Raw genomic sequence first — 144,179 nt, forward strand, 5'->3', positions numbered from 1 at the left:
AGAACCCACAATATCCCTTGACAAAACAAGCTTGAAAACCAAAATGAATTTCTTCTTGCTACTACCCTTGAAGACCAGAATCTTCAGTTTCAACAGGATCTCCTAACTGTTCCTCCATATCCTGGGTAGCTCCAAGTAATGTAGCATCAATACCTGTATCTTAGACATTGCCTCAGCACTCTTCAACAAAGGATCTTCCATGTTCTGCTGATCCTCTGTATCATCAACCTCATCTTCAGTTGCTTTCATTGGACTCTCAGCATCCTTTGCATTGAGTATCTCATCAACAATAGACAATACTGGATCTTTAAATTGTTGTGGTCCACCTACAACATCTGCTTCTTCAGCTGCAACTGCAACTGGAATTGTGATTGTAGCTTAGCTAACTATACATGAACTTCAATATCAATTTTCTCCATTATTGCAGTATCACCCTGAGCACTCTGTTGTTCAGGTTCATCATGTTTATGCTGATCCTCTTGCTTCTGCAACTGCTCAAAATGTTGTTTCAACTCATCATACTGCCTCTGTAATAACAAATTCTCCTCTTTGGCTTCTTCTTCTTCTGCAAAGATCTGATATGGCTTACTGACCATATCATACACCATGACTTTGATTTTCTCCCAAACTCCCTTCATGTACTCCATCATTTCAGTCTTCATTTTCTCCACATCTCTTGAATTGAGATACCTTCTATAAAGTAGAAAACTCTCCTCTTCTGCAAGTGATTTTAGGTCTTTAGGCCCATTTTCATATTCAAGTACATATCCAAATTTAGTAAGAGGTTCAGGTTCAGGTTCAGGTTCAGGTTCAATTTTCCCTTCAAGAAGAATGAAGAAAGATTCAAGGTAGGATGCAAACTTTGCAACCATTAAACACTGTCTCTTGACACATCCAATATCTCTGCATGTAGATGCAACACTCGAAGACCTGATTTAGACTCCGCATGCTAAAACAATTTGATTTCCCTGACAATCTTGATTCAGGTTAAACCAAAACTGATCTGCTTCTTCATCAAACTGATCTGATTCAAGGCTTAAAAATAAGAAGTTGAACTCTCCTTCACACATAAAAAACACCACCAAGATGGCTTGCTCACATTTCTCCTTGAAAATAGAAAGAAATCCACTTTGTAGCTACAAAACTGTTCAATCAGTGACATCTCCCTGAAACTGAAAACTTTTGACTTCTGCTCCTTGAAAAACTTCCCTTATGTCATCAAACATGAAGATATAAAACCAATGAGATATAAGAATATCAACATCATCTCCTCCATCAACAACATCACATAGAAATGTAGAACCATCTTCAGGAAAACCCACTTCACCATCATTGAGAACTTGCAAAAGGCTTGCATAATCATCAGTCAAAATCATCTCCTCAGCATCATAAACACCATTGACATCAGAAACTTGGTATAAATCAAGCTGAGTATCAGTCTGCTTGCTTATTTCCCCTGCAACTTCAACTTCTTTTGGAATCTCAACTATCTCTGCAACATTCATAGCTTCTGAAACTTGAACACGTTCATTTGTACTTTTGACATTATTTGTGGGTGGTATATCATCTTCAATAATAAAATTTGATTTGAAGTTGACTGTCGTTTTCCTGCTTCCTCAGGCTCTGTCACTGCAACTGCATCCTGCACTACATCTTGAACTTGATTCTTTTGAACTTCATCTTGTATCTGCTCTTCCATAATAGTATCCATCTGCACTTGTAGTTGATTTGAGCTAAGTTGCACCTGCAAATTTAGTTGATTATATTCTTGTTTTAAGTCATCATACTTCTTCTTCAAGTTCCTCTCATCTCCTTGTTCCCAAACATCCATCTTTGCATACTGTCCATTTTGTCTTAACTGCAATAGCTGAATCTTTTGTCCCTTCACCATCACAAATTGAGGCTTCAAGTCTTCATATAGTTTCAGCTTAAACAAAATTATCCTACTTTGCTTCCACTTTATGCATTCAATCCATTGCAAACATTCAAGCGAAAAGTTCAATTCCTGATTCATGTATACAATCTCCTCCAATTATTCAGTCTCTTGCATATGTTCAATTCCCTGTAAGTACATTGTAGTGCTCTTGCCATGTTGCAAGTATTCAATATACTGCAAAGATGAAGCTTCCTGCACTTCAAAAATCTCCTGCAAATGAACCTGAATTTGAAATTTCTTGATTTCATATTCTTCCACAACATCCTTCATGCTTCTTTCATCCAAACCCTTTTTCCACTTGATCCATTTCCAAAAGAAAATAATCAAAAAATTCCAAGAAAGACTTCCACACCATTGAACACAAGTAGAAATTTGTTGCAAGCACCCCATGTTGGACTTCTCTAAACAAAAAGTTGCTTCAGTCACTTTAATCCTGCATCCTTTAATTATAGAAATCAAAGATTGAACTCCATTCTTCACCTTTGAGAACCTGTAGTTTTCTTCTTCTTTGTCAAAAACTGCTTCTTGAATATCTTTGACAAGATACTTATCCTGTGAACACTTCTTGATTAATGATTTCTTCTCTTCTTGAAGTTGATTGATTATAAAAATGGCTTGATTTGCCACCACCTGATTTGAATATCTCTCATTCTTCAAATCTAATGAGAGATTGTTTATGATCATTGATTGAGCACCAATAAAACTTTGAAATTCATGAAATTTAGGAACAAAATCTCTTTGCAAATCAGTAAGTTTTTGTTCACGGACCTGCATTATAGAATTTTGTAAACCAGGGACCTTCGGCATTAAAACTGGTAATTCAGGGATCTGAAAGTCAAGATCCTTGTCTTCACAACCTGAATAACTCATATCCACTCCTAGAAATTGGCTTTCAGTCTTCAAAACTCCAAAAAATTCTTCTCCATCAACACAAACACCTTTCGGACTTTCACCTGTCGAATACTCCTCATCAAGATTCATAAAAAACTGGTGCATCACATTATCCTCATCATTAGCACACATTATGTCTTTATCTATCTTCAGCTCTTCCACTTCATTACACTGAAATCTGATGTCTCCCTGAATTTCAACCTCTTCAAGATTGATGTCAAATGTTGGTATATGGGTTTGTATGGGATATTGGTGGCTTCTCTCGCTCACTCCCACTTGTATTCCCTTCTTCTCAATCAGTAATTCCTTTGGGCAACTCGCCTTCTCTTCCTGCAAAGAGGTGAGTCTCTTTGATGTGAGGTTTGGGGATAGCTGGCAATCCTCTTGGCTCCTTTGGCTCATGAGTTGCTCTTGGCTTCCTCCTTCTTCCTTCATCATCTTTTGGACTACATCTCCCTTGCATCAAACAACATCTCCTTCTTGAATCAACTTCTTCTCTTTAATAATCTGACTATCTACAACTTTGAGAACATCAAAATCAGGTTGAAAAACCTCATGTGTTGAAAAATCAGATTCAGCTTTTGAAGCTGCAGGTGCCTGAAAAACTGTTGGTACTTCAACATTGTGCAAACCCTTGAGTTTATTTGGAGTGTGGTTTTGGGATACTAAGTGCTCCTTTTGGCTTCTTTGGCTCTTAGGATGCTCCTTTTCTTCTCCCCTTTCCAACATCACGTTCTTGACTTCTTCAGGTTGGCTTTGTGCTTGAACTTTTTTCATTGATTTGGGACTTACAGCAAGTGCATTTGGAGAAGTTAAACATGATTGCACCTGATTTTTCCCAACCAAGGGGAACATTGGTGTTGTAACTCCCCACTCATCATCACTTTTGTCTTCCTCCTGAAAGTTATCTTCATACTTCTCTGTCAAGCCTTCAATTGCTTCTTGTAACACCTGTATCCTGCGCATACTAGAGCACGACTTTCTTCTTTTTCCTTCACGACCTTCATGCCAATCTTCCGCCTTGTCAAGAAAATTAGAAAAATCATCCAAATCTTCTTGTGCATCACATAGTTCCTCATGATCTGATGCATCTCGAAAAGATCTGACAATTTGATACAACTTCTTGCACAGTTTATGCATACAATATTTGACACATACATCTTCCTTTTGACAGGGCTTGCACATGTAAGGGAATTCCTTTGTGTGGTGCTCATACTTTTGACAAATTGCACACTTTTTCTTCTTCTTCTTTGCCATTAATCACACCTCAAAAGAATAGAGAGAATCTGTACCTCTTTAAACCCTGAAACTGCTTAAACTGCATTGCAAACTGGAATACTTGAAACTGCAACCTGTAAACAATTGAACTGCAAATTGCAAACTGCAGACTGCACATTGTCAGAAACTGCAAACCCAAAGCCTCTCCTTTGCCCAGTTTGTTCCTCTTCAGCACCATGGCTAAAGCCAACGGACTTTAATTGCCTTAACTAGAGAGAAAGTGCCTGCACAGAAATTGCCTGCACAGAAACTGTCAAGAACCCCTATAAACACCTGTAACTTGTCAGCAACTATGATTTTGATTTCCCTTGGTAGATTTAGAAAGAACTCCTCCAAGAAATTTGATGTATATTCCTCAAACACTTCCTGCGGGGTTACCCAATGGGAGAATTCCCACAAGTGGTCAAGATCAACTTGCATATTAGTTCCCCCACTGTATTCCTGACTGCCATATGGTGCAGGCAGAATTCGAACCAATAGCAGGATCGCCAAAGTGTTAGGGATTCACATCCCTAACAGGTATTAAGTGCAAGAATGATGCAGTGTAGAGAAAAATGAGAGAGGAGACTTCACATTACACCATGAAAACTGCAGACTGTATGAACACAAGAGACCATGGCTAAGCAAGAGAAAGTACTGCTCTATCATGTATTCATCATCAACGTCCAACTACACGCCTAAAACAGCAGTATGGCTGCAGCAACATTCCAAACTGCAAACTGCCGGGTAGTTACATACGAAAATTGCTCTATGCCATGTGACCATTCGGGTATTTCCAACTACCTAGGCATAAAGACCTTGTGTAAACATGCTCCTAAGGTTTAAAGCTAAGACCTTAGTTAAAAGTCCAAAAAGATAAATGCCCTGACACATCAGGCACTAACAGAAAAAAAGTTACAGGTTTATGAAGGAAGAGAGGTCTTTTAAGTCATGATGAAGTGTGTGTGTGTGTGTGTGTGTGTGTGTGTGTGTGTGTGTGTGTGTGTGTGTGTGTGTGTGTGTGTGTGTGTGTGTGTGTCTGTGTGTGTGTAAAGGGGTTTTAAAAACACCTCTTGAACGCACGTGCTATAGGTATTTCTAAAAGGTGAACCTCCCAAGGCTAGGACAAGACCAAGCCTTTCATCTATCTAAAGGTGAGGTATTTCTATCCCTGACTTGGTCTTGGAATGTTTTTTGGTTTTCTTCTTTTTTCAAGCTTTAGAGAGTGAGTATAAGAGTGTGATCTCGGTGGTGGTGTTAGCTTTTTGTTCATTGACAATCGTGGCCTTTACTCTACCTTGCAACCCATGGGACTTGTTTAGGGTGCATCATCTTCACAGGTTCATTACTACTTTTCTAGAGCTTACTTGGGTGTAGCTATTTTTCTCACTCATCACTTTGAAGGTTTCTTTATATTGATACCCCAGTTTCAACAAAAGGACCTTGTTGTTCTTGATTAACTTTGATTGGAAGTATTCACCTCCTTGCAAGTGGCTCTGCATATCTGTATTTTTTTATGCTCCATTGCCTTGACATTGACCACTTTTTGTCAAACTTTGCTTCGAATTTATTTAAATGGCCTTTGAAAGTGATGTTTTTAAGGATTTTTGGCTATAATAAAGGGCTTTTGGATGACCTAGACGTGGACTCATTTACATAATGATGTGTGGGGTTGCCTTACATCCTTGACACCTCACACTTGGACTCTCCTTTGGAGTGATTGGCTTGCTTGTGTGTGGAAAAACACAAGGAATACTTTATTTCCTTTACATACAAATTTTGATTATTTATCTAGTTATATTGATAAAAGGTTTGAGGAAGCACATGTGATGATCTTGGAATTAGTATTGATTGCTTAGGAAAATCTCACTTACCCTAACTTTACTAGACTCTTTAACCTTAAAGTATCACCAGTTGTTAGCTACCTCGGTTATCTCTTTCTAGATTCGTTGTTGACACTGATATTGTTAGAGTATCTACAACACTTGGATTGGTTTGGGCCTTTGTTCTTGATTGAGAAATCAAAGGAAAACCTATGTTTGAGGTTTCATTTAGCAAATTTTATTGGTTGGTTGTTTTTGGTAAATAATCGAAAGCAACTAATACCTCTTTTATAGTTAAAATATGATTTGATAACTTCAACCTTATAGTTTTGATCATTAGTTTCCTAGCTGAATTGCTTTGTGGTTGAAGATGATGTTTTTAGACTTAATGGCCCCTTGGGGAAAGATCTCCTACCTTAGCTATATTAACTCCTAATCTTGACTTTAATCTGGAAGCTATAGGTATTACCAGTAGTTAGTTGGACTCCTTGGATTGGTATGATCTGAAAAATTGCTTTTTGTGGAATACTTTAGGTACTAAAGCCCTCCATTCTTTTGATTTATTGGTGAAGATATTGGTCTACATGTTGAATAAAGCAATTTTTTACAATGCTTAGGCATAATCTATACTATAGAACCTCACCATTTTTCTCTGCTCTTAGTATTGACATGTGGATAATTAGTATGAGTGTGAACAAAGCATGGCCCTTTGATGGCTCCTTTGCTTTATTAAACAACATGCAGTAACTAGTCTTTTCTACTTTGAACACCTCTGGGATGTTCACCGTGCCATCAAAATCGAGTTTTGATCATGCTTTTGTTATATGGTAATGATTATAATGCTTTGGTCCATTTTATATGCATATTATTGGGCTTATGAAAATTTGATTCCATACGGCAGAATGTTTCTTTATTACTATAGCTCCCTATCTTACCAAAATACCTAGTTGAGTTTAAGAGATGGAACTATTCCACCTTGAGTGTTACACATGGCATTTCCTCCTTAGGGTTCTTATTAAACATTGGGTAAGTGTTCCGTCAAAAAAAAAATTGTAGTGTACTATTCTTGCTTTAGTCTGAACCAACAACCGCTAGAGTCTGTCATAGTACATGTAACCAAGGATAAGAACCATCCTACCTTGTAAAATGCTTTGAATTTCTAATTGCTCAAACGTATTAGCTTGTTTCTTCATGTCAAACAGGCATTCTGAGACTCTGTATGATATGCGCTACATACACAGACTTTTTTGACTAGCTTTGGATCTTTTCTACAATTTTTCCTACTATGGTCAAATGCCTTCAAAGGATTTGGAGCTTGCTGGTTTATGAATTTCAGTTCACAAAACTGCTTGGTTTGTATTTATCAAAGATTTTTTAAACTTATTTCTGATTGTTTTTCTAAATATTTTGCCCATCATGAACCTCTAAACCTAAATTCCAGTGTCTCTTATTACTAGTTGTGAGTACGTCCTCTTTTAGCTTAATAAGACCTTGCCTTGTTAATAAGGTAAAATAAATAGTGAGTACATCCTCTTTTTACCATTTTTTTCACTTGAGTCTTTCTTTCTATCTACTCTTTTGTTTGCTTTGGAGAGGCAGTGTTTGAGCCTTTCCTAAAGTTCTCAATTTACCAACTCTTGTGAACTCACTAGAAATATGTGATCTACAACTTCTTTTTAATAAGCTCTTTCTATGATGATTGTCTAGTCTAAGGTCTACAATCTAAAAAAATTCCATAAGATTGGTTGCCTAGGATTGCCAAGAATAAGGTTTGACCTTTTTTACGTCACCACATTGAAAATTGTTTGCATATAACAATAAGCAAGGGATAGGGTTACTGGATCACACCCTTTGAGAGATTGGCAAGAAAGTTTTGATTTTGGAAAGTAATTATTTAATACTCTACATTAGATGCTTTTTTACCTCTTGCTTGAAAGGAATAATCAAAGGTTTATGATGTTTAAAAGATCGGGTAACTGGGTTGATAATTTGCTGACTCTGAGAAAGCATAACGATGCTTAGTCTTCTTTTGAGTCAAAATATAGCTTGGATGGATAAAATGGCCCAATTTGGACACAAATGACATAGTGTATTTAAGATAAACTGGTTTTTTTTTAAAAGACAACACAAAACATTAGTTTAGGAAAAAACAACTACTTCTAGAAAAAAATCTAATAAACTTTGAAATTACACTTATAAAAGAATTTTCTTTTAAGTTTGAAAAAACATTGCCATCAAAAGAATTGATAACCTCTTCTTGGTTCTCTAGAATTTGAGTAAAAACAAATGTATTTCATTTTGTTCAAAAAGTGGGAAAGTTGTTTCTCCACTCAAGCAATCCCTGGTTTCATAGAATCCCTAAAGGACTATACTAAGGTTTTGCACCGGAGGTGAAGCTCCAAGGTCTAAGGGTAAGTTTAATTTTTTACTAGAGACCGTCCTAATTTAGCATGTTCTAAATTAGCACATGTAAACTCTAGGCTGGTTCAACTTCCTAGAGTCTCCAAAGGATAGTGCAAAGGTCTTGCACATGAGCTAGTTAAATTAAAGTTAAGTCTATGATTTTTAATTAATGCAAGGGAAAAGTAAAATTCTAAGGTTAGATCAGCCCTTCCCTATTTAGAAAGTTGACTCTACACCTTCTCTTCCAAGTTCGGCTAAGCCACGTAAGAAAGGGTAAAAATATTATTTTGTCTAGGATGGTAGTTAAACTAATAATTCTTAAGTTGGACATGGATCACAACTGATAGGTTCTTTGACACATGTAAATGTATCAAAGGCTAAAACAAATTTGTTGCCTTGTTTACATGGTGATTGAGGCACTTTTTTAAATAGGGGTTTATTCATAGATTAGAGGGATAAGTAGAGATAGAGGAAGGATCATTATGAGGCTTCGGAGGCTTCAGGCGTTGGCTACCTATGGGAGGAGACACATATGATATGCTACAATAGAGTGGTGGTTTGCTATGGCTTGGATATAGAGAGACTACCACCATTTTAACATGATTCACACACCACATACATAAAATGCTTGATTTGGAGAGAAATAAGGTTAAAATACGTCAACGTAGGAGGCAATGTTAGACTCCATCCGTTAGCCCCTTGCTTTCTCGTCAAAAAAAAAAAAAGAGGCGACCTAATTTCAGACTCATTTTTGGGTTAGTCTCTTAGCACTAGTTTGGTCCCAACTAGGACACTTTATTGTTCTATTTTCATGAGGTTATAATACGTGAATGTAGAAGGCAATGTTAGATTCCATCCTTTTCAAGTTAGCCCCTTGCTTTCTCTTTAACAAAAAAAAAGAGGCAACCTAATTTCTAACTCATTTTTGGGTTAGTTTCTTAGCACTAGTTTGGTACCAAATAGGACACTTTACTGTTTTATTTTCATGAGTTTAAGTAGAATGGTACATGAAATCTAGAAAAAATCTCAAAAAATGCTTTTAAAAACTTATACAATGTTAGCCAAAGTACTCATAAAAATTATAATCCCCCACTTTTGTAAAAAATATTATTTGCGACTAGAATTAAAATAAAAATTTGTGTGGGTCAAATATACAAATTTGTGAATTCAATTAACAACCACATAATTTAGTTCATCTAAATTTGCATTGTCTTATGCGGCATATATACTAGATCTACCACTCCATTATTTAAGGTGATACTATTTAATGGTTATGCAAGCCAGATTTGGTGATTTATGTCATATCCCAAAAACAGTGCATGTTGAAATTCTTATTTTTTATTTATTAAAGATCACCCTTAAAATAAACTCCTTTTTTCATTCATTTTATTTATATCCCTCATATGGACACAATTGTGTTGGGGTAAAGGCGGTGCGCCTCTTACCTCAACACAATTGTGTCCATATGAGGGATTGGGGAATCTATATGTATACTTTTATTGGTTTTTCATAGCAATGATTGTTTTTCAAGAAATTATGCACTATAAATTTTCTTAAATGAGCTTAAATTACAAGAGTCTTGTGAGTTTAAAGCCTTGAAAAATGTTTAGTTGATGGATATTGGCCTATGGATACATTATAGACCTAAGGTTTGCCCCATAACCTCGTCATGTTAATGAAAGAGGCATTGAAAGACAAAAATTTCCTTCTTTGTCAACATTTTTAAGATTTGGATTTTTATTACAATATAAAACTGGTCAAGAACTAAGTTATGAAGCTCGAGTTCTTGTTATTAAGTTTTTCCTATCAATAAATTAGTCTCATTTTGATAAGGTTATATTCAATGTATGAAAAATTAGTACACTAAATTTTGATAATTTTTTCATCTTAATACTTGTTATCATAATCTTATATGGTATTAATTTTTGCAAAATAAAAAATTTGGCTATGCTTTTCACCTCATAATTGACCCCCTAAGATATGAACACGAACTATAAATCTTGTTTATAACTTCACCAAATAATTATGACAAGTTGTTGGAAAAGTAGGACACTTTAGTGTCTCAATGTTTAATTACAAAACTAATGTTAAAAAGTTAAGGTACTTTAAAATAATGTCATACTAAGGATGAAAGTCTAAAGGTCTACGAAGTTGTCTAGCTACATGTGACTAATGTTAATTTTTTTGAAGCCGTATGATAGAGAACTCTCAAATTATTAGCCTTTTCTCTTCCTACTCACATATTAAAGAGGGTCCAATATGGGATTAGCTAGATCAACATATCAAAAATAAATCTCCATCGTTAAAAAAAAAAAAGATAGATTGTGTTTGTTAGTGGGGTCACTGAAATTATGTCAACATAGCACGTGAGTTCAACGAATAGAGGTATTTAGCCCCATTTTTAACATAGTTTGTCCATATAGAAAGCTACTGTTCAAAAGGGGACACACATATTCAATAGGAAAGGGTGTGATAAATCCATGAAAATTTTACAGAGAAGGGTTTGTTAAACTAGTTGTTAAACTAGGCCCTCAATGCAAGTGACATGAGTGAGTTTACATGTATTGAACCCCTCGAGCAGCGTCCTTTTTCACAATGTAGAACAAGTATAATCAACATTCTTCTTCTTGAAACCATCAGCTTTGAAATGCTCATCAGTCCTACCATATCAAGGTCTCAAAGCTTATTTCAAGCCATACAAGCTCTTGAGAAGATGTTGAACATATTCATAATCAATCTTGGCCAAAGGTGCATATGTATCACTACAATCAACACCATTTTCTGTAAAAACAAATGGCAACTAGTCTTGCTTTGAAGCTATATATCTTGTCCAACAATTTTGCATCTTTGTTGAATACTTATGAAATTAAGGTTGGAGTTAAAATGTCTTTTGCAAAAACTTGAGAAGATATACAAAGAACAATCAACTCATGAGTTGCGTTTTTGGTCCATGACATTTTGCTGGTACTCAATCCAATATGGTTTTTCTTGACTTTGACAAAAATATTGTTTTTTGAATGAAGAAAGCATCAATTTGGGTTTATAGCTTGTGGACTTGTCCATCAGTATCTAGCTAATTTCGCTTTCCCACTCAATCTACTATGGATCTTTTTTACTTCTGTCAACTATATTGCAATCTTATGAATAAAGAGTAGATCAATGTGGGTTGAAAAATTTCATGGAATTTCGCTTGGGAAGTCAAAACCTCCATTTCAAAGGATTACCTCAACCTGCTCTTGAGATGAGGGCATCTCTTCATGTACACATCTTTTGAGTACCACATCACCCAAACCAAGTCCTCTATTATCTTTTGTGAAGTAGCTCACTCCACTTGCAAGGACAACAAAACAAGCTTCAAAACAACATAATCAAAATATCCACCGACAGTACTTTGCGCACATGCATTTGTGCATGTCTTAATCATCAGCAATTGCAAGCCATCCAGCCAATGCCTTTAAAACTAACCACTTATTGAAAAGTAATGTGTTTTGAGCCATAGAACTAACCTTTCCAATTGCTGTAAGGTGCACCTACATGAATCTCAGGATTTTACTACTTTCTACTCACTGTAAGGTGCACCTACATGGATCTCAGGATTTGACTTTTAGCAGCAAATCTTATTCCTTTCCACTACAGTTCACCATGGAAATGTGATCTCAAGCACACATGTACAGAAACTGCAATTGTCTTCGTTGTCACCGTTGACATATGTTTTAGAAAAAATGTGGATACTATCTTGCAAAACAGAAATGTACAGCTACCCAACCTTTCTTTTTTCCAAAAGAAAATGCATTGTTGAAATTTAAAGCGAAAAGGGCCCTTAACTTCCAAGATTACCTCTGTATTCTGGGGGAGTTCTAATCCCACTAATCCTACAAACATGCCCCTCTTGAGAGCTGCTTAAAAGCTTGTGTTCCATGCATACCGTCGATTAACAAACCTCTCACATAATCTGCAAAGGTTCAAACATTCCGTTGTTCCATGTGACGAAAGCAGCAGAGGTACTCCGGAACGCCTTCTTGGAAAAAAAGGTCCATGAACCCTCGAACTATTATCAGTTGGAATTTTCTCATTGGTGTTCAAAACAAAAAAAACCGGAGCGTTTCCCATATCTTTCATTGGACTGTGTTCACCTGGCTATATGCCATAATCATGCGTGCTGCAAGGGATAGACTGCAATCACCTGAAGCCCCTGACACCATGATAAAACTGCAAAACAGCCTTGAAACACCGACGGATTGCTTGCATACACTTTCATATTAGTCTTATGAAAACATATTGATAAGCCTTAAACTCTGGATTACCATCAGATAGCTGGATCTCACTTCACTCATCGTCTTCACTGTCTGTCTCATAGGCAACTAGACGTGTGACTCTTGGTGTGTCAGTTTTCTGTTTGGATTGTGTAGCCTCAAGATTATTTTCTATTAAATGAGTTCTCTCAGATGATGCAGGATTCTCAATTTTTGCTTTTTTAGGCTGAGGCTTTATTCTGATTGTAGATGGAATTGATTTAGCAGGAGCAGGCATTCTCTTCTTCTGCGGTGAAGGATCCTGCAATGAAAACCGAGTACTAATAAAGAGAAAATATTTACACTATAATAACCAAACATGGACATGTGAAGGAACCACAATGGAAAAGATTAAATAAGTTAAAGGGAGAGGTGTTGGACAGGAATAAATTCTCGAAGATAGGCTGCACCATTACAGTCTATAAAGATATCCTCATCATCTCTCCAACTTTTCAAAAGAGGGCCATCAGCAATCCCATTGTGCTTTCACGGTGTACAATTTTCACATTACTTTCAGTTAAGCAATTTGTCAATCTTTGTTGTCTACTAATATCGAGCGACCCCAACATGGAGTGTGTCAGTAATGTACCTTTAGTCTTGTAGGTCATTTCAACCTCCATTGCAGGCTAATAAGATTTTTTTTTGCCCCCCCTAATAGATGCATAAAAGAGTAACTTTGTCAAGAAGACTTTCTGCACCTCTGTTACCCTGTAGTGGACACATTACAGCATACGATCTCTATGTACCTAGAGGTGAACTCCCTGTTCCAGATAAGAAAACCATCATCTACACGTATTAACAAGTTACAGTTCACCAAAGGTCAATGCCGAAAAGAGACTGCAAAAGAAAGAAAACGTGTTTTCTTGTATAGTGTAGGTCTACATCAATGACACACTACGCCCACATTTGAAAACTGTGATAGCGAACTTTGCTAGGCCATGCCGGGCATCAAGGAGATTTAATGTCCATTTAACTGAGGACCAAGACCAATACTTGTGGGGAGGGAATAGGCATATACAATGCCATATGAAGCCATACTAATCACATCATGCACAATGTTGGTGGCATCGATTACAAATTTCAACTCCCTTTCAAAATATACCTCAGTAAAAATCATGCTGATAGAGACAACATAACTATGAGACTGGGAGTTTGTGCCAGATGTAACTTCTAAATTATATTATTAAAAAGAAAAATGAGGACAGTGTTATCATCAATGAGAGTAAGAACTTGGTGGGTGTGAAAAGTGCCGCGCATTCAAACAAGCTCAAGAGGGCCATCACACCATCCACGTACCAAAAACAAGAACACACACTACAAAAGCAGAAAACCCTCGGGACAGCAATTTACCACTTTGGTTGTATGAAAAGATACCAATGGTTCTTTGACCATTGTAGTCCTGTTTGCCACTGCTATCTGCAACAAGCCACCACCAAAGGTACAACCAAATTAAGCCAGATATGCAAACAAAGAGGAGGTACTTTCTGCTGAAAAACCTTGATTATTTAATATAGTATGTTTATAAGAGCAATTGCTAACTTATAACCTGGAATGTTAAGAGCTGCTGAGCTTCCTCATTTGCTACAAGCAATTCTTGCTCTTTCTTATACTTGTCCAGGTTTTCCAGAAACTCGGTTTCGTCCTCATCAAGGGCCTTAGGTGGTTCTGAGTCAAACGCAGGAAAGTATCGATTGACACGTTTCATAATTCTCCAACAATCAAAAACAAGTGACCAACCACGGGTAGAAGATACAAGATTCACCAATAATCTCTCTCTCTCTCTCTCTCTCTCTCTCTCTCTCTCTCTCTCTCTCTCTCTCTCTCTCTCTCTCTCTCTCTCTCTCTCTCTCTCTCTCTCTCTCTCTCTCTCTCTCTGTGTGTGTGTGTGTGTGTGTGTGTGGAAAGTATCAGATCCACCACATTGTAACTTTCTGGTCTCATAGGTCACTTTGGCCTTTTTGAAGACGTTAATATAGCATTTCATTTCATTTCATTTCTCTCTCTCTCTCTGGAAAGTATCGATTGACACGTTTCATAATTCTCCAACAATCAAAAACAAGTGACCAACCACGGGTAGAAGATACAAGATTCACAAATAATCTCTCTCTCTCTCTCTCTCTCTCTCTCTCTCTCTCTCTCTCTCTCTCTCTCTCTCTCTCTCTCTCTCCTCCCCCCCCCCCCCCCCCCCCCCCCAAGTGCGGTAGATTGGTATGACATTTCCCTCTTGAATAACAGGTCTTGAGTTCAACTCCTCGTCGGCTAGATCTTTAAGGTCTCTTGGGATGGTTTCCTAAAACGTTAAAACTCTTTTCTTCTCGGGTGTGTGTGGGTGTGTGTGTGTGTGTGTGTTGGTATAACCTTTCTATCACCCAAGTGTGGTAGATTGGTTATGCCATTTCCCTCTTGAATAACAGGCCTTGAGTTCAACTCCTCGTCGGCTAGATCTTTAAGGTCTCTTGGGATAGTTTCCTACGACGTTAACTCTCCTTCTCTCTCTCTCTCTCTCTCTCTCTCTCTCTCTCTCTCTCTCTCTCTCTCTCTCTCTCTCTATATATATATATATATATATATATATATATATATAGATACATATATATATATATAGATACATATATATATATATAGATACATATATATATATATAGATACATATATATATATATAGATACATATATATATATATAGATACATATATATATATATATATATATATATATAGATACATAGATACATATACATATACATAGACATACATACATACATACATACATACATATATATATATATATATATATATACATATAGATATACACACACACACACACACACATATATATATATATATATATATATATATATATATAGATAGATACGTTCTCACAAGCATGATGATTTGCATGATCAAGATGTGATTACTCACAAGCAGGATGATTTGCATGACAAAGATGTGATTGTTCACAAGGATGATGGTTTACTTGATACTTTCTCTAGCGAAGCTAACCTCATTTCAGATTCGATCAATCACGAAGAACCGATCTTGGCTCTCGAGTTGAGATCCAAAGAACCCCCTCAGAAAGAACCCCCTCAGGAAGAACCGATCTTGGCTCTCGAGCCTAGGTCCACAGAACCCTCTCAGGAAGTATTCTTTGTTCAAATGATTAGTCAGCATGCATTGTTCGAGTGTTTCATTCGTGATCGTTTCCTGTATTTTAGTCAGCATCATTAAGTGATCCCTTTTCATAGGCATGACATATTGTACGTTGAGCACGTTTCACTCATGGATGAGCACGGATATATGCGGATTTCTAATGAAAAGATGAAATGTTTGCATTCAAGGAAGTCACATTCAATATCTCTTCCTTGGCATGACACATTCGTAGAAAGAGCACAAGAAAGTATGAGCACCAAGCATGGGCATTTCCGTTGTGATTTGCCACAGTTGAATGATTTAGATCAGAAAGAAAAGATTCGATCTCATTGTTTGCATGTGTTTGATGAACGGTTTGGCACTCCGTCTCTATGTTCATCAACATTGCATGCACAGTCTTTAGAGAAGACAAAAGCTTTTCCAGTCACTTTACATGGAATGGGTATGTTCATGTTTTTGTGTTGGAAGTGGTTTCAGAAATTTTCAGCTGTGGAGATTCTTGAAGAAGGTAGATGCATGACTATAGACGAAGTGGAAGCATTCAAGATGACTTTGTGTCGCTTTCGGCGCGGCCCAAAGAAGCAAGCGTTGCAGACCTTTATGAAGTTCAAGTACCGCACGACCCACACATCAGAGTGGGCCGCCGAAGAGTCCTTTCCAGGATTCGGATGCTATTGGCAATCTCCCTCGACGCCATACAGTTCGGTACCAGTACCTCACTTTGAAAAGGAGGGGATGTCACGTGACGCATCCAACCCTATGTGTCCGCGAACAAGCTATAGCATGACCAGGGTTCAGTTCAGTCAAGTCAGTCTAGAATAGGAAGTGATATGGCACTTTTGTGAGTCTGGTCGCAAACCGTACATGACCAGACATTAGAGTAGATACATATCCTCTGGTTGCACACAGCATGATCATCAGGTTTTCATCAGAACCCATCAGGAGCATTTTTACAGTGCATAGACCTATTTTCCCTATTTTTGACATTTTTCACTTATTATTTTTAAGTGACTTTTGTTGGAAAGTAGGTAGGGCAATTTTGCTAAGTTTGTATAAATAGAAACCTAGCGCTAGCACTTTCTGGCAGAAGAGGCAACAGGAGCACCTTGCTCAACAGGTAACTTCTCAGCAAGACCAACCCCCGCGACAACTCTAGCGTTTTCAACGTTGCAGAAGACCTAGCATTTTTGCACCAGATCACCCAACGTTTTTGAACATGCAAATTCTCGGCGACAGTTAACAGCTGATCAGCCCTAGCATTAGCAGATTTCCTCCAGACAGGAGATCAGCCCTAGCGTTAGCAGTTCCATCAGCAAGGACAGATTTCAGCCCCCAGCGTTTTTGGTTTGCAGATCAACCGCAGCATTTTGGCAGACCTTCGCGACAAGGACATCAAGAACACCAGCGTTTTCAGTTTTCATCACTTAGACACAGCAAAACGACCCCCGAACCTCGCAGATATCACCTTCCCGCAGCAGATCCTCGCCGCACGGTCAGATACACCATAGTTTACAGTTTTCAGTGCGTCGTCGTCACATCGTCGTCATCGACATAGAGTCAGAATTCAGCGGATAAATATTTGCAGATTTCAGCCCTTAGCATTTTCAGATTTCAGCCCATTCGTCGTCGTCGACATCGACGGCAAGTCCAAGCATTGTAGAGATTTGTGCAATCATAAGTAGACCGCTCTCGCCATAGAGAGTGGGGCCTTCGGAGGAGGGTTTTGACAACATTCCGGTGTCGTATTATCTTCTCTCTCTATCTCAGTCTCATGCACCTTCATTCACAGTGTCCATTCACTTTGTTTGTGTCCATTGCACTCTCTCACTAAAGGAGCGGAAGGCTATCCCTTCCGTAATTAAAAGGAACTTTGAGCACAATTCGGAGCACTCATCTTGAGCAAAGTTCAACATTCACGACCTGAGTCTTGGGAAGAGGGCATCATCAAGTTATAGAAGCTGGATACTCGCTGCTGTTGCTCGCACCCGCCCCCTCTCCCCCCCTTCGCCATCGCCCTCCCCCACGCCCTCGAGCTGCTATCCCGCCCTATCCACCTCGTGCAGCCCCTCCTGCTGCCCCTCGCGCTGCACCCTATCCCTCGTGCTGCCCCCGCTGCTGCCCGTTGCCCAGACAGTCCGCTGCTGCCCGCTACCCGCTGCCCATTTCAGCTCTGTCCCCTGCCGCTGCCCCCCTCGCGCTGCCCCCGCTGCTGCCCGCTGCCCGCTGTCAATCCCGCCCGCCCGCCCCCTCTCACTGTCTGCCCCTCACCTGCTTTTTACTTTTACCTTTAGCCCTCTCCCTCTCCCTTCTTGCTTGACGGTCGTCGCCAGCACCATGGACATGCTCGGTCCAGCAGGTCTCCCCCCTTTCGTCGACGATCCTCCGCTTCTTCTTCACAGCAGCAGCCAGACACAGATGGCGGCTCATGCTCCACCGCAGAAGGACTTCAATGAAGCCCCCTCGCCTGACCCCGCTGAGCCCACAATTCGACTTGCTCTCTCACCGACAAAGCAAGCGAGCCTAGCCGCAGAGGTAGAGCGCTTGCAGGCGACTTCTATCATTGCAAGATTCTCGGCACGAGACCTAGCAGAGGAGAGTTGCGTGACCTTCTCTAGGCCCGCCTTCTTGCAGAGGTGGGCAAGATCTTGGACGTCCAAATCCTCGGACGAGGCTACTATCAAATCGAGTTTGAGACCTCCGAGATGGCGTCCAAGATCATCACCATGAGTCCCTTGACCATCCGAACAGTTCGAGCCCACTTTCGACAGTGAAGACATGGTTTTGACCCTGCTTCAGATGTGTTGGTAGAAGAGGCAGACATTCCCATCTTCATCTACTTTCCTGGTTTGCGGAGGGAGTACCTACCACTTTTGTCCAAAATGGGCTCAACAATTGGGACCGTCCTGGAGACACCTCGCACGGCAGCCTCGGTAGCTGCCAAGGCGGCCGGCATTCCCTCAGTTCGCGTTCTGGTTAGGGATAATCACACTCTTCCGAACGTCATCCTCCTTCTTCGAGTGAGTGGGGGTTGGTTTAGACAGAGCATGGAGTATTCTGGCCTCCCGAACCAGTGCTTTATTTGTCGACAGATGGGCCATCTTGCGAAGGCCTATCCATGGAGGAGGCCCCGACCTACACCACAAACTTAGCCCCAGCCTGCAAGGGCTGGCCAGCAGACACACAGAGCACACAGGCAGAGCCACCCTCCGAGCCTGGGGCTCCAGCGGAGGAGGGATGGCAGCAGGTTCGTGGTCGACGCCGGCAGGGACCACAGCGACAGCCTGGCACTCAGAGTGGTCCTCAGGTGCCTGCCCAGCAACAATGGGTTCCAACGGGATACTGATTCGGTCCTCTTGAGCAAGACGAGGTCCCTACTCTAGCCCCCACCTCAGCTTCACCCTCTACAGCCCCTCCTCCCCTCGATTTCCCCCCCTCCACATCAGCCTCCCCCCCCCCCCCGCCTACTGTTCCCGCCGCCTCTCCCCTCCTCCCTATACTTTTGCCGATTCCCCCCCGCCCCTCTTCTCCCCCTTCTCTCCCTACTCCTACTCCCCTCCCTCCCGCTCCAGTTCTACAGTCGACTCAGGGAGCAGGGCCATCTCCGGCTGCTAGGAGATCTCTTGGCAGCGCCTTTGCCACGAGTCGCTTGGCGAGAGAGGGACTACCTTTCTTGCAACCCCCTCTACAGGTACAGACGTCTCCCTTTGCAGCAGTCCCTCGAGGGACTGACGAGCCTTGACATTCGGCGCCGAAGGGACTTCTTTGCCTACAACTTTACACGCTTTCTCGGCGACTCCTCTTCAGACCTTGCGGCAGCGTGCTTCAGGGTTCATGTTCTGTTCCTTGCAGCCAGGGGGTTAGAGGCCTTGGACTCAGAAATTGGCGTCTCTTTTCCCCTTTGCGGCAGGGACCAGACTGAGTGGACCCTCGACTCAGTGTTGGAGTGGTTGCATACATAGACCCTAGAGCTCTCTCATCACATGGGAGACCTAGGAGTTACAGACATGCTTTTTACTCTGTGGCCATTGGCCATGTTTGCGGTGACTCCTCCAGATGCAGCAGGATGTAGACACATTATGATTCACTTCTTTGCTGATACTCAGTGCTCGCCATGCTATGTATACACACATGAGGACTCCTGGACAGAGGAGGCTGCTTTACGTACGGCTCGCGCTACTTGGGCTTGGGCCAGACACTCTTTGCAGTCACACCTATCTAGAGGACGCTCGGATGCGGATTACTCCCCATCCAAGCCAGCCTCGAAGATAGCACGTTTAGTTGTTGTGGAAGCATCTGTTCTTTCTCGCTCCCCATGAGGATCGTCTCATGGAACATACAAGGACTAGGTGGGCCCAGTTTCAGCGTCAGAGGGGCCGATTGCGTCAGGAGCTTCAGCGTTGCCTTATGGGAGGAGAGATTGATCTCCTTATGCTACACGTGTCAGGAGCATCATCTATGTGAGAGCCGCATTAGACGATGTGGTCAGCTCTTGCGTGGATGATATGATACTTTTTGGTCAGCTGCTTTTGGACCTAAAGGCATCCAGGGTGGGGTATGTATGACTATTGCGGAGTCTCTACAGCACGCCATTGTGGGCAGAGGGATTATTGTGTCAGGCAGGTGTAACAGACTTGGACACTCCAAGTCAAGAATCAACCGCGACAGCACCAAATAACCACTTCAAAACAATTCACAGATCACAATAGATTTGCACTGGCCCGGCCGAGTTCCGTGCCTAGAGATATTGGCCCCAAAGACCAGCGCCCCTTTCGGTATTTCTTTTTGTATTAATCAATCATCAAAGTACAAGAGAGTGGTAGGGTTTCACTCTCAGACTCTGCGTCCAGATGCTCTGAGAAATGAGACCCTCACCACTTATTTAAAGGTTACAAGGGATGCCCAAAAAGCAAAGCCCCAAAAGCTTGAAAGAAAAAGCAGATTCTCTCTCTCAATGAAAGCCAATAAAAAAGCAAGTTCTCTTTTTCTCTCTCTTTCTCCCAAATCATAGGAAAAAGCAGAGATTTGCGTTGCTCAAAATTTCCCAAAATCAAAAAAAAAAAAAACACCTCCGCGATTTCCGAAAATTAGGGCTTTTGGCAAAATTAGGGTTTGCAGGAATTTTAGGGTTTTTGGCAAAAATTAGGGTTTCTGCTATCCGTGGCCACGTCATCACTTTGTGACATACCCCCCTCTTGAAAGCATTGTAATCGACCGCGATTACGCCTGCAAAACCGACGAAAGCCATAAACCGTCTTAGCAGACACCGACTGCTAGTACCTACGAACTAGGAACACACAGGGTTTGCAAGAATTTTAGGGTTTCTGGCAGAAATTAGGGTTTCTGCTATCCGTGGCCACGTCATCACTTTGTGACATACCCCCCTCTTGAAAGCATTGTAATCGACCACGATTACGCCTGCAAAACCGACAAAAGCCATAAACCGTCTTCGCAGACACTGACTGTTAGTACCTACGTACTAGGAACACACATCTAGCACATGTACAAAATCGACAGTCACATCACACGACATCACAGGACATCACCAGACATCACAGGACATCACATGACATTCAACATTCATTCGGATCTTAGACCATGATTTATCGGCAATGTAGCTAGCAATCACATCTAGGTCCAAATCGGGACCTCATCGATGTCCGATTGACTAACCCCTATTGCAACCATGTCTATTCGAGATCAATCAGACCAAAATGCTGCAGTCATTTCGTCTATCAGTTCCTGCACTCACAAGAAGTCAAGAACAAATCGGTATCATTATCAGGAATTCCATTTCATAAAGTCATCCAGCAGAATACTGTCAGCTCTCAGTATCCCTGAAGCTCAAAGAGACATCAGTGACTTTAGTATCAAAATCGAGGCATCTGTTGACAAAGGAGCGGAGTAACTCCCCTCTTGTGCATCCCACTGCACCAGATCTTCGGCCAAGCTGAGTGTCTGGGTTCCGTTTGGAGTAGACTATGCTAAACCAAAACATCGAGGTAAAGTTTCACAATCCGAGGAGTATCTGCTAGGTCCTCCTCCTCCATCCACTTCACATCAAATGCAGGAAAGTTCTTGAACTAAACCAAGAACCGCCTTCGGACTTTACCTTTCTTCGTATCGTTATGTGCCAAAATCTGTTCAGGAACAAGGATCTCCTCGTTTTCTTCCACTTCGAGTTGCTCATCAGGCTCCCCATCATCAGGCACATCACCCTTAACAGGGTTCAAGAGACTCACATGCAATGCATTATGAATCCTCCAAGTATCTGGCAGTTTCAATGGGAAGGAGACATCATTTATCTTGTGAGTGATCTGGAAAGGTCCGTAGTATCTCATACTAAGCTTTGGAAAAAGCCTCTCCTTTCCCTTTTTCTTTCGTAGGCGTGCCTTCTCAAAACGTAAGAGCACCCAATCATCCTCCTTCAATTTCAAGTCGCGACGATGGCGATCTGCTGCCTTTTTCTGTCGTTCTTGAGACTCCTACAAAGTCTCGTGAACCTTGGCAAAAGCCGTATCCAAATCTCGCGAATATTCATCCGCTTCAAATATCTAATCTTTCGTGCTCAGGAAGGATGGAACCTTCGCAGCACTTTCAACAATCTCACATGGCGTCTTCCCCGTCGAAGAGTGTATCGTGTTATTGTAGGCAAATTCCACCAAAGGTAAGTTCTTTTCCTATTGAGTCTTCTAATCCGAGATACAAGACTTCAATAAATCTAAAAACTGAATTGGCAATCTCAAATTGCCCGTCAGTCTGCAAGTGGAAGAATGACGAGAACTGCAACTGCGTGCCAATGTTCTCCCAAATTGCCTTCCAAAACAAACTCATAAATCTGGGGTCTCTGTCGGAGACAATCGTCTCAGACGTGCCATGTAATCGGAAAATCATCGTGATCATTCTATGTTCTTGGGAGATCAAAAATGAAATCCATTGCAATACTTTCCCAGGGGTGGGTGGGTATGGGTAAAGGCTATAACAATCCCTGTGCCTTATGCCTGTCAAACTTGACCTTTTGGCATACAACTACGCACAAACTCTTCCACGTTCTTTTTGAGTCTCGGCCCAAAGAAGTATCTCTCTACCCCCTTGATGGTGGTAGCAATGCCGCGGTGACCCGTAAAAGGTGGACAGTGGCATTCAATCATAACCTTATCCCTCAACGGCTGTGTAACGCACAACATAGTCTTTTTCATCAAGTAGCCTTCCCGAAGGGAGTATCCAGCTACCGTCTCCCCATCCCGTATCCGTGTGAAAATATTTGCAAAATCTGTATGTGTGGCATACTGATCGACCATATCCTCGAAGCTCCTATGATATATCGCGGAAACAGCCAGAACCAACGGTTTCCGAGACAAAGCATCTGCCACCACATTCTTTTGTCCCTGCACATGGACAATCTGGAAGTAGAACTGTGACAAGATGTTCGCCCACCGCATCTGCTTTTCCGAAAGCTGCTTCTGTGACAAGAAGTAGCGCAAACTCTGATGGTCTGTAAAGACAGTGAAATCCGGTCCGAGTAGGTAATGCCGCCACTGAGTAAGAGCATGGATAACCGCCAAAAGCTCTTTCTCATAAATCTGTGTTGTCATCTCCGGCCTAGAGAACAAACGGCTCTCGTAAGCTATGACATGGCCTTCTTGCATTAAGACCGCACCCAGACTACGACCACAAGCATCACAATACACTTCGAATGACTTCTGCAAGTCCGACAAAGTCAAAATAGGTCCCGTAGTCAATTTCTCTTTCAATGTCTGAAAGGCAGTCACCTTTGTGGGTCCCCACGAAAAAGATACTCCTTTCTGTGTCAAGATACACAAAGGGGAAGCAACCTCTGCAAACTTTCGTATGAACCGCCTATAGTACAAACACAGTCCCAAGAAGCTTCTAACTTCATGGGCATTCTTCAAGTCGGGCCAATCACAGATAGTCTCTATCTTGGCCGGATCCATTTGCACTCCTGCTGCTGACACAATGTGTCCCAAAAAGTGTATCTCTGGTAGGAAAAATTCACTTTTCTTTGCATTAATCACTAACGTGTGATCTCGTAATGCCTGAAAGACTTGAAGCAGATGATCTCTGTGTTCTGCCTCAGAAAGTGCCAACAAATAGCCTGTACTCTCGAAAAATCCTGTCCATCATCCGGTTAAATGTCGCATGAGCATTGGCTAAGCCAAAAGGCATCACCAAAAACTCAAATAACCCAACAATCGTTCGAAAAGCCGTCTTGTAGACATCTCCCGGCGCTATCCTGATCTGATGATATCCACTCTTCAAGTAAATCCTGCTAAAGCATGAGGATCTCTGTAACCTGTCGAGTATATCAACAATCCTAGGAATCGAAAATCTGTTCTTGATGGTGATTTCGTTGAGAGTACTATAATCGATGCACATTCTCCAAGATCCGTCTTTCTTCAAAACCAACAACACTGGAGAGCAATACGGTGAAGTACTAGGCTGGACAAGACCCTTTTCCAAGAGGTCTTTCACTGGGTTCATAATCTTTTCATTCTATACTCGGCTCACACGGTAAGGTGGCCGATTCGGTGGCGTGCTTCCAGGTATCAGATCAATGGTTTGATCTTCAGGCCCTCTGAAAAGCAATCGGCATGAGTGTGGAGAAAAATCTTGGCGTTCTTTTGATCAAGTCAAAACATATTCAACCTTTATCCATCGTTCAGTTCTCTCCCAAAAGAATGAGTAAGAAACTGAAGTTCATCAAGTACAATCTCTAAGCCCTGCATTTATCAAAGTCGCTTTCTCGGCCCGGTAGTCAACCACGGCGTAGTTCTTGTGGTACCAAGGGATCCTGAGTAGAACGTCACTCGCGTGCCCTGAACACCCCTGTCATTGCAAACGAAGTTTGCCAATGCTCGGTGTAATGGCAACATCCCATCCGGGTGCCAGTCGAACTACCTCCGCCTGTGGCGTCAGTCTGTCGGGCGTAATTCCAAATCGAGCCGCCAATTCCAAGTGAAAAGAAGTTGGCCTTGGCTCCTTCAAAAGAGCTTCTTGATCCTTCACTTTGCCCCAAAAGCGGCAAAGTTTGTACTTTCATTCATTAGATTCGGTACAGGTTCCACGCCATGTGGTACCAGTTCTGTTTTTCTATCTGCCTTTTCTGCCACGTTTCTCAGCTGCTCTCGAACTCTCAGGCCTGTCGTCGTTCTTTATCATTCTGTTCTTTCTGTGCCTTATTAGGGCACTTCGCAGAGATATGTCCTTGTTCCCCGCATCCAAAGCACTTCCCCTCTCTGATGAAGCGAGCTCTCTCCTCAAAAGTAAGCTTGGGTCGTACATCCTTTTTCTCTGGGTTGCTCTTTTTCTGTCTACTTTCATTCCCAGAAGTCTGTTCGGCTCGTTGTGTCATGGCCTCATCTGTGGGGTAGGTCAGACTGCCAGAGTGAATGGCAAAGCCCCGCTTCGCATGACTCATCAACTCTTGAATAGAAGCTGACTTCTGTTCCAAGCAGTGATCTCGGATCTCTGTAGGTAGACCCAAGGTAAACCGCTCAATCTGTTCTCTGAATGAGATCTTCTTGAATGAAGAGGCGGGTAGAAAAGAGCTCCAGAATCTTTCACAAGAAGCATTGATTGTATCTTTCTTGGTCATCCGAAGATGGTTCCAAGCAACTCGTATATCTCATTCATATTCTTGCGTCAACCAAGAAGAAATAAAAAGCTTCTTAAATTTCAGCCATTTAACTGGCGCAGTCTTATTTAAAAGAAGCGTGGACCACCAAGTACGAGCATTTCTCTTAAAATAAGAGGCAGCTCTCCGAATCTTGGAGTGCTCTGAATAGCGTCCTCCCACGAAAGCAATGTCAAACTGCTGTATAAAAGACAAAGCCTTCGAAGCATCTAAGTATCCTAAAAAAGTATCAAACTTGATCGAGTGGCCACCTTCCTTAAACTCTCGGACTTTCTTGCTTTTATCTTCGAGAAAGTCATACTGGTTAGCTTTGTAAAAAAAAATTCTTCTTGTTCGCATAAAAGTTTCCGTCATCGGAATCTGAGCTGTCTGTAGACGAGTCCCCAATAGAACTGTCAGTCTCTGGGCGAGATGTAGCCTTCTTTGCCTTTTTCTTGCCCTTTCGAAGCTTTATTTCTTGCTTCGCTTTTTACCTTTTCTGTCTTCTTTGCTCGAATCTGAAGAGCTAGAAGAACTGTCAGATGAAGAAGAAGAAGAAGAAGAACTAGGTACTCCTCCAAATCGAACACGCTTCTTCCGTTTCTTTGCCTTGTCAAAAGTCGATTGACGACCCAAATATCCAAGGAAGTCAGTGCTTTTCTTCTGCTTTTTGCTGTGCTTTTTGTCTTTCTTTTGCACGTCGAAAAGCTGAGCAATCCGTGCATCAACCACGTTCTCCAGTTCCTTCTCCGTATATTTCTTGGAGGCAGAAGGTTTCTTGAGAGCGGGTTTCGGGAGTGGTGTTGTGGTTCTCTGCCACTCCGTCTGTACCTCTTCCAAAGAGGTCTGGTTCATATATTTTTCCATCTTCGGGTCCTTGGCAAAATTGAGCATCATCTTTGTTGCATCGCCAATCAATTGACGACGCTCCATCTCTTGCTGCTCCGCCTGAGTAGGCCTAGGCGGGCCATACTCTCTGTCTGAATCTTCGTTGTGATCCCCGCATCTCTAGATGCAGAGGGAGTCAAATGATCATTGCCTGAAGCCATAGGTGCCGCGGAAAAAAAAAATTCGGGGATCAGATTTTCCGTAGAAGAGAAATCGGCCGTGCTCTGATACCACTATAACAGACTTGGACACTCCAAGTCAAGAATCGATCGCGACAGCACCAAATAACCACTTCAAAACAATTCACAGATCACAATAGATTTGCACTGGCCCGGCGGAGTTCCGTGCCTAGAGATATTGGCCCCAAAGACTAGCGCCCCTTTCGGTATTTCTTTTTGTATTAATCAATCATCAAAGTACAAGAAAGCGGTAGGGTTTCACTCTCAGACTCTGCGTCCAGATGCTTTGAGAAGTGAGACCCTCACCACTTATTTAAAGGTTACAAGGGATGCCCAAAAAGCAGAGCCCCAAAAGCTTGAAAGCAAAAGCAGATTCTCTCTCTCTCAATGAGAGCCAACAAAAAAAGCAATTTCTCTTTTTCTCTCTCTTTCTCCCAAATCATAGGAAAAAGCAGAGATTTGCGTCGCTCAAAATTTCCCAAAAAAAAATAATAATAATAATAACACCTCCGCGATTTCCGGAAATTAGGGTTTGCAGGAATTTAGGGTTTCTGGCAGAAATTAGGGTTTCTACTATCCGTGGCCACGTCATCACTTTGTGACAGCAGGGCTCAGTGGATCACTATGCAGGTTCAGGGTTGCCTTGTGGGCTTCCTGAACATATATGCGCCCAATGTGGGGAGTGCACGAGCAGATTTTGGTCACAGATTGTTGAGTCTCTGCCGCAAGCAGAGCAGTGGTGGAGGACCCTTCTGACAGGATTGGTGGTAGCCACGCTACTGTGCAGGAGTTGAGCTGGCAGCTTGGGAGAGGTTTTGTATGACTCTGAGGGTTTCGGATGTGTGGCAACACTCTAGCTTTGTGAGGCCCCCAGACAACCTCGCCTTCTCTCGTTCGGACCGCAGAGTGGGAGGAGTGAATCTATCGCGGATAGATCGCTTCTACACTAGTGACTTTTTCTGTGACTTGGGTGGGACAGTTGGCATCCTGGCAGGGACTTCCTTCTCGGACCATGCACCAGTGATCCTCACAATGTGACAGATAGGCAAGAGGCGGGGGAGCACGATGCTACACATCCCTGAGAGGGTCTTGCTGGACTCTGCACTAAGAGAGCAAGTGGAGGCTCTTTGGACAGAGCGCTTGGACATGCAGGATACTCCTGCTGACATAGTGGCCTCAGGACTAGGTCAGCTTAGTTGTTTCTTTCTCCAAGAATCCTTGACTCGCCTGACTACAACGAGAGAGGAGCAACAGTGTCTCAGACGGGGCGTTGCTTCCTTGCAGAGGATGCAGGAGCAGCATCCAGACAGTCCTTGGTTGGAGGAGCAGTTACAGCACGCTCGTCGGGAGCTTGTTAGCACAAAGGAGCGGCGCCATGAGTTTGCTTTTCACCGACAGACATCTCAGTGGACGCAGGTGGGTGACAGGGTGACTGGTGCTTTCTTCGAGGCAGTGGGACCTCGGAATACGCATGCCGAGGTCAATCGGTTGAGGAGGCCCGACGGGTCAGTTGCTTCTAAGCAAGAGGACATGCGTGCAATTGCTACTGACTTTTACCGTGAGTTACTATCTGCAGAGCCTCAGTCAGAGCGTCAAGATGCATGCAGGGAGCAGGTGAGGGCATAGATACATTGCCTTGTGACTGAGGAGATGCGTCAGAGACTTGAGCTTCCACTTCAGCTTGAGGAGTTGCACACGGCTCTTAGTGCACTCCCCCGTGGAAGCTGTCCAGGTGAGGATGGCTTGACTCCCAGTTTTTTCTTGAAGTACTAGGACTTGCTTGGCCCAGATCTCTGTAGTGATTTCCAGTACATCTTGCACACAAGAGAGATGCCTGACAGCATGAGTGAGGGTCTGATCTACCTCATTCCCAAGGAGGGTGGCTCCTTGGATGAGATTCGACAGTGGCGCTCCATCACCATCCTCAACTCAGCCTACAAAATTCTTGCCAAGGCTCTGAGTTTGAGGATCCAGCCACTTGTAGAGAGCCTTATACATGGGACTCAGACTGGTTTTGTCAAGGAGCGTAGTATCCTTGACAACATCTTTACTTTTTGGGAGGCTTCTGTCCTAGCGAGGCTCCGTGGTGAGGATCTAGTGATTCTTCTTCTTGATTTTGAGAAGGCCTACGAAAGAGTTGACTAGGACTTTCTGGAGGGCACTCTACGCAGGACGGGCTTTTCAGATGCTTGGTGCATAGGGGTGTTAGCTTTGTATAGACGAGCACACAGTCAAGTACTTTTGACAGGAGGTAGAGGTGATCGTTTCATGCTCAGACATTCGGTCTGACAGGGCTGCCCTCTTGCCCCCTTCCTCTTTCTGTTCTATGCTAAGGCGATGAGCAGGTTTTTGGTGTCGCAGCAGGTTGGTTTGCGGGGCATAGCACTTCCTATTCGGGGAGATGAGCTACTGGACGCTGAGTTTGCTGACGACTCAACCTTGTACTTGGATGGCCAGGAGGCCAACCTTCACAGGTGCAAGCAGGCTCTTGAGACCTTCTGTTGTGCATTTGGCGCACTGATCAACTGGAGAGAGACAGTGGCTTTCTCGGTTGGTAGTGCTCTTTTGCCCGATTGGATGCCAGGTGAGGGTTTCAGGTGGATTCCCCTAGGGACTGCAGTTCGGTACTTGGGCTATCAGGTTGGTCTGGACTTGTCTCCCGAGCAGCAGATTGCTCCCCTCCTCCTGTCTATCAGGAGGAAGTTGTTACACTAGAGCTCAACACGACTTTCTTTGGCTGGCAGAGTAGTAGTGGCCAACCAGGTGTTGTTGGCGACTATGTGGTACATCACTTCTTGTTGGATCTTCTCGAGTTCTTGTATCAGCCAGGTAGAGAGGCTGATCAGGAACTTCCTTTGGTCAGGACGTGACACTCAGATAACCCGAGCCAAAGTGGCTTGGCAGGTCATCACTCTTCCTTGTTCACAGGGAGGGCTTGGGATCATTGACCCAGCACAGCAGAGCAGAGCCCTTCTTGGGAAGTTCATAGTCAGAGGACTTCTTCCAAGTGAGGAGCCCTGGAAGGAGTTCTTGCTACAGCGGCTTCGTTCTAGGGTGCCTCAGGCGGGAGGCCCCTGGCGACCTTCGACCAGATGGATCTTCACAGAGATGCGCAGAGTTGGTTTGAGCAGGAGACTAGAGGACCGCTGCGCTGTGAGTTTGCTTCGATCTTGGGAGCATTTGCGACGAGGCCTGGAGCAATGACAGCCTACTTGCACGGAGGAGCGCCTATGACAACCCCTTGTTTGGAACCCCATGGTTAGCACTCAGAGAGGCCACTTGGTTGGTAGTCGGCCTCATGTTTCCTGGGGTCCCATGGCAGCGGGTACAGCACGCTCTTTAGGTGACTGGTTAGAGTTTTCACGCTTGTCAGAGGAGTTGCAGGGTTTCCACGCTACACGGCATGAGAGGGGTGCAGAGCATGTGCCAGGATATCTCAGAGGCAGTTCCAGCTGAGTGGCTCACACCTCTCGAGTCAGTAGCACCCAGGTGGATGGGAGCCTTCACACGACTGGAGGTTCTCATCTCAGTTCGGGCCTTCTCAGAGACTGTTCCCTCCCTTTTTTTCGAGTTACAAGGTGAGGGACGCTTACAACGAGTTGCAGTAGAGGCCCCGCAGGTGGCAGAGTGCTGTTTTCAGAGGATCCGAGTGGTGGGCATCTGTGGGAGGACTCGTGTCATCGATCCTGACCCAGCAGCTCTTGAGACTGGACACTGGAGAATGTGGGCTTGGGAGTGTTGTTCACTGGCACGAGTACAGTGGGATCCTAAAGAGTGGCTTTGGAGGGACCCTTTCTCTTCTGCAGGCCACCCAGGTATCCCTTTCATTCACTACACTGTTCGACTGGGACGTCACATACTAGCAGCACATAGAGAGGCTCGCCCCGCTGCAGCACCTCATTGGCATGAGGAGGGTCTCACAGCTCAGTTCTTGGCAGACTTTTCGGAGAGGTTCTGGGACTCAAGAAAGCCGAGGCGAGTCACCTTGTTTCAGTGGCTGGTCGCTATTAGGTGCAGCGGAATGAATGTTGTATTTTCTCAAGATTAGTGATCTTTATTGCTCAAGGTTCCTTTTAGTTCTTATGGAAAGAGAGAGCTTTTCGTCTTATGGAGAGTGCTATGATCACGAACAAAGTGAGTGGATTGTGCGTGCAAGTGAATGAGACTGAGAGAAGGAGAGAGAAGAGATACGACACCCGAGAGGTTGTAAAACCCTCCTCCGAAGGCCCCACTCTCGTCGGCGAGAGTGGTCTATTCTTTGATTGCACAAAGGTGTACAATGCGTATGCAATGGACTATGCAACTTGGTCTATGCCGATGACGACGACGATGACGATGATGATGACGACGACGACTTGATGGCTGAAATCTGAGATCTTCTAATCGCTGAATTTCGGGACTGTTTTGGTGGCTGAAAACGACTGTTTTGGCCGCTTTTTCTTGGCTGAAAAATGAGGTTTCTTAGGGCTGAAAACTGATGGTCTTTACGGGCTGAATCTGCTACACTTTAGGTGAATAATGCCAGTCTTAATTTGCTGCTGAAATCCAAAAACGCCAGGGGCTGAAATTGGTCCTTCTGTCGCCGGGGTTCTGCAAATGCAAAAACGCTAGGCTGATCTGTTGTGTCGTGATGACGCCGGGGCTGATCAGCTGTGCACAAATCGCCAAGGCTTATCTGATGCAAAAACGCTAGGTCTTCTGTGGAGAAAACGCCAGAGTAGTCGCGGGGGTTGGTCTTGCTGAGAAGTTGCCTGTTGAGCAAGGTGCTCCTGCTGCCTCTTCTGCCAGAAAGTGCTAACTTGGGTTTGCTTATATATTAACTTAGCAAAATTGCCCTACCTACTTTTGTTGGAAAGTCACTTAAAAATAATAAGTGAAAATCCCAATAAATAGGAAAATAGGCTAAATGCACCGGAAAATTCCCCTAATTGATGCGAATGGATTCTGATGGGAATTCCGATGATCATGCTGTGTGCAACCGGAGGATATGCATCTATGCTAAGTGACTGGGCATGCACGGTCTACGAATAGACTCACAAAAGTGCCAGATCACTGCTAATCTAAACTGACTGAATCCTGTTGTGGTGTAGCTTGTTCACGGACACATAAGGTTGGGATGTGTCAGGTGACATCCCCTCCTTTTCAAAGTGAGGTACTGGTACCGAGCTGTATGGCGTCGAGGGAGATCGCCAACAGCATCCGGAATCCTAGAAGGGACTCTTCGCCGGCCCACTCTGATGTGTGGGTCGTGCGGTACTTGAACTTCATAAAGGTCTGCAACGCTTGCTTCTTTGGGCCGCGCCGAAAGCGACACAAAGTCTTTTGAATCTCCTTTGATGCTTCAACTTCGTCTAGAGACCTGCTTCTTTCGTCTTCAAGAATCTCCATGGCTGAAAATTCCTGAAACCATCTCCAACACAAAACCATGAAGATACCCATTCCATGTAAAGTGAAGGAAAAAATTATTGTCTTCTCTAGAGACTGTGTATGCACGGTAGATGAACATAGAGACGGAGTGACAACCCGTTCATCAAACACATGCAAACAATGAGGTCGAATCTTTTGTTTGATCGAAATCAATCAACTGTGGCAAATCACCATGGAAATGCCCATGCTTGGTACTCATACAATCATGTGCTCGTTCAGAAATTGTGTCATGCCAAGGAAGAGACATGGAATGTGACTTCCTGACATACAAACTTTTCAGCTTTTCATGAAAAATCCGCATACATTCGTGCTCATCATGAGAGAAACGTGCTCAACATACAATATGTCATGCCTAGGAAAAGGGATCACATAACGATGTTGACTAAAATACAGGAAACCTTCACGAATGAAACGCTCGAACAATGCGTGCGTATCAATCATGCGAACACATAATACTTCCTGTGATGGTGCTTTTGACCAAGGCTCGAGAGCCAAGATCGCTTCTTCGGGATCTATCGAATCTTCTTGTGGGGGATCTGTGGACCTCGACTCGAACGCCAAGATCGATTCTTGGTGATTGATCGATTCTACAACGAGGTTAGCTTCGCTAGAAAAAGCATCAACTAACACATCATCCTTGTGAACAATCACATCATCTTCATGCAATTCATCATGCTTGTGAGAAATCACATCTTGATCATGCAAATCATCATGCTTGTCATTGGCATCCAAATCATCATGCTTAGGAATATCATTCAAATCATCATGCTTATCTTTGTCATCCAAATCATCATGCTTGTCATTCAAATCATCAGCATGCTTCACACAATCATGCAAATCCTGTGTATCATGCTTTGGAGAAGAAGAGACTGAGAGAGTCTCCTTTTCCCGATTCTGGTGCATCTGTGCCTGAGCTGGAGAAAAGAGTCGCAAGCGCTCTTCCCTTCTTGCTTTGATCTCGCGATCAAATTCTGGTTGTCTTGCTTTGTTCGCTGCTTGTCTTTCTGCTTCGGCTTCTGCGTGTCTACGTTCCATTTCTTTGAATTCACGATCAAATTTGGCTTGTCGTTCTTTGGCTTCCAAGCGTGCTTGCTCGTACTCACGCGCTATGGCTGCCATTCTTGCGGCATGTCTTGCTTTGCGTTGTAAATCCTGTTCCATAAACAACAGCTTCAACTCCTCCTTTGGAGTTAATGCAATTGGTGTCGTAGATGGGGAAGGGTCGGAAAAACCTCCTGGTGGGGAAAATTCTTCTTCGCCTCTCTCATGCTCATCACTTCCAAGCGAAATATCCATTCCACTTCGAGTGATAATCATTCTGAAGTCGTAGGTTCTTGTGGGTTCTTGGGGGTTCTTGAGTTCACGAGGAACTTGGGTTCTTGGGGGGTCTTGGGTTCTTAAGTTCATGAGGAACTTGGGTTCTTGGGGGTCTTGAGTTCTTGAGGTCCTTGATTCGTGAGAATCTTGGGTTCTTGAGGTTTTCTTTCGCTTACAAATCGCGTTGAGAAGGATCTTCTCTTCACCCGAGTTCTACCCTTTTCTGCGGGCGCACCCCTTGGCAGTCTTGCGCTCACACCAAGGTTGCTTTTTCCCACCTCACGTCGATTGGCCGGCCGCTAAGTGCACGGTCCGCTCTCAATGAGTGAAAAGAGACACAAGGGGAGGCTGGACAAGCCCTTCTTTCCTGGGATTCCTCTCACTCTTCAACAAAACACGATTAAGAATCGCCACGCCCAAGTAAACTTGGGTTCATGCGATCGCAACAAGCAAAAAAAATTCTTGTGGTTCTTTCCTTGAGTAATGCACAACACTTCCAAAGCTCTGATACCAATGTTAGGTGCAGCGGAATGAATGTTGTATTTTCTCAAGATTAGTGATCTTTATTGCTCAAGGTTCCTTTTAGTTCTTAGGGAAAGAGAGAGCTTTCCGTCTTATGGAGAGTGCTATGATCACGAACAAAGTGAGTGGATTGTGCGTGCAAGTGAATGAGACTGAGAGAAGGAGAGAGAAGAGATACGACACCCGAGAGGTTGTAAAACCCTCCTCCGAAGGCCCCACTCTCGTCGGCGAGAGTGGTCTATTCTTTGATTGCACAAAGGTGTACAATGCGTATGCAATGGACTATGCAACTTGGTCTATGCCGATGACGACGACGGTGACGACGACGACGACTTGATGGCTGAAATCTGAGATCTTCTAATCGCTGAATTTCGGGACTGTTTTGGTGGCAAATGACTGTTTTGGCCGCTTTTTCTTGGCTGAAAAATGAGGTTTCTTAGGGCTGAAAACTGATGGTCTTTACGGGCTGAATCTGCTACACTTTAGGTGAATAATGCCGGTCTTAATTTTCTGCTGAAATCCAAAAACGCCAGGGGCTGAAATTGGTCCTTCTGTCGCCGGGGTTCTACAAATGCAAAAACGCTAGGCTGATCTGCTGTGTCGTGATGACGCTGGGGCTGATCTGCTGTGCACAAATCGCCAAGGCTGATCTGATGCAAAAACGCTAGGTCTTCTGTGGAGAAAACGCCAGAGTAGTCGCGGGGGTTGGTCTTGCTGAGAAGTTGCCTGTTGAGCAAGGTGCTCCTGCTGCCTCTTCTGCCAGAAAGTGCTAACTTGGGTTTGCTTATATATTAACTTAGCAAAATTGCCCTACCTACTTTTGTTGGAAAGTCACTTAAACATAATAAGTGAAAATCCCAATAAATAGGAAAATAGGCTTAAATGCACTAGAAAATTCCCCTAACTGATGCGAATGGATTCTGATGGGAATTCCGATGATCATGCTGTGTGCAACCGGAGGATATGCATCTATGCTAAGTGACTGGGCATGCACGGTCTACGAATAGACTCACAAAAGTGCCAGATCACTGCTAATCTAAACTAACTGAATCCTGTTGTGGTGTAGCTTGCTCACGGACACATAGGGTTGGGATGTGTCACGTGACACTCGCACACAGAGCTACAGTTGTTGGGAGCTGGCTAGTGCATAGTGGTCTCTCGATCGCATGTGCAGCTTGTGACCATCTTGTGGAGAGTCAACATCACTGACTCACTGTCTTTGGGACTGTCCTTTGGCATAGCAGATGTGGCATAGCAGGTGTGGCTTCGTGTTCTTCGGCTGATGCCTGCTCTTTCCACGACTCGACAGTACACTTGGGGAGCAGCTGCTTGGTCCACCCTCATGAGCCCGGCACTTCAGTTTGAGCTATCTTCCACCAGCAGGATGATAGTGATGCAGGGGGGGCGAACTACACTCCAGCCTGCCACAGAGCTTACTCCACAGGAGTGGAGTGAGAGAGAGGAGTGTTGGGAGCGCATCAATGGCCTGACACTCTGGTTCATCTGGCGGGCCCGTTGCTTCCGCATCTTTGAGGCTCGCCCTGTGCCACCCGCAGAGACTGTTCGCGATCTTGGCTAGCTGATCCACACTCTCAGAGGAGAGCTCGAGAGACTCGAGGGCAGCTCCGACCGCATGCGGGACCGCAGAGAGGATTTCCTTCGACTCTGGCGTACTGGGCCTTTTTACAGCATGGTCCAGGGTGTACTCAGATGGCACTACCGTCCACCTATGTGGCTTTTTCCTCCTCCCATCTCTTGATTTAGCCTCTTTGTACATTTGATGTTTTTTCATTGGGAGAGTCTCCCCATCATGCTTGTTTTCGCCCTCTCTCACAGAGGTGGTTGTAGCCCTATGGGCAGTTTCATTAGCTAATAGAAGGATCTTTTTCTCGGGGAAAAAAAAAAGTTCAACATTCACTTCCGCTGCACCTTGTAGCAGCCATCTCATTCTTTCTGAACTCTTGATGAACTCACAACAATATCCAATCATTTCATCCAGATAGACACCTTGATGCACTAGAATCTCACTTAATCAATCTTTTCACCTGTGTCACCTTGTAGTTGACGTTTGTACTCTGCTCTGTCGAGATTTCCCATTGGAAATTTGCCAAATTCTTTGTTGGTTTCTTCAGTTTCCACGTTGGGTTTCATCCTTTCTTCATCTCCTCGACGACCCATAGTCGTAGTGGTGTTGTCTTTGTCAGATTCTCCGCGAGAACCCACGTGTACTGCAGAAGGGATCCAATCCTCCGAAGAAGAAGAATCATTTTGTGCTATGATATCATTGTTACAGGTTTGGACACTCCAAGCGAAAATCAATAGCAACACACGAGCAGAAACTACAAAATCACTGAACTTTGAGAGAGAGAGAGAAGTCGACACGACACGATGGAGTTCCAAGCCAAGACAATCTGGCCCCAAAGACTGGCACCCCTTTCGGGTTTTTTTTACTCTTGCTCTTTGCAAAGTACAACTCCAGAGGGTCCAACTCTCTCCAAGACTCTGCGCCCAAAAGGGTGTCCCTCTAGGCTCTTATAAGCTTACAAGGGATTCCCAAAAGCAGAGCCCCAAAAGCATCTGATCCAAAAGCACTACACCCAAAAGCATGTGCAAAATCTGCTAAAAACCAGCCAGTGCAAAATGCAAAAATCCGTACAGCTGTTGCATCAGCACTATCAACGCAAATCACAGGATCCCGTATACTCATGGCACGTCAAAAGTCCATACAATCATGCCACGTTAGCAATTAGCACATCTTACAAAAATCAATCCCAAATGTCAAGCTTTTGATCTTTTTGTGTTCGGCCTCCAGCCGATACTTATAAATTCTTTGAGTTTATTGTCCACTCAATCGTTTCTCTTCCAATTGGGCAAGCCATGTCATCAATTTGTGACAAAGAACGTTGATGCAGGTGAGTGTGTGTGTGTGTGTGTGTGTGTGAGAGAGAGAGAGAGAGAGAGAGAGAGAAGGAGGTGATGTGTTGTGTACATGTGAGAAAGGAAGTGTGAAAAAGATTGTAGTGTTGTTTGTGTGAAAGGGTGTGTGAGAAAAGATTGCGACGTAGGTGAAGCTAAAGGATGCTACAGGGGTGCATTGCACTCTCTCTCTCTCTCTCTCTCTCTCTCTCTCTCTCTCTCTCTCTCTCTCTCTCTCTCTCTCTCTCTCTCTCTCTCTCTCTCTCTCTCTCTCTCATCGAAAGCATCAGACAAGTGCCAATGGCTTCCCCCACGTGTAAGAAGACGCATCCCTCGCCGGACGCAGACAAAGCTTCTTGTCACAGGCTTGGGCACCCCAAGCAGAGAATCCGACACAACACACGAGAGAATCACTTAAAATACTTCAAAACTTTAAATCACAATTCAATTTTCGTCAACACGGCCCGGTGTAGTTCCGTGCCCAAAGGTACTAGCCTCAAAACCTGGCACCCCTTTCGGTATTTCTTTATTATATTCATGCTTGAGCAAAGTACAACTTCCAAAGGGGTCCTCTGCTCTTAGACTCTGCTTCCAGATGCAGATGCTCTGAAGAGTGAGGCCCTTAGGGCTTATTTATTCTTACAAGAGATGCCAAGAGCAGAGCCCCAAAACAAAAGCAAGTAGCTCTAAAAGCTGCCAGAAAAAGCAACTTGCGTAACGTCAGCATGCTGTCAGCGAGTTTTACGAAGTTGCCACGTCATCAGCATGTCAGTGCAATTTACAAACGTCCGTACTACCAACACTCAACGCATTTCATGGAAGTCCGTACAGTCACCCTGACGTACTGCCCGTACTTTCTGCCACGTCATCTGTTGTACTGTCCGAGCAGTTGTAAGGTGCAGCGGAATAATTGTTTGCGCTTTGCTCAAGATGAGTGCTCCAAACTGTGCTCAAGGTTCCTTTTAGTTCTTATGGAAGGGGGAGCCTTCCGTTCTTACTGGAAAGTGCTATGATCACCAACAAAGTGAATGGACACTGTGCGTGCAAGTGTATGAGACTGAGAGATAGAGAGAAGAGAGATATGACACCAGAGACGTTGTAAAACCCTCCTCCGAAGGCCCCACTCGTCGGCGAGAGTGGTCTACTTATTGATTGCACAAAGTGGTACAATGGATGCAATGGACTGATGCAACCTGGGACTATGCCGATGATGATGACGGGGATGACGACGACGAATTTAGGGCTGAAATCAATGACCTTCTATCTGCTGTCCATAAAAACGCTATGGCTGAAAATTTGGGACTAACTTCGGTGGCTGAAAATGACTGTTTTGGCTGCGTTTTTGATGGCTGAAAATGGCCATACTCTGCAAGTTTTTATGGTTGAATCTGTTGAAATTCTTGCATGCTGAAAACGCTGACCATCTGCTGCCAAGAAGGGCTGAAAATAGAAAACGCTGGGCTGAATTGTAGCGTTAGTAAAAACGCTAGCAGGCTGGGATTATGGCGATGAAGCAAATCTACAAAACGCCAGGCTAGGGTGACTGTGGGCGATGCCAAACTGGAAACGCCAGGCTAGGGGTTGAGGGAGATGAGGGAAAACCAAAACGCTAGGGGGGTGCTGAGGGTACTGCGGGGTTCCTGCTGAGAAGACGCCAGTTGAGCGGGGAGCTCCTGCTGCTTCTTCTGCCATTTAGTGCTAACTTGGGTTTGCTTATATATTTTCTTAGCAAAATTGCCCTACCTACTTTTGTTGGAAAGTCGCTTAAAAATAATAAGTGAAAAACGTCAAAAATAGGGAAAATAGGCTAAATGCACTCGAAAAATCCCCTAACTGATTCTAATGGATTCTGATGGGAATTCTGATGATCATCTTGTGTGCAACCAAAGGATATGCATCTATACCAAGTGACTGGGCATGCACGGTCTATGAATAGACTCACAGAAGTGCCAGATCACTTCTTAATTTAGACTGACTGGACTGACTGAACCCTGATCATACTGTAGCTTGTCCACGGACACATAGGGTTGAATGTGTCACGTGACATCCCCTCCTTTTCAAAGTGAGGTACTGGTACCGAACTGTATGGCGTCGAGGGAGATCGCCAATAGCATCTGGAATCCTGGAAGGGACTCTTCACCGGCCCACTCTGATGTGTGGTTCGTGCGGTACTTGAACTTCATAAAGGTCTGCAATGCTTACTTCTTTGGGCCGAATCATGCAACTCATGATGCTTGTGAGAAATCACATCTTGATCATGCAAATCATCATGCTTATCATTGTCATCCAAAGCATCATGCAAATCAAGTGTGTCTTGCTTGGGAGAAGAAGAGACTGAGAGAGTCTCCTTCTCATGAATCCTTTCAATCTTGTCCTGCATAGTAGCAATGAGAGATGGAGAATGAACAATGTCCTCTCCATGAATGACAATTGGAGAATCACTTTTGGCATTGAGAGTCAAAGTGTTAGCCTCAAAATCAATGAGAGTGTTATTATCACGAAACCATCGAATGCCCAAAATCATATCACATCTTGAGAGAGGAGAAACAACAAATCTGCTAGTGAAGGCAGCTTGTTGAATTGCAAACAACACATCAAGGCACTCCTCCATGATGAGAGGATCCATACCAGGAACAAAGCCAGAGACCTCAAAAGGAGATCTCGAACTAACTTCGAGGCGGGCTCTCTCAACAAGAGAGGGACTGATCACATCATGCATACTACCTGGGTCAAACAATATAACAAAACGTTGCCCCGACGTACGACCGTAACATTTAATGAGAGAATCATCAATGGGAGGGTCCTGAGAAACTTGGGACACACTCGTGTTATCATTAATTGCATTGACAGAGGAAGTGGGTTCTGTGGGTTCTTTAAATTCATTCGATTCAAGCTTAGGACATGTTCTTTTTATGTGACCCTTAATGTGACAATGAAAACAACGACCTTCCTTAGAATAAGTGCTTTGCTCTTCCGACGTGATGTATCCTCCTACAATTCCTTGTGCTACCTTTTCATCTGGAGTAAGCTCAGGTTTAGCAATTGTGTTAGCCTTACCCTTAGATTCATTGGAAGAATTCTTGTCTGAGAAACTATTGGAAGATTGGTTAGAAGAATTACCATTCTTACCAGTCTTACCGTTCGGAGGGTTCTGAGAAGTCTGCGAGGTACTTGTGGACGTCTTGTTCTCCTTAGGCTTTCCCTTGTGCTTCATTTCCTGTGCGAGAGCAATCGCTACCGCCTTGTTGAGATCGATTGGATCGAGCACCTAGACATTGTACTTGATATACTCGTCTAACCCAAAAAGGAATGCCTCTTTGCGTTCGTCATCCGACTTGAGTAATAGGGTACCTAGCTGCAAAACACGATTGGAGAAACATAATTGGTATACCATTTTGCTTGAGAGCGCACCAATCGTCCTTCAATCTGCAAGATACTGAGGTGGCATAAACCGCGCCTTGAGCTTGTCTTTGGAAATCAGCCCAATTGAAGGAAAGGGGCGTGAATTCGTCGGCTTCCTCTAGGTGCGCGGCTAGCTGTGCCTCTTGCCATGCGTGGTACCAATTGATGGCATCACCGGCAAGGTACATAGCTGTCGTCAAAACCTTGCTATTTCCTGTCTTCTTAGTTGTCGCAAAATAAGCATTAAATTGATGCAACCAAGAATGACTAACCGTAGCATCCATCTTACCATCATACTTACTGAAAGTCAACTTCTTTGTGACTGGATGGTTGGAATCCGCATCGTGGCTTACGCCACTTGAGGAACTTCCACAATCTTTGGGTGGTTCGATCTTCGAGGCTAACACTCGTCGAAGCAATTCTTGAGTGCGTAGCTCTCTTTGAGCTTCACGCTCGGACTCCAAAGCCACTCTTTGAGCTTCACGCTCAATCTCCAAAACCAATCTTTGAGTTGCACGCTCGGCCTCCAAGGCCGCGCTTCTTGCTGCCTCGTCCGTCTTTCTTTGTTGTTTTTGTTCTTTGCGTGCGTCGCGCTCGCGTTCTAAAGCAAGGCCATGGTCTTCTTGTTGTGCGGCAAGTCTTGCGTTTCTTTCGTCGCGCTCACGGTCCTTAGCTTCTTCTTGTTCTGCTTTGCTTGCGAGTTGTGCCAACACAACTCGATTCGTTTCTTGTTGTTGTGTCATCATCTCTAACATCGACTTGACCATGGCCTCCATAGGGGTGGGACACTTGGTGGCGTAGATGGCGAAGGGGGAGGGTCAAAAAAATCTCTTGGTGGGGAAAATTCTTCGTCGCCTCTCTCATGCTCATCACCTGTATGCGAAGTATCCATTCCGCTTCGGGTGACGACCATGCACTATGATCTTTGGTTCTTAAGTTCACAAGGAACTTGGGTTCTTGAGGGTCTTGGGTTTGTGGGTTCTTGGGTTCTTGAGGGTCTTGAGGTTTCCTTTCGCTTGCAAATCGCGTTTGAGAAGGATCTTCTCTTCACCCGAGTTCTACTCTTTTCCGTGGGCGCACCCCTTGGCGGCCTTGCGCTCACACCAAGGTTGCTTTTTCCCACCTTACGTCGATTGGCCGGCCGCTAAGTGCACAGTCCGCTCTCAATGAGTGAAAAGAGACACAAGGGGAGGCTGGACAAGCCCTTTTTTCCTAGATTCCAGTCACTCTTCAAAAACACGATTAGGAATCGATACACCCAAGCGAACTTGGGTTCGTGCGACCGCAACAAGCAAAAAAAATCTTGTGATTCTTGTGGTTCTTTCCTTGAGTGATATAGAACACTGCCAAAGCTCTGATACCAATGTAAGGTGCAGCGGAATAATTGTTTGCGCTTTGCTCAAGATGAGTGCTCTGAACTGTGCTCAAGGTTCCTTTTAGTTCTTATGGAAGGGGGGGCCTTCCGTTCTTAATGGAAAGTGCTATGATCACAAACAAAGTGAATGGACATTGTGCGTGCAAGTGTATGAGACTGAGAGATAGAGAGAAGAGAGATACGACACCAAAGACGTTGTAAAACCCTCTTCTGAAGGCCCCACTCTCGTCGGCGAGAGTGGTGTACTTATTGATTGCACAAAGTGGTACAATGACGATGCAATGGACTGATGCAACCTGGGACTATGCCGATGACGACGACGGGGATGACACGACAAATTTAGGGCTGAAATCGGTGACCTTCTATCTGCTGTCCATAAAAAACGCTATGCCTGAAAATCTGGGACTGACTTCGGTGGCTGAAAATGACTGTTTTGGCTGCGTTTTTGATGGCTGAAAATGGCGATACTCTGCAAGTCTTTATGGCTGAATCTGCTGCTATTCTTGCATGCTGAAAACGCTGACCATCTGCTGCCAAGAAGGGCTGAAAATAGAAAACGCTGGGCTGAATTGTAGCGTTAGTAAAAACGCTAGCAGGCTGGGATTATGGCGATGAAGCAAATCTGCAAAACGCCAGGCTAGGGTGACTGTGGGCGATGCCAAACTGGAAACGCCAGGCTAGGGGTTGATGGCGATGACGGAAAACCAAAACGCTAGGGAGGTGCTGAGGGTACTGCGGGGTTCCTGTTGAGAAGACGCCTGTTGAGCGGGGAGCTCCTGCTGCTTCTTCTGCCATTTAGTGCTAACTTGGGTTTGCTTATATATTTTCTTAGCAAAATTGCCCTACCTACTTTTTTGTTGGAAAGTCACTTAAAAATAATAAGTGAAAAATGTCAAAAATAGGGAAAATAGGCTAAATGCACTGGAAAAATCCCCTAACTGATTCTAATGGATTCTGATGATCATGTTGTGTGCAACCACAGGATATGCATCTATACGAAGTGACTGGGCATGCACGGTCTACGAATAGACTCGCAAAAGTGCCACATCACTTCTAAATCTAGACTGACTGGACTGACTGAACCCTGATCATGATGTAGCTTGTCCACGGACACATAGGGTTGGATGTGTCACGTGACAGCAGTACTGCCACGTCATCATTTTGTGACATACCCCCCTCTTGAAAGAATTTGTAATCGCACTCGATTACGCCTGCAAAATCAAACATAGAATTAGGACCGTGATTCCTCGCAACGTATTTAGCAACCGCATCTAGATCTATCCCAGATCTCACTAATGTCGGATTGACTAATCCCATATTACGATCATGTCATAGATTTCTGCACTCCAGCATTGTCGTGTGTGAGTGATCATTCCATCTATACTCCAGCACTATCGTGTGAGAGTAATCATTTCCGAGGATCCCAATCCATCACTAAGTTCATACTGAACAGAGTGGTTCAATGATTCACTTCTAGCTGTGTGGCCATCTCATCTCGCAGGAACTCTTGATGCGCTCGCGAGTTCCTCGTTCCCATTTCCGGTTATCTGTCACAAACAACCATATTGTCAGTACATCAATATCCCTTTCAGTGTCCTTTCCAGTATCTGGTTCAACTTCTAGTCAACAATACGAAGATTCTTCAACATCAATTTCCAAAGTACCCAACTGCCCTGTCTGCTCTTCGATAGGACCGGTATGCTTTGAGAAAACCACACGCCTGATGCTCTGATATCACTGTCACAGGCTTGGGCACCCCAAGCAGAGAATCCAGCACGACACACGAGAGAATCACTTAAAATACTTCAAAACTTTAAATCACAGTTCAATTTTGGTCGACACGACCCAGCGTAGTTCCGTGCCAAGAGGTACTGGCCCCAAAACCTAGCGCCCTTTTCGATATTTCTTTAGTATATTAATGTTGGAGCAAACCCAAAGGGGTCCTCTGCTCTCAGACTCTGCGTCCGGATGCTTTGAAGAGTGAGGCTATTAGGGATAATTTATTTTTACAAGGGATGCCAAAAGCAGAGCCCCAAAAGCAGTTAAACTCAAAAGCAATTTGTTTCAAAAGCAACTAGCCTCAAAAGCTACCAAAAAAAGCAACTTGCACAAAAAGCGGAATTCCGTACAGTTCTGCCACGTCAGCATATTGTCAGTGCATTTTACGGAGCTGCCACGTCATCAACCTATCGGTGCAATTTCCGGATGTCCATACTGCCGACCTGTTAGCGCATTTCACGGAAGTCCGTACAGTCAACCTGTCATACTGCTCGTACTTTCTGCCGCGTCATCTGCTGTACTGTCCGGGCAGTACTGCCGCTCTAGCAAACGACCTGATTGTCTCCTAAAACCCCACGAGAACAACAAAGACTGCGGAGTGCGAGTCAAGGATGAGACATGCTAAGCATCCGTACCAAAAACTACAAAAAGAAATCTCTCATGCATCTCTCAAGGGGTGCAGTAGACGGCAAGGCAAGTGGCACAGCTTATACAATATTGAAATCTCCCCCAACAATCCATGAATCCACAATAGCCAATACATCAACAATTTGCTGCTAGAGCTTGGCCATCTCACGAACAGAAGAGGGAGCATAAAAACACAAAACTCCTACCAAAGAATCATCAATCTCAAGAAAGAACCAGATAGCTCTGTTTACACCACTGCTAACCGCAATTCCCAAAAAGTATGAGATGCCTCACGTAACAATTTGTCACATCTACGGTAGCTGACCGCGCATAGCTTGTGCTCCTACACAAGAAGTAAATCCAAATCTCGATCTACATGAGAGCACAAGTCTCGGCGAAGCAAGTTCTGTCTCAAGTCACGAATACTAGGGTGATTCAATCCCTCTAGATTGAATGAGCTAAAAGAGAAAGAAGCAGTGGAAAGTGCTTAAGTAGAGGCTCTGAGTGAAGATCGGGTCAAAATAAAACTGGCCCTTGAGGAAGTATTACATTTCCTTGCACCCACAACTGGATACATGTGGCTAGATAGGGGTGAGGGCTGCGTAGGAGAGGCGAGGCTGTAGGTTGGTAGGGGCGAATAGGGGTGGGTAGGGCCTAGAGCTAGATAGGAGCGAGGGGGTAGACCGGGGGGGGGGGGGGGAGTAGGTAGGTAGACAAGTGGGTAGGGAGTGGGAATTATAATTTTGATGCAAGCTTGGGCATCTTGTAGCTCTTTTGTTCGCTAACAAGGTACTTCCAAACCCTAGTAGTTTTCATTGCTAAATTCACAAACAGCATCTCGTGGATGAAGCATAAGATGACCTATTTCAAGATTTGAAAGAAACATACCCTCTGTGGCCCTTGCAAGAAACCTCCTATGCACATTCCAGACAGGAGGACTTGCGAGCCGTACAATCATTGGTCTTACCAAAAGTTTTATAAGCATATCTTGTCACGAGACACATCCAACCCCATGTGTCCGTGGACAAGCTACAACATGATCAGGGTTCAGTCTAGTCAAGTCAAGTCTAGATTAGAAGTGATCTGGCACTTTTGTGAGTCTATTCGTAGACCGTGCATGCCCAGTCACTTAGCATAGATGCATATCCTCTGGTTGCACACAGCATGATCATCAGTATTCCCTTCAGAATCCATCAGATTCAATCAGGGGAATTTTCCAGTGCATTTAGCCTATTTTCCCTATTTTTGGTATTTTTCACTTATTATTTTAAAGTGACTTTCCAACAAAAGTAGGTAGGGCAATTTTGCTAAGTTAATATATAAGCAAACCCAAGTTAGCACTTTCTGGCAGAAGAGGCAGCAGGAGCACATGCTCGACAGGCACCTTCTCAGCAGGAACCCCGCAGTACCCTCAGCATCGCCACATTCAGCCTAGCGTTTTGTTCTCCACCAACACCTAGCCCTCACGTTTTTGCATACCATCAGCACCCCCACAGCCCTGGCGTTTTCAGCCATCCCTTGATCGCCATCAGACCCAGAACCACCAGCATTTTTCACAAACGCTACCAGCAGTACCAGATTGGCCTAGCGTTTTTGCTACTGCTACCCTATGCTGCCAGCGTTTTCATATTCAGCCTGATTTGAAGCAAAGGAGCAGCGTTTTCAGCAGTTAGGATTAGCAGTAGATTCAGTCCTAGTTGGTTGCGAGAAGATCTCCATTTTCAGCCCATAAAAACGCAGCCAAAACAGTCATTTTCAGCCACCGAAACAGCCCCAAAATTCAGCAGATAGAAGACCACAGATTTCAGCCCTAAAGTCGTCGTCGTCGTCATCCGCATAGTCCCAGATTGCATCAGTCCATTGCATCGTCATTGTACCACTTTGTGTAATCATAAGTAGACCACTCTCGCCGACGAGCGGGGCCTTTGGAGGAGGGTTTTACAACGTCTCTGGTGTCGTATCTCTCTTCTCTCTCTATCTCTCAGTCTCATACACTTGCACGCACAGTGTCCATTCACTTTGTTTGTGATCATAGCATTCTCTCATTAAGAACGGAAGGCTCTACCTTCCGTAAGAACAAAAGGAACCTTGAGCACAGTTCGGAGCAGTCATCTTGAGCAAAGCGCAAACAATCATTCCGTTGCACCTAACATTGGTATCAGAGCTTTGGCAGTGTTCTGTATCACTAAAGGAAGAACCAGAAGAATTTTTTTGCTTGTTGAGGTCGCACAAATCCAAGTTCACTTGGGCGTGTCGATTCCTAATCGTGTTTTGTTGAAGAGTGACACGAATCCCAAGAAAGAAGGGCTTGTCCAACCTCCCCTTGTGTCTCTTTTCAGTCATTAAGAGCGGACCGTGCACTTAGTGACCGGCCAATCGACGTGAGGTGGGAAAAAGCAACCTTGGTGTGAGTGCAAGACTGCCAAGAAGTGCGCCCGCGGAAAGGAGTAGAACTCGGGTGAAGAGAAGATCCTTCTCAAACGCGATTTGCAAGCGAAAGAAAACCTCAAGACCCTCAAGAACCCAAGACCCGCAAGAACCTAAGTTCCTCGTGAACTTAAAAACCCAAAGACCCTCAAGAACCCAAGTTCCTTGTGACCTTAAGAACCCAAGACCCCAAGACCCACAAGAACCCACGACTTCAGAATGGTCATCACTCAAAGCGGAATGGATACTTCGCTTGGAGGTGATGAGAATGAGAGAGGCGAAGAAGAATTTTCCCCACCAGGAGGTTTTTCCGACCCTCCCCCTTCCCCATCTACGTCAAGGATTGCGCTAACTCCTATGGAGGAGTTGGACCAAGAAAGAGAAGCAGAAAGAAAGGCCTACGAAGAAGAAATGGCAGCCTTAGATCGTGACTACGAAGAAGACATGGCAGCCATAGAACGTAAGCACGACTTGCAAGAAAAACAAAGCCAAGCAAGATTTGATCGCGAGAACAAAGCAATAGTGCAAGAGATGTTGCGACTCTTTTCTCAAATGCAGGCACAGATTCACCAGGATCAGGAAAAGGAGACTCTCTCAGTCTCTTCTTCTCCAAAGCATGATACACAAGATTTGCATGATTGTGTGAAGCATGATGATGATTTGATTGACAATGATTGGCATAATGATTTGAATGACCATGATAAGCATGATGATTTGGATGACAATGACAAGCATGATGATTTGCATGATCAAGATGTGATTTCTCACAAGCATGATGAGTTTCATGAAGAAGATGTGATTGTTCACAAAGATGATGTGTTAATGGATGCTTTTTCTAGCGAAGCTAACCTCGTTGTAGATTCGATCAATCACGAAGAACCGATCTTGGCTTTTGAGTCAAGGTCCAAAGAACCCCCACAGGACGATTCGATCATTCAGGAAGAACCGATCTTGGCTCTCGAGGCTAGGTCCAAAGAACCCTCACAAGAAGTATTGTGTGTTCGCATGATTGATACGCACGCATTGTTCGAGTGTTTCATTCGTGATCGTTTCCTGTATTTTAGTCAGCCACTTTATGTGATCCCTTTTCCTAGGCATGACATATTGTATGTTGAGCATCGATGAGCACGAATGTATGTGGATTTTTCATGAAAAGCTGAAAAGTATGTATGTAAGGAAGTCACATTCCATGTCTCTTCCTTGGCATGACACAGTTTCCAAACGAGCACATGAAAGTATGAGCACCGAGCATGGGCATTTCCGTTGTGAATTGCCACAGTTTATTGCTCTAGATCATAAGAGAAAGATTCGATCTCATGGTTTGCATGTGTTTGATGAACGGGTTGTCACTCCGTCTCTATGTTCATCTACATTGCATACACAGTCTTTAGCGAAGACAAGATTTTTTCCATTCACTTTACATGGAATAGGTATGTTCATGGTTTTGTGTTGGAAGTGGTTTCAGGAATTTTTAGCCATGGAGATTCTTGAAGACGAAAGAAGCAGGTCTCTAGACGAAGTTGAAGCAAAGAAGGAGCCACAGAAGACTTTGTGTCGCTTTCGGCGCGGCCCAAAGAAGCAAGCGTTGCAAACCTTTATGAAGTTCAAGTACCGCACGACCCACACATCATAGTGGACCGGCGAAGAGTCCCTTCCAAGATTCCGGATGCTATTGGCGATCTCCCTCGACGCCATACAGTTCAGTACCAGTACCTCACTTTGAAAAGGAGGGGATGTCACGTGACACATCCAACCCTATGTGTCCATGGACAAGCTACAGCATGATTAGGGTTCAATCTAGTCAAGTCAAGTCTAGATTAGAAGTAATCTGGCACTTTTGTGAGTCTATTCGTAGACCGTGCATGCCCAGTCACTTAGCATAGATTCATATCCTCTGGTTGCACACAGCATGATCATCAGTATTCCCTTCAGAATCCATCAGATTCAGTCTCATTCACTTGCACGCACAGTGTCCATTCACTTTGTTTGTGATCAGAGCACTTTCCACTAGGAACGTGACACATCCAACCCTATGTGTCCGTGGACAAGCTACAGCATGATCAGGGTTCAGTCTAGTCAAGTCAAGTCTAGATTAGAAATGATCTGGCACTTTTGTGAGTCTATTCGTAGACCATGCATGCCCAGTCACTTAGCATAGATGCATATCCTCTGGTTGCACACAGCATGATCATCAGTATTCCCTTCAGAATCCATCAGATTCAGTCAGGGGAATTTTCCAGTGCATTTAGCCTATTTTCCCTATTTTTGGTATTTTTCACTTATTATTTTTAAGTGACTTTCCAACAAAAGTAGGTAGGGCAATTTTGCTAAGTTAATATATAAGCAAACCCAAGTTAGCACTTTTTGGCAGAAGAGGCAGCAGGAGCACATGCTCAACAGGCACCTTCTCAGCAGGAACCTCGCAGTACCCTCAGCATCGCCACATTCAGCCTAGCGTTTTGTTCTCCACCAACACCTAGCCCTCACGTTTTTGCATACCATCAGCATCCCCACAGCCCTGGCGTTTTCAGCCATCCCTTGATCGCCATCAGACCCAGAACCACCAGCATTTTTCACAAACGCTACCAGCAGTACCAGATTGGCCTAGCGTTTTTGCTACTGCTACCCTATGCTGCCAGCGTTTTCATATTCAGCCTGATTTGAAGCAAAGGAGCAGCGTTTTCAGCAGTTAGGATTAGCAGTAGATTCAGTCCTAGTTGGTTGCAGAAGATCTCCATTTTCAGCCCATAAAAACGCAGCCAAAACAGTCATTTTCAGCCACCGAAACAGCCCCAAAATTCAGCAGATAGAAGACCACAGATTTCAGCCCTAAAGTCGTCGTCGTCGTCATCCGCATAGTCCCAGATTGCATCAGTCCATTGCATCGTCATTGTACCACTTTGTGCAATCATAAGTAGACCACTCTCGCAGACGAGTGGGGCCTTCGGAGGAGGGTTTTACGTCTCTGGTGTCGTATCTCTCTTCTCTCTCTATCTCGCAGTCTCATACACTTGCACGCACAGTGTCCATTCACTTTGTTTGTGATCATAGCATTCTCTCATTAAGAACGGAAGGCTCTACCTTCCATAAGAACAAAAGGAACCTTGAGCACAATTCGGAGCACTCATCTTGAGCAAAGCGCAAACAATCATTCCGCTGCACCTAACATATCTCTTTCAAAATCATTAGTGCTTGACTCTTCTGTCAATTTGAAACATGCTAATCTTGTATTCTGGGGCATAGACCACAACAAATATGATTGTCTGCTCAGCATTCGCCACGGTGCTGTAGGAACCTGGTCTAGTAGCACTGGGTGATCCCACATCCATGCAGCCGAAGAACAAGCCGGAGTTTGTCGGAGTCGCCCAAGTTGACTTCTTTTACTAGGTCTGGGGGGGCACTGCTGAAGATGTCCTTGTAGGTGAAGAGGTTGCCGCTTCTTTCAACATAGAGACATCATTAATGGTGTTTGATCAATATTGAAATCCGCATATGCTTCTTGTAGCCATACTAGGGAAAGCTCGGCTAGTTCATCACACACACGAGCATTCATGCTCATGCGTTCGGTTAGATAGGATTGGCCTCTCGCCCCCTCCCTCTTTCTCTTCTATGCTGAGGCAATGAGTAGATTTTTGACTTCACAAAAGGTTGGCTTGCGTGGTTTAGAGCTCGCTATTAGGGGAGACGAGCTACTTGATGCTGAGTTTGTTGACGACTCAACCATGTACTTGGAGGGCCATGAGGCCAATTTGCACAAGTGTGGGCATCCTCTTGAGGTGTTTTGTTGTGCAGCAAGAGCATTGATCAACTGGAGGAAGACAATGGCTTTCTGGGTTGGCAGTGCTCCTACGCCTGATGGGTCGCCGGGTGAGGGCTTTAGGTGGATTCCCCCAAAAACTTCTGTACGCTATCTGGCTTGTCAGGTTGGTTTGGATTTGTCCCTAGAGCAGCAAACTGCTCCCCTCCTCCTTTCCATTAGGAGGAAACTGATTCATTGGAGTTCGGGACCGCTCTCTTTGGCGGGCTGAGTTGTAGTGGCCAACCAGGTGTTGTTGGCTACTATGTGGTACATCACATCTTGCAAGATCTTCTCGAGCTCCTGCATCAGCCAGCTGGAGAGGCTGATCATGATTTTTTTGTGGTCACGACGAGACACCCAGTTAGCCCTGGCCAGAGTGGCCAGGCAAGTCATCACCTTACCATGTTCTCAAGGGGGCTGGGTTCATCGGCCCAGCACAGCAAAACAGAGCCCTCCTTGGGAAGCTTGTGGTCAGAGGATTGCTTCCAGGGAAGGAGCCCGGGAAGGAGCTGTTGCTTCACCGGATTCAAGCTCGAGTCTCTCGTGCGGGCAGCCCTTGGAGCCCGTCAACTAGGTGGATTTTTCCGGAGATGCGCAATGTTGGTCTGAGCAGGAGGTTGGAGGACCAATTTGATGTGAGCCTGCTTAGGTCCTAGGAGCGGCTGAGGAGTGGCCTAGAGCATCATCCAACTTGCATGGAGGAGCACTGGAGGCAGCCTCTTGTTTGGAACCCCATGGTTAGCGCACAAAGAGGCCACCTGGTTGGTAGCATGCCTCGTGTTTCCTAGGGTCCCATGATAAAGGGTCCAGCCCGTACTCTCGACGATTGGCTACAGTTTCAAGCCTTCCTAAGGAGCTTCCGAGCATTCAGCTATGAGGTATAAGGGAGGTGCAGAGCACGTGTCAGGATTTCAAAGAGGCTATGCCAGCTGAGTGGCTTACCCCTCTAGAGGCAGCAGCTTCAGGGAGAGGGTCACCTTCACACATTCTTAGTAGAGGCTCCACAAGTTGCAGCGTGTTGTTTTCAAAGGATCCGAGTTGTGCGCATTTGTGGGAGGACTTGGGTCATAGATCCTGACCCAACACATCTTGAGTGAGTACACGAGCAGCTTTGGGCCTGGGAGAGTCGTCGTCCTCTGGCACAAGTGCAGTGGGACACAAGAGAGTGGTTCTTGCGGGATCCTTCCTCTTCAGACGATCGTTCCTTTTTTCCCAGTACACAATTCGTTTGGAGTGACACATACTTGCCACACAAAGCGAGGCTCGCCTCGCTGTAGAACTTCACTGGTAGAGAGGAGGGCCTTACAGCCGAGTTCTTGTCAGGCTTCTGAAAGCGGTTGTGGGATAGCAGGCAGTCGAGGAGAGTTACCATGTTTCAGTGGCTTGTAGCGCATAGGGCTACGGCAGTTGGGTGGTTGGTACACAATGGCTTCTTGGCAGCATGTGCACCGTGTGGCCATCCTTTGGAGAGCCAGCATCACTACTTGTGGGACTACCCCATGGCACAACAAGTTTGGCTTCGGGTTCTTCGGCTGATGTCAGTCCTCTCCACAGCCGGACAGTACACTTGGGGCGCTGCAGCTTGGTCCACACTCACAGGCCCAGCGCTCCACTTTGAGTTGGCTTCCACCAGCAGAATGATAGTGATTCAAGGGGATCGACCTACACTTCAGCTTGCCACAAGGCTCATCCTCCAAAAGTGGTGAAGTGATAGAGAGTGGTGTTGGAAGCTCATCTGCGGCTTGACACTTTGGTTTATCTGGTGGGCGCGCTGCTTTCGCATCTTCGAGGCTCGCACTGTTCCACCGACAGAGACTGTTCGTGACTTTTGGCTGGAGCTGATCCATATGCTCAGGGGTCAATTTGAGAGACTTCAGGGCAGTTCCAACCGCATGTGGGAGCGCCGAGAGGCTTTCTTGCAACTTTGGCGTCCAAGGCCTTTTTTCACCATGGTTCAGGACGTGCCTGGATGGCACTACCGGCCACCAGTATGCCTTTTTCCTCCTCCCACCTCGTGATTAGCCCTTATTGTACTTACTTTGATTTCTCACTAGGAGAGTCTCCCCATTTTTTGATGTAGCCCTCTTTCCTAGAGGTGGTTGTAGCCCTTTGGGCAGTTCTATTAACTAATGGAAGGATCTTTTTCTTGCAAAAAAAAAAAAGGGGTGGATTGGATGGGTGCCACGGAGGGCGAGGTAGTCTCTGCTCCTGCTGCATGCTAGTGGACCCTCACGTGTAGAAGCTTTGAAGGGCTAACAGAGTGTTAGCATGATAAAAGCTTTGAGATGGAAAAGTACCTTCCATAGGAGAGGTAGCTAACAAAGAGGGTATGTGATTTGGATGATGGGAACCCATGTTGGAGACAGGTGTCAACCCTTGTTGAAGAGTAGGGGCGAGACTCTTGTTGTACTTGTCGCAATCCCTTCAAGTAGTAGCAATCTTTTTCTTCATGTCCAAACTTTTCACAGAAGTGGCAATAAGCCCATAAGCCTGAAGGGGGCATTCTTGTGGAGGATGCCTTGAAGAGCGACATGAGCTACATCAAACCACACGCTTAAACTCTTGCTAAGCCCGAAGCTCTTCTAGCTCTCTCTTGATAATAGTCACACCAAGAAACAGAAATGGAAAAACCGAAGTTTTGGAGTTTAGGTCGAGGTTGCAAAGGTAGCTTCCCCTTTGCACATATTGATTCAGAAAGGAGTCCCTTTCTCGTGGGGATCGAGAGAGGTGACTGTCTTTCATACACTTAAGGAAAAATTGACTACTGGACCAGTGTTGGCTTTGCCAGACTTGTAAAATCCATTCAAAGTTTATTGTGATGCTTGTGGTCGTAATCTAGGAGCGGTCTTAATGCAAGAAGGCCAAGTGATTGCTTATGAAAGCACAATGTTTTCAAGGCCAGAATTGGTAGCACAGATTTATGAGAAAGAGCTATTGGCAATGATCCATGCTCTTACTCAGTGGCGACACTACCTACTCGGAGCCGATTTCACGATCATTACTGATCATTAGAGTTTACGCTACTTCTTATCACAGAAACAGCTTTCGAAAAAGTAAATGCGGTGGGCTAACATCTTGTCACAGTTTCACTTCCAGATTGTCCATGTTCAGGGATAGAAAAACTTAGTGGCAGATGCATTATCTCAGAAGCTCCTACTTTTGGCTTTTTCCGCCATTCACCATAGAAGCTTTGAGGATATGGTTGATCAGTACGTCACCGATACGGATTTTTTTGATGTGTTTACTTGGATACATAATGGGGAGATAGTACCAAGGTATTCCATACAAGATGGCTACTTGATGAAGAAAACAATGTTGTGTGTTACACAATAGTTCAAGGAAACGGTTTTGACTGAGTGCCATTGTCCACCTTTTACGGGTCACCGCGGCATTGACACCACCTTGAAAGGTGTGGAGCGTTATTTCTTTTGGCCGAGACTCAAAAAGAATGTGAACTACTTTGTTCGCAAGCGTTTAGTATGCCAGAAGATCAAGTTTGACAGGCATAAGGCATAGGGATTACTATAGCCTTTACCCATTCCCACCCGCCCCTAGGAAAGTATCATGAACCAAGTGAAAGACCTTGAAAAGGGTCTTATCCAGCCAAGTACTTCACCCTACTGCTCTCCGGTTTTACTAGTATTAAAGAAAGACGAATCTTAGAGGATGTGCATCGACTATAGAGCTCTCAATAAAATCACTATCAAGAAAAGATTCCCTATTCCAAGGATCGATGATATTCTTGACCGACTTCAAGGATCCTCTTGTTTCAAGAGGATTGATTTGAAAAGAGGATATCATCAGGTCGGAATCGCTTCAGAAGATATCTACAAGACAGCCTTTCAAAGGAGCTTTGGTTTATACGAATTTTGGTGATGCCTTTTGGACTTACCAATGCTCCAGTGACTTTCAACCGAATGATGGATAGGATTTTCCGAGAGCATCGATCTTTTGTGGGCACTTTCTTTGATGATATTATAGTTTTCTCCAAGAATGAAGTGGAACATCGACACCATCTTCTACAGGTCTTTCAGGCATTACATGATCACAGATTAGTTATCAATGCCAAAAAGAGCGAGTTTTTCTTGCCGGAGATACACTTTTTGGGACACATTGTCTCAGCAATAGGAGTACAGATGGACCCGGCCAAGATTGAGACTATCGGTGATTGGCGGACTTGAAGAATGTTCATGAAGTTAGAAGCTTTTTGGGCTTGTGTTCTTACTACCAGTGGTTCTTTCGCAATGGATTTCAACTTTGATCTCCCGAAGACACAGAGTGGGCACGATGGCATTTGGACTGTCATTGACAGATTTAGCAAGCAAGCTCACTTCATTCCAGTGAAGAAAACAGTCAAGCCAGACCATTTAGCGAGACTGTTCATTGCACAGATATTTCGATTACATGGCATGCCTGAGACAATAGTCTCCGACAGAGATCCCCAATTCACGAGTTTGTTTTGGAGGGCTATTTGGGAGAACATTGGCACGCGGTTGCAGTTCTCGTCATCGTTCCACCCACAGACAAATGGGCAATCTGAGATTGCAAATTCAGTTGTTTTGGATTTATTGAAGTCTTACATCTATGATCAGAAGCCTACAACAACACGGTTCACTCTTTGACGAAGAAGGCACCATTTGAGATAACTGAAGGTGCTCCGAAGGTTCCACCCTTTCTCAGCACTAAAGACAAATTTTTTGAAGCCGTCCGGGAGGCTTTAGAGAAATCTCAAGAACGACATAAGAAGGCAGCAGATAGACATCGACGAGATTTGAAATTAAAGCAAGACAATTAGGTGCTCTTACGTTTTGAGAAGGCAAGCCTAAGGAAACGGAAGGGAAAGGAGCAGCTTTTTTCCAAAGCTTAGCATGAGGTATTATGGCCCTTTCCAGATTAAAGAAAAGATAAATGATGTCTCCTATCGACTCAAGCTGCTCGATACTTGGACGATTCACAATACATTTATGTGAGTCTCTTGAAACCTTTTAAAGGTGAGGTGTCAGTTGATGGGGAGCCTGATGAGCAACCCGAAGTGGAAGAGATCGAGGAGATAAAGAAAGATGAAAGGTAAAGTGATTTGGCGGTTCTTGGTTAAATTCAAAAACTATCCGGCATTAGATGCGAAGTGGATGGAGAAGGAGGACCTAGCAGATACTCCTCATATTTTGGAACTTTACCTTGGTTTAGCATAGTCTACTCCGATAGAACCCCGAACTCAACAAGGTTGAATCTGGTGCAATAAGTTTGCACAAGAGGGAACTCCTTTGTCAACAAATTACCTCCATAGAATAAGGTCACTGATGTCCCCTTTGGGTTTCAAAGATATTGATGGGCTGACAGTATTCTGTTGTATGACTTTATGAAACAGAATTCCCGAAATTGAATATTATTCATTTATACTCTCTCATTTGACTTGTTTGAGTGCAAGAACTGAAAGACGAAATGATTGCAGCATTTCGGTCTCATAAATCTCTATAGACATGATCGCAATAAGGTTTAGTTAATCGAGCATCAGTGAGGTCCGGAATGGATCTAGATGTGATCACTAAATACAATGCTGGCAATCATGGTCTGAGATTTGTAATGAACTTTTTTGTGCTTGATTTGTCATGTGATGTCATGTGCAATGATGTGACTATCATCTTCGTACAAGTACTAGAGGTGTCATGTCTAGAGACAGTTTATGGCATATGTCTGTTTTGCAGGCGTAATCGAGGGCCATTACAATTCTTTCAAGAGGGGGGTATGTAACAAATTGATGACGTGGCAGCCTCTGCACGGAATTCCGCAGTTCACGCTGATTGGCTGACGCGGCAGCAGAACTCCGCGATTTGCGCTGACTTGCTAACAAGGCAGAATGTACGTAACTTCGCGTTTTACGCTAGCTGCTGACGTGGCCTGGCTGTACAGACTTCCGCAATTGGCGCTATTGCTTTTTATTGGCAGATTTTTGACAAGTTGTTTTTGGAGCTCATTGGTTTTGAGTTTAATGCTTTTGGGGCTTTGCTTTTAGCAACCCTTGTAATCTTTATAAGTGACCCAAGGGGGCTCGCTTCTCAAAGCATCTGGACGCAAAGTCTGAGAGCGAGGACTCGCGAGAAGTGTACTTTGTTCAGAGATTAATATACAAGAAATACCGAAAAGGGCACCAGTCTTTGGGGCCAATATCTCTTGGCACGGAACTACGTGGGCCATGTCGACTCTTAAATCTGTGAAGTGTTTTGAAGTGAATCTCTGTTGTGTCGCGATTGAATCTTGACTTGGGGTGTCCAAGTTTGTTACAGAGCCCTGCGGAGAGGAGGACCCTCGCGCATTGTACTTTGTGAAGCATAATAATAAAGAGATACTAAGAAGGGGCCCTAGTCTTCAAGCCCAGTCTCTCTGGGCGGAGGACTTCGTCGTGCCATATCATCTCTCTTTCAGCTTTGTTCGGTTCTTTCAGTTTCCTCGCATGTGTTGCACTAGATCCTCGGCATGGAGTGTCCAAGTCTATTACACAAACTCCCACCTCAGTCTTGGAAGGCAGACTTAGATAGGGGGACTCGAAGCCGTGGTGCCGCTGTCTGAAGTAAGCTTGAGCCACCCAAACGCCTAGCAAGCTCATCGAGATCACTTTGGCTGCCATCTCTGAAGACTCAAACTCTTATCTAGTAGTAATCTCTCTCGAGAATTTGCATGTCAGCCTTCAAATGCAACAGAAGTGTTCAAGGGTTTAGCTTGGATCTAGTATTCCACACAAACACAAGGATTACTTTACTTCACTTGAACAAGAGAACTGAACTGAAAACAATGGTCAAGAGAGATAGGTAGAAAGAGAGAGAGAGAGAGAGAGAGAGACCTAACACGGCATGTCGGGCCCCCACCACCCTCAAAAGGCCCCCTTGCTCTGTTGCCAGAGCAAGTACTTGCTTTATTACTTGCACAAATCATAGTTACCAGGAACGGGAACGCGGAACAAAATGCCATTCCCTGTTACGGGTACTCACGTTTGAAACACGGGACGGGGATTCGGAACGAGAACTCGGAATGGGAACGGGGAACGGAGACCTGAAAACGGCCATTCCCTGTTACTATGGCACAAATGCTGATACAATGACTAAATGCTGAGATGCTTAAAAGCTATTGGATACTTGCTGCTACTGATGTTGGGTACTAACGAGGTGTTGTGGTATTGTGAGGCTAAGGACTTGGTACTGCAGGTACTTGGTGCTTGGTACTGTGGGTACTTGGTACTTGGTACTGCAGCCCGCGCGTACTTTGGTACTGCTGGGTACTGAAGGTACTTGGATACTAAGGACACGGAGATCCTGAAGATCCCTACGCTAAGCTAGGTAGGAGCCAAGCCAATACACAAGGGGTGCTAGATGCTGGCGTATTGCGTCGACGACGACGACGACGACGACGACGATGAGGGGTACTTGTATTGCGGTGCTGCTGAGGTGCTAATGGGTATTGTAGGAGATGCTTGGTACGACGACGATGAGGCTGTGCACTGATTTGCTATCGCCGGGGACGGAAATGGGCTGAAAACTGAAAATGCTGAAGATGAAGATGGTTGAAGTCTGAAAACGCTGGTGGTAATGCTGCAAGGACTACAGCCGCGACGAGGCTATGCTGAAAACGCTGAGGGCTGAAATCTGATGGCGATCATAGGGCTGACAACGCTGATGGCTCATAGCTGATGGCTGCTGGAGAAAACGCTGGCTGATGACTCCCCAAGCGATGGTACTACTGAGAGGCTCTTCTACTGCTCGTCTCCCTTCTACTGGCGCTCACTGGCTTGCATTTATATGTCTTTTAGCCATTTGCCCTACCTACTCTTAATAAATGTCATGTCAAAGTCACTTATTAATAAATGACTTAAGTGACTTAACTGTGCAAGTGAGGGTATGCAACTATGACCTGCCTGATCATGCACGTCCTTCTAGAGGCTCACAAAATACCAGGCTAGATCCTAAGCTAGCTAAGACTGACGCTAGACTGTAGCAGTAGCTTGTCCACATAGCGCAAGTGTAGTGCACATGTGCCATCCCCCGCTTCTACCTTGAATGAACTTCTGATGTTGAACGCTTCTGATGCTTGTGGATGCAAAAATACCTGCAAACCAGTGGATATTGCAAATGTAGGTATTGTTGCGATGTAAAAATCAACCAAACGAGTTACTAGGTAGCTTAATACTTTCCCAGAATACCACCCTTGGTGCTGACTCTGCCTTGCGAGCAAGTACTACAACTCGAAAAGTCCTGTTGTGAAAACATTGCGGGTGAAGATGAAAGGTAAGGGTGCTCGGAGGTATTTCCAAGGGTTGCTTGTCTACGGAAGTGGATACACGCTACATGTGAATGTGAATGCAGAAGAGGGTTAGGAATCCTTTCTCCAACTCCTTCCATATCCACATACGAGGCAAGTAGATCTTGTTACTTTTCGTGTATCCGATGTTGATCTTCGTTCAAAGACATAGAGATGAAGAGGGGAGCACGCCTGATGCGCTATGGCTAACGGTGGGAGTGGCTAATAAGTCCGAGGTCGAGGCACGAAGATTCTTTGAGAAAAAAAAAAAATGAGAGAGATTCTTTGGGTTCTTGGTTCTGCTTGGGTTCTTTAGGTTCTTGGTGTCCTTGGGATACTTGGGTCGTTGGGGTTCTTCCCTTGAGTTCGAGAAGCCGAAGCACTTACAAAGCTCTGATACCAATGTCAGGTGCAATAGAAGTGTTTAAGGGTTTAGCTCGGATCTAGTACTCCGCACAAAAACAAGGGCCATTTGCCCTACCTATTCTTAATAAATGTCATGTCAAAGTCACTTATTAATCAATGACTTAAGTAACTATTCATATGCCTATATGCTTAAGTGACTTCACTGTGCAAGTGAGGGTATGCAACTATGACCTGTCTTGTAAGGTGCATAAGAAGTGAATGTTGAACTTTGCTGAAGATGAGATCTCCGAAATGTTCTCAAGGGTTCCTTTTACTTACGGAAGGGAGAGCCTTCCGTTCCTTTAGTGAGAGAGTGCAAATGATCACAACCAAAGTGAATGACACTGTGAATGAAGGTGTTCAGATTGTGTGTGTATGAGAGAGAGAGAGAGAGAGAGAGAGAGAGAGAGAGAGAGAGAGAGAGAGTTTCACGTGATACATCCAACCCTATGTGTCCGTGGACAACAAGCTACAGCACGACAAGGGTTCCGTCAATCCAGTCAGTCTAGATTAGCAAGTGATCTGGCACTTTTGTGAGTCTGTTCGCAGACCGTGCAAGCCCAAACAGTTAGTGTAGATGCATATCCTCTGGTTGCACACAGCATGATCATAAGCATTCACATCAAAATCCTTCAGGGAAATTTTCCAATGCATTTAACCTATTTTCCCTATTTTTGATATTTTTCACTTATTAATTTAAGTGACTTTTGTTGGAAAGTAGGTAGGGCAAATTGAGTAAGTTTGTATATAAGCAAACCTAGGCTAGCACTAATTGGCAGAAGAGAAGGAGAACACAAGCCACAGGTTCCCCCTCTCTCTCTCAGCAAGATCCCCCTTGATGGCGTTTTCCTCCAAGCAAGAACCTCACCTTCCCTAGAGTTTTTCATCAAAACTTCATCGCCATACAGTCTCAGCCCTGTCCAGAAACCCCAAATCGCCCCCCTTTGCCTAGCGTTTTCAACATCACCTAGCATCAGCAAATTTCAACGGTTTGACAACCTGAACCAATGATTCTCAGCCAGTAAAAATCAGCCCAAATCAGCGTTTTTAAGTTGCATCAGATTTCAGCCAATAGCGTTTTTAGACAGCAGGACAAGAGCACCCATTTTCAACCCTTAGATCAGTCTCGTCATCCCCGTCACCGACCTCGACATAGCCTAGACTTGCATCAGTTTTCAATCGTCCACTTGTACGAATTTGTGCAATCAATAGTAGACCACTCTCGCCAACGAGAGTAGGGCCTTCAGAGGAGGGTTTTACAACGTCTCTGGTGTCGTATTCTCTTCTCTCTCTATCTCTCAGTCTCATACACTTTCACGCACAGTCTCCATTCACTTTGTTCGTATCCATTGCACTCTCTCATTAAGAACGGAAGGCTCTCCCTTCCATAAGAATAAAAAGGATCCTTGAGCACAATTCAGAGCACTCATCTTGAGCAAAGTTCAAGCATTCATTCCGCTGCACCTTACATTGGTATCAAAGCTTTGGCAGTGTTCTATATTACTCAAGGAAAGAACCACAAGAATCAAGGGAAATTTTTTTCTTGTTGCGGTCGCACGAACCCAAGTTCACTTGGGCGTGTCGATTCCTAATCCTGTTTTTTAAGAGTGACAAAAATCCCAGGAAAGAAGGGCTTGTCCAGCCTCCCCTTGTGCCTCTTTCACTCATTGAGAGCGGACAGTGCACTCAGCGGCCGGCCAATCGACGTGAGGTGGAAAAAAGCAACCTTGGTGTGAGCGCAAGGCCGCCAAGGGGTGCGCCCGCAGAAAAGAGCAGAACTCAGGTGAAGAGAAGATCCTTCTCAAACACAGATTGCAAGCGAAAGAAGACCCTCAAGAACCTCAAGACCTCTAGACCCGCAAGAACCCAAGAACCCAAGACCCTCAAGAACCCGAGTTCTTCGTGAACTTAAGAACCAAAGATCATAGTGCATGAGCATCACCCGAAGCAGAATGGATACTTCGCATACAAGCGATGAGCATGAGAGAGGCGACGAAGAATTTTTCCCACCAGGAGGTTTTTTCGACCCTCCCCCTTCTCCATCTACGCCACGAATTGTACCAAATCCTATGGAGGCGATGGTCAAGTTGATGTGGGACATGATGGCACAACAACAAGAAGCGAATCGAGTCGTGATGGCACAACAACAAGAAGCAATTTGAGATGTGTTGGCACAACAACAAGAAGCGACTCGAGTTGCGCTGGCACAACAAGAAGCGAATCGCGTTGCATTGACACAACAAGAAACGTCTCGCATTGCTTTGGAACGCGAGCGCGATGCACGAAAAGTAAGAAAAGCACAAAGAAAGAAGGAAATCGAAGCAAGACGAGCGGCCTGGGAGGCCGATCGTGAGGTTCAAAGAGACCTACGCACTCAAGAATTGGTTCGACAAGTTCTTGCTTCGACGTCAGAATAGCCAAAGATGTTCGTAGTTCCTCAAGTGGCGCAAGCCGGGATGCGGACTCCAACAACCCAGTTACAGAGAAGTTGACTTTCAGTAAGTATGATGGTAAGATGGATGCTACGGTTATTCATTCTTGGTTGCATCAATTTAATGCGACAACTAAGAAGATAGGAAATAGTAAGGTTTTGACAGCATCTATGTACCTTGCCGGTGATGCCATCAATTGGTACCCCGCATGGCAAGAGTGTCACGTGACACATCCCAACCCTATGTGTCTGTGAACAAGCTATACCACAGCAGGGTTCAATCAATCCTATCAAGTTTAGATTAGCAGTGATCTCGCACTTTTGTGAGTCTATTCGTAGACCGTGCATGCCCAGTCACTTAGCATAGATGCATATCCTCTGGTTTCACACAACATGATCATCAAAATTTCCATCAGAATCCATTAGCACCGGTTAGGGGAATTTTCCAGTGCATTTAGCCTATTTTCCTATTTATTCGGATTTTCACTTATTATTTTTAAGTGACTTTCCTACAAAAGTAGGTAGGGCAATTTTGCTAAGTTAATATATAAGCAAACCCAAGTTAGCACTTTCTGGCAGAAGAGGCAACAGGAGCACCTTGCTCAACTCGCAACTTCTCAGCAAGACCAACCCCCACAACTACTCTGGCGTTTTCTCCACGGAGGACCTAGCGGTTTTGCATCAGATCAGCCTTGGCGATTTGTGCACAGCAGATCAGCCCTGGCGTCATCACGACACAGCAGATCAGCCTAGCGTTTTTGCATTTGCAGAACCCTGGCGACAGAAGGACCAATTTCAACCCCTGGCGCTTTTGGATTTCAGCAGCAAATTAACCTGCATCATTCACCTAGAGTGTAGCAGATTCAGCCCGTAAAGACCATCAGTTTTCAGCCCTAAGAAACCTCATTTTTCAGCCAAGAAAACGCAACCAAAACAGTCATTTTCAGCCACCGAAACAGTCCCGAAATTCAGCGATTAGAAGATCTCAGATTTCAGCCATCAAGTCGTCGTCGTCGTCACCGTCGTCGTCATCGGCATAGACCAAGTTGCATAGTCCATTGCATACGCATTGTACACCTTTGTGCAATCAAAGAATAGACCACTCTCGCCGACGAGAGTGGGGCCTTCGGAGGAGGGTTTTACATCACTAATCTTGAGAAAATACAACATTCATTCCGTTGCACCTAACATTGGTATCAGAGCTTTAGAAGTGTTCTGCATTACTCAAGGGAAGAACCACAAGAACCACAAGAATTTTTTTTGCTTGTTGCGATCGCACGAATCCAAGTTTACTTGGGCGTGGCGATTCCTAATCGTGTTTTGTTGAAGAGTGACAGGAATCCCAAGAAAGAAGGGCTTGTCCTGCCTCCCCTTGTGTCTCTTTTCACTCATTGAGAGCGGACCGTGCACTTAGCGGCCGGCCAATCGACGTGAGGTGGAAAAAAGCAACCTTGGTGTGAGCGCAAGGCCGCCAAGGGGTGCGCCCGCAGAAAGGAGTAGAACTCGGGTGAAGAGAAGATCCTTCTCAAACGCGATTTGCAAGCGAAAGAAAACCTCAAGAACCTCAAGAACCCAAGACCCCCAAGAACCCAAGTTCCTCGTGAACTTAAGAACCCAAGACCCGCAAGAACCCAAGTTCCTCGTGGACTTAAGAACCCAAGACCCACAAGAACCCACGATTGCAGAATGGTCATCACTCGAAGCGGAATGGATACTTCGCTTGGAGGTGATGAGCATGAGAGAGGCGAAGAAGAATTTTCCCCACCAGGAGGTTTTTCCGACCCTCCCCCTTTTCCATCTACGACAAGGATTGCACTAACTCCTATGGAGGCTTTCAACAAGAGGATGATGTAATAAAGCGAAGAAAGAATCGTAGCCATCGAGCGTAAGTACGAAGAAAGAATGGCAGCCATAGCGCGTGAGAACGAGCAAGCACGCTTGGAAGCCAAAGCAAGAGAAGCAGAATTTGATCGAGCAAACAAAGCAATACAAGCAAAATTTTATCGTGAGAACAAAGCACGAATGCAAGAGATGTTGCGACTCTTTTCTCAAGTGTCGACACCGATGCAAGAAATTCGCGAAAAGAAGACTCTCTCAGTCTCTTCTTCTCCAAAGCATGACACACAGGATTTGCATGATTGTGTGAAGCATGATGATGTTTTGATTGACAATGATAAGCACAATGACTTGCATGATGATTTGGATGACAAAGATAAGCATGATGATTTGAATGATATTGCTAAGCATGATGATTTGGATGACAATGACAAGCATGATGATTTGCATGATCAAGATGTGATTTCTCACGAGCATGATGAGTTGCATAAAGAAGATGTGATTGTTCACAAGGATGATGTGTTAGTTGATGCTTTTTCTAGCGAAGCAAACCTCGTTGTAGATTCGATCAATCACCAAGAATCGATCTTGGCTTTCGAGTCGAGGTCCAAGGAACCCCCACAGGACGATTCGATCATTCAGGACGAACCGATCTTGGCTCTCGAGCCTTGGTCCAAAGAACCCTCACAAGAAGTATTATGTGTTCGCATGATTGATACGCACGCATTGTTCGAGTGTTTCATTCGTGAAGGTTTCCTGTATTTTAGTCAGCATCGTTATATGATCCCTTTTCTTAGGCATGACATATTGTATGTTGAGCACGTTTCTCTCATGGATGAGCACGAATGTATGCGGATTGTTCATGAAAAGCTGAAAAGTTTGTATGTAAGGAAGTCGCATTCCATGTCTCTTCCTTGGCATGACATAGTTTCCGAACGAGCACATGATTGTATGAGCACCAAGCATGGGCATTTCCATTGTGATTTGCCACCATTGATTGATTTCGATCAAACAGAAAAGATTCGAGCGCATTGTTTGCATGTGTTTGATAAACGGGTTGTCACTCCGTCTCTATGTTCATCTACATTGCATACACAGTCTTTAAGGAAGCCAAGATTTTTTTTCTTCACTTTACATGGACTAGGTATGTTCATGGTTTTATGTTGGAAGTTGTGTCAGGAATTTTCAGCCATGGAGATTCTTGAAGAAGACAAAAGCAAGACTCTAGACAAAGTTGACGCAAGACACGAGATTCAGAAGACTTTGTGTCGCTTTCGGCGCGGCCCAAAGAAGAAAGCTTTGAAGACCTTTATGAAGTCAAGTACCGCACGACCCACACATCAGCGTGGGCCGGCGAAGAGTCCCTCCAGGATTCTGGATGCTGTTGGCGATCTCCCTCGACGCCATGCAGTTCGGTACTAGTACCTCACTTTGAAAAGGAAGGGATGTCACGTGACACATCCTATGTGTCCGTGGACAAGCTATACCACAGCAGGGTTCAGTCAGTCCGATCAAGTTTAGATTAGCAGTGATCTGGCACTTTTGTGAGTCTATTCGTAGACCGTGCATGCCCAGTCACTTAGCATAGATGCATATCCTCCGGTTTCACACAACATGATCATCGGAATTCCCATCAGAATCCATTAGCATCAGTTAGGGGAATTTTCCAGTGCAATTAGCCTATTTTCCTATTTATTCGGATTTTCACTTATTATTTTTAACTGACTTTCCTACAAAAGTAGGTAGGGCAATTTTGCTAAGTTAATATATAAGCAAACCCAAGTTAGCACTTTCTGGCAGAAGAGGCAGCAGGAGCACCTTCCTCAACAGGCAACTTCTCAGCAAGACCAACCCCCGCGACTACTCTGGCGTTTTCTCCACGGAAGACCTAGCGTTTTTGCATCAAATCAGCCTTGGATTTGTGCACAGCAGATCAGCCCCGGCGTCATCACGACACAGCAGATCAGCCTAGCGTTTTTGCATTTGCAGAACCCCAGCGACAGAAGGACCAATTTCAACCCCTGGCGTTTTTGGATTTCAGCAGCAAATTAAGACCGGCATCATTCACCTAAAGTGTAGCAGATTCAGCCCGTAAAGACCATCAGTTTTCAGCCCTAAGAAACCTCATTTTTCAACCAAGAAAACGCAACCAAAACAGTCATTTTCAGCCACCAAAACAGTCCCGAAATTCAGCGATTAGAAGATCTCAGATTTCAGCCATCGTCGTTGTCGTCGTCGTCGTCGTCGTCCTCGTCGTCGTCATCGGCATAGACCAAGTTGCATAGTCCATTGCATACGCATTGTACACCTTTGTGCAATCAAAGAATAGACCACTCTCGCCGACGAGAGTGGGGCCTTCGGAGGAGGGTTTTACAACCTCTCGAGTGTCGTATCTCTTCTCTCTCCTTTTCTCAGTCTTATTCACTTGCACGCACAATATCCACTCACTTTGCCCGTGATCATAGCACTCTCCATAAGACGGAAAGCTCTCTCTTTCCCTAAGAACTAAAAGGAACCTTGAGCAATAAAGATCACTAATCTTGAGAAAATACAACATTCATTCCGCTGCACCTAACAAAGAGGCACAGTTAGCCACGCACCTAGAGGAAGCCGACGAATTCACGCCCTTTCCTTCAATTGGGCTGATTTCCAAAGACGAGCTCAAGGCGCGGTTTATGCCACCTCAGTACCTCGCAGATTGAAGGACGATTGGCGCGCTCTCAAGCAAAATGGTATGCCAGTTATGTCTTTCTCTAATCGTGTTTTGCAGCTAGGTACCCAATTACGCAAGTCGGATGACGAGCGCAAAGAGGCATTCCTTCACGGATTGGACGAGTATATCAAGTACAAGGTCGAGGTGCTCAATTCAATCGATCTCAACAAGGCGGTAGCGATTGCTCTCACACAGGAGATGAAGCACAACAAGGGAAATCCTAAGGAGAACAAGACTTCCACAAGTACCTCGCAGACTTCTCAGAACCCTCAGAACGGTAAGAATGGTAAGAACGGTAACTCTTCTAACCAATCTTCCAATAGTCTCTCAGAAAAGCTCTCAGAATGAACCTAAGGGTAAGGCTAACACAATTGCTAAACCTAAGCTCACTCCAGATGAAAAGGTAGCACAAGGAATTTAGGAGGATACATCACGTCGGAAGAGCAAAGCACTTATTCTAAGAAAGGTCGTTGTTTTCATTGTCACAGTAAGGGTCACGTAAAAAGAACATGTCCTAAGGTTCACTATAATGAACCTAAAAAATCCACAGAACCCACTTCCTTTGTCAATGCAATCAATGACAACACGAGTGTGCCTCAAGTTTCTCCTGACCCTCCCCTTGATGAGTCACTCATTAAATGTTATGGTCATATGACGGCACAGCGTTTTGTCATATTGTTTGACCCAGGCAGTATGCATGATGTGATCAGTCCCTCTCTTGTTGAGAGAGCCCGCCTAGAGGTTAGTCAGAAATCTGCTCTCGAGGTCTCTGGCTTCGCTCCCGGTATCGACTCTCTCATCACGAAAGAGTGTCTTGATGTGTTGTTTACAGTTCAACAAGCTACTTTCCGTAGAAAATTTTTTGTCTCTCCTCTCTCAGGATGTGATATGAGTTTGGGCATTCGATGGTTTCGTGAGCATAACCCTCTCATTGAATGGGCGGAAAATACGTTCACTTTCAATGCCAAAAGTGACTCTCCCATTGTCATTCGTGGAGAGCAAGTTGTTCATTCTCCTCTCTCGTTGCTAATGTACAGGCGAAGATTGAACGAATTCACGAGAAGGAGACTCTCTCGGTCTCTTCTTCTCCAAAGCATAACACAGAATTTGCATGATGATACACATGATGATAATGATGAGCGTGATGATTTGGATGACACTGACAAGCATGATGATTTGCATGATCAAGATGTGATTTCTCACAAGCATGATGATTTGCATAAAGATGACCTGATTGTTCACAAGGATGATGAGTTCGTTGATGCTTTTTCTAGCGAAGCTAACCTTGTTGCAGATTCGATCAATCACAAAGGATCGATCTTGGCTCTCGAGTCTAGGTCCAAAGCACCCCTTCAAGAAGAACCGATCTTGGCTCTCCAGCCTCGATCCAAGGAACCCTCAAACGAAGTATTATGTGTTCCCATGATTAGTACGCATGCATTGTTCGAGTGTTTCATCGTGATCGTTTACTGTATTAGTGTCTTTATGTGATCCCTTTTCCTAGGCATGACATATTGTACGTTGAGCACGTTTCACTCATGAATGAGCACGAATGTATGCGGATTGTTCATGAAAAGCTGAAAAGTATGTATGTAAGGCAGTCACATTCCATGTCTCTTCCTTGGCATGACACATTCGTAGAACGAGCATATGAAAGTATGAGCACCAAGCATGGGCATTTCTGTTGTGAATTGCCAGAGTCGATTGATTTGGATCAGAATGACAAGATTCGATCTCATTGTTTGTGTGTGTGTGGTGAATGGTTTGGCACTCCGTCTATTGCTTCATCTACATTGCATGCACAGTCTTTTAGGAAGACAATATTTTTTTCACTCACTTTACATGGAATAGGTATGTTCATAATTTTTCTGTTGGAAATGGTTTCAGGAATTTTCAGCCATGGAGATTCTTGAAGAAGAAAGAAGCATGACTCTCGATGAAGTTGAAGCATTGAAGGAGCCACAGAAGACTTTGTGTCGCTTTCGGCGCGGCCCAAAGAAGCAAGCGTTGCAAACCTTTATGAAGTTCAAGTACCGCACGACCCACATATCAGAGTGGGCCGGCGAAGAGTCCCTTCCAGGATTCCGGATGCTATTGGCGATCTCCCTCGATGCCATACAGTTCGGTACCAGTACCTCACTTTGAAAAAGAGGGGATATCACATGACACATCCAACCCTATGTGTCCGTGGACAAGCTACAGCACGACAAGGGTTCCATCAATCCAGTCAGTCTAGATTAGCAAGTGATCTGGCACTTTTGTGAGTCTGTTCGCAGACCGTGCATGCCCACGCACTTAGTGTAGATGCATATCCTCTAGTTGCACACAACATGATCATAAGCATTCCCATCAGAATCCTTCAAGGGAATTTTCTAGTGCATTTAACCTATTTTCCCTTTTTTTGACATTTTTCACTTATTAATTTAAGTGACTTTTGTTGGAAAGTAGGTAGGGCAAATTGAGGAGTTTGTATATAAGCAAACCTAGGCTAGCACTAATTGGCAGAAGAGAAGGAGAACAGAGGCCGCAGGCAGCAGGTTCCCCCTCTCTCTCTCAGCAAGATTTCCCTTGGTGGCGTTTTCCTCCAAGCAAGAACGTCACCTTCCCTAGCGTTTTTCATCAAGACTTCATCGCCATACAATCTCAGCCCTTGCGTTTTCCAGAAACCCCAAATCGCCCCCCTTTGCCTAGCGTTTTCAGCATCACCTAGCATCAGCAAATTTCAGCGGTTTGACAACCTGAACCAGCGATTCTCAGCCAGCAAAAATCAGCCCAAATCAGCGTTTTTAAGTTGCATCAGATTTCAGTAGCGTTTTTGGACAGCAGGACAAGAGCACCCATTTTTAGCCCTTAGATCGATCTCGTCATCCCCGTCGCCGACCTCGACATAGCCCAGACTTGCATCAGTTTTCAGTCGTCCACTTGTACGAATTTGTGCAATCAATAGTCGACCACTCTCGCCACTGAGTGGGGCCTTCGGAGGAGGGTTTTACAACGTCTCTGGTGTCGTATTCTCTTCTCTCTCTATCTCTCAGTCTCACGCTGAAACCGGCCCGTGGGGCCGTAGGCGTTGGCTTTCACCCAAAATTCTTTACTTAAGACACACACAGAGTACTTCGCAAAGGTAACCCATAACGGGGATTAACACCTAAGTACACACACGGCTCGGAAGCTAGAATGCTCCGAGCAGACGCCGACAACCTGTAGGCCCCAAAATTGGCGCCCCTTTCGGTATTTCTCTATTCTTTGACAGAGGGAATAAAACCTATGATCTCCTACAAGCTGCCCCGCACAATCTAGGCTAAGAAACACCAGTTCTGGCCCGATTTCGGCAACATAACTGTACTAGGACGCTTCACAGTCAGTACCCCCACGCAATAGATGACTTTCCCGACGCATACGGACACTTTGCAGAACCTGGCGAGAATCTGCAGCACGCTGAATTCTCTGTTTTTTGCCCCGAAAAAGCGCCAGATCACCTGTACAGCGGTCCCATCGCGTCCCCGAACCTCCTGGGGGTATTAGGGTCCTTTTAGGGCCGAAACCCTAAACCTGCAAAAATACACAGCAGGCTGTAATTCCCTGCTTTGGGCTCCGTTTCGCGTGCCGGTCGCACTTGTAGCAAGACCTCGAGATCCCGCAACTGTAGGGCTACTTGCCCTTTGAATCGGACTAGATTTCTCACATGAAACCTCTCCGAATTCACCTGTACCTGCGGGGGATTAGCCGCTAGCTAATCCAGTACCTGTGCAAGAGGCTCTTGCCTCGGCAATCGCGCATGAACCCACATAACTATACATTGGTCAAATGAAAAGCCCACTAGAGGTGCATAACATACTGCTCGTAGGGGAGAGAGAGAGCACTGCGTAGCGTGCAAGGCATCACTCCTGGCACTGCACTGTACATAAGGGGGAAAGGAAGCACTCCATAGCTCTTAACCTGTGACAGTTTGCAAATGAGGCCTCTCCCAGCATGAAATTCAGCGCCACTTCTTCTTGCATGAGGAAAGTGCACAGGAATGTACCACTTGGCGCATTTACAAACCATTTTCCCGTTTCGGGTTCGCCGCTTAAAAATCTCCCGACTGGTCGCCCAGTTGACTTCGCGGCAGAGTTGTAAAATGTTCCCCTAGTCATACCGGAGGTAATGACGCGAACACATTTCACAGCCCAAAATAGCAGTTCCCTAAATTTTAGGAAATGATTCCGCTGGGCTCCCTGTGGTCATCTGACCATCTATCCTCATTGGGACCGCATCCAAAAGTGCAATGTGGCCCAACTGTTGAGGATACTTTCTGTTGGTTGTCACACCTTGACTTTAGGCCTTTATTGAGTTCACTTCCTAGTATCCACCAACTTGCTAAGTGCGACGGGGGGACCTATATGATCTTGCTCTGAGCCTAGACATCCTCTTACCATACGAATTCCAATGCCGACCACTACCCATCTGCGGGTGAAATTACCGTTCACATTGGCCATACAATGTCCGACTGTTTGCTACTTCAAGAAGAGGGTCTCAAAAATAAAACAAAACCCATTGGAAAGAAACCAACAACTAAAGTTAGCAGTTGCCACGTCCTCGTGACATAGTTAACAGCTGCCACGTCCCCGTGACACACGCACAGTGTCCATTCACTTTGTTTGTATCCATTGCACTCTCTCATTAAGAACGGAAGGCTCTCCCTTCCATAAGAATAAAAAGGAACCTTGAGCACAGTTCGCAGCACTCATCTTGAGCAAAGTTCAAACATTCATTCCGCTGCACCTTAGAGAGAGAGAGAGAGAGAGAGAAATACGACACCAGACTGTTCTCAAACCCTCCTCCAAGGGCCCCCCCTCTCTATGGCGAGAGGTCTATGCTATTGATTGCACAAATCTGGTACAATGGTCTAGATGCAATGGACTTGCCAATGATGTCGACGACAATGATGACGACGACAAGACGGGCTGAAATCTGAAAACGCTAGGGGCTGAAATCTACAAATCTGATTACTGCTGAATCCTGACACTGTGTCGGCGAGGACGGCGATGGCGAATCTGAAAACGCTGGCTGATCTGACCGTGCGGCGAGGATCTGCTGCAGGTAGGTGAGATCTGCGAGGCTAGGGGCTGATCTGCTGTGTCCAAGTGCTGAAAACTGAAAACGCTGGTGGTAAGGGCTGATTTGTCACCAGGAATCTGCAAAACATTGATGTTGTCAGCAAGATGCAAAAACGCTAGGCTTGATCTGGGATCTGCAAAACGCCAGGGCTGATCTGGGATGTGCAATATGCCAGGGCTGTTCTGGTACTGCTGATGAAAAATGCCAGAGGGTTTGTTGGCCGAAAACGCTAGGGGATTTTGCCGGTCTTGCTGAGAAGGTGCACTGCAAGTTGTAAGAACTTCTGCTGCCTCTTCTGCCAGAAAGTGCTAGCGCTAGGTTTCTTTTATATTAACTTAGCAGAAATGCCCTACCCAGTTTCCCAACAAAGTCACTTATTAATAATAAGTGAAAAACACATAAAATAGGGAAAATGGGTTCGGTGCACTGTAAAATGCTCATAATGGTTACTAACTGTCATGCTGATGATCATGTTGTGTGCAACTAGAGGATATGCAACTACTCTAAGTGCCTGGACATGCACGACATGCGCACAGGCTCACAAAGGTGCCAGAACACTTCCTAAGCTGACCTGAACCCTGGACCTGAAGTAGCTTGTCCACATGCACATAGGGTTAGTTGTGCACGTGACATGTCTGATCATGCACGTCCTTCTAGAGGCTCACAAAATGCCAGACTAGATCCTAAGCTAACTAAGACTGACGCTAGACTGCAGCAGTAGCTTGTCAACGTGGCGCAAGTGTAGTGCGCACGTGACACTGCACATTGACAATCTTGCCCACTTCAGTGAGGAGTCGCGGGCTTGGAGCAAGTTCCGAACCTCTCTTCTACTGGGCCGTGTGCCACCAATCTTGCAAATGACCGAGGTGGTTTGAAGACATTCCACCTCGGCATCAAGCTCGCTTGCTCTTCTAGCGAAAGAGCAAGTCAAAGGGTCACCTCCGAGGTGTGTCAAACGAGGGAGCTTCAGTAGAGTCCCTCTGAGATGGAGCAAGGGCCACCATTCTGCATCTACTGCTAGAAAGACGAAGGTGAAGACCGCGAAAAAGGCTATAAAAAAGTTGAAAGCAACCCTCAGGTAGCTAGCAAGGGAGGAGGGAAATGGGGGAAGGGGGGGACGGGGGGCCAGCGAGCCAATCAGCAGCTTTTGTTGTTGTTGTTGCATCACTTAGTGACAAAATCAATTGGCATCCTTGAGTTGGACGTCTTTGTGCCCTTGACAGTAGCTTTAATTTGGAATTTTTTGGTGCCCTTTGTTCCATTGTCTGATCACTATTCTCAAAGCCCGATTGTTTATCATTGTTGAATTGCTTTGGGCAATGAAGTTCTCTTGATTTTAATATATTAAGGTTTCAGTCTAAAGTTTCATCTCCTCTTCCCTATTGGGTGATGGTGAAGCGTTTCATTTCGCATGATGACACGTAGTTATGTATATATAACATATGTAAGTACACAAATATATGCAAATCCGAGTAGATTTGTGTAAACATAAATGTACATGTACATATATAGCACAACCTTTTTTAAGGCATAAACCTTATGACAAGTTTAAGTCAATGCATAGTTAAAGTAAGAAATTATAACTTACGATGTTTAAAACGCTCATTGAATTCAGCTTGCTGCTTGTCCTTGTTCTCTTTTAAAATCTGAGAGATATAATAAGAAGAAAAACAAGTGAAAGGGTCACGGTGGCTTTCTAAAACAATAAGAAATGAACGGTGAAATGAAAAGAACTCATTAATATATATGTGAGTATGTGTGTGTATGTGTGTGTGTGTGTGTGTGTGTGTGTGTGTGTGTGTGTGTGTGTGTGTCTGTGTGTGTAAATATAAATAACTCAAAGATAAATAAATAAAATACATGTGTATGTGTGTGTGTAGAATTATGCAAGGTGAAGCTTCATTTTAGCATTCCATAACAATAGAATGCAAGAAACGTCGAGACATGTCGGAGGTACATGAAAGTTGAAATAAAAAGATCAATTTAATATTTTAAAACCGAAATAACATTCAAGGTAAGTCTCAATCATTACTAAAAACATTGAAAGTATGCCTAACTCAACTCTAGAAAGCCAAATAATTAAAGATCTTCTTTAGCAAGAGACATTGAAACTCACATTAATTCGGATTCTTTGTATCGTCTAAATCTACAGTTTAAAGACTCCTTTTCAAAGACAATCTTGATTTTCTATAAAAACCACACACAAATTATGTGGATGTTCACACACACTATCCTATTGATGGCTTGTGACTCCCCAAATGACAATAATTCAAGTATTATATCCTTAAGACTCGACGTTCTTCTTTTTTTCCATTTACATTCCTTTTACACATGGGTGGGCATCTTCAAATCTTTCAAAGGATCACTTACATCACAAGCTGGTCTGTCACGTGACACATCCAACCCTACGTGTCCGTGGACAAGCTACAGCATGACCAGGGTTCAGTTTAGTCAAGTCAGTCTAGAATAGGAAGTGATCTGCTCTCTTCGCAGACCGTGCATGTCCAGACACTTAATTTAGATGCATATCCTCTAGTTGCACACAGCATGACCATCAGATTCCAGTCAGAAACCATCAGTAGCATTTTTACAGTGCATAGACCTATTTTCCTTATTTTTGATATTTTTCAGTTATTACTTTTAAGTGACTTTTGTTGGGAACTAGGTAGGGCAATTTTGCCAAGATAATATATAAGCAAACTAGAGCTAGCACTTTCTTGCAGAAGAGGCAGCAGGAGCATCACTCAATAGGCAACTTCTCAGCAGGAACCAGAAAGCCTGGCGTTTTTCCAGCAAGAAGCCAACGTTTTCAGCCCCCTAAGACCAGCGTTTTTGAAGCCAGCAAGTCAGCAATTTCAGCCCTCAGATCCAGTGTTTTGCAGGCCTTGAAACCAGCGTTTTTCATCTTTGCAGATCAGCGTTTTCAGCCTTACAAAACAGCAGCAACCTAGCGCTTAGAGGAGCAGCATGTCCAGCGTTTTTATGACAGCCTGACTAGCATTTTTGACCAGCCAGGACAGCGTTTTTGCACCTGCATCACATAGCCTTTTTGAGCAACAAAGGCAGCGTTTTGCATTGGCAAGGGCAGCGTTTGCAGCAGTAGAATTCAGCAGACAAGGAACAGTCTAGAAGATAGCAGATTCAGCCGTCGTCGTCGCCATCCTCGTCGTTGCCGTCGTCCCCAAGTTTAGATCCACCTTGCATCATAGTCTCACGACTTGCATCAGCATCTTGGACCAGATTGTGCAATCAATAGGAGGCTACTCTTGCCATAGAGAGTGGGGCCTTCGGAGGAGGGTTTGACAACATTCTGATGTCGTATTCTTCTCTCTCTATCTCTTAGTCTCAGCACCTTCATTCACAGTGTTCACCGCTTTGTTGTGTCCATTGCACTCTCTCACTAAAGAAACGGAAGGCTCTCCCTTCCGTAAGTAAAAGGAATCCTTAACCCTCTTGATCCCTGGCCGAAGCCGTGGAACAAGAGCTAAGGGAAGAGCATCCTCATCATGCAGTAGAGTTCGAGGAGCTAACCTATAAGAAAAGAGCAAGCACGTGTAAGCCAAGAGCCATAGTAGTCTAGAAAGCATCGCAGTGTGCTAACAACTACAGACTCTAACCATACTCGCATGGTGCGAGAGATCGGTACAGTATGGTCCATAAACAGAACCAGCGACAAGAAGTAAATGTCCTTTGCATGTAGCCATTGAATTGCCCCCAAACTTTGCGCAAGTTTGTCCGGCAATCAAGGAATGTGAGGAGGTGGTGCAGCACACAAAAGAAGTGTGGATGCAGGGGCGATTGTGTGTGTGTGTGTGTGTTGTTGGAGCATCAGTGGAGAAGGCGGAAGAGGAGGTGGCGCTGAAGTGTATGGTAAAGGTGGAAAGTCAGTCTCCATAGCAAAGTGTAGGGTAGCGGCTCGGGTGGTGGGCCTAGATGCTTATAGAGCTGGCAATGGGTGCTAGGAGGTAGAGGGTATGTCTCGTAATTGCTAGTCCAGCAGAGTGGCCGAAACCTGAGAGACAACCGGAGACACAGTCTGCTGAGGTGATGGAGTTGGTGCCATAGAAGGCTACTGGCACCAAAAAGTATGACAGTGAGTCGCTCTCTGCCAACCTTCCATGGCTCTCTGAGGTGGGATGTGACGGGGCTTAGGCCGATGAGGAGAGTAGGTAGGGTAATCTCTCACATGTGCCCAAAAGTATGGCACCTAAGGCACTCATCCGGGTGACAAGTGACCACCAAGTGCTACAAACAAAACCACGATGTGGTAGGATCTCAAAGTCGAACTGTGTCTGAAAAATGAGTATTCCCAAGGACATCCACGTATGCTTGGCGAACCAATCTTCGTAGCCAACGAGGTATAACTAGGCCCCACCGGAAAACAGACTTGGACACTCCAAGTCAAGATTCTACCGCAATATCACAAGAATTCACTTCAAAACAGTTCACAGTTCACAGTTGATTCGACACTGGCCCGCCGAAGTTCCGTGCCTAGAGATATTGGCCCCAAAGACTGGCGCCCCTTTCGGTATTTCTTTTTGTATTAATCTGCAACTCAAAGTACAAGGGAGTAGTTGGGACTCACTCTCAGACTCTGCGTCCACATGCTCTGAGAAGTGAGAGCCCAACAACACTTATAAAGAGATTACAAGGGATGCCAAAAGCAGAGCCCCAAAAGCTTTCAAAAATAAAGCATGGCTCTCTCACAAGCTCTCTCTTGAGTAAATAAAGCAGAGCTTTTAAAAAAAGTAAAGCTCTCTCACTCTCAAGCCTTGCGTAGACAAAAGCAGCCCACGCATTCTGCTTTTCCGTGCGTTGCTGCCACGTCAGCATTCCGCAATTTGCACCGCCTTTTCTGGGCAGTCCGTAGGACAGTGCCACGTCATCAGACAGCAGGGCGGGTGTGTATCGGGCAGCCATGTGTGTACAACAGCCACGTCACCAGTATGTGACATACCACCCTCTTGAAAGCATTGTAATCGCCCTCGATTACGCCTGCAAAACAGACAGAAGCCATAAATTGTCTTAGCAGACACTAACTGTTAGCACCGACGCACTAGGAACACACATCTAGCACATGTATCAATCAACGGTCACATCACAGGACATCACATGACAAATGACATTCAACATTCATTCGGATCTCAGACCATGATTTATCGGCAATGCAATTAGCAATTGCATCTAGATTCACTCAGGACCTCATAGATGCCCGATTGACTAATCCCTATTGCAACCAAGTCTATCGAGATCATTCAGACCAAAATGCTGCAGTCATTTCATCTATCAATTCTTGCACTTAAACAGTCAAGAACAAATCAGTATCATATTATCGGGAATTTCAATTCAGAAAGTCATTACAACAGAATACTGTCAGCTCTCAGTATCCCCGAAGCTCAAAGAGACATCAGTGACTCTAGTATCAAAAATCGAGGCATCTGTTGACAAAGGAGTGGAGTAACTCCCCTCTTGTGCATCCCCGCTGCACCAGATATCCGGCCAAGCTCGATTCGGGGTTCCATTTGGAATAGACTATGCTAAACCAAAAGCTTCAAGGTAAAGATTCACAATCTGAGGTCCTCCTCCATCCACTTCGCATCCAATGCAGGATAGTTCTTGAATTTAACCAAGAATCGCCTCATCGCTTTACCCTTAATCGTTCTTTCTTTATGTGCCAATATCTATTCTCGAACAAGGATCTCCTCGTTTTCTTTCACTTCGGGTTGCTCATCAGGCTCCCCATCTTTGGGCACATTGCCTTTAAAAGGCTTCAGGAGACTCACATAAAAAGCATTGTGAATCGTCCAAGTGTTGGGCAGCTTCAGTCTAAAGGAGACATCATTCATCTTTTCGGATATGGAAAGGTCCGTAGTATCGCATACTAAGCTTTGGAAAAAGCCTCTCCTTTCCCTTTTTCTTTCTCAGGCTACCAAGCCTCGCGGACATTGGCAAAAGCAGTGTCCAAGTCACGCGTATACTCATCGGCTTCAAAAATGTTATCTTTTGTACTTAGGAAGGGTGGAACCTTCGTAGTACCTTCAATAATCTCAAATGGCGCCTTCCCCGTTGACGAGTGTATCGTGTTATTGTAGGCAAAATCCAACAAAGGTAAATACTTTTCCCATTTAGTCTTCTGATCCGAGATGTAAGACTTCAATAAATCTAGTACCACTGAATTGGCAATCTCAGATTGCCCATCAGTCTGCGGGTGGAAAGATGACGAGAACTGCAACCGCGTGCCAAATTGCAAAACAAACTCGTGAATCTGGGGTCCCTGTCGGAGACAATCGTCTCGGGCATGCCATGTAATCTAAAGATCTGGGCCACAAACAGTCTCGCTAAGTGATCTAGCTTGATTGTTTTCTTCACTGGAATGGAATGAGCTTGCTTGCTAAATCTATCAATAACAGTCCAGATACCATCCTGACCACTCTGTGTTCTCGGGAGATCAAAAATGAAATCCATTGCAATACTTTCCCAGGGGCGGGTGGGTATGGGCAAAGGCTGTAACAATCCTTGTGCTTTATGACTGTCAAACTTGACCTTCTGGCAATGCCGCGGTGACCCGTAAAAGGTGGACAGTGGCATTCGGTCATAATCTTTTCCCTCAATGGCTATGTAACGCACAACATGGTTTTCTTCATCAAGTAGCCATCCCGAATGGAATATCCCTTTATTGTCTCCCCATCCCGTATCCGTGCGAAAATGTCTGCAAAATCTGTGTCTGTGGCATACTGATCGACCATATCCTCGAAATAGCCAGAATCGTCGGCTTCCGAGACAAAGCATCTGCCACCAAGTTCTTCTGTCCCTGCACATGGACAATCTGGAAGTGAAACTGTGACAAGATGTTCGCCCACCACATCTGCTTTTCTGATAGCTACTTCTGTGACAAGTAGCAACGTAAACATTGGTGGTCTGTGAAGAAAGTAAAATCCGCTCCGAGTAGGTAATGTCGCCACTGAGTAAGAGCATGGATAATTGCCAAAAGCTCTTCCTCATAAAACTGTGATGTCAATTCTAGCCTTGAGAACGACCGGCTCTCGTAGGCAATGACATGACCTTCTTGCATTAAGACTGCACCCAGACTACGACCACAAGCATCACAATGTACTTCAAATGACTTCTACAAGTCCGGCAAAGTCAAAACTGGTTCTGTAGTCAATTTCTCTTTCAAAGTCTGAATGGCAGTCACCTCTGTGGGTCCCCACGAGAAAGGGACTCCTTTCTGTGTCAAGATATGCAAAGGGGAAGCAACCTCTGCAAACTTTCTAATGAACCGCCTGTAGTACGAACACAATCCCAAGAAGCTTGTAACTTCACGGACATTCTTCAAATTGGGCCAATCACGGATAGTCTCTATCTTGGCCGGGTCCATCTGCACTCCTGCTGCTGACACAATGTGTCCTAAAAAGTGTATCTCTGGTAGGAAAAATTCACTTTTCTTCGCATTAATCACCAACTTGTGATTTCGTAATGCCTGAAAGACCTGTAGTAGATATTCTCTACGTTCTGCCTCATCCTTGAAGAAAACAATGATGTCGTCAGAGAAAGTGCCAACAAATAGTCTACTCTCTCGAAAAATCTTGTCCATCATCCGGTTAAATGTCACAGGAGCATTGGTGAGGCCAAAAGGCATGACCAAAAACTCAAATAACCCAAAAGTCGTCTGAAAAGCTGTCTTGTAGACATCTCTCGAAGCGATTCGGATCTGATGATATCCGCTCTTTAAGTCGATCCTGCTAAAACACGAGGATCCCTGTAGTCGGTCAAGAATATCATCGATCCCAGGAATCGGAAATCTGTTCTTGATGGTGATTTTGTTGAGAGCTCTATAATCGCTGCACATTCTCCAAGATCCATCTTTCTTCAAAACCAAGAACACTGGAGAGCAGTACGGTGAAGTACTAGGCTGGACAAGACCCTTTTCCAAGAGGTCTTTCACTTGGTTCATAATTTCTTCGTTTTGGGCTCGGCTCACACGATAAGGTGGCCAGTTCGGTGGTGTGCTTCCAGGTATCGGATCAATGGTATGATCCTCAGGACGAGCGGGTAGTAACTCGCCTCACAGACCCTTTGAGAAGCAATCGGCATGAGTGTGGAGAAAAATCTTAGCGTTCTTTATCAATTTCAAACATATTTGTCCTATTCTCATCATTCATCTCTCTCAAAAAGATCGAGTAAACAAACAGACTGGACTTCATTAATTTGAAACGGCCGAAGCCGATACAATAGGGACAGACTCGCCCTTAAGTTTTACATAAAGTACAATGGTTCTGCCCTTCTCTATAGTCAAAGTCGCTTTTCTCGCCCGATAGTCGACCACGGCGTTGTTCTTGTGGTACCAAGGAATTCCCAAGAGGACATCACAACCTTCCAAAGGCATTATGTAGAAGTCCTCATGCCCCAAACACCCCTGACAATGCAACCGAAGTTTGCCAATGACATGTGTAATGGCTACGTCCCTGCCGGGTGCCGCTAGAACTGCCTCTGCTAGTGGTCCCATCCGATCGGGTGTGATCTTGACCTGCGCCGCCAATTCAGGTGAAATGAAGTTGGCCTTGGCTCCTCCATCAAAGAAGATCAGGGCTTCTTGGTCTTTCACTTTGCCCCATGCTCGGCAAAGTTCTGTACTCTCGTCCATCGTGCTTGGGTCAGTACCTACGCAATCTGGAACCAATCCTGTTCTCATCTTGCCTTTTCGTCCACGTTCCTCAGCTGCTCTCGAACCCTCAGGCCTGTCTTCATCCTTGTCGCTCTGTTCTTTTGGTGCCTTCTTAGGGCACTTCGCGAAGAAGTGCCCAGTTTCTCCGCATCCAAAACACTTGCCCTCTTTGATGTAAAGAGAGGAGTAAGTTTGGGTCGTGCACCTTTTCTTTCTTTTCTGGTTTGCTCTTCCTCTTTCTACTTTCATTGTTCGAAGTCTGTTCGGTCCTTTGCGTCATGATTTCATCTATGGGGTAGGTCAAACTCCCTGAGTTAATGGCAAAACCCCATTTCGCATGACTCATCACTTCCTAAATGGAATCTGACTTTTGCTCTAAGCAGTGACCTTCTTTGAACTCTCTGACTTTCTTGCTTTTATCTTCTAGAAAGTCATACTGGTTGGCTTTATAAAAATTCTTCTTCTTTGCATAAAAGCTAATGTCATCAGAGTCCAAACTATCCGAAGACGAGTCCTCTATAGAACTGTCAACCATTGGACGAGATTTAGGCTTCTTTGCCTTTTTCTTGCCCTTTCTGAAGCTTTGCTTTTTGCTTCGCTTTTTGCCTTTTCTGTCTTCTTCGCTCGAGTCAGAGGAGCTAGAACAACTCGAAGAAGAAGAAGAAGAAGAAGAAGAAGAAGAACTGGGTACTCCTTCAAATCAAACACGCTTCTTCTGCTTTCTTGCCGATGCAAATGTAGACTGACAACCCAAATAACCCGGGAAGTCAATTCCTTTCTTCTGCTTTTTGTCGTGCTTTTTTGCTTTATTCTGCACGTCAAAAAGCTGAGAAATTCGTGCATTAACGACCTCACCTCTTCTAATTCTTGCTCTGTATACATCCTTGGAGTAGGAGGTTTTGTAGGTGCAGCGGAAGTGAATGTTGAACTTTGCTCAAGATGAGTGCTCCGAACTGTGCTCAAGGGTTCCTTTTACTTACAGAAGGGAGAGCCTTCCGTTCTTTAATGAGAGAGTGCAATGGACACAAACAAAGTGAACGGATACTATGCGTGAAGGTGCTAAGATTGAGAGATAGAGAGAGAAGAGAATACGACACCAGAGACGTTGTAAAACCCTCCTCCAAGGGCCCTACTCTCGATGGTGAGAGTGGTCTACTATTGATTGCACAATCTGGTACAATGGCTGATGCAATGAGTCTAAATGTTGTGATGTCGAGGTCAACGGTGCAGACGACGAGGACGAATCTATGGCTGGGAACTGAATGCTTCAAACCGATAACTGTGGCACCAAATCGGAGGCTGATCTACTAATTTGATCGTTGCAAAAACGTAGCTTCCTATCTGCTGAATTTGCTGCCTAAACCGCTGAGGTTGCTGGTCCTTCAAACGTTGGATCTGGCTGTCATAAACGCTGTCTTTATGGCGCTGAAAGGCTGCTGAAAAACGCTGATATGATGCTGCTGAAAGCGCTGCCAAGCTGAGGTAAAAACGCTGATCTTGCTGGTGCAAAATCGCTTCTTGTAGGCTGGGAAAAATGCTGATGAGGCTGGCTGAAAATGCAGATTGCAGGGACTGAAAACGCTGCCTTTTGAGTGGAAAACGCTAGGCTATGGGGGTTCTTGTCTTGCTTGAGAATCGGCATGCTGAGCAATGCTCCTGTTGCCTCCTCTACCAGAAAGTGCTAACTCTGGTTTGCTTATATATTATCTTAGTAAAATTGCCCTACCTAGTTCGCAACAAAAGTCACTTAATAAATAAGTGAAAAATGTCAAAAATAGGGAAAATAGGTCTAATGCACTCGAAAATTCCCCTGATGGATTCTGATGGGAATACTGATGATCATGCTGTGTGCAATGTATCTAATCTAAGTGTCTGGACATGCACGGTTTGCAAACAGACTCACAAAAGTGCCAGATCACTTCCTATCCTAGACTATCTTGGTTGACTGAACCTTGGTCATGCTGTAGCTTGTCCACTGACACATAGGGTTGGATGTGTCACGTGACATCCCCTCCTTTTCAAAGTGAGGTACTTGTACCGAACTGTATGGCGTCGAGGGAGATCAACAACAGGGTCTGGAATCCTGGAAAGGACTCTTCGTCGACCCACTCTGATGCGTGGGTCATTCGATACTTGAACTTCATAAAGGTTTGCAACGCTTGCTTCTTTGGGCCGCGCGGAAAGTGACAGTCATTGGTAGCTCCTTCAATGCTTTAACTTTGTCTATGGACATAGGTCCACCTTCTTCAAGAATCTCCATGGTTGAAAATTCCTGAAACCACTTCCAACACAAAAACCTATTCCATGTAAAGTGACTGGAAAAAATCTCGTCTTCCTCAAAGACTATGCATGCAATGTAGATGAACAAATAGACGGAGTGCCAAACCGTTCACCACACACACGCAAACAATGAGATCAAATCTTGTCTTTCTTATCTAAATCAATCAACTTTGGCAATGCACAACGGAAATGCCCATGCTTGATGCTCATACTTTCTTGTGCTCTTTCTAGTATCTACGAATGTGTCATGCCAAGGAAGAGACATGGAATGTGACTTCCTTGAATGCAAACATTTCACCTTTTCATGAATAATCCACATACATCCGTGCGCATCCATGAGCGAAACGTGCTCCACGTACAATATGTCATGCCTAGGAAAAGGGATCACATAAAGACACTGACTAAAATACAGGAAACGATCACAAATGAAGCACTCGAACAATGCCTGCAGACTAATCATTCGAACACATAGTACTTCCTGTAAGGGTTCTTTGGACCTACGCTCGAGCGCCAAGATCAGTTCGTCGTGTTTGATCAAATCTACCTGGGGGTTTGCTGTGGACCTCGACTCGAAAGTGCAACGAGGTTAGCTTCGCTAGAAAAAGCATCAACTAAACCATCATCCTGGTGAACAATCACGTCTTGATCATACAAATCATCATGCTTGTGAGAAATCACATCGTGGTCATCATGCAAATCATCATGCTGGTCAGTGTCATCTAAATCATCATGCTCATCATTATCATTCAAATCATCATGCTTATCATCATGCAAATCTTGTGTATCATGCTTTGGAGAAGACGAGACCGAGAGAGACTCCTTCTCCTGAATCTGTTCAATCTTCGTCTGCACATTAGAAATGAGAGATAGAGAATGAACAACTTGCTCTCCACAAATCACAATGGGAGAGTCACTTTTGGCATTGAAAGTGAACGTATTTTCCGCCCAATCAATGAGAGGGTTATGCTCACGAAACCATCGCCCAAAATCCTATCACATCCTGAGAGAGGAGAGACAAAAAAATTTATACGGAAAGCAGCTTGTTAAACTGTAAACAACACATCAAGGCACTCTTTCGTAATGAGAGAGTCCATACCGGGAGCGAAGCCAGAGACCTCAAAAGGAGATTTCTGACTAACCTCTAGGCGGGCTCTCTCAAGAAGAGGGACTGATCACATCATGCATACTACCTGGGTCAAACAATATGACAAAACGTTGCCCCGTCATATGACCATAACATTTAATGAGAGACTCATCAATGGGAGAGTCATGAGAAACTTGGGGCACACTCGTGTTGTCATTCATTGCATTGACAGAGAAAGGGGGTTCTATGGATTTTTTATATTCATTCGATTCAAGCTTAGGACATGTTCTTTTTATGTGACCCTTAATGTGACAATGAAAACAACGACCTTCCCTAGAATAAGTGCTTTGCTCTTCTGACGTGATGTATCCTCCTAAAATTCCTTGTGCTACCTTTTCATCTGGAGTGAGCTTAGGTTTAGCAATTGTGGTAGCTTTACCCTTAGGTTCATTTTGAGAGTTCTTTTCTGAGACACTATTGAAAGATTGGTTAGAAGAGTTACCGATCTTACCGTTTTGAGGGTTCTGCGAAGTCTGAGAGGTACTTGTGGAAGTCTTGTTTTCCTTAGGCTTTCCCTTGTTGTGCTTCATCTCCTCTGCGAGAGCAATCGCGAGAGGAGATTTCTGAGTAACCTCTAGGCGGGCTCTCTCAACAAGAGAGGGACTAATCACATCATGCATAACTGTTCTCTGCAAGAGAGGGTATGCAAGTGCGACCGGCCTGGACATGCACATCTTGCTAGAGGCTCATAAAGGTGCCCGGCTCAGTCCTAAGCTAAGACTCATGCTAGACTATGGTAGAAGCATGTCCACGTGGCGCAAGTGGAGTGCGGACGTGACATTCTCCTGTTAAAAGTGAGGCACAGCTGCCGAACTTCTATCTGTACTTCTGATGTTGGCTGATGAATGCTTCTGATGTTGTGGATGCATCACCAATGAAAATTCCTCCAAACCTGTGGATACTACGGATGTATGTAGGTACTGTTGCGCTGTAAACACCGACCATACGAGTTACTAGGTAGCATTACTACTGTCGCAGAATACGAGCCTTGATGTTGACTCTCCAATTACACACAGTATGATCATAAGCATTCCCATCAGAATCCTTCAGGGGAATTTTCCAGTGCATTTAGCCTATTTTACCTATTTTTTGGCATTTTTCACTTATTATTTTTAAGTGACTTTTGTTGGAAAGTAGGTAGGGCAAATTGAGTAAGTTTGTATATAAGTAAACCTAGACTAGCACTAATTGGCAGAAGAGGCAGTAGGAGCCCAAGCTCAACAGGCAACTTCTCAAGCAAGAACCCCTTGGTGGTTTCCCCTCCAAGCAAGAAGATCCACATGCTAGCGTTTTCATCAACAAGCATCCCTAGTGTTTTTTATCATCATCGCCATCGCTTCCAGCGATTGGCGTTTTCAGCAAGAGGTTCATCGCCAGCAAATCCCATCACCTAGCGTTTTCCAGATTTGAAGCCCTAGCATTTTTCAACCCAGATCGCCCTCCCTTGTGCATGGAGTTTTCAGCCTTAACCACCATACAGACCTGCAGTTTTCAGCCCTAAGGCCCATCAGTTTTCAGCCCTAAAGACCTACACTTTTCAGCCCTCATAGCAGCAGATTTTCAGCGACAAAGATCAGCAGATACCAGCGTTTTCAGCAGTAGCAGAATTCAGCCAGCAGCGTTTTTGGACAGCAGTACCAAAGCAGCAGAATTCAGCCCTTAGATCGGTCTCGCCATCCCCGTCGTCGTCACCGATCTAGCCTAGACTTGCATCAGTCACGTGCATCCACTTTGTACCAGTTTGTGCAATCAATAGTAGACCACTCTCGCCGATGAGAGTGGGACCTTCGGAGGAGGGTTTTACAACGTCTCTAGTGTCGTATTTCTTTTCTCTCTCTATCTCTCAGTCTCATACACTTTCACGCACAGTGTCCATTCACTTTGTTTGTGTCCATTGCTGTCACAAGGCGGGCACCACGTGCCAATAGAAAAGAACAGACTGAACAGACTTTTAGCCTTCAACTGAACTGAAAGAGAGAGACGACACGCGACACGGAGTGGCGGAATTCCACCCCAGACAGTATTGGCCCCAAACCTTGGCGCCCCTTTCGGTATTTCTTTATATTGCATCATCAAAGTACAAGCCGGTACTCCAGACTCTACACCTTCTCTAGGAAGCATGCCAGAGAATGAGCCCTAACCTCATATTTGAAGGCCCTTGGCCTGAAAAGCAGTTACAGTAGAAAGCCTTTAAAACTCAAAAGCTTCTGGTCCAAAAGCAAAGCCAAAAACTGCCAGCGTAAATCACGGAAATCCGTACAGCCTGCCACGTCATCAGCCAACATAAATCATGGAAATCCGTCTGCTGCCCTTAGGGTTAGGGTTAGGGTTTTTGCAGGTTTAGGATTAGGGTTTCTAGAATTAGGGTTTGCAGGTTTTAGGGTTAGGGTTTCCAGAATTAGGGTTTGCAGGTTTTAGGGTTAGGGTTTCCAGAATTAGGGTTTTCAGCAGGTTGGGGTTTCTAGCAGAAATTAGGGTTTAGGCCCCTCCGCCACATCTATAAGTTGGCTCCATTCTTTAGGCTTTGACACGTCAACAGTTTGTTACATCTCCCCTTCTTGAAAGGGATTAATCGTCCGCGATTACAGCATATCTGCAAAACAACTCAAGTTAGCTCCAAAATTTCCGAGGGACAATCAATTTGCTCTTTTTATTAAGCAGTTAGCTTCTCCTTTCTACTCTTTTGATCAAGGAGTTAGCTTCTCCTTGCGGCTGTTTTGATCAGGGAGTTACCTTCTCCTTTCTGCTCTTTTGATCAAGGAGTTAGCTTCTCCTTTCGTCCAGATCGGAACTCTTGATATTCTGGCGTAGTAAAATTAGCCATCACACCCAGACCGTACTGATCTTCCACGGGTGTCTTGATGCACTAAAATTACATACCCAAGCAATCTCATCCAATTAGGAATATTCAGTAGTTGGCACATCACAATGCAACACAAATGCTCACATATGCATGTTACAAGACATAGAAACATAAAGCCACCGATGAACACTCCCCCCGCAAATAACCATCCAAGTCCTGGCCATGAGTTGTTCAACGACTCCCTCATCACTCCTCCCGCAAATAACCTAAAAAGGTCCGGGCCATGAGATATAGAGGCCTTTTACAACCAAACGCCCCCCAAACCGCAGCCTGCATTGTTTGGAGGTGCTAAGAGTAACCACTGCTCAGACTTCTTAATGCTCCTCCCGCATAACCATCCAGGTCCGGGCCATGAGTAACAACAACAATACTCCCCCCGTAAATAACCACAAGGGTCCGGGCCATGAGTAAAAACAACACTTTTCAATCATTCAATACTCCCCCCGCAAATAACCACAAGGGTCCGGGCCATGAGTAAAAACAACACTTTTCAATCATTCGATACTCCCCCCGCAAATAACCACAAGGGTCTGGGCCATGAATAAAAAACAACACTTTTCAATCATTCAATACTCCCCCCGCAAATAACCACAAGGGTCCGGGCCATGAGTATGAACAAGCATTCTCAAACATCATTTCTCACTTCTCCACCTGGGAGTAAAATCACCAATCATTGAAACCAATATCAAACCAGAGTCAAACAATTCAAATCGGCAAACAGATAGCATCCATTTCAAACAAATTCCAAACAGGATCACCAAACAAGTTCTCAAACAGATTTGAAACTTAAAAAAAGCAATCTCGACATCAGTCGAGCTCGAAAAGTCGACTGACTTTCCATCTTGAAACCTGCACGAAAAATCAGGGTTAGGTTCCTTTCATGACGTCCTAGCCGAGCACAACATGGTCCATCAGCTCTTGGACAGAGTGTTTCTTTGGCGGCGATGGTAGTCCCAAGAGACAGCAATCACACCGAACTTCCAAGGTTATCAACTCGAGAAGAGACATCTACTGAGAGATGTCGAGAAATTTCAAGATATAATCTGCTAGGCTTTCCATGACAAGCATTTTAAGATATCCCACTCTGCCAAAAGTTGCACTCTGAAGAAAGATGTCAGAAACCATATAACTTCGGGCAAAATTTTCTTGAAAGCTTGCCAAGTACTTGGAGTATGTTGCTTGGTAGCTGTAGACATCAACATTTGCATGGCAATGCTTCTGAGAAAAACAGTGACTTGAAACAAATCTGGATCCTTCTCTTGCAAGTGATCTTAATTGGCTTATGCCCTGTAAGACATTGCGATGAAGAGGGGAGCGGGCCCAATGCGCGATGAAGTAAGGGTGGGAGTGGCTAATAAGTCCGGGTTGGAGGGCGAAGATCCCTCAAATAAAAATTCCAATAGCTCTGTCTCCTCTTTTGTAGGACCGATACGCTTTTAGAAAAGCACATGCCTGATGCTCTGATACCACTGTCACAAGGCGGGCACCACGTGCCAATAGAAAAGAACAGACTGAACAGACTTTTAGCACTTCAATAACAACTAAACTGAAAGAGAGAGACGACACGCGACACGGAGTGGCGGAATTCCACCCCAGACAGTATTGGCCCCAAACCTTGGCACCCCTTTCGGTATTTCTTTATATTGCATCATCAAAGTACAAGCCGGTACTCCAGACTCTACACCTTCTCCAAGAAGCATGCCAGAGAATGAGCCCTAACCTCATATTTAAAGGCCCTTGGCCTGAAAAGCAGTTACAGTAGAAAGCCTTTAAAACTCAAAAGCTTCTGGTCCAAAAGCAAAGCCAAAAACTACCAGCGTAAATCACGAAAATCCGCCTGCTGCCCTTAGGGTTAGGATTAGGGTTTTTGCAATTTTAGGGTTAGGGTTTCCAAAATTAGGGTTTGCAAGTTTTAGGGTTAGGGTTTACAGGTTTTAGGGTTAGGGTTTACAGGTTTTAGGGTTAGGGTTTCCAGAATTAGAGTTTCTAGCAGAAATTAGGGTTTAGGCCCCTTGGCCACATCTGTAAGTTGGCTCCATTCTTTAGGCTTTGACACGTCAGCAGTTTGTTACAATTGCACTCTCTCATTAAGAACGGAAGGCTCTCCCTTCCATAAGAAGGAAGGAACCTTGAGCACAGTTCGGAGCACTCATCTTGAGCAAAGTTCGGAGCACTCATTCCGCTGCACCTAACATTGGTATCAGAGCTTTGGCAGTGTTCTGTATCACTCAAGGAAAGAACCACAAGAACCACAGAATTTTTTTTGCTTGTTGAGGTCGTACGAACCCAAGTTCGCTAGGGAGTGTCAATTCCTAATCGTGTTTTTGAAGAGTGACAGGAATCCTAGGAAAGAAGGGCTTGTCCAACCTCCCCTTGTGCCTCTTTTTACTCATTGAGAGCGGACCGTGCACTTAGCGGCAGGCAAATCGACGTGCGGTGGGAAAAAGCAACCTTGGTGTGAGCGCAAGGCCGCCAAGGGCTGCACCCGCGGAAAAGAGCAGAACTCGGGTGAAGAGAAGATCCTTCTCAAACACAGATTGCAAGAGAAAGAAGAACATCAAGAACCCCAAGAACCAAGACCCACAAGAACCCAAGTTCCTCGTGAACTTAAGAACCCAAGACCACAAGAACCCACAAGAACCCACGACTTCAGTGGATGGTCATCACTCGAAGCAAAATAGATACTTCGCTTGGAGGTGATGAGCATGAGAGGCGAAGAAGAATTTTCCCCATCAAAAGGTTTTTCCGACCCTCCTCCTTCCCCATCTACGTCAAGGATTGCACTAACTCCTATGAAGGAGTCGCCGCAATTGTTTATGAACAAGAAGTTGGACCGAAAAGCAGAAATAGAGCGTGATCACGAAGAAAAGATGGCAGCCATAGAGCGTCAATACACAAAAAGAGTGGCAGCCATACATCGCGAGAACAAAGAAAGAGAAGCACAATTTGATCGCGAGAACAACGAAAGACAAGCAGAATATGACCGCGAGAACAAAGCCATCAAAGAAAAGAGCGACCAACAAAGAATTCTTGCGACTCTTTTCTCAAGTTCAGACACAGATGCAAGAGATTCGGGAAAAGGAGACTCTCAGTCTCTTCTTTTCCAAAGCAAGACACACATGATTTGGATGATGATGTGAATGATAATGATAAGCATGATGAATTGCATGATAATGACAAGCATGATGATTTGAATGACAAGCATGATGAGTTGCATGATGATCAAGATGTGATTTCTCACGAGCATGATGATTTGAATGAAGATGATGTGATTGTTCACAAGGATGATGTGTTAGTCAATACTTTCTCTAGTGAAGCTAACCTCATGGCAGATTCGATCAATCACGAAGAACCGATATTGGCTCTCGAGTCGAGGTCCACAGAACCCCCACAGGAAGATTCGATCAAACACGACGAACCGATCTTGGCTCTCGAGCCTAGGTCAACACGCATTGTACGAGTGTTTCATTCGTGATCGTTTCCTATATTTTAGTCGACGTCTTTATGTGATCCCTTTTCCTAGGCATGACATATTGTACGTTGAGCACGTTTCACTCATGAATGAGCACGAATGTATGCGGATTGTTCATGAAAAGCTGAAAAGTATGCATTCAAGGAAGTCATATTCCATGTCTCTTCCTGGGCACAACACAGTTGTAGAAAGAGCACATGAAAGTATGAGCACCAAGCATGGGCATTTCCGTTGTGAATTGCCACAGTTGATTGCTCTAGATCATAAGAGAAAGATTCAATCTCATTGTTTGCGTGTGTGTGGTGAACGGTTTGGCACTCCGTCTATTGGTTCATCTACATTGCATGCACAATCTTTAAGGAAGACAAGATTTTTTCCACTCGCTTTACATGGAATAAGTATGTTCATGGTTTTGTGTTGGAAATGGTTTCAGGAATTTTCAGCCATGGAGATTCTTGAAGAAGAAAGAAGCATGACTCTCGACAAAGTTGAAGCCTCGAAGGAGCCACAGGAGACTTTGTGTCGCTTTTGGCACGGCCCAAAGAAGCAAGCTTTGCAGACCTTTATGAAGTTCAAGTATTGCACGACCCACACATCAGAGTCGGCCGGCGAAGAGTCCCTTCCAGGATTACGGACGCTATTGGCGATCTCCCTCGACACCATACAGTTCAATACCAGTACCTCACTTTGAAAAGAAGGGGATGTCACGTGACACATCTAACCCTATGTGTCCGTGGACAAGCTACAGCACGACAAGGGTTCAGTCAGTCCAATCGGTCTAGATTTAGAAGTGTTCTCGCACTTTTGTGAGTCTGTTCGCAGACCGTGCATGCCCAGGCACTTAGTGTAGATGCATATCCTCCGGTTGCACACAGCATGATCATAAGCATTCCCATCAAAATCCATCAGAATCCTTCAGGGGAATTTTCCAGTGCATTTAGCCTATTTTTGACATTTTTCACTTATTATTTTTAATGACTTTTGTCGGAAAGTAGGTAGGGCGAATTAAGTTTGTATATAAGCAAACCTAAGCTAGCACTAATTGGCAGAAGAGGCAGCAGGAGCCCAAGCTCAACAGGTAACTTCTCAAGCAAGAACCCCTTGGTGGTTTCCCCTCCAAGCAAGAAGATCCCCATGCTGGCGTTTTCATCAACAAGCATCCCTAGCGTTTTTGATCATCGCCATCGCTTCCAGCCATTGGCGTTTTCAGCAAGAGGTTCATCGCCAGTAGATCCCATCACCTAGCGTTTTCCATATTTGAAGCCCTAGCATTTTTCAGCCCAAATCGCCCTCCCTTGTGCATGGAGTTTTCAGCAAGATAAGCAACAACATATTTCAGCCTTGACCACCATACAGACTTGCACTTTTCAGCCCTAAGGCCCATTAGTTTTCAGCCCTCATAGCAGCAGATTTTCAGCAACAAAGATAAGCAGATACCAGCGTTTTTCCTAGCGTTTTCAGCAGTAGCAGAATTCAGCCAGCAGCGTTTTTTGACAGCAATACCAAAGCAACAGAATTCAGCCCTTAGATCGGGTCTCGCCATCCCCGTCGTCGTCATTGATCTAGCCTAGACTTGCATCAGTCACATGCATCCACTTTGTACCAGTTTGTGCAATCAATAGTAGACAACTCTCGCCGATGAGAGTGGGGCCTTCGGAGGAGGGTTTTACGTCTCTGGTGTCGTATTTCTCTTCTCTCTCTATCTCTCAGTCTCATGCACTTTCACGCACAGTGTCCATTCACTTTGTTTGTGTCCATTGCACTCTCTCATTAAGAATGGAAGGCTCTCCCTTCCATAAGAATAAAAGGAACCTTGAGCATAGTTCGGATTTGTTCAAACATTCAATCCGCTGCACCTTACAACTACATAGACACATACAGCTAACAAGTAGCAATCGGTTAGCTCCTGATATCATCACGCCGGCCAGAGATAGAGACAGGAAGAGTTGCTCATACCCCCTAAGCTGAGGGGTTCTGCAAGCTTTGCTCAGAGAGCGTAATTGAGAACGAGGCACACTTTGTCTACAAATATAGAGAGCGTATAAGAGTTTCAAAAGGTATGAGGCTCTTTGCAAAGGACAGTCCACCCTATGACAGATTATGGAGTCTAGAGATCAATGCCAGTTTGTGGCCGTTTTCTAGTGAAGATATATTGTCACCTGTAGCGGCACTAGAGGGTGGCAAGCAGTCCTAGCTTATAGACTTCGTCCAAAGGATCAAACCCTACTGCCACCCATCACACAGACAGAGAAAGGGGTCACCCTACAACAAGCTAAGACAATCAAATCTAGGAGACATCCCCGAGCTCTGAGACTCCATACAGATCCACGAGATCCATACTCGCCACCACCAAGCAGCCTAGAAGAGATTTTCTCATATACAAGCAAAGCCAACCCCGATCATACATGCAGCCCTTACACCACACCCACACATTACCAGTTTTCACACCCCCAATTTAACATATAATGGAGCTAGTCAGCTTGATGAGCTTCATGATTGTACTTCGTTCAGCGTACAGGTGTGCACCAATACCCCCTAGAGATAGAGCTCCTACCCCCCCCCCCCCCCCCTCATATACCATGTATCTCGTATCCTAGCCTCCCTTGAATCAACCCCTCCCCCCCTACCACAAGACCACATTTGTTTCTTTGTACTTTTGTCCTTTCCCGATAGATGGAGGACACACATGTATAATTGATTTGTCTCATACGCCGACTTCAACCTCTAATAGAGGGCAAAAGATCAATCTTTCTTTCTTTCTTTCCTTTTTCTCTCCCTCTCTCTCTAGCAAAAGCCTGTTGCAGCAACAACAACCTCACACCATTTCCTTCCTCTCTCTCTCTCTCTCTCTCTCTCTCTCTCTCTCTCTCTCTCTCTCTCTCTCTCTCCCCCCCAACTTGTCAGTCTCAACCTCGGGGTAATAGGGCCCAGAGGGCTGTTTTCTCTCAGCTAGAAACCCTAAAGAGGAGGCTTTTGTAGCCTATTGCAAGAACATTACCAAGGGAGGGGGAAAGACCCCTTTGGTTGGGACATTTGCAGCATCCCTTTCTCTTCCAAAAAGAAGATGGAGAAGAGGCCTTTTGGTAAAATGCAACGAGAAATGTTAGCAATGAAACAAGAAATGACCATAAAGACAAGCAAACTGAAGATTTGCAAGTACAACTACATGCCTGGAAGACAGAATGGCAAAAACCAAGAGATGATCCTATTCAAGAAACACTCCAGCAAGAAGTGAAAAATCAAATTCTTCCAACTCAAAGCACTTTGTAAAATAAGTCATACAGTTTGAAAGAGAGAGAATGAACTTAGAATCGGCAGGCTATCCTTAGGTTGGGACAAGGAAGACGCACAATAAACCAAGGTAGTTCCTTTCTTGGAGCTGGAGAGCTCATCTTGAAGAAGAACATATAGTGCAGAGACAGTAATTACCGCATAAAGTGGCCTTTCCGGAACAGTAGACTCTTCTTCTCCGCGCTTCTTTTTTATCTCTTCCACCTGCAATCATGTCACATGCAGGCTGACGCGGGACTTGAAAGAAGCGCAGACACTGCAGTAAAAATAATCTCACCTCTTGCTCGGAGACGAAACTGAGTAGGCGAGCGGGCGTATTGGCGTTGGCCATTATCACCACGTAGATGTCCGAACTTACAGAACTGCTAACCATGTCAGCGCGTTAATAAGTTAAAACTTCCAGACGGACGATACATAATAATAGAGAGGAGAGTGCGCACATGCACCAGGAACGAAGGGAGGTGAGAGGTGAGCCTTGAGGGTGAACAAGTGCCAATCGATCGGGGGAACATGCACATGCTTACCCTTTTAGTGAGAGAAGTGAAGAGACAGACTTTGGAAACGGTGTGCAAAGTTCTCGGCTCAATCAGAAGTGCTCCCGCCACTCAAATGGCTACCATCGGCATTGAATGTGAAGGCATAACTGGTGACGTGCCAATCGAAAGGGTACATTTAGACGGGGGCATGGTGGGCCTCTGGTGGGCTCACTAAGCTTTTCCATCGAAACAGGCTACCGTCGGCTTGCATGTGCGCAGCCTAAGAGGGAGAGCTCTTTTCATGCTTTTCGGATTGTTGGAGTGCAACTTAAAATATTTAGAAGTGTTTGCTAATTCATAATTAAACAAACATCATTTTTTTAATGGGCATGAAAAGAAATTCACCAATTAAAGACCCCCCCAAAAAAACGTGTCACTTATATTCCCATCCCCAGAAAATATTGTTGCGCGCCACGCCCTGCTCTTCCTCTGCACTCTGTGCGCCCCCCCTCTTCACAACACCTTCCGAGTCCCTAATGACCGTAGCAGCTCCTCAATCTCATTGCGCTTGCCTTAGCTTAGAGAAATACGAGAGAGAGAGAGAGAGAGAGAGAGAGAGAGAGAGAGAGAGAGAGAGAGAGAGAGAGAGAGAGAGAGAGAGAGAGAGAGAGCACTCGCACCAATCGACCATCTTTGCCCTGCTAGGCTGACAGAGAGAGAGAGAGGGAGAGCGAGCATAACCAATCTACCACACTAGGTGATAGAAAGTTTATACCATTTTCCTCTTTTTATTAACACACTCACACACCCACACGCACACACCCAAGAAGAAGGATTTTAACGTTGCAGGAAACTATCACCTCAAAGATCTATCCGACGAGAGTTGAATTCAAGACCTGTTATTCAAGAGGGAAATGGCATAACCAATCTACCACACTTGGGTGATAGAAAGTTTATACCATTTTCCTCTTTTTATCAACACACTCACACACCCACACCCACACCCACACACACACACACCCGAAAAGAAGAGGATTTTAACGTCGTAGGAAACTATCCCAAGAGACCTCAAAGATCTATCCGACGAGAGTTGGACTCAAGACCTGTAATTCAAGAGGGAAATGGCATGTTGTTCACGATTGGAGGAGCTCTTCATCTTGAAGGTGGGTGTACCTGTTGTCAAATCCCTCGTTGGACAAGACTCCGTGTCATCGACAATATCCCATAACCCTTTCCAAGTAAACCAAAGCCGCATAATCAAATTCCAATGAGCGTAGTTGCTGCCACTCAATTTGTCGTTGGCGCTCGAGCAAGGGGGAGCCATTGTGAAGTTGCGAACTCCTGGTGTGTGTACCATCTCGCACTCCAAAATTTGTCCGCACAAATCCCAAGCCGCACAAGTTCTTCCCTTCTTTGCCGCTCCCACGCCGCTCCAGCAGATCCCTTGCCTTCGTTCCCTCACCCTCACGACAGTAGTAGAGAGAGAGAGAGAGAGAGAGAGAGAGAGAGAGAGAGAGAGAGAGAGAGAGAGAGAGAGAGAGAGAGATTTTATTATCGTCCTCGGAGGTCAAATATGACCTATGGGACCAAAGTTACATGTGATGTAGTATGTGTATGGCTAATGAGTGACTCTCCATGCTCCAAAATTGTGGCAATGAGAGTCGCAATGGAGAGCCCAAACTGTGGCTGGAAGAGGAAAGTGTGACGGTCTAAGTCATGGCTGAAAATGTGAGAGAAACAAGTTCGGATGTGACCAAAAGTTGAGCACTCTAGTAGTGTGTGGTACTCAGACTCTCGAACTTGCAGTGAGCATAATGTGCACATTCAATTCGACTCTTCTCCATTGCCCCAACGCCCTGTCTCACATCAGAGGGAATGGGAGCTAAGCCAAATGGCTGTGATAGTGTATATCGTCGACAAGGTGATAGGCTCAAGCATGTAAGTGTGAGTATGGTTTCCTCTTTCAGCAAAGAATGTGGTTTTGTAGTTGGGGGCAATATGGGTGGTGTAATGTATGAAGTGTGACCCACCGGATTTCTCCCAAGGCATTGGCGTTGTAGAAAAGCTTCATTCACTTGGGAGTCAATTGAAGCATCATGTAGCAAGTGTAATGCATACCATCTCCCAAACCACTTCTTTATGTCTCGCATCCATCCCATGCTCGAGATCTTGCTTTTATGCGTCTTTTGAACTTTTTTGCTTGCTTCCCATGCAATTGTAGGAAGTTGATGTGAGGGGTTTTGACGCATCTTTATCATGTACTCCACAACCCTTTCCATGCCCATAACCTCAATTGGAAGAGATCCAGACTCAAGAAGTAGGAGCATATATGGTGTTTGTGTCTTAACTTTGAGAAAGTTTGTAAGAAAATGCTTTTGGACATTCTCAAACTCTTTCCAAGTAGACTTTGAGATGCTCCCACCCCACACTTCAACTCCATAAAGAAGAACCGGTGTCACCAATGCATCAGAAAGGTACTTCTTGAGAACCCAACACTTGATGTTTCTCGCATTACACATGAATATGGTCTCTTTCCCGCTTCCAAATGACGCATAGCACATTCGTGCCACTTGTGATTGGACGGAACCTCAAAGCCAAGGTACTTAAAGCTCTCAACAACTTCAAGTGTCTCATTGTTGTACACAATGCATGGCTTCTCCTTATGGTTGGTTTTCACAAACATAACCTTTGTTTTGGATTCATTCACAATCAGCCCACTATGCAAGCAAAAGTTCTCAAGGACAACTATAAGCTTGTGTGCATCTTCTAAAGTGTGTGCTAGAAGCACTACATCATTTACATACAACAAAAGCATGATTACCGCATTGCAAAATAATGACCTCTTCAATGCCTTCTTGTTGCATAAATTTAAGTATCATTTGTTCCAATTGATCAATGCATAGACCAAAGAGAGTTGGTGACAATGGACATCCTTGTTTAACCCCAATAGTGCTTACAAAAATTTCTGAAATTCCTCTTTCCATGCACAATTGACACATCACCTTCTCATAGATTCGAGAAACCGCAAGCATGAACTCACTTGGCACTTGTAGCTCTTCCATCCTTCTCCACAAATTGTTACGTGGAATCATATCAAAGGCTTTCTTAAAGTCCACAAAACAAAAATACAATCTCTTTCCTTTCAACCGACTTTCCTCCATGAGAACACGGAGAGTGACAAGATGATCAATGGTGTTATGGCATCGACAAAAACTCACTTGTCCTTTTGCACGTTTGTCATTCTCTTTAGCCTAATCACTCAATCTCATCTCCATTATGCACCCAAACAACTTTGCCCCATAAGAGACCCAATCATTATAGTCTGGTAGTTGTTTACATTCTTTGCATTCCCTCCTTTATGCAAAGGCTTAACCCAATTAGTACTCCAATCATAAAGCATACCATGTTGAAGTGCAAGGTTGAACATATCACACATTCACTCATGAGTAAAATCTCCCATCCATTTGATCGTCTCCAGCTTGATATCTTGAAGATCTCCCACTTTGTGAGTGGCCAACTTTTCAAGCTCACCGCATACATCGTCAATAGTAAAAAAACAGGACATACATGGGAGTGAACCATAAAATGGCATTTTTTCAACATTTGGTTGCCCATATAATTGCCTACAATGTGTGTACATATCCACAATACTCAAGTTACCAAAATTCTCAACCCGCTTGACCCTCAAGTTTCTCCAAAATCTTCCACATGCACGTGCCTTTTCTTGGACTTAAAAAAGTTGTTGCTTTACTTCCCATCTTCTTCTCTTCTTTTGAATCAATGCGTTGTATATATGCAAATGACTTTGATAGTTGTCTTTGTCCATAGTTGCATCAAGATTTATCAAGGACTTTCGAGCATCTTGACATTATTTATCAAACCACCTTTTGCGTCTATCTTTGTTGATAACATGGAGATGCTTTATGGCAAAGCATTCTTCGGCACAAGAACAAATAACTTTCTTGAAAGTTTCCCATTTAGTTTCCAATGGTGCGTCATATTGAAGCTTTGTCATCCATAACTTTTGCTCAACCATTTCAATGTACATTGGTGCCCGTTTGGAATCCATACATAGTGATAATTTCTCTTCCCTTTGGCTGAGAGTATCATGCTTAGTTGCTTCTCCACATGCAAGGTCAATACATAAGGTCCGATGGTCTGATTTCAAGGTCCATTGGCCAAACATAAAACTCTATACATGATGGCTTCGGAGAGTAGAATATAGTCAATCACACTATCCCCATTATGTTTTCTACATGTAAATCCATTGGTTCCACTCCACAAAGATACACCATTGGCAATGAGCATACCTATTCTATTACACATGTGTAAAAGTAACTTTCTATAGTGATCTAGCTCTTTGTCATCCATTGAAGTACGATCATACAAGTGAACTTCCTCCAACTCCCTTGAAATGTATGGCATATCAAATTGTTGAGTATCATGGTGCAATGTTTTTGTGTGAGCATTCATATCCTCAAATACAATAACATCACCTTCGCCTTTGAAATAAGCAATCTCCTCTTATAAATCAAAAAGTGAATGATCTTATCCATGCAAGAATAAAGGGTTGAATCATGATGAGGAATGTAGCAACCGGCTACAAAAATGAGCGCTCTTTTTGGTGTCATAATTTTCAGCCATACATAACGTTTGTACTTGTCATCTTTCACAATCGATACAAAATCTTCCAATCCTTTCTTAACCAGACATGCTACCCCTCCTTGCCCTCTTCGTTGCTTGAGATTCTTTGACCACATCAATGAATGTACATTGCAATACTCCAAGCTGTTAATCCTTTGTGTATCATGCTCCCAAGTTTCAACAAGAAGTCCCATGGGTCATTTTCTCTCTCTCTCTCTCTCTCTCTCTCTCTCTCTCTCTCTCTCTCTCTCTCTCTCTCTCTCTCTCTCTCTCTCTCTTGTTTTTTGACCCATGGGACCCTTAGAGGTAGACTCCCCTTGCGGGGGTGTATGACTGGTGCTGCCTTTTAGTGTGTCCGTGAGTACTTTGTGGTGCTCCAAAATGCGGGTGAGGTATGTTCCGAGAGCCGTAGGGGAGGGTTCCGTGTTTGAGAGCAAATCTGAAAAAGTAGAGCATCCATGTAGTATCTGTTTGAAACTAGCTTGAACGTGTGCATATGCAGGACATTCAATTGTCACATGAGCTTCATCCTCGATGGCTTGCATATTGCGTGGGGCATATGTGTCCGGATGTGGACTTGGGCCTCTAGTCGGCTTGTTTTGTAGGATTCCCAATACTTTGGGTTAACATGTTTGCAATAGTATTCAAACTTGGACCGATGTGTGGTTGTTTTCCATTTAGTGTGGAGACAATCAAGTAGAGCTACCTCAAAATTCAGCATACATTCCCCTTCCTTCCCTTTTTCAACTGGCATGTCCACATAAGTTTCATTCCACTTTGCAAACCATTTTCTAATGTCTTGGACGAGGCTTGAAGTTATGAATTTGCTTTTCTTAGTTTTTTGTGGTGCACAACCAATCTCCCATGCAATGTGGGGGATTCGAGTAACGGGCATCAATTTCACTTTCATAATGTATGTATACATTCTTATCAGAGCTTTCATCTCTATGGGCATCTTGCCTGTTTTCAAACGCAGCATTGCATATGGTGTTGTCTTCTTGACTCCCATGTGTCTACATAGGAACTTCTTCTGAATCTTTTCAATTTCGTTCCATGTGTGGGCTGAAATGCTAACACCCCAACTTTCCACCCCCATATAAAATGGTTTGCACTACACATGTCTCAAATATAATGGTTTTGATCTCCTAGCGTTTGATATCCTTTTGCATGCACATGTTTTCAAATTGGTAGTATTTGGCATGACCTGCATCAATTCTATTTTGTGCACATTGCTTCCAAGCATAGTTAGATGGGATATCTATTCCCATATATATAAAGTTGTCCACTATTTCAATTTTCTTCCCTTGATACATGAGAGTTGGCTGATTCTCCTTCTTATGAGTCCTCACTAGCATAAACTTTGTCTTGTCTACATTGATTGAGAGCCTTGTGTGCAGACAAAAAGCATGTATGGCATCTACCAATTTCTGTAGGGATGTTATATCATGTGCAAAGAGATCTACATCGTCTGCATATATGAGTAGTAAAAGTGTCAACATCCCAATGGCTGGGCCATCCACCCCCTCTACTCTTGCTTGAGGTATAAAATCCTCAATCTAGTCTATGCATAATCCAAAGAGAGTTGGGGATAGAGGACACCCTTGTTTGACCCCCATGTTACTTGAGAATTCCCTTGACAGGCCTGTGTGTGTTTTTAACTGGCATACAACTCATTGTTGGTAGAGATGTGAAACCACAACTCTGAGATGCTTTGAAACCCCTATACATTGCATCCTTTGCCATATTCCACTTCTAGGGACTGTATCAAAAGCTTTGGTGAAATCCACAAATAGCAATGTAAAGTTTTTCCTTTTAATCGGCTTTCTTCCATTAGGACCCTTAACGAGATGAGGTGATCAATGGTGTCATGCTTAGGCCAAAAACCTGCTTGTTCTTTAGCACACTTATCATTTGTCTCTGTCCACAAGCTTATGGCTTGTTCCAGAATACTTCCCAAAAGCTTAGCCATACAAGACTCGACCATGATGGTATGATAGTTAGTGGGATGATTTACATATCCTTTTTTGAAGAGTGCTTTTATCCAGCTCGTTTGCCAGTCTGCGGGCAGCCCTTGTGTGATTGCTTTATTAAGTAGCTCGTGTATCCATTCCCGTGCAATGTTACCTGACCACTTAATCATTTTGGAGGTTAACTGTAGCGTATCGAGAGCCTTGCCCTTAGCCAGTTTTTGTATGCCTTTTATTACCATCTTGATATCTAGGTGCTCTTCTATTTGATTTACATATGGCACATCAGTCATCTCTCTCGGATCCTTATGTACATATAACTGCTCTACATATGCATACATGTCCTCCGAACTTATGTCCCCCATTATGTCTTGCCGTTTTCCCTTCATTTTCAGCCATTCTCCTTTGGGATTCTTTTTGAAGTTTGTTATTGCCTGTGTCTTAATATGTAGCTCATATTCCCTCCTTTTCTTTCTCTTGAGAGCAGTGTAGTTCTTTGCCAAAGCTTCCCATTCTGTAGTTGTTTTGGGTATTGACCGCAATTGTCTTTTGACATGCTTACATTCTGCGTCAAACCAAGGGTTGTGCGGTAACCCCTTCACATTGTTTGTTTCCTATGCATTCTCCCCATCGTTTCCTCTACTGCTTCACAAAGTGCTTGTTTGAAAATTTGCCATGCTTTCTCTATGTGGGATGGTATACATTCTTGTGCAAGTTTTTCGTCTAGGCATGCCGCATAGGCTCTCTTCTTGTCTATTTGCATCTTGTAGGTCCATGACCGAGAAAGGGGCTTTTTTTTCCCCATTTGAGCAGGTATTTTCAGCCACACATGATTGGTGTATGGTCTGAGTTTGGCGATCTGTCCCCAATTGCAAAATTACGAACTATGTGTGCGTCCTTGTAAATTAATCAATACATAATCAATGGCACTCATGCCCTTGTGCACCGTGTAAAATGTATATTCCCTGATTTTAGCAAATTTCTTCACTCCGTTGAGAGCTAGGTTGCAAAGAGGTCATCATCCTCAAAAGAGCCGTGTCTTGCGGGTTTTGTCACTGGGTCTTTTAAGCATCGCTCCCACATGGATCTATTACATCAACCTTATGGTCCATTTTCGGGTGCGTCATGACATTGATTGCTTGCATTTGAGCACGTGCTATACGAGCATTCATATCACTAATAAGCATAACCATTCTTTCTTGTGTGTATGTATTAATGTCTGTATACAAATCCTTAAATGGATCACTTTTCTCTACATTGAAAGCACAATAAAACAGTGATTCCCTATGGGGAATATAGAATCCGACAATAAACTTTACCGTTTATGAGCATCTTTTTTGCATATTGCGATCACTTGTTGAAGCTCTTCCTTATACATTACTGCGACCCCTCCTTGACCCCTCATTTTTGTGCATGGCATCCATAGAGAGTGTGCGATGTATCCCTCAATATGTGGTATGCGGCATGTCTCATACTCCCATGTTTCCATCAAAAAGAGGACATCCGCTTGAGGTAAGACCTTTGTCAGGCCTTCCCCTTTGTGCCATGGAAAGCCTCGGCAGTTCCGACCTATTACGGCTAGATCCCCCCCCCCCCCCCCCCCCCAACAAAACAAAAAAACAACTTCACGTCACTCCCACCTGCATCGACACCTCTGCTTGCGTGACACGGAGAGAGATGATGACAACACGATCATCGCCTTGACATCCGGTCGTCGACTCTTTGCTTGCCTTGCAGACATCAAGGAGTGAAGCCTACGCCCTGGGCTGGCTTGTCGACAGAGACCAATCATGACACACACGCACACACAAACATTTGTAGCCGTTGAGAGAAATAGCAACGCTCCGCTGTCGCAGCAGCTCGTAATGCAGCTTGTGGGGGGGGGGGGGGGGGGAGAGAGAGAGAGACACACACACACACACACACACACACACACACACACACACACACACACACACAAAGAGAATGAATCAATGGGAGCTTCTTGCTAGGGGTGCGCATGTAGGGGAGAGGGAGTGGTTGCACTATGAGCCACTCTCACCATGTCCCACTAGATTGTGGTGCTAGTATTCAAAAGGCAATATGTTATACTTATGTTAAACTATTGCACCTACCTATTCCATAGAGGGGTTCTATGTAGGGTTGCTCTAGCATGCAGAATAGGCCGGCTCGAGCAGCTAATATGATATATTATTGGCTATTGATTTCCACAAGGATTGAGTGAGTGATCTTCACAAAAGATTGTCAATATAAGAGATCAAGAGCGAGGCAAAAGAGAGGATGGGGGCCAAGCTACGAAGGTGAACATTGGGAGATAGTTGGCAGAGGCTTGTGCTGTCAACAAATGTGGTGGGCTTAGTGGGACAATAGATGCATTGGAAACGCCAATCAATGAAGGACTTTTTGAGCTCCGATACATGATGCTCTCTCTATTTTGTATTCAAGAATTGTATCATCGACCATGTATAGTTGATGCTACATTTGTAGCTCTATCGAGCACATTGAGGAATCAAAGGAGATAAAGCAAAGACATTGGTAGGGGTCGAAATAAATAATATACAAAAGAGGAGATAGAAAATAAGGGAAGAGATTGTCTCTTCTCAACCTTAGTTTAGGGGGAGTTTAGGGCGGCAAAAAATTTCAACGGGATTTGCGTAATGCAACATAGACATTAATTAGTCCATATGGTCTGATGGGGCAGCAAGAAGCCAATGCAGTGGTTGGTAGGCGGTGTTGTAGAGAAAACAGTTGGGTGTGAAGGCAACAACTCGTCTCTCTCTCTCACACACACACACACACACATACACACACACACACACACACACACTTTGTTAGCAAGACTACACTTAGTGCAGGTTGTGTGTTCCTGCATGGCCAAGGTTCACGAGGTACTTACATTACACGAATGGAATTTTTCAACATTGATTGCGTCATCAGGTAGCTCTCTCTCTCTCTCTCTCTCTCTCTCTCTCTCTCTGACTTTGTTAGCAAGAATACACTTATTGCAGGTTGTGTGTTCCTGCATGGCCAAGGTTCACGAGGTACTTACATTACACCAATGGAATTTTTCAACATTGATTGCGTCATCAGGCAGGCAGGCAGAGAGAGAGAGAGAGAGAGAGAGAGAGAGAGAGAGAGAGAGAGAGAGAGAGAGAGAGAGAGTTGTTAGGTTTAATGGCCATACGACCGACCGCCCATCACTAACTGCTACACACCCTAAGTGTAAAACTATACACTTGTGTGAGCCACTAACACTAAGTAGAGTGTGTATAAGATAGAGAAGAAAGAAAGGGGGCACATAGTGTGCGTCGGCTCTCCCCCTCCAACCTGTGTGTGTGTGGCTATGGTGGTGTGTGTGTGAGTGTGTGTGTGTGCATATTCCTCTTCCTCTTCCTCTTCCACTGTGCTCTCAGCTCCTCTCCTTCATCTGGTATCATAGCTATTTTGTTCTTGAAATTGCTTCTGTGCGCGCGCACTTTTAAGAGTGCAAACAGGGTTCCGACTTCGGCATTGGCAAATTCAGCATTTCGAGAGCGTTTCCAGCAAGTGTGTTGCGGTTTTACCCCCCTTTTGGAGCCATTCATTCCATCAAAAACCTCATTCGAGCTACGATATAGGAGCTGCATTTTTCAGCTCTCTTTTGGTAGTTTGTGTTGCAGAGCTTTCATAGCCATTATTGGTACCATTGTTGCAGTCTCTCCCATCTACGAGAGCCCACGACTCATTCGGGAGTGTGTAGTCTCTTTCGGAGTGGCCTCATACACACACATAGAGTGGGAGTTTGACGGCATTGTCTTCTTCGACTTCATGTATAGATATAGGTACAGGTACAAGTACATAGAGCGGCTTGGTTAGCTTCCTTTGTGCTTCTCGACCTCGATTTTGGCTTTGACTACGGCATCAACATCAACTCACAGGCTACAAGTTTCAGTACTTGCAATATTCTGGTTCCAGTGGGGAGCAGTTTTTTTTGTGTACATGCATATGCTGGCACTTTTGATAGTGTCTGAGCTCTTTTGAGAGTGGTTTGACTCCCCGCAAGGATATTTCTTTGCATGCACATGCTTTTGGTGCTTGTTTGAGCGTCGTGACAGACTTGTACATCTTTGTGGATACTGCCATTGTACGCTTTTGTGGAGTCATCTTTTGGCTAGTATGGCAGTCCCGACCATTTCTGAGACTTGGTCCGGATGCTAGCTATATCTGAGACTTGCCTATACGTTTTGCTGCATAACCTACATTATTGAGGATTGATAGCGTGATGTTTTCATTGAGCTGGGGTATTCTCAAATGTGGAGATACCTTCGGTGATAGAGGTAGCTGGAGCATCCATTACGAGGCCTCGCTATAGGACATGTACAGAGTGGTATAGGTGGTTTTGACGTCGAGTTGGCGGTCTATGGTCAGTTTGACAGTTTATGCACCTCAATTGGTCTCTATACAATGTGCTTTTGAGAGGCATTGCCCTCTTTTAGGCTTTATGACTGACATACTTGGTCATTTTGTCTCGTATTTTGGTTGACATAGTCCCAAATACAAAGGAGACTTTGTCAAAATTTATCTAGAATCTTTTGGTAGTTTTGTCACCATGTCTACTAGCAAAGACCGTGACATTTATGACATTAAGAAGTTTGATGGCACTAATTTTCAGCTTTGGAAGAACCAAATGCATGATGTGCTTGTCCAAAAGAAGCAAAAGTTTCCTATTGCCTATGCGGCTAGAACTCAAGATATGCACATGACTCGGTTTCAGTGGGAGGAGCTTGATGATCTATGCAGGTCTATGATTAGACTGCCCCTTGGTGAGTTGGTGTACTTTTCAGTGCTAGAATGCGAAACTGCTTATGCTTTATGGCAAAAATTATGCGACACTTACGAAAAGGATACAACTAGCAATAAGGTTTTCATGATGCAAAAACTTTTCAACCTTCGTATGAAGGAGTCAGCTAGCGTTGCCAACCATACCAATGATTTTGATTCTCTTTTTGCCCAGATTCATGCACAATGCATGACCATTGATGAAAGCACAAATGTTAGTAACTCTACCCCTAATGGTACGCTAAAATGAGGCTAAAATACGATGATGTTACTAGTGCACTTTTGTCAGAGGAGATGCGTCAAAAGACTATGACTAGCTCATATTCTAGCGAAGCTCATTATGTGCAAAGGGATGATAAGCAACGTGAGGGCCGTTCTTCACACTGTGAGTCCAAGAAAGAGGGCAATAGAGATGCATCAAAGGGTAGATCAAAGTCTCGTGGTTGCCGCAATGTTCAGTGCCATTATTGTGATAAGTTTGGTCACATAAAGAAGGATTTTTATGCTTGGAAGCGTGACAAAGAGAAGGGAAAAGGTAAAGGCAAAGATCATGATGATAAAGAGGAGAAACCAAAGAGTTCGGTTAAGATTGAAGAGTTGAACATAGTTCAGGATGACAGTGATGCGCAAGACATTAATATGTTGACTGAAAATACTGATGTCTTTTATGATGCATAGAAAACTCTATCTTTGTAGAGTCCTATGGTGGCAGTTGAACTCCTTGTTAGTGGTGAAGTATCCCATACATGGAATCTTGATTTGGGTGATTCATTGCATGTCACACCTCATAGGCATTGGTTTACTACATACGAGGAAACCATTGGCTTTGTTACACTTGGTAGAGATTACTCTTGTGACATTGTTGGCGTAGGTGATATTACCATGCTTATGGCAAATGGGGTGAAGTTTATCATCCATAATGTGCATCATGTTCTAGCCTTGACACGCAATCTGATTTCGGTTGGGACGTCTTGATGAATTGGGTTACAAAGTCACTTTTCATCAGCAGTCTTGGCGTGTTGCGAAGGGTCATCTTATTATAGCCCATGGTTCTAAAGTTGGTTCACTTTATCCTCTTTATGTATCTGATAAAACAATGTTCTTTCTGTAATCGAGCTGCCAATTGTTGTTTTGTGGCATAGCCGGTTAGGACATATGTCAAAGAAGGGAATGGAGACACTCTCTCATTTGGGCTACTTACTGTCTTTGTCATTTTTTGATTTTCCCTTTTGTGAGTACTGTCAATATGGAAAGCAAACACGGACACATCATACACATTCTTTTGACAAAGAAAGAAAACCCTTAGAGCTTGTGCACAATGATTTATGTGGGCCTATGCCTTTTAAATCCCATGGTGGTGAATCCTATCATGTTACATTCATTGACAATGCAACACGGCATGTTTGGGTTTACGCCATGAAGTCTAAAGATGAGACCTTTGCTTGCTTCAAGAAGTTCTTATCTACACACGTACTGAAGGAGTTGCGTGCTAAGCTAGATCCTAAGTCCAGGAAATGCATCTTCCTTGGCTATGGTGTAGATGGTCAATTTGGCTATCATTTATGGGATCCGAAAAGTTGACTAGTGATATATAGCAATGATGTTGTCTTTAATGAGACTAAGATGCATAGACAGCCAATAAAAGAGGTTAAATTCCAAAAAGTGACGTTTTTCGATGTATCACCTCCTATATAGATAGCTCTCGAGCCAACTACTACACAGGCTAGTACGAGTTCTGATCAGCCACAAAGATCTCAAAGAGTCTCACATCTGCCAGAATGTTTTGTTCCAGGCGTGGATTTTGTCTTGCTGATAGATAGTGGTAGCCTTCTTGTTACAGAGAAGCTATGCTAGCCAATGATAAGGTTAAGTGGGAACATGCTATGAAGAGGGAGCTGTCCAGTATTGCAAAGAAAAAAACATGGGAACTTGTTCCATTGCCAAAAGGTAGGAAAGCATTGCCTTGTAAATGGGTTTACAAGAAGAGGATTGACAATTACAAAGCTCGTTTAGTGGCCAAAGTTTTCAACCAAGAATACGGTGTTGATTTCTAGGAAATATTTTCTCCAGTGGTCAAGATGACCACACTGAGAATGTTGCTTGCTTTGATTGCCACTGAAGATATGGATCTTGATTAAATGTATGTCATTACAGCTTTCTTACATGGTGATCTCGAGGAAGAGATTTATATGCAGCAACCTGAAGGGTTTGTGCTAAAGGGCAAGGAACATTTGGTTTGTAAGCTTCTGAAAAGTCTCTATGGCTTGAAGCAATCATTTAGACAATGGTATCAAAAGTTTGATGCATTTATGCGTTCCCTAGGCTATCAGCGCAGTAATAAGGATCCATGTCTTTACGTGAAAAGACAACCCAATGGACAACTTATTATGCTTATCCTTTATGTAGATGACATGCTTGTTGCTGGTCATTCCAAGAAGGACATTGTTGACTTGAAAACCAAGCTGAAAAGTCAATTTGACATGAAAGATTTGGGTGAAGCCAATCACATTTTGGGTATGCGCATTACTTGTGACTGTAAGAAGAGGTTGTTGTACCTTTCGCAAAAAGAGTATGTGCACAAGGTTCTTGATCGTTTCAACATGCAGAAGGGGAAGGCTTTGAGTACTCCATTGCCTGCATATTTGAAACTTGGCAAGAACGACTTTCCCAAATCTACTGAGGAAAAGCTGCAATGGCTAAGGTTCCGTATGCTTCAGCTTGTGGTAGTCTCATGTATGCCATGGAGGCTACAAGACCTAACATTGCACATGCAGTGGGAGTTGTCAACAGATTTATGTCTAACCCTAGTAAAAAGCATTGGGATGTTGTCAAGTCGATTCTCAGATACTTGAGTGGCACTACAAATAGATAATTATGCTATGGTCGTGGAGAGTCATCCATTCATGGATTTGTAGATGGTAATTATGCAGGTTGTGTTGACAATCGTAAATCAACAACAGGTTGGATTTACACATTTGCTGGTTCTGTTATTTCTTGGAGATCCATTCTTCAAGACTGTACATCCATTTCTACCATAGAGGCAGGGTATGTTGCATTGAGTGAGGCATGCAAAGAAGCTATTTGGCTTGCTCCCCTAGTGAAAGATCTTGGATTGGAGCAGTGTACACCAGTTCTTCATTGTGATAGTCTGAGTGCTATTGCCTTGGCTAACAATCCAATGTTTCATTCGAGAACGAAACACATTGATGTGCGTTATCAATTCACTCGTGAATGCCTGGCAAACAAGAGCCTTGATTTAGTGAAGATTCTTACATTAGAGAACACAACGGATGCACTCACTAAAATTCTCTCTAGCCATTAGTTTCAGCACTATCATGAGTTGATGGACATTGGGTGAAGAGTGGTTCTCTTCCATTCTTGCGGTCTCCCACATTGGCCATCACGTGGGAGAATGTTAGGTTTAATGGCCATGTGGCCGACCGCACAGCACTAACTACTACTAACCCTAAGTGTACATCTATACACTTGTGTGAGCCACTAACACTAAGTAGAGTGTGTATTGTGCCTAAGTGCATAAGATAGAGAAGAAAGAAAGGGGGCACACAGTGGGTGTTGGCTCTCCCCCTCCAACCTGTGTGTGTGGCTATGGTGGCGTGTGTGAGTGTGTGTGCATATTCCTCTTTCTCTTCTGTTGTGCTCCCGACTTCTCTCCTTCAAGACTTACTTGAAGAGGCCTCCTCCTTGCTTCCTCTTGCATATGTCCAGCAAATGCCTTCTCTATATGTATGATCCTCTCAAGTCAATAACGGTGGAAAGGCAGTTCCCAATAACCGTTTTTTTTAGTTTCTACGTGTTTAATCTTCAATTGATCCCTCCATCAGCCACGTGCCACTTTCCACAAACCCTTCTTTCCATTATAATAGTTAGGAAAGCAATAAAATCACAAGGTTTGGCTTCAATCAAATACAGCAAAAGGAACTAGTTTGCCATGATTACGTACACCTCACAAATATTAGAAGCTAACAAATGTCGATAGTAATAAAAACTTTACAGACATGGGCTCAAAAGATCACGACAATGCAATATGTGCTCGCATGTTGTGCCCGCAAAAGGAGTAAAAAACATACATACATATGGCGGGGAGGTGGCACCATCCTCACCCAGTTATAATAAACCGGAGGGAATGTGCCTTTCCCTCGTATAATTTTTTTCTTCGTTAGTGTTAAAAGGCTACAATATGCTTCTCCTCCTGTGTTGAGAGGTCAATTTTATTTCTCCTCCAATATATGAGAGCCGCTTTTGTTTGTCTATAGTTGCATGAAATTTTTTTTATTACCTTCAAGTTTCCAAAATGTTGGCATCAAAAAGATCCTATGGCATGTGGATACATATACTGTATCTTGGGTAGCAAGGCTTGTGCAAGCTTGCATAGCTATCCTAAAGGTGTAAGTGACAAAAAGGCTCGCTGCAAGTTCCAAATCTCCCATTTTGTTCGTATTATACTGACAAAGGGATTCTTATGTAGATACGCCATGTGCATGGGTTATAGATATCCTATGTGTATTGCTCCTTCCATCAAGGCTTGACTTTGTATGTTTGAACTCATATTAGTCAATACTTGGAGACGTACACAATAAGTCTACAAGGTAATGCACAACATCCTTGCTAAATGCAAAAAAACACATTTGGAAGGCCATGAACAATCGGGTCTTTGAGAATGCCTTGATAATTGATGGGTTCACAATGATTATTCAAGAAAGTAGAGAAACAATTGTCGCCTTTGGGAAGTGGATCAAATATGAGGAGTGGATTAGAGAAATTGATGCCATATTGTCTGGTCATCACTGCCATAATTAGCCATATTTTCCCCATAGGGCACTCCCTAGCGACATGTTATGGCTTCCCTATCAGCCGATGTATCTTTGTCATGGCTTGACACAAGCATGACCTGAATTTGTAATTTATAGTTCTGATTAATATACTTTACTCACCATTGTGAAGTTTGCCCTAAAAAAAAAAGAATGAGGCACAAAAGAAAGCATTGCTACTTTAAAGGATTGCCAATTTGTCATGGTAGATGTAATGAAGAGAGAAAAAGTGGATAATAATGAAGAGGATTAGGTGACTGAATGCATTTGCTTCCAATGATGACTGGACATAAGGATCTGAGAAACTTGTCACATCTTTCGTTGCTACTCACCCTGTGAAGCATTGTCAGTTTAGTGCAAATTGTATCCTTAAAAGCTGCATTTTCTCAAGATCATCATGAGGTTTTTGGCCTTGTCTATTTTGAGTATATCTTATAATCAAAGTATTCCAAGGAACGGTCTCATGAGTAAGAATCCCACTTTGAGCCAAATAAAGAGCACCATTCTTGGAAATATACAAGTTCATAAGAACACCACCCAATACAATATCATACTTAGGAATCCCTTGTCTCAAAATCTCATCAGAGTTTGCTTCCCTTGTCTGTACATCTAATCATAGTATAAGCTTTGAGGATGCGCATCTTGGGGGGGTCACTATATGTGAAATCTATATATCCCGTGCGTTCAAGGACTATTTATAAAACCCCTTAGGTGTGAATTTTTCACCAATAAAAGGGACCCTTTTCCTATTCAATCTGTTAATTTCTTTTCAAGGTTACTTTTTCAACACCCTTTTGTATGTGAAAATGTGAGAAAATATAGAGTAAAATAATCCCTACTTTTGAACCCACGTGATAGGCATTTTTTTATTGCAGTGACCTCCCCGAGATGCGCATATAGGTCACTTCATTTGGAACAATTTGACCTCAAAGCATTTCAATAGATGTTGTCACAAGTAGAAATCCCACTTTAATCCAAATGAAGAGCACCGTTGTTGGCATATAAGTCCACAAGAGTGCTATCCGGTACAATATCATGGTTAGGCAACCCTTCTCTCAATATCTCATCATGAATTTGCTTTCCCTTGACCGTAATAACTTTGATCGCAGCACAACCTTTAAGGATACACAATTTGACCTCTTTGTAGATGATTGGCATCTATATAACAAAATTTCTTTGCACTTCGCAACGGCACAGACTTCAATTTCTAAAAAGGATCCTTTTTGGAGTGTTTTGGTCGCTATCATGGACTTCATGAGCTTCATTATAGACAAGAACAAGGGTTTTTTGCCATAGCTGCTGATGATAGGCCTGTGGTCAGAGCTCATGTAATGTGCACATGATCTCCCCCATCAAAGGTCAAGTATGGTGGGGCGAGGTCGATTTTGGCATTGTGCAGGGTATGGCATTTTGGTGCGAATTGTAGATTCTTATACACTTGATGTATAAGAATTCTTTTGATAAGTTTAGAGATCAACATCTCAATAATGCACGCTATGTTGAGGAAGCGTTGCATGATCGCTTTTCAAACCCCTCCAACGAGCATTTCTCCATGCAATGCTAGAGGGGTATATCAAGAAATTTCTAAAAAATAAGCAACCAAGTGTACAACTCACCATAGTAAATCAGATTGCAAATCTAGAGCGGAGCTATCATGGCGACAACATGGCTGATGCAGAGTGGGAGTGGGCCATGCAAGAAAAGAGCTATGAAGCGGCAATGGGATCATCCCACAGATAACAACGTGAAGGTTGGGCCACGAAAACTCCCATGCACTATGATTCGAGAGGAAGGCAGCCTGGAAAGATAAATATGTAAGTAATTTTTTATTGTGAAAGTTTTGTATAGGAGATATTTTAGCTTATGAAACTTTTTTGTTATTTTTAACTTAGGAGAATATCACTCAATCCAACTCTGCACTCGGATCTCTACAAGTGGTAAGCATAGTTAATAAATATTGTAATAACATTCAGAGTTATTGATTTATTTAATTTGGTTTTGGTTGTTGTAGAGTTAGAGTGATCAAACTTATGTACCTTGGGACGAGAAGGAGGAGGACAAGGAAGACGAGGACTTAGATTGATCTTTTTTTGTATTCCTCTTTTACTAGTGCAAAGATGGCACAACAAACCCTCATTTTCACATAAAACTCATTTGTAATTCTGGCTTTATTTGTTATTAAATTTCAATATGTTTTTTTGTGCTTCAAATTATGCAGGTTAAGTGTGACATGTAATTTAAAGTATGTTGTTAATTTCAAAGTTTAATATTTTCTTTTTGTACAATTTTTCAAAATCAGTTGATATTTGATATGTTTTATGTAGGTAAAAAATAAAGATTCTCATTTGGGCCATCCAATTTTGGATGGCCCAAATGAGAATCTTTATTTTTGAAAAGCCCTGTAGCAACAATATATGCACGGTAATACAAGCAATAAATAGATGCATATATATATCCGCATCTATTACTACACATAATGTTGTTGGACCACTACCACATCCTTTGCTTTTGCTATTGCTGGTCAAGTATTGTTGTGGGAATTGTGCTATTATGTAGCGGTGATTTACTCACGCATGAGATCCAAGGTGTACTTCTTGGTGGGACCCGCATAGTAGCTGTAGATTCTTCAAGGGAAAGATGAGGTAAATTAGGAATGTGAAACTATTGCTTGTGGGTTCAGAGGGTATTGAGACTCTAGGCGAAAAAACATATGAAGGATCAATGGGACTCACTAAGGGAGTCTCCATTTGTGATAGGGTAGGTCGTTTGGCCTTTCCCGTATCCAAGAATCTCATAGGACCCGTCAAAGGAATGTTACTTTCCTAGTCTTGCCTCCCTAATTGGACGGAACCATGGATGACATCACAGATCATACGTTGTTGCTCCTCTAAACGTTGTGGCCCCAAACGTGGATTGTACCACCTCTAACCACCCCACAAGGTATGTGCAGCCTGTGTATATTTTGGTCAACGTCTTAGTTTGTAGGTCATACTCCCAATTTTTTGTGAGAAATATCCCCTCAAAGCTTGGCGTGCTGGAGGTTCCCCTTGAAGTGGAAGCATTATGGCTCCCCATCGCCTAACCCTTCGTGACTACTATTGTGGGAGCACTCGGTTGCTTGATTGGCATGGTTGTTATCATAGGGGTCTTTGCTTTCATGGATCAGCTTTGCTCTAGCATTCGTAGGTTCTCCATTTACCTCTCCCACGTTGCTTGCATATATCGTTCTATCTCTTGCCCTTCGGCAAGACTCCTACCGTCGAGTAGTAGAACCTCAGGGGGTGATGGCTCGATAGGGTCTTTAATGAGCAAAGTAGGTAGGTTGTCAACATGGGCACCCTTGGGGAGTACAGGCTCTAAATGAGAATTGAAAGGCAAATCTACGTCCCCATTGCCCTCGTTTACTTCACTAGTTGTGGGCTCCGAACGGGTGGCTCGACTAAAGGTCCCTTTTAAGCGGCTAAACATGCTAGACACATGTCGTGGGGCAAAGGCATGCATGTCTTGACTTGACATTTCACGGTTTTGTGTAGGATATCCCTCCATGATGTCGTAGTCAGAGGAAGAGTCACTAGATGCGATATGAGGGTCTTGAGTAGTACTGCCTTGGGTTCTCGCTGAGAGCCTAGAGCCTAATGTGGAGGGATAATGGGTGCCTGTTTAATAGAGGAACTCTCTATATTCTTGTGCTCTAGCACACGATTAGAGAGTAGGTGTATGTGACCTTAGCACCCGAGAAGTATTGGTGAGCACCCGTGAAGGCCGCTCACCTAGTTTTTTGGGTGTTTTGCAACCCGGTTTTACTCTCAAAATTTTGATTTTTTTGGTCTTTTCTTCTAACCAAGCTATAGAATATAGCATGTGATATCTCAAAACAAGAATCTCAATCAAAGGTATATGGCATGCTTTACAGCCCTAGATTTGGTTACTTAACGCCCTCGAAATCCTCAAAATGGTCTATTTCTAGTTGGGAACCAGGCTTAAAATGGAAAGCCCAAGGGTGCAAGTATGAAGGGGAGGATGGAGGACTTGTCCCACATACCCTCACTCCCTCTTGTGGGGGTAGACTATATATATATAGTTTTCGGTCTACACTATATCATCAGACTGCGGATTGAGGCATGGGTATGGGCCTGGGCTTGGAAAATGATCCCAATCCTTCTTTTAATAGGAACTTTCCTTAGTTTTTTTATTTAATTTATTGCTTTTTATTTAAGATAAGGGACGCGCTGCGAGCTGCCACGCGTGGACCTTTCAGAACCGAGGGTAAATTGTGCGTGAGATAGAACTAAAACAAATAGCTTGATTGAACAACAAAACATAGCAAAACTTAACAAGATAGAACATAAGTAAAGAATGTTCCTGACAGACGTACACCAAAGACATACACACATACCACCTTTCTCTACCTTTCCTACATACACCGAGTGACTTCATGAGGCAGCACAGAGTGCTTCTTGAGCTTGGTGTAGGGCAACTCCCCGGTAGCGGTGCCAAAAATGTGCACGTATTCTGCACGTGTCAGAGCTAGGGACTTGTCAAGCACCATGTGCAAGCCATAGAGGGCTCCAAGAACTCAACCAAGCTAACCTAGCAAGCTCACAGGGAGTAACGGTGTGTCACTCACCACTCTACGCTATCGTGAAGGATTCCTAGCCGCGAAGAAGAGGGAGCTGCCGCCACTGTGCTCAACCACCGTGCCGCTATTGATGATGCCACAATGCTCAATCGCACATATACTCTCCCTCTCTCTCAAGCGCGTGCGCACACACACACACACACACACACACACACACACACACACACACACACACACACACACACACACACACACACACACTCAACTCTCTCTCATACTATGATTTCGGGACTCTAACTCACACCTCTGCCACTTCTACATTGGTTCTATATGGCAATGAACTTAGGGACCACAGATAGCACCCTAATTAGATAAACTTGGTGGAAACACCTTTATAAAAATTGGGTGTTTTTTCCAGTTGCTTTCACATGGCATAAATATAACACATAATTGTGGGAATCTGGTCTTTGTAAGGATTTTTAGGACTATCAACCAGTCCTGCTTTTGGGAGTACTAATGCCCATGGGAATCTGGCCTCTTATGGCTTAGACTAATATAACTAAGATTGGACTTGTTGCCTCATGTACCGGAGAAATTCCTCTCAGGGACTGATGAGGGCGGCTTAGTGTGAGGTTTGATGGCTACCGCTACCTGCATACCTCCTCTCTTCCCTCTTCCCTCTTCTGGTCTTGATAGCAGCTACAATAACCTGACCATGGCGGGCTGCAAGACATTCTGGCCTCTTTGTGACTGCTAGCTAAACTCTGACACTGGCGAGCCGCTGGACACTATTGATGTGGGGCTCTCTCCATGTGCTACCCTTGCCTAACCTCTGCAATTGGTGGATGGTTCTGCCCCAACCTTCCTCCTATATAAAGGTGATTAGTTTTGCTCACTTAGCATTGGTTGTGTTGTGGTTTGCTTGTGTCCTGCCGGGTGTGTACTGTACTCTTCCTGGTGTGTATTGTATTTGGTGTCATGGAAAAGGGGAAGGAGAAGCAAATAATCGAGCTAGCTATGCCGACTCATACTCAGGTGCTTGACTGAGTTTTTATTCTAGGATGATTGTCTTTGGCATGTACTGGCATGTAGAGTTTGTACATTGGGATGAGAATCCTCGTTTGGTATTAAAAGAAGAAGGCTGGGAGTCTAGTTGTGATTGGTATGAGTATTTGTATGAGAAACATATAAGAGGATGGGATGTGAATGGAGTTTGAAACAAATTCTATTGCGTCGTAGCATACTAGTATTCTTCTAGTAATAGCTGGTGAGTTCTAGAACAATATGCTGACTTATGGCTTATAAAACTGATTGCTGGGAATGTATAAACCTAATTTAGCTGTCGGAAATGGCGGGCTCTCTGTAGTAGATGACTGGCTATGTCTTGCCTCATGTTTTCAGCTCTCTATATTGGTAATAATAAACCATGACATTATAAGGTATATTGGTTATGGCCGTACATCTGCAAGACATTGCACATTGATAGGGCTATATGTAAAATACATACAGCCTTGCTGTTACTGGTTCTCTTGCAGGTTTTGAACATTTCTGTAAGGGTAGGTTTGTAAGAGCCGATTGTTGCATATAATCTCTGAATTGTTCATTTGGAATGATTTAACTGCCTTAGGTTTCAGCTCTCTGTATTTGGAATAATATACCATGAAATTATATAATTATAGAGTATATTAGTTAAAGCCTTACTTCTGCAATGGATGAACATTGATATAGCTATGCTGATACTAGGTCTCTTGCAGGTTTTTGATCACATCTATAAAGGTAGGGTAGTGAGCAGCAGATTATTGCTTAAAATCTCTGAACTATTCATTTAACTTATGATTTTGGAATGAGTAAACTTCCTCGGTACGGGTTTCAGTGTTGTGTTATATGCTGGCTCATGTGCCATATTTGTGAGGATAATTGGATGGGGGAAAGCTTGCTGTTGCTGAGGGATGAAAATATCTACTGACCCGTCTATGGGATGTTGGCTGCTCTAATCATAAAAAATTACCTCTGATCAGCTAGTCATAGATATACTTCATATTTGGTAGATGCTGGTTCTGTTATGTAGTTTATTGTTGTATGATCTGTTTAAGTTGAGGAGGTTAGCTGGTCCCTTAAATGGAATTTTATTACTTACTCAATGTTGTCTATAGCAGGAATACCCTCTGAAAATATATTGGAAAGTAAGTAGGATTAGAGGTTACGTGGCTTGGGTTCATTACCTCGGCTGAGGATAATGGCGGACCCGCTTGTGGGGACATCTGCCTCGGCGCCCACCTGGTTGATGTACAACATGAATTCTCATTGTTTAAAAATAGATTTAGAATCTCACGTTGGTTCTCTGGTCTCATTTCCAGTATACCATGTGCTAACTATGGATTGGGGACAATTGTCTCGCAATTGTTTTTGGTTACTTTTTGGTGAAAATATAAGAAAATGTGTTAAGAATGTGATTTATGGGAAAATGTGTATTGGAGTCTCGGCATGGCTCAGCTCGGTTACTGATCCAGAACTGACATCAGGTCTTGAGTTGTCCTTGGTTAATTTAGTCTAAGTATGGTATGGGATAGCTCTGGCCGAGTGTTTTGATGTACATACCCATTGGATTATGAAAAAAGATAAAGTAATGATTGGTATAACTCTTATGATGAGCTTTGGCATATGCATGTTTTTGGCTATTTGGCATATGCTTTGGTGCCACAAACATAGCGCAGAGAATTGGATGATAAGGCTGTCAAATGTATTTTTGTTGGTTATAGTGCTAAAAGCAAAGGTTACAGGTTGTCTCATCCGCAAACAAAGTGTATCTTGATCTCATGGGATGTTGTGTTTGTGGAAGATTTTGTTCAGCCCTTGCTGTCATGTACTAGAGACAATCATGTCAGCTCACATGATATTTATGACACTTTGTTGCCTCTTTTCAGTGGTGGAAGTTTGAATGTAAATTCCAATGAGGCAAATGTATAACCTATGGGGTTTTCTCAAAATGTTACAGATCAGCCTATTACTTATGCAGATGTACATGATGTACTTGATGAGGAAAGGGCTGAAAATGAGTAGACTAGAGGTATGCCAAAATGATTGGTGCATAATTGCGTGACAGTGAATTGGATGCACCTTTGTCTAGTCGCACTCGTTCAGGCTCTCGCCATGCATCTTGTGCATCAGATTGTTATGCTTTGGCTGTGTCTAGCTTCTTACATGATGTTGAGGAACCTCTGTCTTTTGATGAAGCGTAGAGTCCAAACAATTGGATGGCTACCTTGCAATCAGAATATGATGCACTGATAGAAAACGACACATGGACTTTATGTGATTTGCCTCCTGGCAAAAATGCCATTGGTACAAAGTGGGCTTACAAGTTGAAATGCAAGCCCAATGGTGAGATTGATCGCTTTAAGGCTCGAATTTTTGCAAAGGGTTATGCACAACAAAAAGGCATAGATTATGAAGAGACTTTTTCTCCCACTTGTCGTATGACTATTGTGCGTTTTCTATGTGCATTGAAAGCTCTTTTGGGTTGGGATGTACATCAATAAGACATTGTTACTGCTTTCTTGAATGGTGACATATTTGGGGAAGTTAATGTAGCACAACCTCGCGGTTTTGTCAAGAAAGGACAAGAGGATAAGGTGTGAAAATGTAACAAAGATTTGTATGGGTTGAAGCAATCTCCTCATGCTTGGTATGAGAAGGCTGACACTCATTTGGTCAAACGAGGCTTTCGTAACAGTCCAACAGAAAGTACATTGTATGTAAAGCACGAGGGTGATGTAATTCCCATTGTGGTTCTTTATGTAGATGATTTCTTGATCACTAGACCAAATGAGAGACATATTGCTGAATTTAAGGCTGATTTGAATGCTACTTTCAAGATGAAAGATTTGGGGCTTTTGCATCATTACTTGGGTATATAGTTTGAGCAATGTGATGGTGGTATTGCCTTGTGTAAAAAAAGTTACATAGAGACATTGCTATGTAAGTTTGGACTTGAGGATTCGAAACCTATTGCTACTCCCATGGAAACAAGTTTGAAATTGAGTCTTCATGATGCTGGTGATCCTGCAGATGTCACTCTTTACCAAACTGTTGTTGGATGCCTCATTTATGTATGCAATACAAGGCCGGATATTCAGTTTGCAGTCTCACAGGTCAGCAAATTTATGCATAGCCCAGGGTCTAAGCATTGGTAGGCTATTAAGAGGATTTTCTGCTACTTGAGTGGCACTTTACATCTTGGCTTGTTTTATCCCAAGGGAGGATCATTGCCACCATACTTACATGATTTTTTGGGCTCATATTGGACTAGTTGTTTACCACATGAGTGTCCACAAGTGGTTTTTGTTTCATGCTTGGTAGCTCATGCATATCATGGTTGATCAAGAAGCAACCTACTGTGGACACTTCCAATTGTGAGGCTGAGTACATGGCAGTCTTCACAACTACGTTTGAGTGTGTATGTCTGAGACGCCTTATGGCTAATTTGGGTGTTGGACAAGACACTGCCAACACTCTCTACACTGACAGTCAAAGCGCATTGGGAGTTGTAAGGAAACCAGTTTTTCATGCTCGCACAAAGCACATTGAGGTGCATTACAATTATGCCAGGGAGAGGCTCTCAACAGGAGAGATCAGCTTGGCTTATGTGCCAACACAAGACAACCTTGCAGATCTTTTCACAAAGGCATTGTCTTGTGTAAGGTGCAAAGCTTTGGGCTTACTCCCCTTTGTGGGCTGATCATGTCCTCAGGGCATGGCACTTCTCTTTACTCTATGTGCCAGCTCTTGTTCACCGCATCACTCCAGGGGGGATTTGTTACCATATACATGTGGTAGTGATGTGTCTGAACACACTTAGGACTGTCATCACATTTTTCCCCTCTTTAGGAGGTTTTTCCCCCGTGCATTGTATATACACCCATCATTCTAGGGCTATCTATCTCTTCCATTGCACATTGAGTAATACACTCTCGGTTGTGTGCCTTGAGCTTCCTTCATCTTCTCCAAGCTGTGTGTGTTTTGTTGCAACCCTAATTCCAAGATGCATGTGTAATAAAAGCACCATCCATACCTTGATTACTTAAAAGACTATTTTGAAATGCTAGCTCAAAACAAAACCATGTGGAGATTGAACTACTTGAAAATAAATAAAATCAAGGACACATTATAGTAACCAATTGAGCTATTGTAAGTAGTGCACAAACCCATAAGAAAAGATTTGGAGGATGCAAACATGATTTTTGATATCTTTCAATATTCTTTCGGGCAAGAGGTGGAACTATGTTGAATCATGGTGCCTTAGATGTGTGTGAAAGGTAGCATTACTTGCTCCATTGATCTAAAGCTAAGGACAAGATCTAATTGTCAAGGTATTATGATTAGCCAATTAAAGCCAGGGTGATCACACAGGGCAACGTGAAAGTAGAAGATTACAATTGAAGGGGACGATAGGTTGTGAACATGAAAGAGGACTTGGATGAAATTCAAAAGAGATAAGGGGGAGTTAGCATGGGAGTTTGGAAGCTTGTGGTGGAGAGGTGCAATCTTATGTCAAAAGATGGATAGTGTTCATCAAGTGCAAATGTGCAAGTTGAGTTTGAAGGACAATGTCAACATGCTTCAACCAAAGTTAAGCATCTCAATCTTGTTTGGAATGAAAAATTTGAATTCAAAGTTTTAAATCATGATGATATGGAAGATAAGTCCTTGTAGCTTCTTCTCCTTCCCATATTGGTACCAACTAGAAGAAGCAAGGCAAAATGTAGGGGGGATATTATGCTCTTTGTTTGAATGGGGACACGTGTTGATAATGCTTTCTCTAAGGCATGGATTTTTAGCATATAATTTTTGCATGTTATTGTTCTAGGGTTACTCTCTACTATGCATCTATTTTTAATGTTATTGATGCCCAAGATACACCTAGGTGATAAATTTTGGTATCCCGAGATATACGTGAGAGTGCATTTATATCAAGCGATTAAAATAAAATCTTGCAACATTTCAATATGCAGGGAGGAAGGTTTCATTGAGTTACCCATTTCAAGCTTATGCAAAACTTAGTAAGGATGATGCTCCCAAATTTGATACCAAGAAAGAAAAAATGGAAAAAGTGCCATACTCTTTAGTAGTGGGTAGTCTTATGTCTGTCGTGGTAGCCACTACACGAGATATAGCATTTGTAGTGGGAGTAGTTAGCATATTTATGGAAAATCCTACCAAAAAGCATTGGGAATCATTGAAGCACATTTTGAGATACCATAAGGGTATAACGAGCAAGTGCCTACGCTTTGGGAATAGTGATGCATCTATAGTGGGCTACATGAATGTGGAATGTGTGGATAGTCAAAAATCCACATCTGGCTATGTATTCTTCTTTGGTGGAGATCCATTTTATTGAGGTCATTTCTCTAGGATTTCATTTCATCTTCCACCATAGAGAAAGAGTATGTTGCAATTTCACTGTATGCACACTCCACACGCACTTACATGAAGCTAGTCCTACCTCAAAGCATTTAATAGAGATTGCTTAACTCATTGCTCACTTTGATGCATATATTGTCTCTACATTTCCCCTTTATGTGTGCCCACATTAATCAAAGAAGGTAGTTGTAAGAAGTTGGGGCTCCTTAATGATACGTTAATGCAAGAGGCTAAATCTCTATGACACTGTTGATCACACAAGGAGCTCCTTCACCATCCATCTTCAAGACTGTAGATAATCCCTTTGTTTTATGTGAAAACAAAGGGATTAATGTAGCAACATGCAGCTCCTTTACCTTCCATCTTCAAGATTGTAGATAATCCCTTTGTTTTATTCTAAAACCCCTTACTCTTGTCATTAAGTTGCTTTTATGAAATTACAAATATGACTCTTGCTAGTAAATCTCATGGGAGTAGGTTGCAAACCAAGTTTTTGTGTTTTAACTTTGCAATCATGTGTCGAGTGACTTAACTTCCTTTAATCTCAAATGTGAGTTAATATCAAATCAACTACTATTAGTACTACTTACTATGTTTGTGACATGATCTTTAGCAAATTTGATGATGATATTGCACTAGAGTACTATTGATCCAAAGCTGATGGCGGAGCATTGGAGCTAGTATTGATGATGGAGTTGTGGAGCGTCTATTGCACATAGCCTACTTGCATTCTAAAAGTGCCTCAATTTTAATTTAACTTGAATCTATGTCTATCTTCTTTCTCTGTGAGAAAAGAGAGCTCTCTTTTGAACATCTCTTCCAAACAAATCAATATGCCATCAGTGTAGAAATATTTGCTTCAATCCATCATGAAGTAGCCATGCAAGTAGAAACACAAGGGGTAGAAATTAGGGACAAACCAGCTTGGCTTCCAAGAAATAGGCGAGAGACCTAATCATGAAGACCATCAGACAAAAGGTTTGGCCTCAAGACCATCTTATTCAATATAAGGCTACCTTTGACCTTGAAAGACCTCATGTAGGGACGATCGCATAGCAAGGATGATAAGGGTGGTGCAAATTGTCGTTGCACTGCACACAGAGAACCCCAAGGTGGGAGATAAAAATTCTGTGAAACAAAAAAACTTACACCATAAGGGAGACAAACTTTCACTAGCCTATTGTTTACGTGCTCAATTTCAAGCCTTACCGTTGCAAATTCTTTGAATACCCCTCGAAACTGATCCAAAAAAATCCAAAATCAGAGCACTATAAGCTGTTTATTTTGGGGGTATAGGACATGCCCGAAAGCAAGGCTTGCCTTTTTATTGGTACACTTACCCTAGACATCTAGTTTTGCAATGCCAAACTTGATTCTCTCTTCTAAAAAAATTCTTGCTTGTCTTTTTCCATAAGCCTCTTTAAGAAAACTTTCACACCCCTGACTCTTGATGGTGTCCCTCTCCTCTAATTTGTCTTTTGTTGGGCAAGGATTCTCAAATGGACACTTCCATGAGTGTCTCTTTCTCAAGGGAATTCCCTTTCTCTCCTAAGAAGAACATATACCACTATAATAATAAAAGTCTAGACTCGCCACTATTGCCACGGAGTAACAAAGGAAAATAGAAAGAGAAAAAATTATGTACAAGTGTACTTCAATCATATGTACCTATGGGCTCTCATACCCATGCAACTCCCACACCTTCAATTGTTTCAATAGCCTACACTCCACAACCACCCTATCCAAGTACTCATTCTAGTGGGGCCTTACCAGCCAGCATTAACATGTCATATCCTATGGATGCTATGCCTAGGGCCACACATATGAACTTTGGGCCACCACATGGCACAACATTGTACCCAGCTTGGGACTGGAGGATCACCCGTATGCCTAACCCGATTCAAACCCCCATTCCACATGAAGTCCCGAGAGCGCCTGTCCCCACTATACCTTCTCACTTGGGTGTCTTGGCAAGATTTGCTCAAGCTATCGGTCAATAATATGTGTTACACGCCTGAAAGAGAACCTAGGAGTAACGCGGTACAAATTGCAAAGCTTACACAAAAATTCAATGGGGACGAAGATGCTCAAAAGCACATCAAAGTATCTGAACAAGTATGTGATTCCCTAGGAGAGCACAATGAACTACATAAGCGCAACGCCTTAAGCCTGGCTTTGAGTGGGAAGGCTAGGGATTGGTATAGGACCTTAAGGATAGAGGAGAAAACAATTAACCCTACTCTTTGGAGATTGTTTGTAAAGGAGTATATATAAGAAGGTGTGCTTTGGGGTGTAGCATCTCAACTACAAAAGGCGGAGCGTAAGGAAGGCGAGTCAGTGAGAGACTTAATAAGTCGTATAAAGCATTCTAACTCTTGTTGTCCTATAAATGAGCATTTCAACAATAACCAATTACTCGATAGATTCCTCCGAGGATCGCAACATGAAAATATCTATAATGGCCTAGTCATTAGAGGTATTACTAACTGGGAGGTAGTCACTACCAATGCAATCCAATTGGAAGACAACTTAATGATTGTAGGTGAAAAAGTGTCCTCTAAGCCAAAGTCTAGTAGCTCGCAAGCATCGAGGCATGAGATAATGACCATAAAGCCTATTGTTAAAGAGCCAAAGATATCTGAGACGACTTTGGCAGATATCACCAAGGCCATTCAAGAAATTCTGAGAGATAATCATGCTTCACAAAACAATCATATGTATCCAAGAAGGGAACAACAATGGTGCTCATTTTTCTTTGGTCCACATAGCACTAGTGAATGTCCTACATTTAGGGTAAAATTCAATGAGAATCACAATGCATGTGGTAGGTACGGTCACCAAGATAAGGATTGCATATTGTTCAAACGTGTGATGGCAAATAGACCACCTTTGGCCTGACGAATTCACCTCGAGTAACTGCATTGATGCCTACCCTACTTGTTGAACAAATGTCACAACATATGGTTCCTAGTGTTGGGGTGTAGGCCAGGTGGCCGTGGGAAACCACCCTTGTACACTTGATTTCCCCTATTCAATATAGGGAGAGAAAGAGGAAGAGTTGACCTTCTCTTTCTTCTCCACTAACCTACATAGTGGCTGCCTGTGTATCTTCCCCTTCCCCATTTTCTCTTCTTCCCCTCTCTTGCACACACTCTGAGGAGCTCAACATTGTTGAGTCTCCCATGCCTACCACTGCAGTAGAGGATGCTCCTCCTCCAGTGATGCTCATTATGCCCACAAAGATTCATGCCGAGGTGACAACAGATGCCTTAGATGTTCTCATTTTCACTTCAGATCTCACCCCAGATGCTTAGGTTGCACAGGATGAGGGTTATGCACAGAATTGGATCCTTGATTCTGGTGCAAGTTTTCATGTCACACCGCATAGAGAGTGGTTTTCCTCTTATGCATCCATGCATGGAATTGTCAAGCTTGGTAATTCCTATGAGCTTGACATTATTGGCATTGGTGATGTGAAACTTCAGATGCATAATGGCACTACTTTTGTGCTACAGAATGTCAAACATGTGCCAAAGCTTACGAAAAGCTTGCTTTCTACAGGGCAATTGGATGACATTGGCTACACTATAGTTTTTCGTAATCGTTCTTGGATGATCCGCAAGAACAACCTTATCATGATGAAAGGCAATAAAAACGGATCCTTGTACTCTTTGTTTGTTTCGAGTGTCGACGAACACTCTATCTATGTTGCCGATCTGCCGTCTCCTGAGTTGTGGCATAGCCGGCTAGGGCATATTAGCCAAAAGGGAATGAAAACACTTCAACGTTTTGGCTACTTACCTGTGTTAGATTACACAGACTTTCCATTGTGTGAGCATTGTCTGTATGGCAAACAGACTAGATTGACATCTTCGCCATTGAATAAGAAACTAGGCGAACCTCTAGACTTGGTGCACAGTGATTTGTGTGGGCCAATGCCACATAAAACTCTAGGGGGGGCGAACTACTTTCTCACGTTCATAGATGATTCTACCAGAAAGGTGTGGGTGTATCTCCTTAAGCGTAAGGAAGAAGTTTTTTCGACATTCCAAAAATTCCTCGCCATGGTTGAGAATCAATCAGGAACAAAGCTCAAAGCTTTTCGCACGGACAATGGTGGAGAATACGTCTCCACAGAGTTCAAGGATTTTTGCAATAGAAGAGGCATTCGGCGGTAGTTTACTGCTCCATACACACCTGCACAAAATGGGATAGCTGAAAGAATGAATCGTACGATTCAAGAGCAAATGTCTCTATGATGTCTATGGCGAAGCTTACTCCCGAATTTTGGGGGGAAGCTGTTCTGACAGCAGTGCACATCATCAACAGGTCACCTAGTTCTCCTTTGAATTTCAAAATTCCAGAGGAATTATGGACTGGCAAAAGGCCAAGCTATGAGCATTTACGTGTATTTGGATGTGAAGCATATGCACATGTGTCCAAAGAACTTCGTCGGAAGTTAGATCCCAGATCACACAAATGCATCTTTATTGGCTATGGTGCAAACGGAGAGATGGGATATCGTCTCTGGCACCCAGAATCAAACAAAGTCATTCGTAGCTCACATGTGATTTTCAATTAATCAAAAATACACAAGAAGCCCATCAAAGATGTTGAGTACAGACATGTTCGTTTTGAGGATGTAGCCTCCGAACCAACTCAGTTCAGTAGTGTTGCACCCACTCCTCAAGTGCAAGATACTACTATTGCTCCGAAGAGAGCGGAGTCCAGCAGTCAGGCACTGAGACGCTCTGAGAGAGTATCACGTGCGCTCGAGCGGTTTGAGCCGGGTATACACCACATTTTGGTCACTGACAGTGGAGAGCCAACCTGCTACAAAGAAGCTATGCAAATGGAGGATAGAGTTAAGTGGGAGCAGGCTATGCAATCAGAATACAATTCGATTGTGGCTAATGAGACATGGGATTTGGTTGAATTACCAAAAAGCAAAAATGCTTTACCTTGCAAGTGGGTATACAAAAAGAAGTATACAACGGAAGATCCCGAGCCTAGATACAAGGCTCGTCTAGTTGCCAAGGGTTTCAAGCAGCAAAAAGGTGTGGATTTTGATGAGATTTTCTCTCCAGTAGTCAAGATGACTACACTTCGCACCGTGCTTGGCTTGGTTGCTATCCAGGACATGGAACTTGTCCAACTGGATGTGAACACAGCATTTCTTCACGGGGATCTAGATGAAGATGTCTACATGAAACAACCAGAGGGCTTCGTATGTGAAACCCAAAAACCCGCGAGGACAGAATTGGTTTGTAGACTGAAAAAGGCACTCTATGGCCTCAAGCAAGGTTCAAGGCAATGGTATCAAAAATTCGACAAATTCATGCAGTCTCAGGGTTACATTAGAAGTCAAGAGGATCACTGCTTATACACAAAAAGGTTGAACGATGGTTCTTTAATCATCTTGATCTTGTATGTAGATGATATGCTTATTGCAGGCAAATCAATTGATGAAATCAATCAGTTGAAAAAGATGCTAAGCACTCAGTTTTCCATGAAGGATTTGGGAGATGCCAATCACTTTCTTGGTATGCACATCAAGAGAGACAGGCAACGTGGAATTCTTGAATTATCTCAAGAAAAGTACATTCACAAAGTCTTGCAACGTTTTAGTATGTAGGGGGGGAAGTCATTGAGTACCCCAATGCAAGCATACTCCAAACTTAGCAAGGAAGACTCTCCCAAGACAGTGGCTGAGAAAGAGGAAATGGCGAAAGTACCATATTCTTCAGCAGTTGGCAGTTTGATGTACGCTATGGTAGCCACAAGACCAGACATTGCACATGCAGTGGGAGTGGTTAGTAGGTACATGGAAAACTCTGGCAAGAAGCATTGGGAAGCAGTGAAGAAAATCCTCAGATATTTGAAAGGTACAGCTAGCAAGTGTTTACGCTTCGGAAACAGTGATGCATCTATTGTAGGTTACACGGATGCGGATTATGCGGGTTGCGTGGATCGTAGAAGATCCACATCTGGCTATGTGTTCATGTTTGCTGGAGCAGCTATCTCTTGGAGATCGTGTCTCCAAGATTGCACGTCTTCATCTACCACTGAGGCAGAATATGTTGCTGCGTTTGACGCTAGCAAGGAAGCCATATGGTTGGCTCGTCTAGTGGGAGATTTGGACATTCACGAGGTTCTAGTACTACATTGTGATAGTCAGAGTGCCATTGCTTTGGCAAAGAATCCAGTGTTTCACTCAAAGTCGAAACACATAGAGGTCAGATACCATGTCATACGAGATGCATTGGCTGGCAAGCGTATCGACCTTGTCAAGGTTCACACTGACGACAACCCCGTAGATGCTCTCACAAAGAGCGTAGCCTCGGAGCGATTTACACATTGTATAGAACTTATGGGTGTAGGATGAAGCCTCGGCAATGCTTCATCAATTTTGTATAGACTAACTATACTAATGCCACTATTGGCCACCATGACCTTCAAGTGGGAGGTTGTTGGGGTGTAGGCCAGGTGGCCGTGGGAAACCACCCTTGTACACTTGATTTCCCCTATTCAATATAGGGAGAGAAAGAGGAAGAGTTGACCTTCTCTTTCTTCTCCACTAACCTACACAGTGGCTGCATGTGTATCTTCCCCTTCCCCATTTTCTCTTCTTCCCCTCTCTTGCACACACTCTGTACACGCACACGTGCACTCATCACCTAGAGCCGCAAATGTTGTTCAAGCTACATCGCTAACACCTCCAGTGCTAGGACCACAACCCCCACATCCAAGGATTACCTGACCCCATTGAAGAAATGGAGATTCTATCTTCTCCATGTCAAGGAACTCAAACCCAAAAATTTCTTTTAAATATTGCCAAATTGATGGATTTCATGGCTTCAGAAGTTAGAACCACCATCATGTCTAAAATATATGGAGACCTCGAGCTATTCCTAGATCTTTGAGATTTCCTCAATGGAGAATTGAAGGTCGGGTTACCACAATTTGCACTGATGGATAGGTCTTATGAAGTGCCAGTAGAGGAGGAACCCTTAGATCCACAACCCAACTTGGATGATGACTCTATTGTTGAAATACCTGTCAACAAGTTGGGACAATACTTTGAAGGCGATGAATCCAATGCAACCCTACCAATCAATACCAAGAGATTAACTGTGAAGGGAATCCTTGATGGTGGCACTGGGATTAGCATTGTAACTAAAAGTTTCTGGGATTCTATGAGAGACCTCACCTTGGGACTACAAACATAGTGGTAAAGATGGCCAATGGGACCATCGTTAAACCTATTGGGATACTAGAATATCTCAAGATCAAGGTTCTTGGACACAAGGTAAGGCACACCTTCATTGTTATGGATTTTTCCAAGCACACTATGTCATCTGAGATGATCTTAGGACGTCCTTTCATGAGGGAAGCAAAAATGGTGCATGGCTCGTTTAAAAACCATGTCTACTTACAGTTCCAAGACTCAATCATTCGAGTTGATCTTGTGACTGGTCGAGCACATCCTCTAGGAAAAAAATTATAATTGTTCATCGATCTGACACCACAATTCACTCGACCCCATTGTAGTATTGTTACACGTGTAGAAAGGACACTGATGTTGGGAAAGATTCCCCTTATATGGATGTTCTACCTGGAATGTTTGAGTCTGGCAACGTAGACTGGGTCCACCGAGCAAAACCATAGACACTTGGGGAAATAGAGGGACGACTTGGGTAACACCTGAGGGGGACAAAGTGCCACAACTTGTGCCTTTAAATATGATAGAAGCAATGCATATAGCTCCCGATGACCTACAAGATGAAGGTTTGACTGATAGTGGAACCAGTAGCATCCCAAAAGACTATAGCTCACACGATTCACAGTCAGAATCATCTATTGAAATTTACTCTAAGGATGAAGAATCTGAGTTAAATATTGATGAAAATGTGGGGAAAAACCATTCAAGGTTCAGTGGTACCCTAGATGACAATTTATCATGGAGAGGAGAAGACACAAGAAGCAATTCATCTAGTGACCCTGCACTAGAGACTGGCCATAATAAAAGATTATATAAGAAGAGTAAGTGATATAAGAGGCGACGACATCGAGCAAATGTATGTGCTAGGATAAATAAAAAGAAATCTACCAAAAAATGGCTCAGTTATATGGGGGCATGTGATGCTCATTGGAAGTTAGTAGATAAATGGGGTGAATACCTTCAAAGCGTCATGCGGTGCGGCCCACAACCCATTGACATTGCACAATTAGAGGCCGTAGAGAAGCCAAAGTTGAGCTGTACTGTAAGGAGACACCAAAAACAAGAGTTAGCTCGACAACTAAGGGAAGCGGAAGCAAAATCACAGTCCTTAACACAACAAGATCCCACGGACTTACACCCTGCACCCGATCATTTCAAATCCTACACCACGGAGGAGAGTCAAGTTGTGTATACAAAGGCCCAAAGAACACCTACTAATGGAAGTAATGGAGTCTATGATGGTCCGAGGATAGTTAAAGAAATAGAGTTAGCGGACCCAGGTGAGGAGTCCAAACCTGTATTCATTGCCCAAGACCTGTCAGAGATTGAGGAATATGTACTTAAGAAGCTCCTCAAGGAATTCAAGGATATATTTTCTTGGACATATCATGACATGAAGGGCGTTCCACCTTCCGTAGTGCAACATACAATTCCAATGATTAGCACTGCTAAATCGGTCCAACAAAGACCATACCCAATGAATCCTAAGTATGCAAAGATTATTCAGGAAGAGCTCAAAAAGCTTATCAAATGTGGATTCATATACCCTATCGAGCACTTAGAATGGGTGTCTCCAATAGTTATTGTGCCAAAAAAGAATGGTAAACTCAGAGTGTTTGTGGATCTCAAGAAGGTTAGTGTAGCCACTAGGAGAGATCACTATCCATTGCCATATTCAGAACATGTGCTTGAACGAGTTGCAAGAAAGGAAGCTTATAGCTTTTTAGATGGGTACTCTAGTTACAATCCAATCACGATTGTGCTAGAGGACCAAGCTAAAATCGCTTTTACAACTGAATCCAGAGTGTTTGCATTCTGTGTTATGGCTTTTGGCCTAACTAATGCCCTTGCTACATTCCAAAGATAGATAAACACTGCCTTTAGGGAATATTTAAGGGAGTTTTGTGAAGCTTTTTTAGATGACCTTTGTGTTTATTCTTCATGGAAAAAATCTATCATGTTCACGAAAAGTGTTTGAAAAATGCAGATTGTATTGCATCTCATTAAACCCTTTCAATACCAATTTTGGGTTAAACATGGAGTCATTTTAGGACATATAGTGTCCAAGAATGGGATCTCCATAGATGAGATCAAAATTAAAACCATTTTCAATTTGCCAATCCATGGAATTCAAAGACAAGGACCTGGTTGAACTAACTAAAAAGTCAGCAGTGGACTTGGAAGCTCTCCAATCAAGGAATTAGTAGCAAGAGCAATAAGTTACAACAGACACCTCTGCTCTACAAGAGTCTGCTTCCACAATCATCCGGCTACAAATGCAGCTCATCTTTGCAAACAATCAGTTGGCACAGTCAGAAGCTAGATGCCAAGAGAAAAATACATTGCTGAACCAACTTAAGGACAACGCTACAATAGCCACACTACAGGGCACAGATCAGGCATATAAAGCAGTAGAACAGAAGGTTTAAGACCTTGAGATGGAGCTAAAGCTAGAGCAAATGCAAAGAAGAGAACTTTCCATTGGATTTATGCAGTGGGAGGAGAGATATCAAAAGGAAATTGATCAACTTAAAACGGAATTGAGCAAAGCTCAAGCAGCTGCCACGACACATGCCACCACACCAAAGGAAGAATAGATAGATTTTGCAATGCAATATAAAGACACCATGCAATTTATGGACTTTGCGGGTACCACCAAAGTGGCTAGTCTTTGAGAGCTAGATATTTCTCATGATGAAGCTGGACCCTCCCCTCAACCAAAAAGCTTAACTGCTGAGGAAGAAGCAGCATTTAAGAAGCAGGTGAATGTTAAACAATTTGTTAGCAGTAAAACATTAAACTGTAATATAATCAAACGCATAAGCAGTTGTAAAGGTAAAAAATTAAACAAGTGTGGGGTCACTAATTTAACGATCGCAGGCACTAGAGGCCAACCATTAATACTATAGGCAAGCTTCTCAATTCTCTCTGGTCAATTAAGCTGTTTAATCATGAGAGCGAAGTATTTCATGTTTGAGGGTTGACTAGAGGCTATACCTAAAAGACCTTGTAGTTAAGCTATGATAAAAAGAATTGCTTATAATTATTCCCTTTGTTTGTACCACCAAATTTTTGAAAAAGGATTGAATTTTGATGTGTGTGCTTATTTTGTATGCCCCTGGCTTTTTGCTTTTCAAGGAAAAGCGCCCACACTGGGAACCTCTAGGGCTCTAGTACCATAGGCAATACATGTGAGTGAAGTACCAAATCAAGCTGGGATTTCTCTTCTAGCTTAAGATTTTACATTGTGGCACTTTTGAAAATTTTTTTTGTTCGTTTTCAGCATTTCAATTTTGTAACTTTGGGGGGCATATGACATTGTTACCCTCCCCAGGCTCATCACACTAGTAAAATCCCTTTATAATACTTAATCTAAAGGTCAATAGGGGCTAAGCCCACTAGAAAGCCCTAGTACATTGCACACAATGATGCCTAAATCATATTAAGAACCTAAAGTAACCATTGATTATTAGGAAGGCATTCCCCATGGTATTAAAAAAAGATCTTTAACACCTAACTTGGTCAAACTAGCTTAGTCAGACTACTTGATTCTTCAACCTGCACAAGGGATTATGACAAAAAATAATATTGAATCTAATGTTTAATACTAAGCAAAGGTGCTGAATATTTTGCTACCAATCACAGTTAAAGCAGACAATCATGGATGCTAAAAGAACAAGAGGCAATGCTAATGGACAAGAAACACCTATTTGTGTTGATGATCACGCTTGATTCAAGAGTGAATGAGACAAAGATTCCATAAAGGTCAAAGTCGCAATTCTGCAAAGCATTCCTATACACACTAAAAAACACAAGGAATACCTCTAGAGGCACATCAATGGGAAGAGGCACCAACCTTTATTGAACACAATCAAACAACATAAGCAACCCTAACCTAATTATTTGCACCCCCTAGAGAGTCAAGGGAACAGGATATTGAATAGATGGGTGGGTAGCCCTAGGTCTAAACCCCTATCCTTGTCGTCATCGAGAAAAACAAAGTCATCATTTGTGAGACCATACGTGCCATCCGTGTAATCATGTAACTCTTTCTCATCATTAGAGGCACAAATGTTCACTAAGAAGGTCACTAGACGTCTATATTCATCTTCATCAAAAGGGTAAGATTGTGCAATTGAGAGACATCCTCTACTAAGTATGGATCAGTCATGGTCAAGAGACGTATCAGCCATTCTAATTCCTCAAAATTCCTCTCACACGGCTAGCGTATCTACCAAATCCCATTCACAGGCAAGCACTGTGTAGAATATGTGAAACGCTTGTGAGAAGTAAAGAGGATACCTCTCACCCAAGGTAGAGGTGGATGACTCTAGCGTACTAGCCATATCTGTACACACAAATAGATGATGGTTAGTGAGAATAAGGGTCATGTCAAGTGTTCTTGTGCATAATGTGTTTTTATGATTTTGGGTCATGTGAAACACTTGTGAAAAGTAAAGAGGATACCTCTCACGCAAGGTAGAGGTGGATGACTCTAGTGTATTAACCATATCTGTACACACAGATAGATGATGGTTAGTGTGGAAATATTATAAGGGTCATGTCAGAAGGCCGTGTCCTTGTGCATAATGTGTTTTATGATTTCGGGTCATGTACTAGAACTTGTTTGGTAGCTCTTGCTCTTTTACTTTTTTAATGTTTGTTTTCTTGAGTATAGGGCTATATATATACATTTCCTAAGATTGGAAGATTGAGAGGTTAGGGAGGAAGGTTAAGAGAGGAGCAAGTGAATGATGGATGCCAGCAAACACTCCTTCTGGAATGATGTCATCACCTTTTGAAACCAATTGTTCCAAGTTGTTACGAGTGAAGACTTTGACCAATAGTTTTCAACCGCCCTAGGCATTTTATCTAGTTGCAAGGGTGGTAAGGTAATCTCCCATGATTTTATTTGCAATGTTGTTGTAGATGGTGAACTTACAATGGGAGGTGTAAATTTTTTCTTGTTTGTATGGATATGTACAATGGTAGGTGGAGGTTGTGTCGAAGCTTCTATTTTTGTATATGAACTACATGAAGAGCAAGAAGCTTTATTTGACTTCCCTGTATTTGAGCTTGGTGAAATAAATCGTTCTTTCCTAGCAAGGTCAGCGCAAAAAGTGGACCTCAGTACAGTGCCACGTCAACGCATTTTACGAGGTCCGTACAATGCAATGTCAGCACGTTTTACGACTCCGTATCGCCTGCCTGCCACGTCAATACACCACATCATCAGCCTGTCGGGCATCATCAGCATGCCATGTCACCACTTTGTGACAACCAACATGACCCAAACTAGCTCCGGATTAGGTATACAGTATTCTGTGACCTTTCCCTTCCCACGATCTTTAATTGGTTTTATTGTACAAGATTTGACTCCCATGGGTCATGTGACAGGTAAGAACACAATTTAGTTTTGGCACCTAGATTTGATCATTTCCTTCATAGTAGCCTTGGTCTTCCAATAGTCATTTAGGAATACAACACAACGAGTTTTTTACATTTTTGGGAGTAAGTGGGGTGTTTTTTACAAGGCTTTAGTTTTTTAGCATAAAAAATTGTCGATAAAGATACTTTAGGGACCCATTTGTATGTTTTCTTCGTTAGATTAGGATAGGTTTTGTGTGTCTCAAGCTTTGTTTCAACTATAGAAGTTGAAGCTCTAAAGAGTTGGGCTATAGGGACATATGGTTCAACATCTTAGACATGCACTTTTTTGGGTTGTATTTTCTTCGGAGGCGATTTCTCAGGGACTATCACTTGAGTGGCAGGGCTAAGAGTTGGTTTCTATGTTGTGACACTCCTAGTCCGCCAATCAATATTGTATTTGGTCTCTATCATCCACGCACATCCTAGGTTTCATTACCTTCCATAGTTCTAGCAGGCATGACAAAAAAATCTTGATCTACAACCCCATTTTCTGTCATAACTGACAAAAGTGTGCTAGATTCCAAAAACTGCAGTTTTTTTCTTGTTGACACATTTGACTTGGATAATACTCTGAGACAGAGATGGATTTCCTAATTGACACCACACCCCATATGATAGCAGATTATATATAGCACCCGTGTCCAATAAGGCATTATATAGCACTTTCCCATATGTGCTATTTAGCTCAATAGGGTATCATAGAGGTGTGTCAGATTCCAACCGATCATCCTCTTTTTCAACGTGGAATGCATGTGTAACTCCAAGGTTGGCCTCTTGTTAGCGTCTTATGCGTTGTTGTCACTCCTTAGTCTCAGCTTGAGCCTGTATCTTCTTCAATTCTGCTTGTGCCTTGGCTGCCTTTTTTTGATGGATGGCATACAACTCCTCTTGGATTAAAGGATCATAATATCTTTTAAATTTGCTTCCATTGAGGAATCCAATGGTTTCAACTTCATCAAGAGTTTTCACACAAATGGTGCCTTGTGGGGTGATTTTGCATACTCTATGTGGTCCTTTTCCTCCATATTTCAACTTTTTCTTCTCATTTTGCACTCCATACATAAGGATTTTATCCCCAACCTTGATATCTTTGTTCTTTAGATGACGATCAAACCATTTTTTCCTCCTATCTTTCTCCACAAGTGCATTTCGCACAGCCAATTGCCTTTCTTCATCTAACCTTTCAAGGATATATAAATGCTCAACTAAAGGGTTACCGTCCCAACCTTCTTATGAAGCTACGAGCAGACAAGGAATTACAAACTCCCATGGCATAACAGCTTCTTGGCCATATACCATTTTGAATGGTATACAATTAATAGCCACTTTTTAAGAAGTAGGATAAGCCCATAGAGCTGATGTCAACTTCAAATCCCAATATGTGCAATGAGCTTCCACTATTTTGGTCAAGATAGAAATTAAGGTCTTGTTAGTGCTCTTAGCTTTGGCCATTTGTTGTGGGTAATGCGGTGTAGACTTATGGTGAGCTATCATGAAGTTTGTTGTGAGTTCCTTTATCACTCCATTTATAAAATGAGTACCATTGTCACTCACAATCTCAAAGGGATAACCGAATCTTGTAATAATGTTCTCAAAGAGAAAATTGGCAGTTGACCTTGCATTAGCCTTGCGTGTTGCCCTGGCTTCCACCCACTTTGTCACATAGTCAGTGGCAAAGATAATATATTGAGATTGAGTGTTACGAGATGCCAAAATAATTGGGCTACAAAGTCTAAACCCCATTTTTCAAATGGTTGAGTCACTTTAATAGGATGTAAGGGTATCCTATCCTTTCATTGTGTGGTTTTGTAACGTTGGCATTCATCACACCCTTTTGCAAAAAGTGATACATCATTGAATAAGGTAGGCCACCAATAGCCTGATTGCAACACCTTTCTAGCAGTTAGTTCCCTTGAGAAATGTCCTCCGGCTATACCCATGTGGGCTTCTTGCAGTATATATAAATACTCATCCTCACGGGCACAACGTCAAAGAATGTTGTCCTTCCCTATCTTGTAGAGAGTTCCTGCAATTAGAGAGTAAGGTTCACATTCTTTTAACAATTTTTGAGCTATATCCTTCCAAAGCTCCTTAGGGTGGAAAACCGTTAACTAAAAAGTTCACAATTTTCTCACTCCATTTGGGCATGATCTCTACTAGCAACAGGGAAGTATCAGGCAATTCATCATCGACTCTAGTAGGGGCTTTACCATTAGGTATGCAAGAAAAATGATCCGCGCCATGACATGTCTTTTACTAAGTCTCACCACAATGGTAAAATCAAACTCAAGAAGAATTAACAACCATCATGTAATTTTTCCCGTGGAACAAGGTTTATTTACTAGATACAACAATGCTTGATGATCAACATAGAAAAAAAACTTGTTGGCAAGAAGGTAGTAGCGAAATTTCTTCACTGCATAAATCATAGCTAAACCTTCCTACTATGTAGTGGTGTAGTTCCTCTTAGCATTATTCAATTGACGACTTGCAAAGCTAATGGGGTAGTCCAATTTATGTTCTCCTGATTGAGCTAGAATACACCCATTAGAAAAGTTCAATGCACCCATATGCACATGGAAAATTACATTCCAATCGGGTACTCGTAGAATGGGAGCGCTTGTCAAGGTCTTTTTCAATGACTCATAAGCATGGTCACACTCTGCGGTCCATTGGAACTCAATAAGAAGCTTGTATAAAGGGCGAGCTATCTCGGCAAATTTTAAAATAAACCACCTGTAATAACCAACATGGCCCATGAACCTTTGAACTCCTCTATGATTTGTAGGTGGTGGAAAATTTCCAATGGCTTTAATTTTGCTCTCATCTGTGGAAATCCCATTTTTGGACACTATATGCCCTAAAATGACCTAAACCTAAAATTGGCATTTGAAAGGGTTTAAGGAGATGCGATACAATCTGCACTTCTCAAATACTTTTCGTAAACATGATAGATGTTCTTTCCAAGAAGAATAAACACAAAGGTCATTTAAGAAAGCTTTGCAAAACTCCCTCAAATATTCTCTAAAAGTAGTGTTTATTAATCTTTGGAAGGTAGCAAGGGCATTGATTATGCCAAAAGTCATAACACAAAATGCAAACACTCTAAATTTGATTATCAAAGCAGTTTTAGCTTGGTTCTCTAGTGCAATTGTGATTTGATTGTAGCCAAAGTACCTACCTAAAAGCTTCCTTCCCTGCAACTCTTTCAAGCACATATTCCGAATATGGCAAGGGGTAATGGTCTCTCCTAGTGGTGGCATTGACCTTCTTGAGATCCACGCACACTCTGAGTTTCCCATTCTTTTTTGGCACAATAACTATTGGAGGCACCCATTCTGAGTGCTTAATAGGGTATATGAATCTGCATTTCATAAGCTTTTCAATTTCTTCTTGAACAATCTTTGCATACTTAGGATTCATTGGGTAGGGTCGTTGCTGGACCAGTTTAGCCATGCTATTCATTGGAATTGTGTGTTGCACCACGGAAGGTGGAACACCTTTCATATCATGATATGCCCAAGCAAATATATCCCGAGAAGCTCTTTGAGTACATATTCCTCAGTCTCTGTCAGACTTGGGCATTGAAAACAGGTTTGGACTCCTCACCAGGGTCTGCTAACTCTATTTCCTTAACTATCGCTGGACCATCATAGACTCCATTGCTTCCATCACTCGGTAGGTGTTCTCTGGGCCTTTGTATGCACCACCTTACGCTCCTCTGTGGTGTAGGATTTGAGATGATTAGGTGCAAGGTGTAAGTCTGTGGGGTCTTGTTGTTCTAGACTGTGATTTGTCTTTCACTTCCTTTTGTTGTTGAGCTAGCTCTCGATTTTTTTGTCTCCTTATGGTATAGCTCAACTTTGGCTTCTCTATAGCCTCTACCTGTGCGATGTCAATGGGTTGTGGACTACACCACATAACGATTTGAAGGTATTCACCCCATTTATTTACCAACTTCCAATGAGAATCACATGCCCCTATATAATTAAGCCATTCTGTGGTAGATTTATTTTCATTTGTTCTAGCACGCACATTTGCTCGATATCGTCGCCTCTTATATGTTTTACTCTTTTTGTCTAATTTTTGATTACGAACGATCTCTAGTGAAGAGTCACTAGATGAATCACTACTCGTGTCTTCTCCTCTTCCGAATAGATTTTCATCTTGGGTACCACTGGGCCTTGAATGGTTTGTCCCCACATTTTCACCAAGATTTAACTCAGATTCTTTGTTCTCATAGTTAATCTCAATTGATGATTCTGACTCCGAATCATGTCGGCTATAGTCTTGTGAGAGGCTATTGGTTCTAATGTCAGTCACGCCTTCATCTGGTAGGTCATCCGAAGCTATATGCATTGTTCCTATCATATTTAAGGGTACGAGTTGTGGCATTTCATCCCCCTCAGGTGTGTTACCCAGGTCGTCCCCCTATTTCCCCAAGTGTCTATGGTTGCTGCTCGGTGGACCCAATCCACATTGTCAGACTCAGACATCCCAAGTAGAACATCCATATAAGGAGAATCTTACCCAACATCAGTGTCCATTTTACACATGTAATAATACTGCAATGGGGCCGAGTGAACTGTGGTGTCAAATCTATGATCAATTATACATCTGTTTCCTAGAGGATGTGCCCGACTAGTTACAAGATCAACTCGAATGACAGAATCTTGGAACTGCAAGTAGACATGGTTTTTAGACCACTCATGCACCATTTTTGCTTCCCACATGAAAGGACGTCCTAAGATCATCTCAGATGACATAGTGTGCTTGGGAAAGTCCATTACAATGAAGGTACGCCTTATTTTGTGTCCAAAGACCTTGATCTTGAGATCTTCTAGCATCCCAATAGGAGTAACAATGGTCCCATTGGACATATTTACCACTATGTTTGTAGTCCCAAGGTGAGGTCTTCCCATAGATTTCCAGAAATTCTTAGTCACACTGCTAACCCTAGCACCACCATCAAGGATTCCCTTCACAGCTAATCCCTTGGTAGTGATTGGCATACTTGCATTGGATTCATCGCCTTCAAAGTATTGCCCCAACTTGTTAACAGGTAATTCAACAACATTGTTCTCATCTAGGTTGGGTTGTGGATCTAAGTGTTCCTCCTCTATTGGCACTTCTCTCGCTCCATCCATCTGTGCAAATTGTGGTAGCCCGACTTTCAGTTCTCCATTGAGGAAAGATCGAAGAGCTAAGAATAGCTTGGGGTCTCCATATAGTTTGGACATGATGGTGGTTCTAACTTTTTAATCCATGAAATCCATCAATTTGGCAATATTTAACGGCACCTTTTGGGCTTCAATACCTTGACGTGGGAAAGATGGGATCTCTATTTCTTTGATAGGGTCAGGTAATCCCTTTATAAACATTCTCTCCAACAAGAAGGGAATACGCCCACTTTCCCATGACTTAAGGTCACTTTCTTCTTGGATGACACTAGGTATGTGTGAGATCCCCAACCCGTCTATACCAAGATCGGGATGGGATCCTTGACAGGTGTTAGAACTAATAAAAATCAGAGTCTCTAAACTAGAAAAATCCAAGGAATAGACCTTTACCATTGACAACGTCTTGTGTATATAGCCCTAGAAGAAGACTTGGTTCTGTCTCGCAGTGGAAACGGCACAACATGTTAAAAGTCCAAAACTATTTTGGCCCTATAACTTCCACATATTGGGCTAAGGTATCCTCAACCAATGCTTTTCCCCCCCTAACATATGTGAGAGCACAGCCGATGGTGCACTCCTCTTCCCAGTAAAGAAGTTTTCTAAACATTTTTAGTGCGCATGGATGGATAGTTATCTGACTAATCAGGTCCACCCATCCATGATTGACAACCTTAGTCAATCCCCACTTACCACCCCGCACTTGCACATGATTCTTTTGTTTTCTAATTACTATGACATTGTTAACATTTAAAATAATGATTTCTTTTAACTTTCTGCCACAGTAACTCCTTCAATCAAGTATTAAAGACAACATTGAAAAGCATTCTTTTAGCAAACAGACATCTTTAAACTTAAGACAGGGTACTGTCAATCAAAACATTATCCATAATAACCATGAGCAGTACTCTTCTTATCGCAAGAACTCCTAAGGGTGCCCACCTAAGGGTGAGAAAACGACACCCATTCTTTATTCACAATCCGGGGTGGATAAACCCCGACCCAAGGTTCGGGGTGCCCATACACCAAACCAGTTGCCCATACAACTAGGCGGCTCCCCTAGGATAAAAAATGGTATCCTAACTTATGTAGAAATATCAAGACATGACACGGAGTAGAAATTCATCGTTCATGGGGGTAACCGACTTATCCGTGGCTGGAAAGCCATCATTATTCATCAAAATATACCAAAGAGTCGGAGGTGTTTTGAGACAATCTGTCTTTAGGATGATCAATCATATCTTACCTAATTCAACCAGTCTTAGCCCAAACAATTCTTTCCTAATTACAAACAATGCACGTTGGTTTCTTAGAAGTTACCTTCCGTTTTTGGCCAATTATTTCTTTTCTGATTCTTACTCACTCCTTACGTATGCAATGTTAACTTATAAAAGAACTTAAACTATTTAAAGACTTAATTGAATAAGGGAAACCCACCTGGGACTGATCAGCCATCTGCTGCTGTGCTGCACCTGAAGACTCTCCTTCGTAGGCCTACTACTAGGCCGAGCTTCGTCGTCGTGCGACGCTCTAGTTCTTTTTAGAGCTCTGCCCTCATCATTGGATGTAGGATTGGCTCGAATCCTTTTAGGTGTCATAACTTCTTATCCTTATAAAAAGGACGTCTAATCATTAGGTAAATTATCCAAATGCTAGACTTAACCTTTATATTCAATTTTAACCAAATCCAGGTTAAATTTGTAGTCTTAATTGGTAAATTCTGGACCTAATAATTTCTTATTGTTTATATAGATATGATAACTTTTTCCAGAGCTTTCCTAAGGGTTTTCTAAGCACTCCTAATTTTCTTACAGTTTTCTATATCTTTTTTCTAATTTTCCCATCGAATTTTAAGCTTGGAATCTGCTTATTTTGAGCTTAATCTTTATTCTATTTACTTTCTCTTAAAGATTTCATTTTATCAACTTTATATCACTAGTTTATCGTTATTGTAAATTTTTTGGAAACTTTTGACCCCAAAGACACACACACACACACACACACACACACACACACACACACACACACACACACACACACACACACAATATATTGGACAATTACCACAATCAGCCCATGATATCAAGCACACATGCACACACACACACACACACACATGCACAAAATATAGCACTATTAGTTTTTTAAGAAGGACACAAATATTGATAACATGACACCAGAGATATACTTATGTTTTGAAATGACACAGGCAACTACGGAGGACTGATGGACGAAAGTGAAGACAATGTATGGTACCAGGCAATACACAATTGAAGTTTGTAACAAATAAACAAGCCGGAGGTTTTTTTTGGCTTGGAACGATTTTTTTGGTATTTTTTATGCTTCAATGAAAGACAACAAAAGATGTAAAAACTTTTGAGTAAATAAAATCCTCCTTTGCAGTAACAATTGAAATTTTAAAATAACAGGGTATTTTTTATCGGTGGACATAATAGCCAAACTTGGAAACTCCGAGTTAATGTACAAAATGTGTTTTTTTGAAATTTAAAGACTTGCTGTAAAATTCCAAGTAGGACAACTTGCCCTAAGTGAAATGTAAAATTAAGTACCTTTTTCCATCGTTTTAATTTTAGGCTTTTTAGGGGTATTAATCTGGTAAGGTCAAACCAAAAATTAAAGCATACCCACCAGTGAGCAGTGCAACTTGCCCAGAATAAACAAAAGCTGCCTGCATGTAGCAGTAAAGGCACCGAATTCCTATTATGGCTATAAATTGGCTTGTGCAGAAGCTTTGAAACGCAAGGCTAACACGTTTCTATAGTGCATGCACTAAGGCTCACCTCGAGCATCTTGTTTGCACACTATAGGCTATCGCAAGGCAACATATACGCCTCATGATGCTAATAAGCAATACAATATGACTATTTAAATGCTAGCAATACAACCCAGGTATTTAACGCTAAAGCCTGTAATTGCGTAGCAAACTACAACTGCAAGGCTTCTACACACTTAGCATACAGATCAAACATGGCAAGGGCAGTTTGGTTGTTGCGTAAAACTTAGACCACCTCAATCGATTGCAACTGGTGGAAACACCAAGTGAGAAGACAAAAGGACATCACTGATACCTCCAAATACACGGACTACACGGATGGTAGTTCATGTTTTTTATCATTAACCACTTACACAATTGATTAGATCACATAAAGCATATGGATGCGTAGTGTAGGTGATTTGCACTTGCATAAACACGCATAACGATAGTTATAGAATCTCTCATAATCACATACACAATTGGCATACACAAAGAAGTAGCTCCGAAAACATGGACATGCATGAAAGAGGTATAATCAATAAGCTATGAACCACCATCACAAGGATAACACAACTAGAAAGGAAAAATGGTGTTGGTCATAGTCATAATTACACAAAAGAAGCATTTTGTTTTTGACGTCCACATACATAGGCGTGTATACAAGAACATATACAAATAACAACTTGAAAGGCTTCACATATACATATGCTGTCATAATAATCAATATCTAATTCTCCTAAATGATTTTCTCATATTAAACTGATCATTTAATGTGGGGAAGTGCCAAGGGAGAAAAAGCTAGAATATTGGTTAAGTTAGCAGACCGGCCACAGTAGGGATCCAAAGGAGGGAAAATAGGGATCCAAAGGGGGGGCCATCTGCAAAAGAGCCATGTGAAACAATGGGCCAAAAAGACCCTAAGGTTCAGCCCATTAAGACTTCCAAAATGCTAAGGTTCCAAAATTCAAAGGTTGTGTCCAAAGGTTAACCCTAGGGAAAATTGGATGCTTAGTGTGAGCTCAAAAAGTCTTTGCATATCCCTACATGGGAGGGGGCGAGCCCCAAAGCTAGGGGATGAGAGAGAAAGCTACACACACACACACACACAGGCTCCCTTTACACAAAGGGAATGAGGGACACATGTCAGCTCCCTAGGCCAGATGCCCACAAGGTGTGCCCAATTCCTATTGGAAGACCCTTGAAGTGGACCAATGAGAATTAAGCTAGAGTAAATCTAGTTTAATTAATTTAAAAACATTTAATAAAAGAAACCAATAAGAATTAAGTGTCCTAGAAGACTATTGGGCAGTCTCCCAAGGGGTCCAATGAGCATTCAGGAGCCCCATGGCTTGCCTGATTCCTATTGGCCAGGAGGCAAAGGGGTCCAATGAGAGTTTAGTTTAATTATTTAATTATCTAAAGCTCTCACAAAAGGGGAAAGGGGGACACATGTCAGAAGGCTATCACTTATGCTGCTTAATCCCTATTGGCTTGACCTAGGGGAGGTCCAATGAGGCAAAAGCCAGCCTAACTTAGCAGCTAGGGCTCGCCCAAGAGAGAGAGGGGGCTGATTTTTGCTTGGCATTGACACACAACACTCTCACACTTGACCATGTGTGAAGGAAAAATACTCTATCTCCTCCCAAGCTTTAATGGAGAGCTCATCACCTACTCCAAGCTTGTGAGATAGAAGCCTACATCAACACTCTCTTGGCATGTGGATGCAAATCCAACCAAGAGCCAAGCGTCAATGCATGCTCATCTTCTCTACCAAGCTAATTACTAAGCTAAGCTATGCTAATATGAGTGATTATGTGAGGAGATGTACTTCTTTCTCGTAAGATACTTCTTTTTCCTCTCAATCTACTCTCATACCCTGCTAGCTCTCACCATCTTCGAAGGTGTGTGAGGTCTTGGGTCTGAGAACGGGGATAATTCAAGTTGTGTTTGATTAAGTGTTTTGCTTGGTGTATGAAGCTTCCATCTTCATTGCACTAGCTAGTCTTGAAGGAACACAAAGAATTGTATTGTACAATGTCTCTCTTGATGGGAGAAACCATAATACAAAGCCTTTTGGAGGGGGGACCGGCTCCATGCAAATCCGGTCCTCAACTGTTGTCAATAGCTTAATTGCTCTCTCTTTTGAAAGTATTGTCGATGCTATCTAACTAGGTGTTATGCTTTTTGTTGCTCTCTCCACCCAAGCACTCTTGTAATTCTCATTAGGAATCAACTCTAATGAAATGCCCACTATGTTCATGCTAAATTCCGCTACACAAAAGATTTTAGGCCATTAAATGTTACATTGGTATCAGAGCTCAAGGTTTCTCTTTTCTTGCTCAAGAAGGGAGGTCCTCAAGCTAGCTACAAATGGTTGGTATTATTAATTGCCTGTGAGTAAGTAGAATAGGGATTTTTCAGCCTTGCAGTGCGCCTGCCTTTGTGCAGTTAACGGGGCATCACCGTCGAGAGCTATGGTCTTAATAGTGGAGTCCTACGGGGCTTGCCTACGGCTTAACCACTATTGAGCTATTAAAAGCTTGACAGGAGCCGGTGCTGTTTTGGCAGACGGCTAGGATGAGCATCACTCGTGACATTTTTAAGCTACAACAGATTCGGGACAAGCTCATGGATGCACATAATGGGCAAAAGAAAACCAGGACAATAGCAATTAGGGACCCTATCTCCAAAGCGTGTAAACCCATAAAATCTTTCAAAGACCGCAATAGACCTTACTTACATAGACAAGCAAAAGAAAACATAATATATGTTTAGAAGTAAGGTTGGGGTCTGGGGTGTGACAACAATAACAAGTAGTGGGGATTGCTTGATATACCTATCACCCATTTAGTACAAGTTAATTCTAATTAATTGTACTTGTGGTTGGTTGATAGGTAAAGATCCATGCTCTCACCTGGTAGGAGTTCTGGCTTAATCTCCTACTTTGTCATGTATCAAAGTATCTTGTAATGAATTTTTATATCAAGAAATTCTTCTTTGTTTTGTTCTTTACACAATATGCTATTGCAAACAATATTTAAGTCTCTCAGTATATGATTATGAATGATGGGATTTTAAATTCAAACACACACACTTACACACATAGTAACTACTGGTAGGGTGTAGCTCCCAAACTCACAAACACACTCAAATTGGCCATTTTGATGCAGCATTTTCTTGGATAAATTTCTCTAAAAACTTGGTTTGTCTAGGTCTTATAACTCCATGTAATCTGTGGGGATACTTTTGGGCTATTACCCAAGTGCATTAAAAATTGTGGATCTCGACGGGTCTTATCATCTAATTAAATTTC

At 43.4% G+C, this 144,179-nt stretch overlaps 1 protein-coding gene across 3 annotated transcripts; it reads right to left on the minus strand.

Annotated features, from left to right (window-relative positions):
- Positions 1-12,021: 12,021 nt before the first annotated feature.
- On the minus strand, positions 12,022-93,017 carry LOC147436673 (NEFA-interacting nuclear protein). 3 transcript variants are annotated; one of them, XM_086489495.1, is made up of 7 exons: positions 92,969-93,017; positions 92,806-92,890; positions 92,667-92,732; positions 72,402-72,459; positions 14,149-14,267; positions 13,953-14,018; positions 12,022-12,864 (listed from the first exon to the last, which is right to left on the minus strand). In XM_086489495.1, exons 2-7 carry the CDS (start codon positions 92,857-92,859, stop codon positions 12,637-12,639), a joined length of 591 nt encoding a protein of 196 aa, XP_086345621.1. In that variant the 5' UTR covers positions 92,860-92,890; positions 92,969-93,017; the 3' UTR covers positions 12,022-12,636. The 3 variants fall into 3 exon arrangements, with proteins under 3 accessions (XP_086345621.1, XP_086345620.1, XP_086345619.1); XM_086489494.1 differs by lacking the exon at positions 92,969-93,017 and having other exon boundaries at positions 12,022-12,531; positions 12,615-12,864; positions 92,806-92,957; XM_086489493.1 differs by lacking the exon at positions 92,969-93,017 and having other exon boundaries at positions 92,806-92,957.
- Positions 93,018-144,179: the final 51,162 nt, after the last annotated feature.

This window comes from Adiantum capillus-veneris, chromosome 18 (genome assembly GCF_014529385.1).
Source record: "Adiantum capillus-veneris isolate H3 chromosome 18, ASM1452938v2, whole genome shotgun sequence".
Classification (NCBI taxonomy): domain Eukaryota; kingdom Viridiplantae; phylum Streptophyta; class Polypodiopsida; order Polypodiales; family Pteridaceae; genus Adiantum; species Adiantum capillus-veneris.

What these genes read in the sequence shown, in the direction of transcription:
- LOC147436673 (XM_086489494.1), bottom strand. Translation starts at nt 92,901, where the DNA reads ATGGTTAGCAGTTCTGTAAGTTCGGACATCTACGTGGTGATAATGGCC. An exon ending in GTTTCGTCTCCGAGCAAGAG is followed by an intron (nt 92,733 to 92,805) that starts GTGAGATTATTT and finishes ACATGATTGCAG; the next exon opens with GTGGAAGAGATAAAAAAGAA. An exon ending in AGCAGCTCTTAACATTCCAG is followed by an intron (nt 14,019 to 14,148) that starts GTTATAAGTTAG and finishes GGCTTGTTGCAG; the next exon opens with ATAGCAGTGGCAAACAGGAC.